Source organism: Notothenia rossii (assembly GCF_949606895.1).
Source record: "Notothenia rossii genome assembly, chromosome: 11".
Taxonomy (NCBI): domain Eukaryota; kingdom Metazoa; phylum Chordata; class Actinopteri; order Perciformes; family Nototheniidae; genus Notothenia; species Notothenia rossii.
The window spans coordinates 41339241-41462851 of record NC_136910.1 but is presented as its reverse complement, the minus strand read 5'-3'; the positions used below and the strand labels follow the sequence as shown (position 1 = coordinate 41462851).

The 123611-nt window shown below is 41.7% G+C and overlaps 6 protein-coding genes and 3 long non-coding RNA genes across 11 annotated transcripts; 5 read left to right on the top strand and 4 right to left on the bottom strand.

The window, feature by feature from the left end:
* Positions 1–6287: 6287 nt before the first annotated feature.
* On the bottom strand, positions 6288–11966 carry LOC307024308. Its single transcript, XR_013803881.1, has 2 exons — positions 6730–11966; positions 6288–6401 (listed from the first exon to the last, which is right to left on the bottom strand). It is a non-coding gene; the product is annotated as an uncharacterized lncRNA (long non-coding RNA).
* An 8165-nt stretch (positions 11967–20131) lies between these two features.
* On the bottom strand, positions 20132–31618 carry sftpba (surfactant protein Ba). The gene is made up of 11 exons (XM_079659838.1): positions 31486–31618; positions 31082–31177; positions 30907–30965; positions 29601–29675; positions 22545–22673; positions 22341–22454; positions 21831–21911; positions 21522–21705; positions 20875–20933; positions 20723–20782; positions 20132–20634 (listed from the first exon to the last, which is right to left on the bottom strand). Exons 2-10 carry the CDS (start codon positions 31131–31133, stop codon positions 20732–20734), a joined length of 804 nt encoding a protein of 267 aa, XP_079515964.1. The 5' UTR covers positions 31134–31177; positions 31486–31618; the 3' UTR covers positions 20132–20634; positions 20723–20731.
* A 14196-nt stretch (positions 31619–45814) lies between these two features.
* Positions 45815–53982, top strand: LOC307025209 (eosinophil peroxidase-like). Of its 2 annotated transcripts, XM_079659836.1 has the most exons (16): positions 45817–45901; positions 46026–46091; positions 46190–46277; positions 46470–46645; positions 46824–46956; positions 47294–47423; positions 47510–47716; positions 47807–48170; positions 50218–50378; positions 50464–50722; positions 50924–51094; positions 51191–51428; positions 51738–51943; positions 52091–52128; positions 52369–53025; positions 53839–53982. In XM_079659836.1, the coding sequence occupies exons 2-16, from the start codon at positions 46028–46030 to the stop codon at positions 53845–53847; spliced, it is 2901 nt and encodes a 966-aa protein (XP_079515962.1). In that variant the 5' UTR covers positions 45817–45901; positions 46026–46027; the 3' UTR covers positions 53848–53982. The 2 variants fall into 2 exon arrangements, with proteins under 2 accessions (XP_079515963.1, XP_079515962.1); XM_079659837.1 differs by having other exon boundaries at positions 45815–46091.
* On the bottom strand, positions 51784–58526 carry LOC307025211. Of its 2 annotated transcripts, XR_013804118.1 has the most exons (4): positions 56617–58526; positions 56190–56477; positions 51999–52103; positions 51785–51923 (listed from the first exon to the last, which is right to left on the bottom strand). It is a non-coding gene; the product is annotated as an uncharacterized lncRNA (long non-coding RNA). The 2 variants fall into 2 exon arrangements; XR_013804117.1 differs by lacking the exon at positions 51999–52103 and having other exon boundaries at positions 51784–51923.
* Positions 58527–65655: 7129 nt separating this feature from the next.
* On the top strand, positions 65656–71149 carry loxa (lysyl oxidase a). Its single transcript, XM_079656957.1, has 7 exons — positions 65656–66576; positions 66794–66902; positions 67306–67443; positions 68322–68478; positions 69974–70069; positions 70226–70341; positions 70652–71149. The coding sequence occupies exons 1-7, from the start codon at positions 65952–65954 to the stop codon at positions 70656–70658; spliced, it is 1248 nt and encodes a 415-aa protein (XP_079513083.1). The 5' UTR covers positions 65656–65951; the 3' UTR covers positions 70659–71149.
* An 896-nt stretch (positions 71150–72045) lies between these two features.
* Positions 72046–79533, top strand: snx24 (sorting nexin 24). The gene is made up of 7 exons (XM_079660725.1): positions 72046–72241; positions 73838–73921; positions 75089–75193; positions 75823–75917; positions 76035–76064; positions 76241–76305; positions 77128–79533. Exons 1-7 carry the CDS (start codon positions 72173–72175, stop codon positions 77196–77198), a joined length of 519 nt encoding a protein of 172 aa, XP_079516851.1. The 5' UTR covers positions 72046–72172; the 3' UTR covers positions 77199–79533.
* ggcx (gamma-glutamyl carboxylase) lies at positions 79069–98585 on the bottom strand. The gene is made up of 15 exons (XM_079660724.1): positions 98394–98585; positions 97442–97642; positions 96780–96938; positions 95765–95930; positions 95580–95658; positions 95375–95481; positions 94618–94781; positions 94217–94518; positions 93670–93801; positions 90987–91138; positions 90692–90861; positions 89853–89983; positions 89620–89767; positions 87960–88161; positions 79069–79909 (listed from the first exon to the last, which is right to left on the bottom strand). The coding sequence occupies exons 1-15, from the start codon at positions 98416–98418 to the stop codon at positions 79750–79752; spliced, it is 2298 nt and encodes a 765-aa protein (XP_079516850.1). The 5' UTR covers positions 98419–98585; the 3' UTR covers positions 79069–79749.
* Positions 98586–99845: 1260 nt separating this feature from the next.
* Positions 99846–104075, top strand: LOC307025208. The gene is made up of 2 exons (XR_013804116.1): positions 99846–100060; positions 103760–104075. It is a non-coding gene; the product is annotated as an uncharacterized lncRNA (long non-coding RNA).
* A 9183-nt stretch (positions 104076–113258) lies between these two features.
* On the top strand, positions 113259–122752 carry LOC307025207 (eosinophil peroxidase-like). The gene is given in 16 exon segments (XM_079659835.1): positions 113259–113576; positions 113707–113766; positions 113866–113936; positions 115559–115734; positions 116338–116470; positions 116726–116734; positions 116736–116838; positions 116925–117135; positions 117183–117563; positions 118082–118127; positions 118129–118237; positions 118325–118583; positions 118785–118955; positions 119052–119289; positions 119587–119802; positions 120294–122752. Coding segments are annotated over 15 exon segments (2217 nt in total). The 5' UTR covers positions 113259–113576; the 3' UTR covers positions 120328–122752.
* The last annotated feature ends 859 nt before the right edge of the window (positions 122753–123611 follow it).

The following is a 123611-nucleotide window of genomic DNA, read 5'->3' as shown; positions in this document are numbered from 1 at the left end:
TGTTAGGCTACTTAGCTTGCATTGTTATGGATCTAAAGGTAGCAAAAGCTAACTTTCATAGCACAGCTTTACTTCTCACTTACCACAATAAAGAAACAGACCGTATAGCACAAATGATCAATACTTACATATATTTTCACTTGTAGTATTATAATAATTGAAATGCTGGTTCTTCTGGGGGTGTTCTATCCACGCAGGCAGCCACCGCACCGCAGCTGCCTGCACTATACAATCGCTGGAGGACTGGGCTGTCACTCAAAAACTGAGTAGCCAATGGGGACGCACCCCTGAAAGTCCCGCCCACCTGGGAGGTTTGTGTCAGAATCTCAAACAAAAAATGAGGGAGCGCGAAAGAGAAAGATGCAGCGAGAGCAAAAGTCTGATCATTGAGAAAGAAGAAACAAGAACTGCAAACAAAAACCTATGTTAAAACAAAGAAAAAAGACTTATAGTTTACATGATTACACAAATGATTTGTTTGCAACTTATAGTTTTATTTTTGAAATGTATTTTATTTTTGCTTGACTGAGTTTTTTTTTCTTTTAAACTCATAGTTTTGCTTTATTCTGAGAAAGTGTTACTTTATCTTTATGATACAAAACTAATCCCATGGTAAATACAGCCTATCTACCAATTGGATCAAATATAAAAGTCAGCCGAACTAGTGTTGATACTACTAGGAGACGTATTGTGTAAAAAGAAATGTAAGATGTTGGTTAATTGCTTATATATTTATGATCCACGTCACGTTTTCAGTTTTGGCGGCAGTTCTCCATTTTGTCTAGAAGTCTTCTCAGCAGGGCTCTATAAATAGAGAATTACGGCAGATATGTAATATTTGATGCAGCCGAACCGTGTATTACAATGCCGTTATGTGATAAGCAAGTACACTCGGAATAAAGTATTATTTTATTTTTAAAAAATGTTTTCGGATTTCACATCGCATAAACACCAAATCCCAGCTTGCCTTGCGGCTAAACCATCCAATCATTAAGCTGAGGATCTTGCCTACGTCTGTTTCCGGTTTCATTTATGACGGATAGAACAGAGCCATGGATGTATAAGCAATTATTATTGAGCAGGAACAAATGTATTTACTTAGTACATATCTGACATTAACGATTAAACACATTTGTGCATTCTTTATAAATGCAAACCGAGACAAGCCGACTCCGGAGGTGGCGGTATGATTGTCCACCAGACTGTGTGTGTGTGTGTGTGTGTGTGTGTGTGTGTGTGTGTGTGTGTGTGTGTGTGTGTGTGTGTGTGTGTGTGTGTGTGTGTGTGTGTGTGTGTGTGTGTGTGTGTGTGTGTGTGTGTGTGTGTGTGTGTGTGTGTGTGTGTGTGTGTGTGTGTGTGTGTGTGTGTGTGTGTGTGGGGGTGTGTGTGTGTGTGTGTGTGTGTGTTGGTTGTTGCTGAGTTTGGAAATGGATGCAAGAGTGGAAAAAGCTGTAAAGAGATCAGCAGAGGATGTAGGTCTTGCTCTAGATGTTTTCTGAGATGTGTTTGGTCCTGTTTCACTGTGATGAGATCGTAATGATGGCATGAAAATGAATAATTAAATACAAATGCAAATAGAGAGAAAACAGAACTGGAGAAGAAAATAATACTGATACTCTTGCAGCTGAATTTTAGGCAACCCTCATTTGACATTTAAGCACTGAAGATGCAGATATATTTTATATCATATGCAGAATGATAACCATAACTATATCTGTGTTAAATATAAGCGTTGGCTGCATGGTTAACAGCTCAAACGTTACATCTCAAGCAACGAGACAAATGTCTGCCAGATGTTGAGTAAATGGTAAATGGACTGTACTTATATAGCGCTTTATCCAGTCTTTAAGACCCCTCAAAGCGCTTTACATACTACGTCATTCACCCATTCACACCCATTCATACAGAGCAGTGTACCTTACTCTAGGACCTAACATTCACACACATTCACACACCGTTGAGTCAGTGATGGCAGGGAATAGTTGGTGTTTGTTTTATGGTAAATGTAGCATCCTCTCTCCCTCTTTACCCAATGACGTGTCTCATGCAGGAGACCTTGTCACTATTTTCCCTCCTAGTTAGCAACCCAGACGTTCAATTCTTTCAGCCTTCTCAGAAATATCAGGAATGGAGGGTGAATTCCAGCAACGTGGGGAAAAGAACTTGGCTAATTTGTTGCAGATTTGTCTCTTGAGCTTTAAAGGGGAACACTGTGCTGCCCTCGCTGGAGAGAATAAGGGCTCTGCACATAGAAAAAAAGACCAATGACTTACGAGCAAAAAATTATCATCAACCCGGCACAGCTGGTTCTGTCTGAGGAGGAAACACGGCACCACATGCACATAGTTTTCACTTTGTGTGGGCAGAATTAAACCAGTGTAAGTTAGTCATCCTCAAAGGAAAACACAATTGCAATTGAAAAACAAACTTAATCTGTAGGTGATTTATAGGCAAACCAATCTTAATTAGTAGAATGAAAATAAAACGACCGGAGGGCCAAAAAGTAACCATTTATAAAAGAGCAGCCCCATTTATTCTCAATATAGCTGTGACTTTATTTGGAAAGATTTTCGTTTGACCATTTTTTAATCCTCTGGAACTGAAAATTGTGAATAAGTGAGCTTCTGGATTCTTGTTACAGTATCACACATTTCCCTCTTATCTTAAACTCTTGAACAACTCATACACATCTGCAGGGAGGATTCTTTATTAGGGGTTCAGATAACTCAGCTTGGCTCTGTTAGGCTCTGATTGGACCTTAGGGCTTACACAACCTGAAATGTAAAACTGTTGCGCAGTTGCGCACCCTCCGTGATCCAAAAACAATACACATGCTTAAACTGCCATTTACAGCCTGATTTAATTTGTGTACCCTGCTATTAAAGCCATTCTCAGACTGTAAAGTATTTTTAGTCCAACTTTGGATCTTAATCTCTTTCACAGCTACTGTTTGGCCAGAATAGAGAATCATAAAAGTTCATGTAATCACATTGTGCTTAGAGCCCCTGAAATCTTGGTTTATTCTGTATTTCTCCTTCTAGAAATGTGCCAGATTTAAAGTTAAAGGTACCTTGTGGAATCTTTGGCCACTAGTAGTGCTTTGGGGCAACGTTTTTATGAATGGGCCCGTTTTGTATGTTCTCGCATGAGCAAGACATGATACAGATTGTTGACAATGGTTTCACACTACCTGATCTACAAGTGGCATTAATCTGCAGGTAATGGTATTCACGAGTCAGCGTGTGCCGACAGTTGCTCAGAGCAGACCAATGCAACTTTGGTTCTATATGGGCCTTTAGCATTTTTTGTTACCTGAAGGCCACCGTGTTCTCCTATACGCTGGTAAAAATCAGCTAAAGCCAGACGAAATGTGTTTCTTTCGAAGTAATTTTATAGTAAGGATAGCCTGGAAGCTAAGCGTAACGTCAACTTCACGCTCGTTGGGAGGGGGGTGCGGAGACGATTTCATTTAGTTGCAATCTGCACTACCATAAAAACTATAGAAGCCAACACACTCTCACTCCCTAAACGTCCAGGAGCGACGCTTGGTCAGGGTCCCGTGGCGTGCAGTTGGGACGCGCCGAGGCTCCATCAGCTTCATAAACGGACGCAAAGAGCTTTCAACTGATTGCAATGTATTCCCATCGGCGGCGGTATTTGACGCTCATGGAAGCACTGCATCCGTTTATGTCGGCGGCTGTTAAAGGCAATGTGAGCGTCCATTACCATTGGATAACGGAGAATTGTACACCCAGAAGTAAGTATTCTCCTTACTGTCAATCATGCTGTCAATAGAGTGGCGAAGTCACGCCCATCTACTTCCGGTCCATGGGACCTTATTTCGGAAAAATTATACATTGAGTCAATGAAGAGAGAAAACTTATCTTTCGATCCTGTTTGAATTGTGCCATGAATTACACATATGATGTTTGTCAATCTTAAAAAATAATTTCCATGTCATAAAAGTCACAGTTTGTCATAAAACAATATAAGACTATGAAAAATACGCAACTAGAAAGACTACAAATCCCAGTCGCGTAAGTGATGTCATAACTGTTTTCCTCCACTAAGAGATAGCTCAGTGCCATATAGATAGAATCTATCTAGGCTATATGGCACTGGCTAAGATAAGATGACTTTAACAAGATGCTTGTGTGCTTTGTACCAGGTTGTTATCATACCAGTAATGGGTCTTGCTCGTTCTTTCACTTCCCGTCTGATGAAAGGACCAGGAGTGGCTGGATCAAGTTAGCTACCTAGCTAGTAGATAGCACGTTAGTTAGCATTACAGCCTTGTCATTTTTATTAGCCTTAACATGAAGTAACATTAAGTAACCCAACATGTTAAAGAGTAAGAGTAGTAGTCATATTTCGTGAACCCTTTGAAGAGTACTGTCACACTGGTGTGATCATTCTATAATACACAATTTAAGCCCGGGGGAGAAATGCTAACGCTACATTAGCATATGCAATCTTTTCTACTTCATGCTATCTGCACAAATGGTTGACATTAAACATTAAAAAGACCAGGCAGTTCAGAGAGAATCAAAGGAAGGCAGGCAGGCAGCTTTGCATTACATTCTTCTGGACGTGTTTCATTGTGGTGATAGTGAGGGTAGTCAATCCTTTTGTTGACAAGACAGTAGTGACGGCCATCTTGGTGACGTGTGTTGTTCTGCTAGACCGGAGATATAGGCCCTTTCTAATTTCATCAAATCCCCCTCCTCGACTCCTCGACTCCTTGGTCCTCCGGTAGTGACCCGGAAATGAATTTCAGCGCGCCATTTTGAAGGACATCTAATTTCTCTAAATGCACTTCGAGGATCGAGCGTCGAGGAGGCTCTCTGGAGGAGCTATAACCGAGGATACACTGATAGGTCCTCCACGACTCCTTCGTGGATGCATTTCCGGGAACAGAGATGTTTCAAAGAGTCGTGACGCACGGCCGGACTTATCTCAGCCAATGACAGCTCTGCTTGCATCCCCTGGATATTATTTTATTAACTGCTCTCATCGCGACGCAATGTTTACAGTGAGAACAGCTGTGAGGTCAGTGCAGAAAGCAGAGCAGTGTGTATAATATATATCACTCAGTATAACAGGCCTACTCTCTTTATTTGCTTTACTTTAGTAGATATCTACAAACAAAGAGTCGATATTTTTCTAAAACCATTTAGTGCTTCACATAATAAAATACACATGTCTCAGTTGGTTTGGTGTCCTCTGCTTACTTTTAATACTTCTAAATAAAACTTTTGGCCCGTATTCCCGTAATTTATTTTCCTCATTGTAGCGACCAGAGAGGGGAGAGGGGGGGGGATATCCATTTTCTGATAGTGTTACGTTATTATCGGTTATTATGCGAGTGCTCTGTTTGATTCTGAAATTGTATATATTTATATAAATATATACATATATGTGTGTGTGTGTGTGTCCGCATCTGTAGCCTGTTATTGTGTCGTTATACCGCACTGTGAATGAATTAAAAGTAAATATATAAGTCATCATGAACACATCTGTCCATCAGACAGAGGGCTGCTGTGCCTCCTGTCATCATTAATGGACGTCTCTTTAAAATGACCACTCAGAGGAGAGGAGTTCTCATTTCTCTAACCGCCTGCTGCTTCCCCTCCTCTCTCCTCTGTTCCCCTCCTCGGCTCCTCCGCTCGCATCTCCTGTGGGCGGGACTAAGTATTGAGGATAGGAGTCGAGGAGGGGAGTTAGAGAAATGAGAAAGGGCCCTTGTTCATTCAGTGTTTCACACAAACAAATGTGTTACTTCACAGTTTTGCGACACATTTTGGTTTTTTTTACTTGCAAAATTATCTTTTAAATTGACAAACATCATATGTGTAATTCGTGGCACAATTCAAACGGGTTCGAAAGATAATCTTTCTCTCTCCATTGAATTCAATACATAATTTTTCCGAAATAAGGTCCCATGGAGGTCCACCGGAAGGGGAGGGACGTCTCGAGAGAGAGGCGAAGTCCCTCTCCTTCCGGGAGCCTCCATACAATGCTCATATTTTTTTACACAATTACAAATAAAGTCAATGTATTGTATGACATGAAGTTGTGCTTCATTCTGAGTCAATAATACATTCATTCTGCCTTCATTCATTCTGCCTTCAACTGCACAATGATTGTGGACTGCACCGACATCCATGTAGCTGCCCCCCAGTAAGATGAACCAAGCAAAGTTGACATACTCAACATACAGCTGTGCTCTTAAGTTTACATGAAGAATTTGTGAAATATTGGTAATTATTTGAAAAAAATTACTGATGATGCAGAAAACTTGTTTTATTTAGGAACAGTGGTCAGGTGAAGCCATTTATCACTATATATGTGTCACACATTAAGAGCTCTGTCTTACTTCCTCGCTCTTGGTCCTCTTCTACCTGGAAATAAATACAAACAAAACACACACAAGCTGAATGTTAAAAGTGCTTCACAAGATAAATAGAAGAGTGTAGACTGTTTAAACTATGGGTAGGGGACTATTTGGCAGGTTTAAATGATTATTAGTAATTAATTATATCATTTTCTCATTGTAGATGAGCAGACAGGGAGCCAGATGAGAAATGCAGAATATGCAGCTGCCATTTTCCACATGGAAAAGACAAAGGGCCAAGTTTATTTGAGTGGACAAAAGAGAAAGGGAGCTTAGCTGTAAATCAGTCCACCGACCACAGCTACAGCAAAGGGCCTGAGTCTACAGGCACTGACCCCGAACTCTCCAGCGTGCAAATATTGCCGTGGCTGCATTACATCCCCCGTGCAAAATCACAGACAGCGCTCTGCATCGCGCCATCGTCTCCCATGCAGATCTGTAAAAATAAATGAAGTACCATTTGTTAACATGCTATAATAGATTGAATGAGCAATAATACAAGGATGGTCAGGATCTGGGGTGGGAGGGTTTATTTTTCCATAGTTTTGTCTGATTGTTGTTGTTTTTTTTCCCTGTTTTTTTGTAATTTGTTTTGTATTGGTTGTTATTGTACATTGTATTTTTCTAAATGCGTATGAATAAAAACATTTGATCAACAAAAAAAAGGATGGTCAGGATGTAGACTCAGTGTGTAGTTTATTAATTAAATCAACGCTCTCTACATTAGGAAAACACATACCAGTGTACCAGAGGGAGTCACACACAGCTGTGCCTAGATAACCAAACAAATTGACAAGATACAGTGCATGACATTAAGGATTTTGGGGGGTGGCCCTGTGGGCCATCTAAGCTAATTTACAGATGGCCCTGAGCCCAATAGAGATTGCCCTGAAAAATGCTTGCGGACGAAATGCCACGAAGGGTTTGGGGGGCCTCCCCCTAGAACATTTAGATTTTTGCAGGTCTTAGATGCTGTCTGGTGCCTTCTCTAGACTGAATTATAAGATGAACCAGCACAATATTATATTGTACAATTTCAATTTTATTCTTCATTTCACTTGTTTGTTTGTTCTTGTTTGTGTTTGCTCGCTTGCATGCCCTGCATAGCTATAAGAAATACTTAAGTTGTTCGTCAAGACACTTTCCATCTGGTGAAGGCAAATGCCTTCATCAGATGTAAAAAAGTAGAAAACATTACATTCAGTTATAACTGCCAAAACAAACATTATTTACACTATTATGGCCCCTGTTAAAAATGTTTGTAATGTTATCTACTGTAAGTTGGTCGAACGAATGCCTCCTCATCCGGAAGCTGACCGAGCAGACCCGAGCAGCAGTCGAGAGGAGCCGAGCGCATCCGCGAAGCATACAAAATGGCGACGTCAGAGTTCCCGTTGGCCGGCAAATCTAAATCTCTTCGGTCACAATAATTTCCCTTTAGCACAATACCGCTTCAGTTGCGCCACTTATGTGACAGACAGGAAGAGTATGTGACAGACAAGAATAGTCAATTCTAATGTCTAACACTTAATGTGGAGAAAGAGATGTCCTGTGTGGGTTGATTGTGCGTTGATCTGTTGGTAATGCCTCGGGGTTCCGGTGGGCATGTAAACAAATGCATAATGCTGCGCTATACACAAGTTATTGAGCCGTTTCCGCTCTACATCCTGAACTCCTCCCTTCGATGGAATGCACTTCCGTTTTGGCGGACTGGGTTTGTTTTGCTAGCTAGCTCCGTTGTGCCGACAAAGCACTGATATCGCAGAGACAAAGAGGATATAACAATTACAACATGAAGAAAAGTGGTTCGGGAACTACGTGTGCGGTAGTTGGTTGCAATCACTCGAGAAAGCACCTGAACGAGTGGTTAGATAGAGAGTGCTACGACCACAAACCAGCACCCAGCACCCAACCATGTTGTTCATTAAATACAGATAAACACAACAAATACTGCATGCATTGTATTTTTTAATATTATATATGAATATTTTCATAGTGATGTAATTGTGTGGGCTGCTTTTATATTTTAATTTGTAATACCTGTTAGGATTAAACATGTGATCTTTCTTGTTGAAGCCATTTCTTTAGTTTCCTCTCAACAATTAATTCATTCAGTGTTATTTATGTACAGTATGAGCTTAATATGAATGATGAACTGTGTTAAAAGAAATTGTAGCACTCTAAGGAACATATGAAATGCAATAATGCAATAACAGTGCAATAATGAAATTAAATTACATCAAACTTTATTTTCACTCAAACAGTACAGGCACATATGATATATTGCACAGCATAAAGAGATCATGTAAATTGTGCATTATGTAAACAACAGACAACTGTTGGCTCCTGTGGGCATGACCTAAATAAGGCAGTTTATTTTGGTTTTAAAATGCTGAGATATTTTCTGCAGAACTGTAACCTTCCCTCAACAAAATCGTCAACAATTTTCGGGAGCATGTGGGCAAAGTAGAATGTGCGCAGCCTTATGATATGCCTTCAGACTGTCCATTGCTTTTCCATCTATTGCCATGGATTGAACGAAGTAGGAGCAAATTTTGCTGTACGTTATGCTGGGCCACGTCGTCATGTTATCCTCCCAGTTTTGCACTGAATTCGGGTGGGGGAGAGTAACGCCATCTCCAGTCAAAGAAGTAGAATCGTGTTCCCAAGCTAGCATCACTGTTAGCATCGAAATCGCTGTGTTTACACCAGTGCCCGTCTGACTGTTTACACCGGTTTACACCGACAGACGCTGTGCAAAAGACTTCCGGCGGAAATGAAGTGCATTTGTGTAGGGTTATGGCGCTACCCGTGTTTTGGCGCGTAAACTTGTCTATACTTTGTGGCCTCACCCAGTTGCATAGCGACACTTATTGTCTAGGTGTCTTTTAATAAGCAGGTAGTTCTATCATTAGCTAGAACTAGCTAGATCTGATCGATATGGACATAAATGCGAGTGAAGTCTAATCTGACGGGAGAGAGAGATCAGCTGCTGCTGACGAGTCGACACGTAGCACTGCGTGATCACATGCAGCGGTGAGCGGACAAAACACACTCTTCAGGTTAGAATATCACACGTAGCTATTTTAATTACCTCTCAAACTACCTAAACTAGTTATAGATATGTTTAGTTTTACTGTCGGGTCACTCATTACTGGATCCGCGAGCTGCTGGCATAATAGATTGCCCGATCGGGCAACCAGCAGGTGAGGCTTCATTGCCCGAGCTAAATACTAGATGGCCCCGGGCCCTCGAGCCCTGAGATAACCAAAATCCTTGAATCTAAACACAGCAAATAAACTCAAATGACACAACGAGATGTAAAAGGAGATCACACATACAGTATAGTCGATATAAAACTGGCCGCTTCAATCTGAAGAGCAACTAATGAACACTAATGTTATCCACAGCACACACAGAGGCCACGAAGTTCTTAACAAGAAAACTAGTTGCTAAAACAAAACACGTTAGTGTACCTTGTTAGCTAATGTTAGCTAGCTGACATTAACGTTACACATTGCACTCATGTCACTCACCGAAACCTTGTAAAGCCGGTCCCGCATGCTGGCTCTTAAGGCCCAGATACACCGGCCCGAAATCGGCAGTAAATGGGAGTCGGGCCGAACATGAGCGTGGGCACGCCCTATTTGGAGTGGTGTGCGCCGCACCGTCGGGTCTTTTCTGCCGACCTGACGCCTTTTCTTGCCGATTCAACATGTTGAATCGGCGTCGGGAACACCACCGGAAGTCGGACAAAGGGATAACACTGATTGGCTGTTCAGCTAGCGAATCAGTGCATGAGAAGCGTTAACGGAAGTGAGGGAGGTAAACAAATGATTTAAAATGGAATATGGAACACACACGGACGGCTATTTCACCTCATCGGTTTATAGAGCTCCTGTTCGTTCATGTTTTCAATGGACGAGAGTGAAAATGGAAAGAAAAACGCTATTTGTTGTTTGTTTATATCACGGAGTCTGTTTTTCTTCTCTGTCTTCCGGTTGTTGCCTCTTTTGAATGATGAATACACTACACACTACTGCCGCCTGCTGGTAAGGAGAGTTATTGCCACTCACGCATGCGCAGTTCATACGTGCTCGGCTCGGATTTGCGGTGTGTTCCAGTGCGCGAAGTCGGCAAATACGCAGGAGAGTCCGGCGACGCAACACTCGGTGTCGGCGTCGGCGACTTCTCAGGTGACTGGCCGGCGTATCTGGGCCTTTACAGAACCGACTAACTCCCCTTTCGTGTATGTACAGCTCTCAACATGCCAAGACTTGTAATGATTTTCGCCTCGTTCTGAAAGAAAGAGGTGAAATGCGCTAACGTGACAGCCATCTTTGTGTTGGTGACGCGTATTTTGCGAAACCAGAGACATGTAGTTCACAGAGCGGCTTCACACAAAAATATGTTACTTCACAGTTTTACGACACATTCTTATTCTTTTGACTTGCAACATTTTCTTTTAAATTGACAAACATCATATGTGTAATTCGTGGCACAATTAAAATGGGATCGAAAGATAATCTTTCTCTCTCCATTGACTTCAATGTATAACTTTTCCGAAATAAGGTCCCATAGAGTTTAACCGGAAGGGGAGGGACTTCGCCTCTCTATTGATTTGATAGTGATATCTCCACTACTCATCAACTCAAAAACACCATATTATCTTTGTTAATCAAACGACATTGATAGGTTTAAATTGTGTACAATGCTTTTGTGTTTTTCCCATGGATGTATAATAAGAACTGGATACAGCGTGGGAGGCGGGGCCTCATTCATTCCTATGAGAGTTGCTCATTGGCGCATGATGATAAAATGGCCCAATTCTTTTGAGAGCAAAACGTCACAGATTACCCGGCATGCCTGAGAAGTACCCGTATGTGCGATCATAGTGCATGCGCAACTTTAACCAAAATGCTCGTTCACACATAGGCCTGTCGCGATAATCGATAAATTGACTTATTGTACGATAAATAAAAATGGACTCGATAACTTTTCTGAGCTCGATAAATTGCCGTTTACATAAAGATGTGACCAGCATTTTAGCCTGGAGCGCTGTGGCTGACAGGCGCGCTGTGAGGGGCGGGGCTGACACACAGCCAGGTCAGGACACTCCGCGTGCACGTGCAGCAGCGTAGCAGCCAAATTAATAATATAGCGACAAGCGGGAGACAACGTGTGACTTACTCGCGGGGAATTTAAAGTGAAATGGAATTGGTTACAAAACCTTACTACACATCTCGATTCTCCGGTGTGGCAGTATTTTGGATTCAAACCAAATCAACGAGGCGAACCTACGGACTTGAATGAGCCGGGCGGTGTGTCGCATTGGTTTAAAAAAGGTAGCGACAAAAGCAGGCAAAACCACGCATTTTAAACCACCTAAAACACAACCACCCCATTCCGTTTTCCCAGCTGGGAGCAAACACGGCAGCTGGAGATGGAGAGCCCCGCCCGACAATGCAAACATGTTGGTGTTCCTTGCTCGAAAATTTAGAAAAACAGATTTGGATATGGTCTGTTGAGGCATCTGGGTCTTTGACAGTGGACTGTACACTTGACTGTTGTTTTAAGGAGTTTTTTTGTGCTTGTGAGATAATGTGTGCTCATATTTATTTATTTATTTATTTATATATATATATATGAGAGAGAGAGCTCTGTTTTCCAGCCTGACTCTATTTAATTTATTGTTTTGGTTGTGTGTGATTTAATATTTTTTTTATAATTTAATTAATTTGTTTTATTTATGAATTTATATATTTTAATATTATTTCACATTTCATTTGCAATGTTGAATGTTCAATAAAAAGTTATGTTTGAAAGGATGTACTAGAATTATTATTATATATTATCATTATGTCTAAAATGGTCTTAAAACGGTGCTGACAATATTATCGTTTATCGCAATAATTTCCAGAAAAATTTATCGTCCAACACAATTAATTATCGTGACAGGCCTATTCACACATCAAGCACGTCAATTTGCGTACACGTAACAGCACTGCGCGTTCATGACAGCATGGTAATGATTTGTTATTTTGATGGATTTGATATTAACGAGGCGGCAGTTAGCAGCTAGCGGCGAGCTAGTAATTATGCTAATGTACACATCAATTGTTATGTACTTATATTACGCTGTAACAGGATCTAGTGATATCCAAGCAACAGAGCTTCATTTAGCGTGAAAGAATGATTGCACTGTATATATATATATATATATATATATATATATACATATATATATATATATATATATTGCCTCTCTGAAGAACCAGCACCTTACCGTGGTAGAGAGGTTTGTGTGCCCTGATGAACCTGGGGGCTGTGTTGTCTGGAACCTTGTGTTCCTGGTAGGGTCTCCCATGGCAAATTGGTCTCAGGCAAGGGGCCAGACTAAGATTGGTTCAAAAGACCTCATGAAAGACGACACACGAAGTGAGGATACCCGGCCCGGAGGAAGCCCGGGGTCCCCTTCTGGAGCCAGGCCCAGAAGGAGGACTCGTCGGCGAGCGTCTGGTGGCCGGGCTTGCCACGGAGCCCGGCCGGGCACAGCCCGAAAAGGCGACGTGGGCAACACCTCCGCTTCTCCGTCCCGCGGGCCCACCACCTACGGGAAACAGCGATGGGGTCGGGTGCGCTGCCAGAAGGGTGGCAGTGAAGGCAGAGGGTCTCGACGGACCAGACCCGGGCGACAGAAGCTGGCTTTGGGGACGTGGAACGTCACCTCTCTGGGGGGGAAGGAGTCGGAGCTTGTGCGGGAGGTGGAGCGTTACCAGTTGGATCTGGTTGGGCTCACCTCTACGCACAGCGTCGGCTCTGGAACCTTACTTCTGGATAGGGGTTGGACTCTATTCTTCTCCGGAGTTGCTCAAGGTGTGAGGCGCCGGGCGGGTGTGGGGATACTCACAAGTCCCCGGTTGGGTGCTTCGTTGTTGGAGTCTACCCCAGTGGACGAGAGGGTTGCCTCCCTACGCCTGCGGGTTATGGGGGGGAAAACTCTGACTGTTGTGTGTGCTTATGCACCCAACAGCAGTTCAGAGTATACGGCCTTCTTGGAGACCCTGGAAAGAGTCCTGTATGGGGCTCCTGAAGGGGACTCTTTAATCTTGCTGGGAGACTTCAACGCACATGTGGGCAATGATGGAGACACTTGGAGGGGAGTGATTGGGAGGAACGGCCCCCCTGATCTGAACCGGAGTGGTGGTTTGTTACTGGACTTCTGTGCTAGTCATGGATTGGCCATAACAAACACCATGTTCGAACATAAGGATGCTCATAAGTGTACGTGGTACCAGAGCACCCTAGGCAGAAGGTCCATGATCGATTTTGTTATCGTATCATCGGACCTGAGGCCGTATGTTTTGGACACTCGGGTAAAGAGAGGGGCGGAGTTGTCAACTGATCACCATCTGGTGGTGAGTTGGGTCGAGTGGCGGGGGAAGCCTCTGGATAGACCTGGTAAGCCCAAACGTGTAGTTCGGGTGAACTGGGAACGTCTGGAGGAGGCCCAAGTTCAGGAGGCCTTCAACTCACACCTCCGGCGGAGCTTTTCGGGCATTCCTGTGGAGGTTGGGGACATTGAACCAGAGTGGTCGGTGTTCAAAGCCTCTATTGCCGAAGCCGCGGCGGGGAGCTGTGGTCTCAAGGTCCTAGGTGCCTCAAGGGGCGGTAACCCTCGAACCTCCTGGTGGACACCGGTGGTCAGGGAAGCCGTCCGACTGAAGAAGGAGGCCTTCAGGGATTTTTTATCCCGGGGGACTCCCGAGGCAGTTGCAAGGTACCGACAGGCCCGAAGGGCAGCAGCCTCAGCCGTGGCCGAGGCAAAGCAGCGGGTGTGGGAGAAGTTCGGAGAGGACATGGAAAAAGACTTTCGGGCGGCACCAAAGTTGTTCTGGAAAACTGTCCGACACCTCAGGAGGGGGAAGCAGGGAACCATCCAAGCTGTGTACAGTAAGGATGGGACGTTGTTGACCTCAACTGATGGAGTGTTAGGGCGTTGGAAGGAGCAATTTGAGGAACTCCTGAACCCGACAACTCCGCCCTCTATGTTAGAGGCAGAGCTGGAGTATGAAGGGGGATCGACACCAATCTCCCGGGGGGAGGTCACTGAGGTCGTCAAACAACTTCACAGTGGCAAAGCCCCGGGGGTGGATGAGATCCGCCCAGAAATGCTGAAGGCTCTGGGTGTTGAGGGACTGTCATGGTTGACACGTCTCATCAACGTTGCGTGGAAGTCGGAAACAGTACCGAAGGAGTGGCAGACCGGAGTGGTGGTTCCCCTTTTCAAAAAGGGGGATCAGAGGGTGTGTGCCAATTACCGAGGCATCACACTACTCAGCCTCCCCGGGAAAGTTTACTCTAAGGTACTCGAAAGGAGGGTCAGGCCGATTGTCGAACCTCAGATTGAGGAGGAACAATGCGGATTCCGTCCTGGTCGTGGAACGACGGATCAGCTTTTTACTCTCGCAAGGATCCTGGAGGGTGCCTGGGAGTACGCTTATCCAGTCTACATGTGTTTTGTAGACTTGGAGAAGGCATATGACCGGGTTCCCAGGGAGTCACTGTGGGAGGTGCTGCGGGAGTATGGGGTGAGGGGGTCTCTACTCAGGGCCATCCAATCTCTGTACTCCCAAAGCGAGAGCTGTGTCCGGGTCCTCGGTAGTAAGTCGGACCCATTTCAGGTGAGGGTTGGCCTCCGCCAGGGCTGCGCTTTGTCACCAATCCTGTTTGTAATATACATGGATCGGATTTCGAGGCGTAGTCGTGGGGGAGGGGGTCTGCAGTTCGGTGGACTAAGGATTGCACCACTGCTTTTTGCAGATGATGTGGTTCTGATGGCTTCATCGGTCTGCGACCTTCAGCACTCACTGGATCGGTTCGCAACCGAGTGTGAAGCGGCTGGGATGAGGATCAGCACCTCCAAATCTGAGGCCATGGTTCTCAGCAGGAAACCGATGGACTGTCCACTCCAAGTAGGGAATGAGTCCTTACCCCAAGTGAAGGAGTTCAAGTATCTCGGGGTCTTGTTCTCGAGTGAGGGAACAATGGAGCGTGAGATGGGTCGGAGAATCGGAGCAGCGGGAGCGGTACTGCAGTCTCTTTACCGCACCGTTGTGACGAAAAGGGAGCTGAGCCAGAAGGCAAAGCTCTCTGTCTACCGGGCCATTTTCGTTCCTACCCTCACCTATGGTCATGAAGGATGGGTCATGACCGAAAGAACGAGATCGCGGGTACAAGCGGCCGAGATGGGTTTTCTCCGCAGGGTGGCTGGTGTCTCCCTTAGGGATAAGGTGAGAAGTTCGGTCATCCGGGAGGGACTCGGAGTTGAACCGCTCCTCCTTCGCGTCGAAAGGAGCCAGTTGAGGTGGTTCGGGCACCTAGTTAGGATGCCACCTGGGCGCCTCCCTAGGGAGGTGTTCCAGGCACGTCCAGCTGGGAAGAGACCAAGGGGTAGACCTAGGACCAGGTGGAGGGATTATATCTCTTCGCTGGCCTGGGAGCGCCTTGGGATCCCCCAGTCAGAGCTGGTTGATGTGGCCAGGGAAAAGAAAGTTTGGGGCTCTCTGCTGGAACTGCTACCTCCGCGACCCGACCACGGATAAGCGGGAGAAGATGGATGGATGGAGATGGATGGATATATATACATATAGTGCAATACACTTCTTAGTGCAATAAAAAGCTACAGGGACGTTAATCTAACGTCGGTAATATTAACTTTATTTAATACAACATTTACGGTACAAGATTTAATCATACAGCACATGTAGTATGATAATAAATTACAGCAAACATGTGCAATATATCCATTATTACAGCTCCGTGGGATGGCAGTAAGACGATATGTTCTTATTGTGCATCCATGGGTAAAGATATACGCAACTCACATAGGTTTCTCAAACAGCATCTCTGTAAACTACGTGTATTCACTGAATTTCACTCTCTGCCTTTAACGGCTCGTTGTAGCTCCAATAGCTCCAGCCCCCACCCTCCCTGTGAGCACAGTGTGCTCTGATTGGTCGGGAAACGTAAAATGAACGTGCCGGGCGGCGCGGTCCCGTTGGTTAGATACGCGTTCATAATGCAGAGGGAAATAACCAGTGCTTGAATTGGGCCGGTACTCACCGGTACGCAGTACCGGCACTTCTGATTTTTACCCATGTGGTACCGGTACTTATACGTATGTATTGTGAACGCAACGCTGCGCAAATGTGGGTCTGACTCTGCCTCACAGAGGGTGACTGGCTGTCTACATGATGTGGCCTGCCGACATGGCCAATTTCATACAGATTATACTAATGCCCTCGATTGGTCTCTGTGTGTCATTCAAGCTCGGGAGGGTGTGTGTTAGTGTATGTGTGGCGCGAGCAAGCGAGAAAGCGCGCGCACCGGTTACGTGTATTGTTGTTAGCATCTGGTGCTACTAGGGCCGTGGGAAGTAGGGGTGCTGAGGGTGCTGCAGCACCCCCTGGTGGAACACAGGGGATCAGCACTGCCACAAGATTACATTTAAAAAAAAAGAATTTTCCGCCTTGATGTAACAACATTCATAATTAAGTAAAGATAACACCCTTTTCACCCCGGTTACATTTTCCATTTGCCCTGTACGATGGGCGCTGTAAGTGATGAAAGTGGGGGATGTTGGCTTATCAGGCGCCCGCAGCTCACAGCCAGCGTGAGAGAGAGAGAGAGATAGATAGAGAGAGGGGGTGCACCGGTACCGGCGGGGAATGTTGTTAGCTTCTGCTGCGCTAACGGATATAAGAAGCTGTTTCTACAACCAGGGTGGAGGAGAGCTCTCCTGTCAGACTGAGAGGCACAGTGAGGTAAAGGACTCTGAGTGTTTAGATAGTTAACTTAGTCTAAGTTGTCTCAGTGGGTCTCAAACGGTTCGGTCACCATTTATGTAAACACATATTTCCTTTTGAGGGGGTGGTGATTAGTAAAAATATGCAGGAATAATAAAAATAAAATGTTAACTAGGTGAAAAAAGGTAAGATAAAGTTGTTGAGCTAAAACTAGTCTTTGCTGCTGCCTCAAAGAGGAGCAGGGGGAGATGAGGGAGACAGGAGAGGCTGATTCAGGAGCACAGACACACTATAAATGAACCAAAAACAAATAATGAAACAAGTTTCAATGTTTTTTCATATTGGATATGGTATGTTATTGGTTAGGGCCATGTACTTATGATTTTATGATTATTTAAATGTATACAGTTCTGTTTCATATGGGTGTAGTCTCTTTATTTCCCCCTCAAAGTGCACCAGATTGATGCATTTAAAGGTGGGGTAGGTAAGTTTCAGAAACCGGCTCGAGTGCACTAAAATTTGAAAGTACGCAGCCAAAAAGAATCCGCCCCTTCCTTCAAACTTCCTTACAGAGCACCTCCTCCGCGAGAGCAGGCTGCAGTAACGTTACATATCAGTCAAAGCTAAACACATCTAGGTTAGCAATACTACACACTACACAGCCAAAGCAACTCTGGTTTGACTTCTCCTAGTTTCCACTTTCTTTTTGTTCTTAATTTGCTCCGTTACATTTTTTCTTTTGCGACCAGTAGACGATGTTGAACCTAACTCTGCCATGGTGAAAGTGGCCGCCTGTTGCTGGCGAGTCATTGAAGTACTGCTGCAATGCACGCCCAATGACGGCACGCCCAATGAGGGCACGAGATACATTTGTGCGTGCACGAGATGGAAGGCTGATAGACAGGGCGGCAATCCAATCAGTTTCCCGGCTAAACGGATTGGTTGTAGTTTTTACAGTATTACGGGTTCCACAGGTGACATTTTTTTATGGATTTTTTGTCAAAGCACTTAAGATATTCATTGCTATCGGGATGTTAAGAGTATTCCATGGAATATAACAAAAAGTGTATCTCGAGCCGGTTTCTGAAACTTACCTACCCCACCTTTAAGTCCAACATTTAAAAAAAATCTTACCGGGGGAGCATGCCCCCGGACCCCCCTAGAGGATTTGAGGTCCACCCCCACTTAAAATATGTTCACATTGACAGGTTCCTAAATAGATTTGCCTTTTTTTTTTTAAATAGTAACCCATCTCCATATGTTTATTTTTGGGTAGTAGATTTAAACTAGAGGGCTATCACTATGGGCAGCAACGCTGTAAATATTGACAAATAAATCCAGCAAAATGGCACAAAAAACAGGTAGTTGCCTGGCTGGGTGTATAATTCCCGGCCTGACTTATTGTCCCAGTCCGGCCCTGATTGACGCATGACAACAAATATGGTCTCTTTATTTCCCCCTCAAAATGCACCAGATTGATGCATCTACTGTAACTTCAATATTTTTAAAAAAATCTTCCCGGGGGAGCATGCCCCCGGACCCCCCTAGAGGGTGACTGGTCCACTCCCCACTTATAAAAATAGCACTTTACCACTGCACCCCCTCTAATCTCAGATGCACCCTGAGTCATTTTGTTTAAGTACAGTGAGCCTTTCTAAAATATAAAGTAAAGAGACAAACACACCAGCATTATAGGATATACTATTTGACTTTGAGCCAAATACTTGTTTTTGGGCAGTTTAAATAAATTGACTTGAAACAGTTGCTGATTTAGAGTACTGGCACCTTTTTTATTCCAATTCAAGCACTGGAAATAACTCTCAGAATAACGTTATTAGCACATTATTACAACTTGAGGAACAAATGTTTTCAATAAGGGCTATACAAGTGTTCATTTATTTACCGGTAGTTTAAAAAAAAACAATCCAATGATTTACAGACCACTCTTTCCCCATGTAAGTCAATGGGAAAAAGTGTTTCCGGGCCTGGCAACCAAACGGAAGTGTAGTACCGCCGTTTGGCCACCACGAATATTTTCATCAGAGTCCGGCGCACTTCCTAGGGGCTTGGTTTTTCCCATGGATGTATAATAAGAACTGGATACAGCGTGGGAGGCGGGGCCTCATTCATTCCTATGAGAGTTGCTCATTAGCGCATGATGATAAATTGGCCCAACTTTTGAGAGAGCAAAACGTCACAGATTACCCGGCATGCCTGAGAAGTACCCGTATGTGCGCTCATAGCATGTTTTAGCAGCAATGCACGTTGGGAAGCCTGTGTTTATGCAATGTGAAATCCGAAAACATTTAAAAAATAATAATAATAATACTTTATTCCGAGCAGGAGGGAGAGGGGGGAGACAGGTGAGGCTGGTTCAGGAGCACAGACGCACTCACAACTATAAAGGAACCATTGATCTAGTCTCTTTATTTCCCCCTTAAAGTGCACCAGATTGATGCATTTAACTCCAAAATGCAAAAAGAAAATCTTGCCGGGGGGGATCCCCCTAGAGGGTTTGAGGTCCACCCCCATTTAAAATATGTCCCCATGGGTAGGTTCCCAAATACATTTGCACATTTTTTACAATAGTAACCCCTGTCCATATGATTATTATTGGGTAAACTATAGGGCTTTCACTATGGGCAGCAACGCTGTAAGTATTCACAAATAAATCCAGCAAAATGGCACCAAAAAAACTGGTAGTGGCCGGTTGGGTGTATAATTCCCGGCCTGACTTATTGTCCTAGTCCGGCCCTGCTTTACACTCAGTAAAATAATTTGTGTTGTATGAAAAAATTCACTTCATTTTGAAAGTGAAGCACTTTGCAGTACTTACATTCGGTTTCATGTATAACCAGTTATTGATTTACAACAAACAGCTGCCCATACAATCACAGTCTGACAAAATAATTTACGGTAGAAACATCAGAATTTTTTTAAGCTGTTTATTGGCAGAAGAGGAGAAGGATGAAGTGATTTCAAACAACATTTATTCAGATAATTCTTCTGCGATCATCTGACTGTATGAAGGATTACGAAAATAAACTAAACAGCAGACAAAGCAATGAAACTGTATACATAACAAAGATTGGTACAAAAATCTTGTCGAGTAAAGAGAATATTTGTGAAGACCTTTCATTTTTATATCCTCATCATTCAACTTTCTCTATAGAGTTGAGCTTTGTATCTGTTTGTAAGTACTTTTAATCCCATTACAATTCAAATCACCTTCTTGTTTATGATATTTGGTCAAGCTAGGTCCGGCAAGCGATGCAAAATCAAAAAATGCACAAGATATCGATCAGTGTGACAGTGTCTGGAAAGGTTATTTATCATAGAAAATGGCACAGGGGCCGAGCAATAAGGGAAATATTTGCAGCTTGCTGGTGAAAGATCTTGGTCGTCCATGGGAACATTGAAATCAGTCCAATCCTGAAAAGAGAAAAAGGAGAAATGTTTCTGCTGCTGTGTTTTCTATTTTTAATAACACAAATGTAAGTTCTAGTAGAAATCCACTTACTTTAACATTTTAAAGTGTGTGGTAACGATTCCAGGCAAATTTCTGACAGTAGAAAACAGTCTGTGTGGTGTAGAGAAAGCAGAGGTAATCACTACTTAGCATTCAGAAGTTAACCGTGTTTAGAGAGGAGAGGTTTTTTTTGTTTTACTTACTCCACATTTGAAGGCAGTCTCCATGTCTCTGCACCTGTATGTTGCCAAAGTGCATGGGTCTGAGAGGGACAACAACAAAAAACAGGTGATGTTTGAATTATTTGTTGATAGAAAAAATCTTTAAATTTTGATCATTGATTAGTCATCCTTTATCAAGTTAATATTTTTGTTTGGGTTTTTTTCCTGCTTTCCCACTGGTAAGATTTAATACTGGGACAACTTAAAGATATAATATGTGCAATCTCTACATAAGTAGACATGTGTTGTATTTGTTCTTGAGTTGTGTGCTTACGTGTACCAAATGTGTCCAAAGATGGTCAAACATGGGAAATCGGAAACTTAAGTCAAGTAATGGTGTGTTTCATTTGGCCACCTGAAACTCCCTTTGCATGTGTTTTGGTTTCCTGCAAGGTGTCATAATTTGACATTTTCAAGTTTTATCCACATTTTTATGATACACTTTTAGGATGTTGGTCGTTTTTTACATTACGTTGAAAACCAGATAAGGCATTCAGGCCCTACTTTTTGATATTAAGTTATCCAAAATCAAGCTTGTACTGTATGTGGTTGATTTAGAGAACCCTTGTTAAAATAAGTAGTTTGAAGATGAAGCCCTGCACACATCCCTGGGGGGGAACCAGACTCACCCACAACAGGAGCTTCCTGCCCGCCACACATATGGAGCAGAGCGCAGATGGTCTGAGGGGTGGCTTGGCTCACAATTGCATCCAGCACAGTCTTGCTAAACTTGCCAACGATGTCCTCGCACTGATGTCTGAACTTGGATGGCAAAATATGACAGATCTCCCCCAGCAGCTTGATCACAGCATCCTGCAAAAGTCATAGACGTCCTAAAGTCGTCAGTGCTGCCTAGAGTTATCTGCATGTCTGTGTGGGTGTGCAGAACAAAGGGATATTGTTTGTGTGTGTTCCTTGACTGCATGAGCGTGACTCACCTCAGTCCTGTCTTTTGGCATAATTTCCTCCAAAGTCTTGATGAGTAGAAGGCAGAAGGGGCATGAGACTGTGGGCTGCAGCTGACACAAACAGCAGAGGGAGTAAAGCCCAAAGAGCCTGTCAACACCTATGGTCCACATATGATATTATCTTTTCTAATGTGTCCATTCTAGCAGAATCAGAATTAGGATATTTGCAAAGTAGGTTTACACATTTAAGGTATTATTTTTGGTTTATAATGGTGCAGACATAATACAGTAAAAGGGATTTAGTTGGAGAATTGTTACAAAAACTGTTTAAAAATCTAAAACGAGATAAAATAAGAAAAAATTGTCAAAAAAATATACAATTTAAATGTAGCAGGGCTGTGCTGTTTTAAAGATTGTGCAGACATGTGCAAGGTTCAGACTATTGTATTTAAGTAATGGCTAACAAGATGTGACAAGATGTGTGTTAATGTAACGTATAGTGTCTATTAATTAGAGGAGTACTTGCTGTACTTTACTGACATTTTCGTTTGTCAGAGCCAACTGAAGGAGTTCCTTGACCAAAAAGCTGCGCATCTTTTCCTGCTCGTCACCGGAGCCACAGAGTCCGATCGCATTGCAGACATCTGCTGGTTTCTACAAAAGATGTGATCAAGATATAAACCTCTCTTTAGCATCAGACACACTAAAGGCAAACTACAGACTATTTGACACACGTTTACTTACCACAAAACCAACAATGAAGTTGAGGGCCACTGGGAGCAGCTTCTCCACCTCGTCTTTGCAGACTTTGGCAGTGGTAGCTGGCCCAGGCAGGAGGTCACACACATGTTCAATGCCATCCATCATCTTTTTCTGAAATACAGTTCTGCATTAGGTGTGTGCATAAGCGGAGTTTGACATTTGCGCTTGGGGGGGCAAATCTTTTTTACTTACGTCAGTACACAGTCTCAACTATTGCATGGGTTGCTACGGATACAGTAGCAATAAAGCAAGCGTTCACCGCACTGAGTATACGACTTTTCCACATACGAACACAACTCGTTCACCGTACTGAGTATACGACTTTTCCACATACGAACACAACTCGTTCACCGCACTGAGTATACGACTTTTCCACATACGAACACAACTCGTTCCGTCATGCATGCCTCATGCCCGCCGTACACACACACACACTCATATGGAAGGGGCGGTCTCTCCCCCCAACAACAGTGCATTACATAATTGTAAAACTTATCATAACTGTGCACATCTTATACTTATTTGATAACTACTATGTCCCTTGGTTACTTGAACACGCTACAATATTATGAACCAGTGTCCTACTTAGTGCAGAAGTAGACGCCTTAAACGTCCCAGAAATTGCACGTTTTAAAAATCGCCGCATATCCATTACTGCTAATTATTGTAATACAATAGCTGAATCACTTGTATGCAAAAAAAAGCGCGGGAACTTGTGTCCTTAACCTCATACGTCACACACACACACACGTCACAACATGCGACTGCTCAAAAATTAAATTATTTCAAACAAAACATGATATTATTCAGATTTGTATTGTAACAATCATTATATTACATCTATTAAAATATTGATATCCGAAATATTTGTATTGGAACAGTTTTGGATGTAGTAATGCTGTAACATATTTCAGCAACTAGGGGGGGCAATGCCCACCCTGCCCCCCCGCAAAATCAGCCTATGGGTGTGTGGTCTTTAAAAGGGTCGGAGAGTAACTAGTATATTTACTCAACTGTCCTTAAGTTAAACCTTGATGTAACTTACTTGAGTATCTCTATTATTTACTATTTCTACTCCACTTCATTTCAGAGGATTTAAAAAAACTTTTTACACCACCAAATTTTTTCAGCTGTCATTTGCATATCATCTTTAAGGTGGTGCAATGCAGGCCCAGTTGCATTATTATGACTTCCAAATACCACCCCTTTGGCAATCTGCCTTTGAGCAACAAGCAATCAATGTAATATAAATTAACCAACCAATAGTTGAATAAATGTGATTAATACCTTGATATGTATTTACTTTGGAAATTCAACGAAGTTTATTTTTTAATTTATGTATTATATGAAATTTGTCATGACCGTGAAGGTATCACCAGTCGGCGCCCCCTCCTCTGTCAGCCAATCAGGTTCCTCCTAGCAGGCTCATTAACGGCTAGATAGATAGCTATAGCTAGATCCAAAGAAATAGTCAATCGAAAACTGTCTTTTCTTGGTTTCACATTGTTGCATCTTTTCACAAAGAACTTCTTTGGACTCATTAAGCTGCAGAGGTAACTGAATTTAAAAGTTAGCCTTTGACGTTATCAACAGCCTTTATAAAATAAAAGTCAAAGCCAGGCAAGCTAGACTGCGGCTAGCTAGTTAGCACATTTAGCCTTGTGTAGTTTTTTGTGTGTGGGCTTTATATCAGCAATAATTTGCTTATTTAATTAGGCTACTTTGGTATTTACGGTGGCCCTGAAGTGCAAGACACCACAGCATTTCACAAAACACAACAGCCTTTCACAAAACACCACAGCATTTCACAAAACACCACAGCATTTCACAAAACACCACAGCATTTCAAATTGGACGGAAATGGTATTCCTTTAGGGCCATAGCCGTGGGAACATGTTTCAAATGGGGGGTGCTGTGGGGATGACACCAGGGCTGGTTCTGACCAATGTGCTGCCCTATAGGCAAGATTTTAGCTGGCAATGAAAAACCTCTACAAAAGACCAATACACTGCAAAAAGATAAATATATTGACATGGTGGACAGCTTATATAACAAGGCTTCACATTTATTATATATTATAACATGTTTTAATTGGGGGGTGGACTTCACATCCTCTAGGGGGGTCCGGCGGTGTCCCCCCGGGAAGATTTTTTTTAACATTTTAAAGTAAAATGCTTCAATCTGGTGCACTTTGAGCGCCCAATTAGAGACTGATCTAGGGGGTACAACTCTAAACACCCATATGAAAAAGATCGGTTTGCATTTTATTTATCAAATAAGTATGTATGTGAACATTTCCAATAACCTACCATAGCCAATAACAAATACATGTAACTTATTTTATTTGTGTTGTTCATTCATATCTTATTTTACCAGTTAACATTTATTTATGTATATTTTAAAATCTCTCCAGTTTTAAACGATATTTTTGGTGTACTGTCCTATAGTATACATTGGGATGATTTCAAACCTGTTTTTATTTATCCTAATAATTATAAAGGTGTGCCTTGGAAATATTTGTTTGCATAAATTGTGATCAAAATGTTTGAGACCCACTGAGATAACTTAAACTACAGTGAACTATCTAAGCCCTCAGAGTAATTTACCTCACTGAGCGTCTCAGTCTGACAGGAGAGGACTCTCCCTCCACATTATTGTAGAAACAGCTTCTTATATCCGTTAGCGCAGCAGAAGCTAACAGCAATCCCCGCCGGTACCGCGGTATCCCCTCTCTATATCTCTCTCACTTTGGCTGTGAGCTGCGGGCGCCTGCTAAGCCAACATCCCCCACTTTCATCACTTACAGCGCCCATCGTACAGGGCAAATGGAAAATGTAACCGGGGTGAAAAGGGTGTTATCTTTACTTAATTATGAATGTTGTTACATCAAGGCTGAAAATTCGGTTTTTTGTATTATATCTTGTGGAAGTGCAGATCCCCTGTCCTCCACCAGGGGGTGCTGCAGCACCCTCAGCACCCCTACTTCCCACGGCCCTGTTTAGGGCAGTGGTCACCAACCTTTTTAAGCCCAAGATCACCGACCTCGGCCTAGGTGAAAGGCGAGATCTACCTATTGCAGAATTGAGTGAAAAAGACGGTCCATACAATGCTTCCAATTTGAGGCCTTTTATATAGGCTAATTGCATCTGAATTACTGTTACAATCAGTGCTTGAATTGGGCCGGTACTGACCGGTACGCAGTACCGGCACTTCTGATTTTTGCCCACGTGGTACCGGCACTTCTTACTGAGTACCGGCAAGGTGCCGGTACTCAGTAAAATGCCGGTACTCAGCCGCCGGCAATATACGTATATATTGTAAACGCAACGCAGCGCAAATGTGGGTCTGACTCTGCCTCACAGAGGGTGACTGGCTGTCTACATGACGTGGCCTGCCGACATTGCCACTTTCATACAGATCATACTAATGCCCTCCATTGGTCTCTGTGTGTCATTCAAGCTCGGGAGGGTGTGTGTTGGTGTATGTGTGGCGCGAGCGAGCGAGAAAGCGTGCGCACCGGTTACGTGTATTGTTGTTAGCATCTGGTGCTAGCTAGCTGCGCTAACGGATATAAGGAGCTGTTTCAACAACAAGGTGGAGGGAAAGTCCTTTGCTGTCAGACTGAGAGGCTGATAACTACAGCTCTGGTGAGGTAAATTACTCTCTGAGTCTTTAGATAGTTAACTTAGTTTAAGTTATCTCAGTGGGTCTCAAACGGTTCGGTCACCATTTATGTAAACACATATTTCCATTTGAAGGGGTAGTGATTCGTAAAATATGCATGAATAATACAAACAAAATGTTAACTAGGTGAAAAAAGGTAAGATAAACTTGTTGAGAGCTAAAACTAGTCTTTGCTGTTGCCTCAAAGAGGAGCAGGGGAGAGAGGAGGGAGACAGGAGAGGCCGATTCAGGAGCCCAGACACACTCACAACTATAAATGAACCAAAAACAAATAAATAAACAAGTTTCAATGTTTTTTCATATTGGATATTGTATGTTATTGGTTATGGCCATGTACTTATGATTTTATGATTATTTAAATGTATACATTTTTGTTTCATATGGGTGTAGTTTCTTTATTTCCCCCTCAAAATGCACCAGATTGATGCATTTAAGTCCAACATTTAAAAAAAAATCTCACCGGGGGAGCATGCCCCCGGACCCCCCTATAGGATTTGAGGCCCGGCCCCATTGTTCCCAAATAGATTTGCAATTTTTTTTAAATAGTAACCCATCTCCATATGTTTCTTTTGGGGTAGTAGATTTAAACTAGAGGGCTATCACTTTGTGCAGCAACGCTATTGACAAATAAATCCAGCAAAATGGCACAAAAAACTGGTAGTGGCCTCAGGGACGAGGAGTCATTTAACCAGCCAATAGGAGTCAAGCTTTACTTTCTTTTATATCCATAAAGAAAAAGTAAATCTGTTTACAGTTGTTTCATTATGGATGTTGAGAGGTATCCATATATCTCTTCATTTTGCTCTCAAAGTGCACCAGATTGATGCATCTAACTTCAATATTTAAAAAAAAAATGTTCCCGGGGGAGCATGCCCCCGGACCCCCCTAGACTAGAGGGTGTCAGGTCCACTCCCCACTTATAAAAATAGCACTTTACCACTGCACCCCCTCTAATCTCAGATGCACCCTGAGTCATTTTGTTTAAGTACAGTGAGCCTTTCTAAAATATACAGTAAAGAGACAAACCCACCAGCATTATAGGATATACTATGACTTTGTGCCAAATACTTGTTGCTGATTTAGAGTACTGGCACCTTTTTTATTCCAATTCAAGCACTGGTTACAATGAAGGCTCCATATTCAGCTCACGGCATATAGGCAGGGGTAAAGGGCTATTGGGGGGCGGACCTCACCTTCTCAAGGGGGGTCCGGGGGGATGCTCCCCCGGGAAGATTTTTTTTTAAATATTGAAGTTGAAAGCATCAATGTCTTTGAGAGCAACATGAAGAGATCTATGGATACCTCTCTCAGCACCCATATGAAACAGAACTGTAAACAGATTTTCTTTTTCTTTATGGATATTTTACAAATCACATTAAACTGTATTCTTGTTTTACTGCCATATAGTAGGCTATTTCATACCTGTTTTTCATTTATTCTCTTATTGTTTGTATAACTATAATGATCATATGAAGGTGTGCCGCGGAAATAATCTTTTGAATAATTTGTGACAAAACTGTTCTAAACACTCAAGAGTCCTTTAGCTCACCTGAGCCCCTCAGTCTGACAGGACAGGACTCTCCTCCAGCTTGTTGTGGAAACAGCTCCTTATGTCCGTTAGTGCAGCTAGCTAACCAGATGCTAACATCACGGTCCCCGCTAGCACCGGTCCCTCTCTCTCCCTCACTCCCTCTCTCCCTCACTCCCTCTCTCCCTCTCTATCACACTAAATGCGCTATCGCCACACACACACGTATTTTTCAAACATTATTATTTTAATTTTCTTTTTCTTTCTTTTGTTACTTTTTTTTTAACGGTCCGCGATCTACCCGCACCACACTCGCGATCGACCGGTCGATCGCGATCGACTGGTTGGCGACCACTGCTTTAGGGAGAACACTTCTTGTTTGTGATTGGACAGAGCCAGCCAGAGAAGCACTGCTGTGATTGGTTGTTTTTGCTGCCAGTCAAGAAATGACGCTTTGTGATTGGTCAGCACCCGACAAAAATGAAAAATCTGCAGATCGAGCCATAAGAAATGAATGCAACTGATTATTTAATGTTCAATGTTTAATGTAGTTTTTATAGGCAATCATTTAAGCTTTGTTAGTTCCAGGTTTAATATGTGCAATAAGTTCATTTCAATAAGTTTTGCAAAAAACATTGAACCAGTCCGGCCCTCGACTAGTACCGATTTTTTTATTTTAGCCCACTGTGTATTTGAGTTTGACACCCCTGGTTTACAGCAAGGTCTTGTTCGGGAATAATTTGCTTAGGTATTCAACCTTCGACACAGTTAATCATTTTCTCTTCTCACTGTCTCCTTTCTCATGGCATAGGTCTACGGCCTTGGGTATTGCTGCTATCTCTTTTAAAGAGTAGCAGCTTGGGCGCATTGTTGTTGCCAGTCTATGACAGAACACAAGCCGCCATGAGGTAGTTTACTGTTCAGGGACGTAGGTTCCCTGGCGCACATTCTTTTCAATGGACGCTCTAGTTAGATTCAGGGTCCATAATTGTTTAGACTCACTGATAAAGAATGTTGTTTATTACACTCCGAGTAGTTAAAACATCGAGCTGCAGAAGAGTTCTTCAGAATTGGTTTGGCAACCGCTGTGTCAACTCGTGACACACCACCTGTCTTGTCAATTCTCCGGCCGTAACTCCAAATAAACCACCAGTGTTTGCCACCAAAGCTCCACCTCTCCTCGTGTCTCTCTGAGTCCTGTTTCCAATTGCTTCAGAAGTTTCCCCCACAGGTCTCACATTGTTTTTTGACTCATAAATGTAATTTTTCAATGTGACACTCAAAGTAACCGGTTCTATTTTGTACACTTCCTGTTGCTCCATCTTTACTTTGCCTTATAAAGCACTATGCATTATTTTCAATATTGCTAAACAAAATGTTTCTGGGTATTTATAATTACTGAACTGAACTCTTTATTCACAATTACAGTTTTATCTCCAAAGACCAGAACGAGCTCAGAGGAAAGAGGATCTTTGGGGTCAGATGAGAAACGAGAGAAACCTGTGAAATTTCCTTTCAACTTTTTGCAGAAATAGAAAAAAGAGAAATGGTTTTGCATAAAAAAAGAAAAGAGAACCTTTACTTTGTGCATGCTTGAATATCACTGTAATGCATGCCTGATCTCAAATGAATTGCATCTCTGAATGTCAAGAATGATTTTCAACTGATGAAAGAACAGGTGGAAGTAAAAGTTTTATTATTGGGTGAAATGTAGCATTTGAGATGCTCTGTGTGTAATCGTGACTTGAATATGGACAAAACTAGCATCAATTATATAATTAAATCCTCTTGAACACTTGTACTGCTTAGTTGACTTGTGTACTCACCTGGAGGTCTGCGTTGGAGATCATGTCAGCAAGGAGTTCAATTATTTTAGTGCAGTCCTGGCAGACATCCCCATTCTGAGTATAAAGTAAAGGCACCTCATGAAAATATATAAACATCTGAAATAGATTTGAACACTTACACACTCCAGGTTCCTTATTCTAAGTTGATGTGAGCATGAGATACATTTGTGAAAGGCACTTCTTGTTATTTTTAAGGTTTTTTGTATGATTTACAAGGAAATAACTAGTGTATGGCTGTATCAGTTCCGCTATGTTCAAAATCGAAACAGTATAAAACCATGTGAAAGTTGTGGAGCTTCAGCCATGAAGAGACTTCCTGATTTTGAAGAAATGCAAATCTCAGTTCTCTTAGTAAGAAGTCAACCACGTCTTTACATGTGTTTAATTGCTTTTAATTCATGTGAACATTTCCATTAATTCTACGTTTTTTGCTAAAAATGGAATGGCCTTGAAGTATCATATTGTCCTCCTGAAGCACTACCATAGCTCCTCCAAAATAGCATTGCTGAAAAGTAACTAATGTTTATGTAAGTACAATTGTTGATGCACTTGCACTTTCCTTTACACTTTTCTTTTTTATTGTACCCTCAATAATTGTATTCCACTACAACTCAGAGAAATAATTAACCTTTTACTCAACAGCATTAATTTGGTGGATATACATATTAGTACTTTACTTTTTAAGATTTTGTTTACATTTTTTAAGGTCAGTGAAGTACAATGTAGAGTTTTTAAATCAAAACGTTTACATGTGACTCGACAGTGTCTAGTTGTGGCCTGTTTTAAAGAATGATAATCACTCTAAAAAATCTGCCATGGTTGAACTACCTAACTGTTTTTAATACTGGTATAATAAGCTCAACATTTGCCACCTTATACGATTATGTATTGATGCGTCAGTATTAACCGACTATTAATGTCCTATTTACTACTATATCTGCCCTAGGGGCAACACATACTTTTGCTTCAATACTTTAAGGACATTTATTCTCTTGAGTGTTTTTCACTCTGGTATTATCACTTTGTTGATTTTTGATTACTTTTACTTATGTCAATAATATGAACACTTCTTCATTCACTGCAAAAGGTTGTTAAATGCATTACACCATACAATTTAACCACACAATACAATTTGTATTTGCATAAACTATATCTGAGGGTTCAGAGTTCTTAATCAGTAGGATATGCAATGCAAACATACTGTAATCCTCAACATCATAATCAAGTGTGTTTTAATTCCAAATTATATTTTTGTTGCAGGAAGTTTTTTAAATGATGTACTTACTGCTCTCTGGTCGTCAGGAACACTTTGCACACCATCAACTTGCAAAGCTGAAGCCAAAGCTGCAGGGGTAAATATTCTTAATTAATCTTCCTCATTGTTACATATCTTATTATCTCTCATTTTTTGACGATTGACTTTGTTAGGATAATCTTAGTAAAATAAAGTATAGTCTCACCACAGCCTTCAAGACAAACGGCGAGAAGCAGAGCGATCTTGAGCAAGGCCATCGTCAGATATTTTCAGGTGTTTATCTGAATGTCCCTCCTGAGGTCTGTACAGTGGAAAGTGCAGCTTATATTTATCCGGGCCAACCGGGCACCTGTACCCCCCCCCCCCCCCCCGAACACTTAAGACTTCATGTAAGTGTGATGAGACAAAGCAGAACCGTTTTTTTTCGGCCGCTCAATAATCTAATATTAGTTTGATTCGCGAAGTTTCATATTCAGTTCCTCAAACAAAGGGGAACAGACTTTAGATAGTTTTGTCCGTAACTCAGATGTGTTACATGTGCTAAAACATTCAAATGTACGAGGCTGCATTGTCAACTATAGTATGGTTTATTCTAGGTGTGTATCCTACCATATATTTTGCAGTTTAATGTCCGTAAAAAATCCACCACGACCAACGTTCACTGAAGTCAAGTGGGTCTCAGGACAATCAGAGTTGGTGTTGTTGTGAAAAGGTGTTGTTTCCTTTGACTTGTAATGGCTGAAAACAGCAGCACATATCGACATTATCTCATACTGCATTTACATTACTTTACATTTACATCATATTCTGATCTAATCTAATTCGTTGTTGTCGGAGAACCTAAAGTGAGACAAATACTCCCCCTGCTGAAAAATGGTCCCCTCGACTTTTTCAAGAAACTGTAGTGTCTGCAAATAATAAAATAAACCATGTAAGGCCGTCCCTTTCACCTCAAATCTGACATCTTTGAAACACTTGTCCTGCATTGTATGCGGAAGATTTAAATGTTATTGTCCCAGAGAGGCAAATTTACATTCCAAAACATCTTAATAATCACATCTACTGCCTAGTCGCCATGAATCCAGGAAAAGAAGACGCAATGACATCATAGGGTATCATTTCATTATAACAGATTTAAGCATCATTGTTGCAGATAATTAGTGTGAATGCTGTTTGCTGTTGGCTCTCAATAACTTCAGCATACCTTCAGCTACAGAAACAATTCAAATATCAACATATTCAGCCTTTTCAGCACATGATGGGAAAATTTCGACCTTTTCAAAATATTTTATACTTTTTGAAATGCTCAGCTTTTTAAACTCTTTTTTTAACATGTAACCCAATGGGAGGAACCTTCAAATCCTCTTGTTCCTCATTGTAAATGCAGCCTGATCTTTCCTCAGAGCACCAGCTGCACACCTTTAGTAAATCTGCCAAAAATGCCACATTATTGACCGGAAAGTACACAAAAAGCAGACTGAGACGCTCGCCAGGGTCCTGACATGCACCACACGTTGACATTTTACCGATAGCTGCTACCGTTTTTAAACTATAGTTAGAAATGTAAGAGGTTTATCTCTCATTCAGATCAATGGAAAGGCTCTCCTTTCACTGCACATCTCCATGGTAACCTTTGATCACTGGGCTCACACACAGGTGTTTGATAACGTCGTCACCTCAAACACAAATATACAGACTGGAGTTTAACAGACTGTCTCAGCCTATTCTTTTCTGTCAGTATGCATGATGTTCAGTAAATGACCAGTCAAAATCGAAGGATCCACTGTGTTTGTAAATGGAGCAGAAATAGAACTAATCTCCCACTTCAAGTATCTTGGAGTCATAATGGACTCAAACTTGACTTTAAAGAAACATATTAAGAAAGTATCCAACACCATTAAATTCAACTTGCAAAATCTTAAACAAATTATACCTTTCTTAACTGTCAATGCTGCAAAGTCATACCTCCACTGTATGATTCTATCCCACATTGAATACTGTTTGACAAACTGGTCGTTTGCTTGTGGCACACACCTTAAACCAATAGAACAGCTGTACAAGAGAGCTATCAAGATGTTTGACCGAAAGCCAAATTCATACCACCACTGTATACCATCCTTGAAAAAGACAATTTCTTGAGTTTTGACCATTTAAAGTCTTTTAAAAGTATGTGTTTTTTTTATAAATGTTTACATGGACTGCCCCCCCCCTGGCTGCTCATTTTGGAATAGCCTCCCAACTGAATTACGGGATTGTCCCACTTTGAACAGTTTTAAAGGTCAACTCAAAGAATGTTTGAGAAACAAACAGACGTGCAATCATCGCTAAATGCACTTTTATACAGGGGTATCTCCTTTTGCACTTTATGTAGCTCTTGTATCTTCTCTTGCACTTTATATGTCGTAGCTGCTACATTGTACTGCCATATGGTTAATGCTTGTATATGCTGCTCATGCTCTTTCTGCATATCATGTATTTATTTTTGCTATGTATATAAATGTCATGTTCTTAAATTTTGTATGTGAGGGACTACGAATGGAAATGAGCTAAAAGCTCAAATCGGGCATATTTACATTTTGAAGCATTAAATGTTAAAAATGCCAAATGTGCATTGTCCCTCTTCAAATAAACAATGAAATGAAATGATGGAGACTTCATACTGACTTCAACACGTTCCACATATTTTATACATTATTGGTGACGTATGGTTTTAGTTCAAAAGTTTGCAGTTAAAATATTCTGCTGCTTTTCAAAGCGTTTTCAAAGCTCTTCTTAATACACATTCATTCACTACTACTTACATCTAACTCCTTCAGTCTACTTTCAGCAGCAGAAACCATTTAACTATTACATTATGCAGCTATCTCAGGGCATTGAGGCTATATATTGTGTTGCTTATACCTTTTTTAACCCTTTTCTTTTAAATATTAAGCTTCTTCACTATTTTTCCTACTCTTCCAGGTTAACATTTCACTTTCAAGTTTTCAACAAAGTCATTGCAATGCATTTGAGCTGGAACAATTTTGATTCAAATCATTTCACTTTTCTGCATTTCTCCACTAAGTTCAGCAACACACTTACTTGGTTTTTCAGTTAACTCTAGACCTTCCTGAACTATCTGTAACCCTATAATATTTTGTGTATACACAACATTAATGCACAACATTATTAATAACCAGTTTTTTTTTCTTTGTACGACTCTATATATATATATATCCCTTAGGTCAGGGGTGGGGAACCTCCGGCCTCCGGGCCGTATACGGCCCGCGAGACCATTTGGTACGGCCCTCGAGGTAATTTATAAACACACGCAAAAAAGAAAAAAATTCAAGAAATCTAGAACGCAAAATAATTAAACAAGCTTGTTTTTCCTGGCCACGTTCAGGGTCCTTGAACACAACACGAGCCTAACGTGTCATCACGTGGTATATGTCTCGTCTGACTGGAGTGTAGTTCTAACGGAGAGCACCAGAACGCGGCTCCGGGCCGGGACTTCACAAATTGCAATACCCATAAGAAGCCGTACACATTCCGCAGTTTTTGCGTGGCTGTGTCTTTAGATGTAAGCCCAGTGGCGATCTGTTCATCTGTCATACTGATCATACAGTCAATAACTTTGTTGTTATTAGCATCTGGTTAGCTAGCTATGCTAACGAATATAAGAAGCTTTTTCTCCAACCAGTGAGGTAAAGGCACATCTTTATATGATCATTATAGTTATAGAAAAATAAGAGAATAAAGTAAACAGGTATACAATACTAATATGACAGTAAAAAAAAGTTGTTATTCATAAACAAGAATACAGTTTAAAAGGGAAGTGATTTGTAAAATATCCATAAAGAAAAAAATCTGCTTACAGTTCTGTTTCATATGGGTGTTGAGAGATGTATCCATAGATCTCTTCATGTTGCTCTCAAAGTGCACTGGATTGATGCTTTTAACTTCAACATTAAAAAAAAGTCTTCCTGGTGCCATGCCCCCATACTACTACCCCCCCCCCCCCCACTTAAATCATGTCCACATGGATATGAAACTAAATACATTTGCACACATCTTGTGTCCATATCTTTCTGTGCATGAATGCGCGGGTCATTGTCCAATATCTGGATTAAGACGTTGCTTTTTCTTTGCACAGCATGAAAGAAAGGCGCAATGAATGGGCTTTGATTTGAGTTTTTTAAGCAGACGTTGAGTTCAATCCTTTGTACGACCCTCGAAGGATGTTGTACAAATTGAAATGGCCCTTGAGAGGAAAAAGGTTCCCCACCCCTGCCTTAGGTCACTGGTTTGTTTTCAAGTCCAACCTAGCCGGTCTCACCACGGCTCTCCCAGACCTGGTTCTAGGGGTAGGTGGTAGATCTTGAACACCGGACTCCGGAGGTTCTGCGACACGCTGCTCTGGCACACCTCCTGAATGCTGCTCCGCTGCATCTCTGCCGCTCTGCTCTGACGAGGAGTACATGGGGATGAGATGATGGCGATTTCGCCGGACTGTCCCATGAGGTCCCTCAAGAATGTAGGAGCGCGGCGTGTTGTGACTGCCAATAACCGTTCCACTCGCTTTCTGATCCGTGACCCAGACCTCTTTTCCCGGTGAAAGTCTCTCAAGACTTCTCACTCGATGACGCAGGTTGTACCGCTGTGCATCCTTTATTCTCCTCTCTCTTTCTCGCAGAACTACAGCCTCGGCGTCGGGAAGAGCAGGATCCAGCAGCGCTGGTAATGTTGGCACCGTCGTGCGAAGCCTCCTCCCCATGAGAAGTTGTGCAGGGCTATACCCGTTCTGTAGTGGGGTGATTCTGTAAGCCAGCAGAGCCAGATATGGGTCTGCTGCTTTCTTAAGGAGACTCTTCACAGTCTTTACAGCCCGTTCTGCCTCACCGTTGCTCTGGGGATATTTAGGGCTGCTGGTGACGTGTTTAAATCCATACGACTCTGCAAACTCTTCAAATGCCCTTCCCGAGAACTGCGGCCCATTGTCTGACACTAGCGTCTCAGGTATACCATGTCGTGCGAAGATGGATTTGAGATGGTGGATTACATCTGTTGATTTTGTGGGTGTCAGCAAAGCCATTTCCACATACCTTGATGCATAATCCACTACCAGCAGATATGACTTGCTTCCCAGCATAAACAAGTCGGGACCCAGTTTCTGCCATGGTCGGCCTGGGTATTGTGTTGGCATCAGCGGCTCTTTGGGGTTTTGTCTCTCCTTGCTGCATGTTCTGCAGTTGAGAACCAACTCATTTAGCTGCTGACTTAGCCCTGGCCACCATACAGACGGTCGGGCACGCTCCCTACACTTCACCACTCCTTGGTGACCTTCATGTAGTCTGGCGAGCACATCGTTTCTCATTGTTGCGGGGATGACGAGTCTGTCCCCCTTTAACAGTAGTCCGTCTTTTACAGTTATGAACGCTTGTTCCGCCCAGTATAACTTTATGGCTGGTTCACTGTTGCTGTGTGCTGGCCATTTCTCTTCACACAGCTGCATCACTCTTCCGCACACACTGTCCTTTGCCAACTGCTCTTTTAGCTCTTCCAGGTAAGCCGTGCTTGCTGGCAAACTGTCGATAATCACGTCCACATAGATATTCGTGCTCTCGAGGAACTCTTTTTCATCTGGTGTGCAGTCTCTTTTCACAGGTGCACGTGACAGTGTATCGGCCGTCCACAGGCTTTTCCCTGGCACATGTGTGATTGAGTAGGAATAACGCATCAGGCGCATCCGGAAACGTTGAATCCTAGGGGGAAGCGCATCCAATGCCTGAGACCCCAGGAGCCTCAGAAGAGGTTTATGATCTGTTTCCAGCTCAAAGTGTCTGCCGATGAGAAAGTTGCGCAACCTTTCACACGCCCAGGTTAAGCCTAAAGCTTCCTTTTCTACCTGTGCGTATCTCTGCTCCGTCTGTGTGAGAGAACGTGACATATAGGCTACGGGTCTCCAATCATCTTCCCATTTCTGCAGAAGCACACTCCCCAAGCCGTATGATGATGCGTCTGCTGAGACTTTGGTTTCTCTGTTTGTGTCATACATGGCTAGCAATGGTGGAGATATCAGAGAGTCCTTCAGATCTTGGAAGGCTCTGGCCTGATCGATGCCCCACAGCCAGCAGTTCTTTTTGGAGAGCAGGTCTCGAAGTGGCTTGTCTCGCTCCGCTAGCTGCGGTATGAACTTCCCCGGCTGGTTGACCATGCCTAGAAAGCTCCTCAGCTCACTCACATTTTTCGGCTCTTCCATTTTCCTTACAGCCTCTGTCTTGCTTGGGTCTGGGCTAATGCCGCTAGCAGTGATCACATGGCCCAAGTATGTCACCTCCTGTTTGGATATGTCGCACTTTTCCACATTCAAGGTGATTCCTGCCTTTTGGATCTTCTCCAGCACAGCATACAGACGACCGTCGTGCTCCTCCTGTGTTTGGCCCCACACCAGTACATCGTCCATGTGACAGACAACCCCCTCTAGTCCCTCAGTTACCTCAGTTGTCATCCTGTTTTGGAAATGCTCAGGGGCTGAGGCTATGCCGAAAGGTAGCCGATTTAAGTGGTATCGGCCAAAGGGTGTGATGAACGTTGTGTACTTGGCTGAGCCTTTTGTTAAAGGCAAAAAAAAACATGTTTGCATCCAACTTGCTGAATATTTTGGCTCCAGCCAGCTTTCCCAGTGTTTCTTCCACTGAAGGTAGAATGTACTTTTCTTGACACAAAGACTCGTTCAGTTTTGTTAGATCCACACATATACGAACAGCCCCTGTCTTTTTAGGCGCCACCACCATGCCAGCGCACCAATCTGTAGGCTCCTCTACTCTGCTGATCACCCCCAGGTCTTCCATGCAGGACAGTTCCTCTTTGACTTTGTGCATCAGTGGCAGTGGAATCCTTCTAGGCGTCTTCAGAGAAAACGGTTGGGCCCCTGGTTTCAGCTTAATGGCATATGGCTGCCGCACCTCTCCAAGACCGCTGCATACTGTTGGGTAATTAGTCTTTAGCGTGTCCATAGTGACGCTGTCTAGTCGTGCCACTAGCTTCAGCGCTACACTGGCAGGCCTCCCGAGCAATGTTGTTTGTAAGCGTCGAATGACATACACGTCCTCCCTAAGTTCTCTCTCTCCTTTCTTCAGCCGCATACTAGCAAAGCCCACTACGTCTAAAGGATTTTTCCCTGAACCCCAAAGTGGCTTCCTAGGCTTTTTAAGTGCTGGTGGATCTGTGTGCTGATAGACCTCTTTAAACACGGAGTGAGGAATGACTGTAACATCAGCCCCAGTGTCAATTTTGAACTGCACACTTTTGTTGTTAATGTCAATGTCTGCCATCCACGGATCATTGTCGGCCTCAATGCTGCCTAAGAACAAGCTTTCCTCTTCTTCATTAATCTCATGCACTCTTTTAGCTGTTTTACACACAGGCATATAATGTCCCATTTTCCCACATGCATGGCATTTTACATCCTTGGCTGGACACTCAATCTTTGTATGTGAAGGAGAACAACCACAGTTATTACACTTTGCATCACTGCCCTGGCTGTATTGTGGCTTGGCTTGGTAGCTATTAGCAGATTGACCTTTGTTTTTCGCATATTTGCTGCTGCTCTTAAACACTCTGTCCACTGATTTAGCGTCACTTGCCTCAGTTCTATTGTCACCTCGCAGAGAAGATTGTTGCCGTTTCACCTCTTCACTCTGCAGAGCCATGGTAATGGCTTTTCCCAAGAGGTAAGGTCTGAGTCCAGTTGCATCCGTTCAGACAGCCGCTTATCCATCAATCCGAAAACAAGCCTGTCTCAAATGAGATCATCATGTAGCACGCCGTAGCTACAATGCTCCGCTAGTGCGTATAGAGCTGTGACGAACGAGTCCACTGGTTCACCTTCTCCCTGGCTGCGCATATTAAACTTTGCTCGCTCATATATGACATTTTTCTTGACAACGAAGAAGCCTTGTAAGCTCTCCCTGACACCTTGGTAAGTGTCTCTCTGAGCCGCTGTGAGAGTCAATCCACGTAAAATATCATCTGCTTCATCTCCCATGCAGTATATTAATGTGTTGACTTGATTCTCTTCTGAGCTACTGTTCAGATTACTTGCCAGGCGAAATCTCTCGAACCGCCGTATCCATTTGGCCCATTCCTGCGGTCTTGAAAAGTCGAAAGGCTCCGGTGGCTTGATGCTAAACGTAGCACTCGGTCCTGCCACGGGTCGCGCTGCATCTCCGTTAGCATTTTCGTCTGCCATGTCTCTTTTCTTCCTTTTCACAAACAATACTTTTTTTTTTTCGGTCTCACTCCACGTAATGTCGACAGGACTTCTGACACCATGTCGTGTTATTCAATAATACAAGTGAGTTTAACTGTCACAATTACGTGTCCTTTTATTGGTAGGTCACATGCTCGTACAACCCTAGCTCACATACTGGTACCATCCTTTGTCCCCTGCCTATGACGTCACTGAACCGTGTCCGTAGGGCTTCACTACTGTTGGCTAACAAACACACACAGCACAATAACACCACAGCTAAAAGCTACTAAATGCCATTCAGCTAGTAACATATTCAGCTTGTTCTGCATTTTCAGCTAAATTCAGCCACAAATGTACACAGTTTACTAGACCCTCCAGAAAAACGCGATTCTGTGATCGCAGAATTTACCGCATAATCAGCAAAATGGCGCAGATTTTTAAAAGGCCGCATATTTATCAACAGGCCGCATAATTCCCGCATTTTTCCACACAAAGTTGAGAAAAACATTTTTTTAACTCGTCTTGACGTGACGTCATCAGCTCGCGCATCACAGAATGTAAACAACACTGTATAGAGTGAACGTGTGGAGCTCACACGATAGAGATAACACCAAGATGAAAAAATCGAATCCATCTCATTTACCGACGAACATTTCTACTAAAGACCGGGCAAAAATTGGGGGGAAACTATTCTGCACCCCGTGCAACTGTGTGTTGGAGCATAAGAGAAAATCGACGGTGGCGACCCACTTTGATTCATTCAAACATTCGAAAATGCTTTCTGCTGCTGTGGGGGGGGGGGGTGTGTGTGTGTGTGAGATTAAAATAGCCCAATTGCTTTTACAATAAATAAACATTGAATGTGTTTAATTGAATAGTAAAGGGGTTTAACGTTAGTGGCAGGTTGTGTGTGAGAGAGAATAAATAGGACAGCCCAATATTTAAAAAAATTGTTATTATTTTCCCCCGCATATTTAGCATATTTTGCAACTTTCCGCATATTTCGCAACTTCCCGCAATTTCACCGCATAAAATCACATAAAAACCCTGCATGTTTAATCGCATAATCAAGGATTTTAGCCCGCATAATCAAGGAATTTAGCCCGCGTTTTTCTGGAGGGTCTAGTTTACAGCATTCGCACACATTTTCTGCAGGAAATGCATTTTCTAGTTATCTAAGGTGTTATATTTTTTTGTTGCCAGTAGTTATTAGAAACCCAAGCTGCCAACATAATGTCAACCGTCTCAAGTTAATCTTGTTCGTGTGCGTGACTCATTTTATTTCCTCGACACCTTTCTGTTTTGTCTCGCCTTTACCTGCTGCCTGCTGACATTGTTCAGATGCAACCGGGAAAATTGGTATTGCACAACAGGGGTTTTTTAGTCTTTGTTGTTTTGTGTGTCTACCAGGGGCCGTATTGGTTGTGAAGTCTGAAGTCTGCAATTCTCAAGAGAGACCGGATGTATCTTGGCGGTCATGGTTAATTGCGAACTCTGATTAAATATGTTTGATGTACATCACTTGTTCAAAAGGGATCATTTTTGCCCCATAGCTTTAAAGATGAACTGTCAATTTGTGGCTTTTTACCGTTTATCTTCATTTAATTGGTTTCCAAACATATCCCAAGGCTTATCTTTACAAACAGCAGTTTATGGTGTAGTGAGTATCAGTGTGTCATTCCAGTAATTCAAAACTCTGCAGCACGCCTCAGATAAGTGTGCCTAACTGGAAATGTATTCTTTACAAGGATAAAGTAAGCTAGTCAGATAGATTGATCTTAGTAGTGCTACTACTTTAGTCAAATATTTTTACTGAATTGCAAGTTTGAGGTACTTGTACTATAAACCTTATACGTCTACTCCACTACTATCCAAATATTTGTTGTAATATTTCAGCTTTAGTTGCTAGTTACTTAAGAAATTAAGATTTTGGCATAGTTTATAAAATATGATATTTTGTTATTCATCTGAGACAAAAGTTTATAAAGCCAAATGGTAAACCGCTTTTTGAATTGGCATCTACGGGTATAAATATCTGAATAATGTTTATAGTAATTTTTTGAATAAGGTGTTTTAAAAATTATATATATTTCTGATATTTCTGTATTGTTTACTTTAGCGTTTAATAACTGCATTTTGCTAATTATATTTTCTTACTTTTACTTAAGTAACATGTTAGTGAGAACTTATACTAGTAATTGAGTATTTTTACAGCATGGTATTAGTAATTTTATTTAAGTAAGGTCAGAATACTTCTTCTACCACTGTTTAGAAATATACAACATAGTACTTCCTGTTGAGCATATAGTGATGTTAGCGGCCTTTAACACAGGGGAAGTAAAACAGGTGCTGAAAGAGACTGAGGGTAGAAAGCTCTGGAATTGTATTTGTGTGCTGTTGACTGATCTTGTATGTTTGTCACCTGGCATCATAATAGTTGTCTGGAAGAGTAATGGGCATTTTGTTCCTATCGTCCTTCTAACTTTCCCACCTGGTACCTTTTCTTTGTGTCTGCTTAGCTTGTGTAATGGCTTTGGCATTTTGCTAATTTTTTCGGTTGCCTGCAGGCTCTGAATTTGAGACAGAAACTACGCGTTTAAGAACAAGGTCCAGGTTAATTATTACTAAAAATAATACACCAACAACAAGGAAATACTCAAGCCTAGTTATCTATTTGCTGAATTACGCACAATATATAAACCAATCTGAAATGCATATATCTACTATAAGACCTCACTACATTGTGTTTATCCACATAATCGACACAGTGGTGAAGTGGGCAAGTTAAAGTCAAGATATGTCATCCTTTTTTAGTAAAATTTTATATTTTAAACATACAGTAAAGCTTATTCCTCACTGAACTTAATTAATCTGTCTGTGAAAAAAGGAAATGAACATAGAGAGAAAACCAACATTTGGCCTTGTGTTCCTCAATCTGGCTTTAAGTTTAGCAAGAAATTACCAAACTAAACTCACGCAGTTGCTAACCTTACACTCGGGTCAAATACAATGAACTGGCTGCTGTTTATTTTGAGTCATAAAAAGAAAGGCTTTAATATGTCTTAATGCTTTCATAAGCTTATGAGATGTCGTGCATATAACAAACAGCTGATCATAATAAGGTGCATTTTGTTTATAGTTAAACTGAAACTTTTCTCGACTGTACACACTGATGCTGATATTTGATAACATGGATTGTTTTTGGACAGGATGTCTTCAAAATGAGAAAGCTGCATTTATCTTATATGTCAAGAACAGCTACTATTTCATATTTCTTTGTTTTGTGCTAATTGCATCTATGTTAATAAGCCCTCAGTCTTGCGCATGGTTGAACACATAAGCTTCTGCAGTTATGTTCTTGCTTTTCATATGCAATAGGTTTTTTCTGCAAGTGGAAATTCCTTTTAACGTAATCGGTCTGGTTAAAAAGACACCTATCATTTACTGCTCCGGTACAAAATACAATGCATCCTTATTATGTTCTTAGTAAAGGTGAGGTTTGTATTATTTAACTTTGTTATTGTTATCATAAATGACTCATGACTCGTTGCCTTTTCCTGAGCGGCTCTGCTTCCTGGATTAGGGGAATTACACTGAATTAACCAAGAAAACTGTGGGGCATTGTTGAAGCTGCAACTCACTAAATTATGAACTACACATAACCTGGCCTTTTGTCAATTTGAGTTACGATATTCTTTCCATGACAGATCAGAATCTTTGCTTGATTATAAAAGCTGGATTTCCCAACAGCACCCTTTGGTCTTGAACACACCCCCAGGTTGACTAATAGCGTTTCAGCCATTGCTGTACATTTCTGCTTTTTTACTTCCTCCAAAGAGGGAACTGTTAATGATTAGAGCAACTCTGTGGCGCATGTTGCAAACACAATGATGTTCTGAGAGAAAAGGGACCCTTTACTTTGGTAAAAAAGCATTAAAATGTAATTCTCATTGAAATGTATGAAATTAAAGGGTTTTAAATATTATTTCTCCTGCATGGTAAGACTATTTTTATTGTTTATTTCACATTGCCTTAACGTTATAAAGTAAGGGGGGGGGGGGGGGGGGAATGACGCTCATTCATGATGTGCAAAGATAAATCTATCAATTGATCAACATTTTATAGAGTAATTAATTAAATGAACATTAATATTTGCCTGGAAAGACTTGCCAATAAATACATTTTGATTCACATTATATTATTGTGACACAGAATGTAAACGGACAAATAAAAAGGAGGCATTAGTAATCGATAAACAGTTTTATTTCAAATCATTTTCTGGCAGGGGGCCGACTTTTGCCAACGCGGAAGCTGGGAGCTCCAGATAAACATAGAGGAACTAAACATTACTAAAACATTTTTTTAATAATCTTTCCGGGTTTGTACGTCCCATTGTTATGAAATGTCCCATTGTTATGAAATGTCCCATTGTTATTAAATTAGGGAATTTTTTATTCAATTTGCCACATACGTTTATTTAAGGATCAAACAATATTTTTGTTATAAGGTATCTGTCCATTTTTATTCTAATTATGACAACTCAAATGTCGGATAAAATAACATGTTGGGTTGAAATTGAAAACTGAAATTTGAGTTTTTTGTATGGACCTACAACTTCAGTCATGCTGTAGCAACTGACGGCCATACAAAGTGAAATATTTCTTTAAATAAAATTAGGTTTTTAGAATAGAAACATTTTAAAGATTTTTAAATGTGTTTTGGACTAAAATAGTTCCCGATATAACACCCTGCAAATCACATTAATCAGTGACAGTGAGTAAGTCATTGTTCAGCAATGTCTCTTCACGGGTCGACGGCTTTCTCCAGCATTTGTTTTTTGTTTTTAAAGTTTTGAGTGACAACTATGAAAGGGCTTTTGTACCTATAGCAATCTTGTGGCTTCTCACACAACCCAACACATACAGTTGAAAGGTGAACATTACCCAACGTCTCACACAAACAAAATATTTACCTCCGATCCTCTGTGTGAATATTTTGAATGGAAAATTACTTACTGCAACTACTAAAAAATTGATTGCAATTAGTTATCTTTCTGTCGATTCATCCCTTCCTCTTTTTAAAGGCTCCGAGACATCAAGTCAGTTTATGTGTGGTAACACTGAGGGCCATCAGCCACAAAATGGCAACATCAGTAAACAAGCAATATAAAGAAAACTGTCAAAGTGCTGCTAATATGTTTACTGTTGGCTATCAAAAATATGTTAAAAAAAAGTGTTTTTTCCAACATTTGGGATACAAAATATTTCTCCTGAAATAAAAAAAAAGACTGGATCCAAATAAAAAAATAAAAAAATGTATCCACAGAATGTCAAAAAGTAGACTTTTTTTTTCAATGGTATAAAAATGCTTTAAAAACAAAAAATGATGAAAATAATGTGTTTAACAGCTTACTTACTTATCTTCCCACTTAAAATACTGTAAATGGTAGTATAATATAATGCAATTACTTATTAAACATTACAGTTTTCACATACAGTAAGTTCCTCGGGCTTCTTCTATTCAACTTGTATACATGCTGCCACTTACTCAAATAATTAAAAATAACAACATTTCATATCATAATTACGCGGATGACACCCAAATCTACATATCAGTTTCTATAGATGAATACTGTCGTACTGATTTATTGATCACATGTCTAAAACAAATACATGACTGGATGTGCCGTAATTTCTTACAGCTCAATACGAAAAAAAACGAAGTAATTGTTTTTGGAACCAAAGAAGAGAGAGTTAAAGTCACTGCAGACCTGGAATCACTATCACTCAAACCCAAAAGTCAATCAAGAAACCTAGGTATCATTTTAGACTGACCTCAATTTTAACAGCCACATCAAAGCAATCAACAAATCAGCCTAGTACCATCTAAAAAATATCTCGCGTATTAAAGACCTTATGTCCATGCAGGACCTTGAAAAAATGGTCCATGCATTTGTTTTTAGCAAGCTTGACTACTGCAACAGCATCTTCACAGGCATCACACAAGAATCACTCCGTCAACTCCAACTAAATAAAAATGCTGCTGCCAGAGTGTTAAACCGGACAAAGAAAAAAAGATCACATTACTCCAGTGCTGAGATAGCTGCATTGGCTTCCAGTGAGTGATAGAATTGATTTTAAGATTTTATTGCACACATATAAAGCACTAAACGGGCTAGAACCCAAATATATCAAGGACCTCTTTCAGCGGTACGAACCCAGCAGACCCCTCAGGTCTTCAGGTGCAGGCCGGCTCACTGTTCCATTTGTGAGATCAAAGCGTGGGGAAGCAGCTTTCTGCATTTAAGCTCCTAATGCATGGAACAAACTCCCAGAACATCTGAGAATGGCTAGCACTTTAGAATAATTGAAATCAGGTCTAAAAACATTTCTTCTTAACATGGCTTTTTAATGTTCTATTTTTTGAACTGTTAAACATGGTTTTCTTTCTTTTAATTGTGTGTTTATGTGTTTATTCTCACTTTGACCGTATACAAATGTATTATGTTTTTATCTGTTTGATCCTTTAAAGCTCTTTGAATTGGGTTATACAAATACATTGCCTTGCCTTGCCTTAAGTTGACCAGAAACAATAACTGATAAGGGTGAAGGGTTTGCTGCAGCACGGAGAGAAGGAAGAAGGAACTGCATTTTACGGACATTATCTTCACTTAATCATCTCAGGGGCGAGGCATCGAGGCCTCACGCTGAGTATAAGAAGGAGAGAGCATCACACACTCCACATTTTCAAGAGCAACTCATATCTTCAAAGGAGTCTTCACAGACACAGGTAAGAACATTTGTGTTTTATTGGGATGTTTTGATATTTTGGGGTAACATTTTGCTAAAACATAGCTTTTCACAACCAACCTTAGATTTAGTTTTTGTATTGACTTTTTCTTATTTTTTATTAGAGATGCTTCTCTCTGCCCTTCTTGTGCTGGGCGTATGCCTGATTCCTGCTCACTCCAAACCAGCAGGTAAGCTACATCAAATTCACTGTTTCATTTCTCCATTTGTGTAACATTACTGGCTAATTCCAAATGATTGCGATATTTGACAAATGTGTTCTTCGCAGGGGAACAACTCGGCAGCCCTCTTCTTCAAACCTGTTTTGAGGAGGCAAAGAAAATTGTTGACGATGCCTACAAGTACTCAAGAGAAGAGTGAGTTCATTTTAAAATAGTCATTTATATTTTAATATAATTCTGCGATCATGTACACTAAAGAGTTTTTAATTTGCATGCAAGCCATTTATTGCATTATTTCAGACAAATGTATGGAAAAAGTTACGGATTCTCCCAAAAAATAACATAATTTAAATTCATTGTTTGATTTTGTGACTTTTTCTCCTCCAGGAGTCTGAGACGGGTCCGTAAAGAGGTGGTGCGTCCTCACGATGCTCTCCGCCTGCTGAAGCAGCCTCGCGGTAGAACGCGCTCAGCTGTGAGATCTGCAGACTACATGGCACAAACCCTCCGTCTGCTACAGGAGAGGGTGCATCATGTGCACAAACGCTCACTCAACGTGACAGGTCAGACATGTGGCACCAAACAAAGAGAGCACCTGCAGACACACACAGAGATCACATTGTTTTCTCACAACTTTTCCTGGTTTCTGAGGTTTACCATTTTGTAATATAGGCACGGAGCATTTCAAGGCTGCAATTATGAACCAGACATGTGACTCTATTAAATATATATTTTGTACAGATTTGCTCTCTGAAGAGGACCTGAATAAGCTGTCAAACATAACTGGATGTGCAAGTCAAGTCACTTTTCCTTCATGCCGCACAACACCAAACCTCAACACGTATCGCACAGCCAACAGCGTCTGCAACAACATGTAAGAGAAACATAAATGTTTTTATAAAAAATGCACTTTTTAATCTAAGAAGCATTTTCATTTATTTTGACTTCTCAAACACCATATTGGACAAAAATACATTGTCAATGTATGTAAAAAGAAATTGTCTTTCATTTGTATATTCATTCCAAAAAACAATCTGTTTTGATTTAGTGGAAACTTGCAAGGTCTACTAGAACAATTGTGGCTTACATTTTAAGAGGAAATTCTTTTGAAATACACCTAAACATCTTGAGCCATACACCACAAGAGATGTGTAAACCTAGGATTTCTCAAGCAGCGTTTCCAAACATGACCGTTTTCTGTTTGCTTTTAGAAAAAACCCGCGCCTTGGATCCTCCAACACCCCTTTCGCCCGCTGGCTTCCTGCTGAGTATGACGACGCCATCTCCCAACCGAAGGGCTGGGACAGAACTCGAAGATTCAACAACTTCTTGCTCCCACTGGTACGAACTCAAATCGCAAACACTCACCTTGATTAATATACGTAAATGCAGATTTAAATTAAAACCAAGTTGTCCTCCACCTTCAGGTGCGACAGGTGTCCAACAACATTCTGAGCACAACAGACGCAGGCGTGGTCAACGACCGAGAATACACTCACATGGTGACCATGTTTGGTCAATGGAACGACCACGATCTCACCTTCACGCCATTCTCCCCCAGCATCCGCTCCTTCAGCAACGGCATCAACTGTGACGAGAGCTGTGAGAAAATCGAGCCATGCATACCCATCCCGGTTGGTTTGAATGCTCAAAAATAAATATATACATGTTGTTTTCACTTAAAATCTTCCCACCATAACTCTTGGACTCTTTCCTACAATCAGATTCCTCCCGGCGACCCCCGCTTGCCCACCGGCCGAAACAGCTGCATCCCTGCGTTCAGATCGGCCCCTGTTTGCGGTTCAGGATACTCCGCCTTCAATTTTGGCGGGGAACCTAACAAGAGAGAGCAGATCAACGCGCTGACGGCCTTCCTGGATCTGGGCCAGGTATACGGCTCTGAGGAGCAGCTAGCCAAGTCTCTCCGAGATCTCGACAGTGACGGCGGTTTGCTACGCGTTAACACCGAGTTCAGAGACAACAGACGTGAGCTGCTGCCCTTCGACCCTCTGCAGGCGAATATGTGCGCAACTCGCAAGAGGGTCACCAACGACACCACCGCCAGAGAGGTGCCCTGTTTCCTCGCAGGTAAGTCTCTTCCTGTCACTAATTGCTCTAAAGGTGAAATTGTAATTGCTTAATAGCTACACTATAATAGCTTGGTTGACACTTTTCCATATACAACCACATTAAGGTGATATATTCCGCTTTCTGGTGCGCACCAGAGGACAGTTTGTTACATTGTTTCATTTTTCAGAAGGTTCGGTTTGCATTCACACGGGCAAAACTCAAACGGACTATAAACTTTAAACACAAGTCATGTGCTCGGAAATGCTGTTCAACCATTGGTCAGACATTAAGGGGGTAAAAACGCAAATCCCGGCAATTTCTACCGGAGCCTCCGCCATGGAGAATCGGCACTTTCGGCAGGTTATTCTCATGCTGCTGTTAATCTGGAGATCAACAGATACTAGCGGCCCGCGCATATGGTTATATAATCAGACAACGTTCGTTAAAAAACATTATTACATGGCTTTGTTGAATACTCGATTCTGATTGGTCAATTCAGAACAGACAGACCGCTGTCAAGGATTTATTGACCGTTGTTAAGGACGCTCACATCTGCACAAAGAAGTCTGTTCGATTTAACTGTATACAGTTTGGCTGAAAAGTAAACTGCGTGCAGTTTGCTTTTCTAACTGACAAGACAAGAGAGACAAGAAAACAGCGGAGAAGTAACGGGCAGAAACCCTCCTTTTTACGCAGCGGTCCAGACATAGACATCAGACGGCGACACATATTCAGTTGCCAGTTACTTTGGCATTAGGGCAGGGATATCTAGATACTTTCCAATGTTTGACATAATGAATTGTGCTACTTTTAAAGCAAGCAACGATGTTTTCAAATCTGTAATCAAAAAGCTCCTCAAAAACGCTATCGAAGCAGTTCCTGCCGTTGCTACGTTAGTTCAAACAGTAAAAACTGACTATTTTTCTTAGCGGATGCATGTCAATTTAAATCAATACATACAACTATTTTTTAAATCAATAAAATCATTTTCTAAATCCACAAAAGCATTTCAATTAATATTGGGAGTCATGTCGTTACTTTGTTGAGAATGTGGCCATGTAATAAGCGGGATAATGTGCAGCGACTTGGTCATTATGAGGAAAAGAACACCGACAGGCTGATCAGGAGCCCAACGCGAGGCGGAGGGATCTAGATTGGCATGAAGGTGTTCTTTTCCCCATAATGACCGCGCTGCTGCACATTATCCATGAGAGACGTTCTGCAGTAAGGAGGGGCGTTTCACCGACGAAAGGTGTTCTTACTTTTATGTAGATGACGGAGAATGTTTACTTTACACGACGACACTGTTCAACACTTAATTCTGCTTTACTCTTTAACTAAACAACCGCGAATGTCTTGAAAGACTCTTTCGGTAAAGATTTTTGAAGATATCCGCGTTCTTGTGACACGTAAATACTGCGCTTCCTATGTTTTGGTGCGGACTGCGTTCACACCAGCAATGAACCGCTCCAGAGTTCGCAAGCAAGCGCTCCGAGACCACCTATTTTAGCGGACCAGAGTCCGGTTGTTTAGTTCACTTAAGAGGTCTCGGACTGTGTTCAAACCGACCCAAATGAACCGCACCAAGCGGCTAAACGCACCAGGGTTCGATTCAACCGGACTATACAAGGCAGGTGTGAACGCAAATATCTTGTGAATCATTTTTTCAATATGTATATTCTAATGCAGAGGTGTGTCTTATCTTGTAATTATATATTTATATGTGTTCATATAAGTAAGTACATATAAATATACTATATAAGTATCTTGAAGACTTAATAAAATAAAATATTCACTACAACATTGCATCATGTGTGCATTTAAATAATTTATATTATGAAAGAAAAATAACATAGATTTTTTTCACTATATTAAAGATATAATAACTGAGCTAAGAAAAATATAAAGTAATTTATAGTGGAGGTAAATAAGCAAATGTTCCCTTTTTTAACCTCTTCATGCCCATGTGTGAAACTATTAGGACATGATGAATCATTTATAAAGCCACTATTTTTAAAGGACATAAACTCCTCAACTATCTAATGGGTACATTTCTGTCTGTAAGGTGACGTCCGCGTGGACGAGAACATTGCTCTCACATCTATTCACACTCTGTTCATGCGTGAGCACAACCGCCTGGCCCGGCAGCTGAAGAGAATAAACCCGCAGTGGGACAGCGAGACGCTCTACCAGGAGGCCCGCAAAATCATGGGGGCTTACACACAGGTAGCAAAACCTGAGGGTCACTCATGATTATATATTCCCATCCTTACAACATGTTTTACTGAAGATCGACCTCTGTCTCTCCCAGTTGTTTGTGTTCAGGGACTATCTGCCTCACATTGTGGGTCCTGATGCAATGCGTAGACAGCTTGGCCGTTACCCCGGCTACAATGCTAACGTGGACCCCAGCATCGCTAACGTCTTCGCTACAGCAGCTTACCGCTTCGCCCACTTGGCCATCCAGCCAGTCATATCCCGTCTGGATGATAACTACAGGGAGAACAACCGGTTACCCAGCGTGCCTTTGTTCGAGGCCTTCTTCACCCCCTGGAGGGTCGTCTTCGAGGGTGAGTTTTACAGAGAGCAGTGAAGTAACATATCAAATAGAAATGCAACTATAAGTCAACCAAAAAAAGTGTCGAAGGACTGGAAAATAACATTCAATTTACTGCTAAAGTACTTTTTCATGCAATAATGGCAGAGAATGCTGTTTTCAGCTTCTCAAATCTGTCAATCTGTCACCCTAACTTCTATTTAAATATCTCCAGGGGGCATTGACCCCCTGCTCCGTGGTCTGGTTGGTAGTCCTGCTAAGCTGAACACTCAGGATCACATGATGGTGGACGCTCTGAGGGAGCGCTTGTTCCAGTTTGTGATGCATCTGGCTTTGGATCTCGGTTCCCTCAACATGGAGAGGGGGCGTGACCACGGCTTGCCTGGTACATCCCTCACTTTGAATATCATCCTTCTCTGATGTTTCTTTCTTTCTTATTGTCCTCATCCACTATTTGCTTACCCAATGTTTTCTCCTCTAGGCTACAACGCCTGGCGCAAGTTCTGTGGCCTGTCTCAGCCAGGGAACCAGGCAGAGCTCGCTCGGGTCTTGAACAACGCCGGCCTGGCCCGTAGGCTGCTTCAGCTCTACGGGACCCCCGCCAACATCGACGTCTGGATGGGAGGCGTGGCGGAGCCGTTTGTACGTGGCGGCCGTGTGGGGCCTCTGTTCGCCTGCCTCATCGCATCACAGTTCCAGAGGATCCGCCAGGGGGACAGGTCAGTGTCCATGTAGATAATAACATGTGAATCACATTTAGTTCTGATTTCTAACAATCTACATTTATATAGTGTCACAGGTTACAGTATTTTTGTTTTGTTGATGAACTGTTAAATTGTACATGTACTTACATTCATGCCTATGTTGAGCATTAGATTTTCAAAATGTATACATATATAAAAAAAAATGGGTCTGACATAATAAATGGTGTTATATATTTATATCAAATGCCAGATGCACAATCATGAATATAAATGCTTCACAAACACATGATCTAATGACTGTAGTCTGTTGTTTGATATGATCAGGCTGTGGTACGAGAACCAGGGCGTGTTCTCCCCGGCTCAGAGAGCGGCTCTGTCCACCTCCACCATATCCAGGATCATCTGCGATAACACCGGCATCTCGTCTGTCCCTACCGACGCCTTCAGCGTCATCTCAAACCGCAACAGACGTGTCCGTTGCTCCAGCATCCGACGCCTGAACCTGTCCGCCTGGAGGGAAAGGTGCACAGGTGAAACAACGACGGGGTCCAAATTACTAATCTGAATTAAGACATTTCTCCTAACTGTATTTTTTCATTCCGCTTTTAACCAGGTGTTTTTATTTCTTCTTCTTGACTGTCTTAACCCTTCTTCATATGTGGTGTTTGGTCCTGCAGGTCCGGGTGATAACTGTAGAGGTGTCGGGGAAGAAGAGGTTGGTTTTAAGCACTAACACGTTGCAGTCATATTTTTAGAGCAGAATGAAGCCAAATGAAAGTTCACATTCAGATCAAGCAACACCTGTAGTTCTTAACTTTTTGACATCTTGGTGAAGGTGTTACTCCAAAAACTAAAAACATTCAGGGTTTACTGATATTTGCAAATAAATAAAAAAAACTCCTTAAATGTTAATGCTGTTATATTTGTTTAACTTCTAAATTGTCTGGATGTTCAGGCTGTAAACGACCTAGAGGAAACCCAGGAACCCCGGGTACCCCAGGAACCTCAAGAGCCAAATTCTCCCCAGGCACATCAGGAACCTCAAGGGTCCCAGGTTTCCCAGGAACCTCAAGTACCCCAGTCTCCCCAGGCACATCAGGAACCTCAAGAGTCCCAGGTTTCCCAGGAACCTCAAGTACCCCAGTCTCCCCAGGCACATCAGGAACCTCAAGACCCCCAGGTTTCCCAGGAACCTCAAGTTCCCCAGTCTCCCCAGACACATCAGGAACCTCAAGAGCCCCAGGTTTCCCAGGAACCTCAAGTTCCCCAGTCTCCCCAGACACATCAGGAACCTCAAGTACCCCAGTCTCCCCAGGCACATCAGGACCCTCAAGAGCCCCAGGTTTCCCAGGAACCTCAAGTTCCCCAGTCTCCCCAGGCACATCAGGAACCTCAAGAGCCCCAGGTTTCCCAGGAACCTCAAGTTCCCCAGTCTCCCCAGACACATCAGGAACCTCAAGAGCCCCAGGTTTCCCAGGAACCTCAAGTTCCCCAGTCTCCCCAGACACATCAGGAACCTCAAGAGCCCCAGGTTTCCCAGGAACCTCAAATACCCAAGTCTGCCCAGGCACATCAGGAACCTCAGGATGTGAGGGGACTCCAGGACAACGAGGTAGTCTATTTTGTTTATTTTTACTTTGTAATACTCATCAAGGCAAAATAAATGAAAACAACACATATTTACCCAACACATTTAAAAAAAAAAAAAAACGTAACCTCAGTATCTTCATTGAAATTTCAACAATTCAATCCGTGACTGATCAATTTAAAACCATTTGGCCAGGTCGAGTTAAACATTCTTGTGCACAGACAAATCCTCAGCCGTTTTCAATTTAGTTCTGATGGCTGAACTGAATTATCAGCCCCAGATCAGCCAATGTTTGGAAGTCGGAACATTTTTATTTACTGATAAAAGAAAACGGCTTGAAAGGAAGGAAATCCCGTGGCATGTGCTGCCTGTGAAACAACGGTGCCACAGCAAAGAAACGAGACTCACTGTGAATTACCTCTTTTTTTGTCATTTTTATTTAAAAAAGACGGCCAATTACCGAAAATACTTGTTTAATGCATCATCTGGTACCAGGTGTAATTGTTCTTTAGCTATTCTAAAAGACAACAAAGAAACCTCAAGTTTTTATGAGAGATTTCTTTAACCGAACTGTGTGTCATGTTTTATAAGATGATCTTCAAAAAAACTACTAATTACTACAACAAATTATAAACAGTTAATTTATTCAAACGTTTTAAAAAGTATTAAGTAGTAGATAAATGCAATACTCAAGTATCTCCAAAGGGTAATTAAGTACAGGTTTTGAATACATGGGCTATGTTTCAATTCACCTCTGGATAATTCATAACATAGCAGCAGGTCATAAATGTATTTCACCAAGTAAGCAGAGTAATCGATACTTTTGTTCCTCTGCAGATCCATTAGCATCAAACATCAAAAAAGACCAGCTGCCAGCTCTTCCCAGCAATGCTTCACTGTCAAACTCTGCCTTCTCCGTCCGCCTGGGCGAGTACAGCCCTTCCTCAGAGAGAATCATCCGTTTCCAAGAGGTCATCTACAACAAACAGGTCCACTACAGCACAGAGACGGGCCAGTTCACCTGCGTCATCCCCGGTGTTTATCAATTCAGCTTTCTCTGCAAATCCTTCCTCAGTTCAGGAAATGTAGACCTGATCCGTGACAACAAGGTGGCGCTGCGCAGCTTCAAGGTTTATCTGGGAGGTCTGCACATGTCAGCAGGGGACATGCTGCTCTGGCTCGGGGCGGGGGACAAAGTGTGGCTGGAGGCGAGTGGCGGGACTGTCGGCCTGAGCACAGAGAGCTACTTCTCCGGTCACTGGCTTTACGCTGCGTGACTCAAACGCTTCTCCTTACAGCCGCCCTATTAAACCCATGGTCTGTCTGTCAAGATCTGCATTCCTCTCTGCACTGAGCTTCACTTTCCATGAATCACATCTTAAAACATATCTATGATTTATTATTTACTTTTTTTGTTATCAGTAATATGAACAAATATTGGATAGTTTCAAGCAGCCTTACCAACATGAAATGTTTTGCCTCAAATCTGTTCAGATCTGTTACAGCATGCAGTCTATTGGACCAAAAATAAATCAGTAGCCAACTTTTATGATGTGATTTAAAAGTGTTTTTATTAATATTTATGACTGATAAAATGTAAGACACTGTTGTGCTTTGTCTTTGAGGCTTACTTACTGTAAATGTTCCTGTTTCGTTTCACTTTCTATAAATAAACTAAAGAGACTAGCAGAAATCGTTGTGTCCATGTGGTCTTATTTGTCTTATTTCTGAGACATCAGTAATTATTTAACCCTCCTATTGTCTTCGTTTTCCCCCCCTTAATTTGACCGGTCCTGTTTTAACTGCTATTACATTAACACAAAAACCATTAATCATCACCAAATTTCATTTAACACCCTTTCAAACTGTAAATATTGTATCAGACTACTGGTATACATGAATAACTGCAGTACATATACAAAGAATAGACACTGAACATGTATTGCGTGTGCCAGGTGTGATCCATGTGGGGGGATGGGCACATAAGGGGTGGGGAACCCATCTAGTGTGTGTGTGTGTGTGTGTGTGTGTGTGTGTGTGTGTGTGTGTGTGTGTGTGTGTGTGTGTGTGTGTGTGTGTGTGTGTGTGTGTGTGTGTGTGTGTGTGTGTGTGTGTGTGTGTGTGTGTGTGTGTGTGTGTCCTCCTCCCCACTTCCTGCCAGCTTATCAGTAGACAGAGGGGGATGGAATTTAAAAACAGTTACCTTACACTTGTATTGTTCTCTCTAAAACACAGTGAGACTGTCTCCCCCCTTCCTGCCATCTCTCTCTGTTTTGTTGTTGTTGTAATGCCAGCAGACAGAGTGGTGGAATTAGTTTAAAACAGTAACCTTACACTTTAGTTGTCCTCTCTAAATTAGATTTAAGGTTTTTAAAAATGATTATTGTTAATTAAGGGCTATTGTTATTTTGGTTTATAAGGGGATAGGAGTTCAACTGTAAAAATGCACAGGATCATTCTGAGAAGAGTGAGAGGGCTAATGAGCCAGCACCATACTTCCTCTATGCATTTTCTTGACCTGGATCTGATCTTGAAAAACTCTGGTAAGTACTTTTTATTTTATAATATCATGTAGTTATTTAATGTTGCTTGGTGTGTGTTAAACAACCTCTGTGCATCTGTTGTATTTATTTTGTAACAGCACTATGGCTCGTAATTATTTAGAAGCTTTGGGAAAGTGTGTGTGTGTGTGTGAGTGTGGGTGTTTGTGTGTGTGTTTTATCTGATCCGGATGGTTACTAATTCCATTTCTTTATGGCAGTCATTTTTGTCCGGGAACACCATGGGTGTTACAAAGTTGACTAAATCATCCAAAATTCAATGAAAGTGGTGATCAGCACTTTTATATGTTCAAATGTTTAATGTGAAGGATATCATAAAGCCTTAATGCAATCGAATGTAAAACAAAAAAGTTATGATTGATGAAAATAGTAAATCGGTCAGATTTGACCCGAAGACAACAGCAGGGTTAATAGACATTATGTGAATCGCAAAAAAAGATAATACTACCTGTGTTGACGACTGCTAATTAATGTCACAGAGGGATTGTTAAACTGGGTAAAACTAGCTCAAACGAAGCTGAAGCTAGGACATTTTGCACCAATAACATTTTATTTATAGCAGTAAGATTAAACTTAACAAAACAGCTCAGGCTAGCTTTACTATTCAATTTATAAATCTAGACTTACTGTAAGAACAAAGGCCAGAGTGCAGTGATTATTTAATGTTCTGTGTGCGTCCTCCAGGGTTATGGCTAGAAAGGATCCGTCTTGTGTAAATATGACGTCACGTTCTCGTTAACTCTCGTTGGAGCGGCTCGGAAACACACCTAAAGCAGTAACATGATGCAATATACACATTAATGCAGCAGCAATATTAATAGAGAAACATCAGACATAATAGTAAAACACTGAAAGGGAACATTGTATTGCACCAGGACCTATCTCGGGACTTTTACTGCGACAACGTTGACTTCCCTGTGAATAAAAAATAAACCATAGTGTTGGTGATCTACAGTGTTGTCATTCTTCTTTGAACAGCAAGACCGCTAACACCCTATTTCAACAATCACACTCCCTGTAATTTACATAATTAATAGATAGTTTAGCTTCTCACCATCATTTGTTGTGGCCCACTGATGTTAACGATCGTAACTGAAAGGCTGCCTGCCAAACGTAAACATTCAGCCACGTGACTTGCAAACTCTGGCGAGAGTTTTACACTAGACGGATCCTTTCTAGCCATAACCGTCCTCCAGAGGGAGCCATCGCAAAATAAATGTCTGATTCATGTGGTGACATAACCACTTCATTCTGACAGCCAGGACTTAAGAGCAGTGCATCTGAAAAATAGTAGCCAATATCCATCAAAGTCACAGTTGTCTCTATTTCTGTCTCATAGTTCATTCTCAAGCACCTTTCCTACATCCAGTCACAAAGTTGTAAGTCAAGAGACAATTTGGCAGAAATAAATAGTTTTCGCTCAGTATCTTTTGTATTGTGAAACCTTCGTACCAATGTCACATTCTTTCCACTTTGTTACCTAACTTTACTCGCTAATTATTGTTTTCACTTTTATACCCATGTTAAAGTAATTAAGGGTCACTTGTGGCCGGATCTCACCCACTTTGAACTGCATATGGAGGAAGAAGGACAAACTAACATTTAAAGCTGAGGTTAGTTTACTCCAGCCCGCCTGAGCGGCACTGGAGCATGGTAAGGAAACTGGAGGTGAACTTGCACAATTACAATACAGCTCGCACTGAGAGGTGACAGTTTTAACCAGTGAGCTTCTGTATTTGAAGCAAATGTTGTACAATGTGGGGAAATAGTATGATTTGCTTTCTGCCAAACAGTTAGATAAGATGATTGATGCTGCTCTATTGTCGATCTTTTAAATATGATGCTACAGCTAGCAGCCAATTAGCTTAGCAAAAACCTGCTACAGCTAGCCAGGGTCTCTCCAAGAGTGCAATAATGACGTGCTTAGAAGCAACGCTATTGCACGATACGTGGAATGTGTACTCTAGATTCATGTCAAATAAGCATTACTTATTGTCAGAGTAAAACATTACAGACATTCTTGTAATGATGTTGCCTTTTTTGCTTTGTAGAGCAGGGAAAAACTAGTTGATTCAGTTGTCTTTCCTTTCACCAACACTATGTGGATTTACAGACTCCCTGTTTTTTGCAATAATGTGCTTGGAAGCAACTCTATTGCTTACTACTGAGCAGACCACAAGTAAGCCTTTTTTATAGGGATGTCTCTATTTCTAAGTTACAATTAAGAAATAGAAATGCTCAATATTTCTTAACTGTTGAAGCTTCTGATGGAGCTAAGCTAGCTCTTTCCGCTGCTTTCAATCTTTTGCTAAGCTAATCTATGCTTTCAGTGTGTTCACAGCCTGCCGCCAAGTGTCCAACATTTCAGTTTAAAGGTTTAAATCTCATTGTTTCACATTGTACCGCTGACATTTTAACGTCTACCAAAGGCATCAACATCCTATTCAGTGAAAAGTGGAGTTTTAAGGCTTCCACAAAAATAACAATGACTTCAAATGTGAATAATGTCTTAAGCCCTTCACTGTTTAGTCTGGTATTATCTCTCCAAATAGAAAGACACAGAACAATTTCTTTTTATCACTGGTTTAACAGCGAGTTTTCCCTTCAGCTCTGTGGTTTTGGGATCGGCAGACATATTGGGGCAAAAACAAGTTGAAATAAATAGTATATGCATGAATTATTGCACAATGTAACGTTTTCTGGGCTGTGACCTGACACAGCGCTCCTCCTCCTGCTTTTAGAGTGTACAGTGTATGTGCAGAATGCCACGTAGTCCATCAGACTCTGTGTGTGTGTGTGTGTGTGTGTGTGTGTGTGTGTGTGTGTGTGTGTGTGTGTGTGTGTGTGTGTGTGTGTGTGTGTGTGTGTGTGTGTGTGTGTGTGTGTGTGTGTGTGTGTGTGTGTGTGTGTGTGTGTGTGTGTGTGTGGTGCACTAACAGTAATGGAAACCTAGTATTTATGAAAGAGGAGAACATATTTGAATTGTCTGTTTCTGTCATAGAGTTTTGAGCTGAGATGAACCTGAGGTTGTTGCTGAGTTTTGCAAATGGATGGAAGAGTGGAAAAAGCCGTAAGGAGATCAGCAGAGGATGTAGGTCTTGCTCTGGATGTTTTCTGAGATGTGTTTGGCCCTGTTTCACTGTGATGAGATCATAATGATGGCATGAAAATGAATAATTAAATGCAAATGCAAATAGAGAGAAAAACAAATCAGAACTGGAGAAGAAGATAATGATATAATAATAATAACTTAGTTTAACTGATACTCTTGCAGCTTAATTTTAGGCAACCCTCATTTGACATTTAAGCACTGAAGTTGCAGATATATTTTATATCATATGCAGAATGTACTATGATAACTATATCTGTGTTAAATCTAAGCGTTGGCTGCATGCTTAACAGCTCAAACGTCACATCTCAAGCAACGAGACAAATGTCTGCCAGATGTTGAGTCAGTGATGGCAGGGAATAGTTGGTGTTTGTTTTATGGTAAATGTAGCATCCTCTCTCCCTCTTTACCCAATGATGTGTCTCATGCAGGAGGCCTTGTCACTATTTTCCCTCCTAGTTTGCAACCCAGACGTTCAATTCTTTCAGTCTGCTCAGAAGTATCAGAAATGGAGGGTGAATTCCAGCAACGTGGACAAAAGAACTTGGCTAATTTGTTGCAGATGTGTCTCTTGAGCTTTAAAGGGGAACACTGTGCTGCCCTCGCTGGAGAGAATAAGGGCTCTGCACATAGAAAAAAAGTCCAATGACTTACGAGCAAAAAAATATCATCAACCCGGTACAGCTGGTTCTGTCTGAGGAGGAAACACAGCACCACATGCACATAGTTTTCACTTTGTGTGGGCAGAATTAAACCAGTGTAAGTTAGTCATCCTCAAAGGAAAACACAATTGCAATAGAAAACAAACTTAATCTGTTGGTGATTTATAATCAAACCAATCTTAATTAGTAGAATGAAAATAAAATGACCGGAGGGCCAAAAAGTAACCATTTATAAAAGAGCAGCCCCATTTATTCTCAATATAGCTGTGACTTTATTTGGAAAGATTTTCTTATGACCTTTTTGTAATACTCGGGAACTGAAAATTGTGAATAAGTGAGCTTCTGGAGTCTTGTTACAGTATCACACATTTCCCTCTTATCTTAAACTCTTTAACAACTCATACACATCTTTAGGGAGGATTCTTTTTCAGGGGTTCAGATAACTCAGCTTGGCTCTGATAGGCTCTGATTGGACCTTAGAGCTTACACAACCTGAAATGTAAAACTGATGTGCACCCTCCGTGATCCAAGAACAATACACATGCTTAAACTGTCATTTACAGCCTGGCCGTTTCTCAATCTTGAGGATGCTGGCTTGGTAGTCACGTACTTCCAAGTCACTTCCATCAGAAACGAAGCAAGTATGCTTCCAAGCCACGGCTTCGGAAAACGAAGAAGAATGGAACAGGCTAACAAGTGTGCCACTCTCTCTAACGGTTTCAACATACACTGTACTGAAAATAAATACCTCACGATTTCTATCTAACTATGAACTTGCTTTACTTTCACGGAACACATTTTTGGTGATAACAAATGCAACAAAGTAACATATTTACCAACACATGTTCTACGCCACTACATACTTACATTTAAATGTGTGCTGCGTCGGTTCAGCCATTCTCCGCAAGGGTTTTTGAAATTGGTCCGTGCGCAAAGCATTGTGGGGATTTTAAGGACGCGAAGTCTACCCATGTGCAGCCTCGAAATTTCCCCCAAACCAAGGTGGAATTCCAAGTATACTGGACATTGGAACAGTACTTCGAAGGTGTCACAGCCTGCTCCATCATTCACCACTAGTTTTCCATTCACCTTTCTCACCTGTTAACCACACCCACGTTTTTGCTCACTCTCTTTCTCTTCTGCACCCATTAGCTTTACTACCAGTATTTAAACCCTCACCAGACACACACCCGTTGCCAGATCGTAATTTGTTTGTTTGTTACCAGATTGCCTACCCGGTTCCGACCCTGCCTGTCCCCGACCTGCCTGCTCTGCCTGATCCCTGATCCTGCCTATCCTTGGACTATCCTGCCTTGCCTGCTGTCTGACCCTGCCTGTACCTACGTTGACCGCCTCGCCTGTTCCCTGACCCTCTGCCCGGCCCTGACTCACCTTCTGCCCGCTGTCCTCTGGTTCGTTTGCCTGTACATCATCCTGCTGATACTGCTGTGCTGGTATACCTCTGCGCTGGTATTATTACCAATAAAGTACATTACCAATACCCCGTGATTTCTCGAGTGCTGCATTTGGGTCCTTCATAAGATTGTGACAGGCGGCACTCGATGACGTATTATCCTTGAAATATTTGCTTGGAAGCCAGTATCCTCGAGATTGAGAAATGGCCCCTGGTTTAATTTGTGTACCCTGCCATTAAAGCCATTCTCAGACTGTAAAGTATTTTTAGTCCAACTTTGGATCTTAATCTCTTTCACAGCTACTGTTTGGGAAGAATAGAGAATCATAAAAGTTAATGTATAAATCACATTGTGCTTAGAGCCCTTGAAAGCTTGTTTTATTCTGTATTTCTCCTTCTAGAAATGTGCCAGATTTAAAGTTAAAGGTACCTTGTGGAATCTTTGGCCACTAGTCGTGCTTTGGGGCAACGTTTTTATGAATGGGCCCCTGTTTAGTTTGTCCTCGCATGAGCAAGACATGATATAGATTGTTGACAATGGTTTCACACTACCTGATCTACAAGTGGCAGTAATCTGCAGGTGATGGTATTCACGAGTCAGCGTGTACCGACAGTTGCTCAGAGCAGACCAATGCAACTTTGGTTCTATATGGACCTTTAGCATTTTTTGTTACCTGAAGGCCACCGTGTTCTCCTATACGCTGGTAAAACTCAGCTAAAGCCAGACGAAATGTGTTTATTTCGAAGTAATTTTATAGTAAGGATAGCCTGAAAGCTAAGCGTAACGTCAACTTTGCGCTCGTTGAGAGGGGGGTGCGGAGATGATTTAATTTAGTTGCAATCTGTAGGCTACTACCATAAAAACTATAGAAGCAGGTTTCATATCCGAGTGTTGCTGCGCAGTGGTAGAAACATTAAAAAAGTAATATTTTGGTGTATATGTGAATAACTGTGTGAAAAGGACATTCCTGAAAAAGAAATCATTGCCCTCAATAACAAATAAAGGTTAATAAACCTCTTGAACCCCACGGACCCGCCGAAGGTGCTTGAACATCTGCAAGCAAAAGTGTCTGAGGGCTTCTTAAGATATAATAAACCATGACTGTTTTATGTCCATGTAACGGGAAGAAACTCAGCTAACTGATTTTTTTTTTTTTTTTTTTTAAACCCACAATGCTAACTGAGTGCCTCTAAATTAGCAACGAGCGAAAAATTCTAACAGATTACTGCACAGAAAATCACTCATAAAACCCTTATTATTTATCTTTTCTGCACATCCAACCCATCGATTTGCATCGTGAGATGAGACAGAATCGTTTGGTACATCATCACTCTATGATAAGAACTCGCGACTTTATAAACAAAAACAGACATCAAAACATGTGGCGCTAGATAGCTAAAAAAGCTAACATGGCCTACCTTGGTCGTTGTCTGGTCAAAAATGGTCTTCAATGGCATTAAAACGATAAAAACGCTGCTGAAGTTAATCCATAGGTTAATCCAATGTGTCTGTGTCCCTTTGAAATGATTTCTGATGATCCATAAGCAATAAACCCTGCTTTTCCGTTTCCAGATGTCAGAGCGAAAGATAGCTTCACTCTCATGCAAAACTACATGCGCAAAGCCCCCACCTTTTTGTGTTAACGTTGGTGTCTATGTGAAAACTCCCTTCGATTCCATTGGCTCTAGCGGTTATAAAGAGATTTAATTCGTCAAAATCGAAAAAGATATTTTTGGACGGACACTAACATTTACAGTTTTTTACTATGTTCGATCTGAATTTTCTTTAGAATAAAAAACATCTATATTGATTCTGACTTTTCTACATCCAACTCACAGGTTTATCATTACTTTGAGAAAAAAGATTATTAATTTTCCCCTTTTAGAAGTGTAGTTATGGTCATTTGTTCTGCATGTTTGAGATTCTAGAATTAGTTGTTTCATATGAAAGATACAAGAAATCGGAAGAAATATGATGAGAAAGTTAAATTTGCTTAAGCCACGATCATAATCCCCCACTTTCATAACATCTCTGATAAGAAAATGGTATGCAGCACTTAATATTATTGTCATCTTATCTTCCCCCTATAGTGTCTACCAGGATACGGGACCCTTTAATTGATCTGTCTGTCATAGATTTCATTACTTGTTGCTCATGGACTTCTATTATTTGTTTTTGGTAAATATACATAGCAGCACAGTTAATCGTTGTAACATTTTAATCCAATTGTTTTGCATTGAAGTCCTAAACTAATGGTCCAGCAGCAACCTGGGTCAATTATGGAAGAACGATTTTCCTAGTTTGCTAGACAGAGGGAAATTAAAACCTTAGGTTAGGTTTCCCAATCCATGCATTACAGCTCTGGTGTTAACATAGGGCGGTGATTTGAATGGGCTGCAGCAAATGAACTGCCCTCATCAGGAGAGGGGTGTGGGGTCACCCAACCCGGTCTCACAGTCTGCGTACAAATGACACGACTTTGCACAGGCGTGCAATAGATACGCAGAAATCCGATTTTGCGTGCATATGATACGCTGATATTGCACCTCAAACATTAAAACAAAGAGCTCTGTGGCTTCAGGCTTGATCGCCGTTCCAATGACAGTTTTCTGTGCAATAAACGACACAGCAGCTTATTACGGAGCCCCCTAGGGGACATGGAGAAGAAGAAAAAATGATTTGAAAAAAAAAAAGAAAAAAGATCGCAATACTTTTGCGAGATCTCACAAAACCCCGTTGCAGTTTGTAGACGGTCCCTAAGCACTCCTCTCCCTCCTCAAGCTGCAGATTGTGACCAATTCTTGATGTTTAGCTCGGATGACGGCGCGTATCGAACTGTTCTGATAATAACGACTCTATAGCTCGTTGTCTATCTTGCTATGATTTTAAAGTCATGCTGTTTGTATTTTTACAACGTTATGTTCATGAGTTATTGATCCGTGAAATTTGAATCTCTCAATAACTCGGCTCAGAGGGACGTGTATGTCCCCTCGCTCTGAGTGTTCTCTTGAGGTGTCTTCACTTATGTGAAACCCTTTATATATACAGTCTATGTGTGAAACCCGTGCCTATTGCCAAGCACTGATGTTATATCTTTATATTTAAGGCCAATCTCAAAGTAAAATCGGTGAACCACTCCATTGTTTTGGTTTCTGTGTTTCCGTAGCAGCCAAACTGATCTGGAAGTACATTGAGCTAAATGCAAAGTTTTGCGATATCTCGCTAAGGGGTTTTGCGAAATCTCGCAAAGGCTTTGCGATATTTCGCAAAACATATATATATATTTTTTAAATATATATTTTTTTCTTCTCCATGTCCCCTAGGGGGCTCCGTAGCTTATTGGGTTATGGTTGGGGTTAAATACATGGCATAGATATGTAGAAAAATAAACGCATTTAAGATGCGTCCATAACAAACGTAACGTGGGAGAAAATTGTAGAAAAAAAACGTATTTGACATACGTTCATAACAAATGTAACGTGGGAGTATCATATGCACGCAAAATCGGACTTCTGCGTATCTATTGCACGCCTTTGCAAAGTCGTGTCATTTGTACGACTGAAGGGGGTTTGCTGGGTCACCAGCCTGCCACCCGACGCACAAGTGCAGATCAGATATCAACACAGCCTCATTTTGTTTATTGCTCAGAACCAGGGACGTGCACAGGTAAGGGCTAATGTTGCCTGTCCTGCCCTCTGGAGAGAGCGAGAGTTTGTTTTTCTTTTTTCTGTTGTGGCCGAATCAACATGATAAGCCCACAATTAGTATTGTAGCGTCTCGCTGTGGGAAACACACTTTGTCAGCACTGTCATCTGCCAGTGCGTTAAGACCACCTCAGTGTCGGATTTTGGAAACTTGATTTTGAGTTGTCTCATGGCAGTTAGGGTATAAGGAACAAACCAGGGGACTTTACTTCCTCTTGATACCGTCAGTTATTTACAAAAAAACACCTAAATATAGCCCTATTTGTTGTTATTGTGCTTCTGTCTTTCTGTGTCTTTTCATCTGTAAACTGCCTCACCCTCTCTCTCTTCTCTTGATCGCCTTCTCACAGGAGAACACTTCACTGTCCCGCTTCATTGTAGGATTTCTGCCATGTCTCTACGACTTTAGTTTGACCATCTCTGTTATTAAGTTATGGAATACTAAATAAATAAGTAATTAGATACCTTACCGTTACTGCGCTCTTAAAGACTGATAAGAATAAGATTAATGCATATTGAACTGGTTTAATTAACTAGTGAATTTATTTAAGGTAATTATAGAAGCCCTATTTTATCAGTATGTCTGCACAGCAGTTACAATGGTCAAACTTTACAATTTTCAAAAGGTCTTATTTTTTTTTTCGGGGGGAGGCCCTTTTTCCAGTTTAGAGCAATAGCCTCTCCAAATGTCTGTGCACGTCCCTGCTCAGAACAAAATGATTATGACCTTATAGAAGATTACTGAGACGCATGTGATGAGTCTTTCACATCGTCAGCAGGGCTGCAGCACAGACAGCTGCGCGGAGGGAGTTTGTGGGAGACGTTTTCCCAGAAGAAAACTGAAAATGATGCAGGACCATTCCTGTTTAGGTTTCTCAGATCCTGCTATGAGAAAGTGCAGTGCACAGACTTCTGGCAGAGGGTGCTGCAATTTGGTTAGGAGTTCATCCAACAGTCAAGGGAAAAGCTATCTATCATGACTTTTTGTTGATCTAGCAGACAAAGAATACATTAGGACAATATACAGACATTTATTCCGAGCATAATTATACAAAACCCACGCATCATAACAAAGTCGGAACATCATCATCTTTGTGTCTGTTTTTCTCTAGCTGTTTTGATTCAAAATATGCATCTGTTCTTTTGTGAGGGAGGACAAGTTTGACTGTCTTTCACTGACACACCTCTCGGAGTAAGAGCCGTTATCAAACACTTTTGGCTGGACATGATCACACACACCGCGTATCCGTTTAGTGGTTATAAGAGCAGCAGCATCATCAGACTTGTGTAACAAATTCAAAAATGCTGAACTCCTCCTTCTCCTCCTCATCATCATCCTCCTGCAGGAGCAGAGCGATATGACTACACGGATACATTTAAAGCGCCTCTCTGCTCATTGAATATCCTTCAAATGGAAAGGAAGGATATTTAAAAGCAAGTTGCAACCCTGGTTTATTATTTGCGTTGCCCCGTTAAATCTCCTTTTAATACAGGTCACAATGGGATTACGCACACTTGGCACGCCACTTTACGCATATGCGTGCGTCTACATTTTGGTTTCCATCCTGCAAACTGCACAGTCTCAGACGAATCCGGGGACTCAACAAGGGAACAACCAGAGAGCGGCTCTCCGGCAGACACTACAGTGGGCCCACAACGGTAAGGTGTTTAGCATTTTAAGCCAGGGGTCGCAATACCAGCCCGGGAGGCGCAGGGGCGCAGCGCAGCAACAAGTGCAGGCGCAACCTCTCACCATCATCCGAGATGCGGACGTGACACATCAGGACCCCCGGAGCCAGCCGGCGGCCCCGCAGTCCCCCGGGCCGGCGTCCAGCCCACAAAGCCCCCGCGGGCTCCCGCTGCCGCTCCAAAGGCTCGCAAGGGGGCACGAGCACCGCCAGAATCATCGTGACGGGGCCGGTGAGCGCACGGGGACGCAGAGGAGCAGCAATGAGACTCAGGAAAAGCCCAGTGTCAGTCCGCCTCTGCCCCGGAGAGAAGACATGATGGTGGGGGATGATCCATACGACCCTTACAAGTCCACCGATCATAATCACTATGACGTGTATGAGAGACCGAGGCAGAGATCGAGACCCGGATATGGCACAAGGAATCACCAGTACGGTAAGAGTTCCCAAAACAAAAAATGATTTGATAGATATAACCTATAAAGAGGAGTTTAGGATCCTTTTTGTCTGTATGTTTGTCTGTGTGTTTGTTTGTCTATCCTGTCTCACTTTAGCTCTATGTGCTCTATCTGTTAACGTGTTTGCTGTATGAAACATTCATTCAGATTTAGATTTATGCTGGATGTACCTCTTTTGTTTTTTACTGTGTTCAGGTCTGCCTGATCTGGTACCTGACCCGTACTACATTGAATCCTCTTCTTATGTCCAGAGAGTCCCAATGTACAACCTGAGATGTGCATCTGAGGAGAACTGTTTGTCAAGGTACACTTCTGTCAGGACTAATCCACAGAGACAGAGAGAAAAGACAGGGTTTACATCCAAGTCTGAGTGATTCAGAGACATATGAGCCATAACGACTGCTTTAAGTGTTTTTGGGTGAGGTCTGCAGTGCCCAATGGAGCCATAAGATGAGGTAAAATTAACCCTGATGGCGCATACTGGTGGGAGGTGGAGGATTTCTGTTTAATCATAGTTTTCCCTGAGGAGAAAGCCCAAATGGTAAACACATTATCGAAGGCTTAACCAAACAACCACGTGCCAACAGACTTTTTTTCCACCCACCATAGACGGCTTTCACCCAGAAGGGATCTAGCAGGAAAAACAGTCTTAATGACGGACTTGTATCAACGTATGATTTGTGTTTTCTTCTTCTGTGTGCCTGCAGCTCGGCCTATACAGGCAGTGTGAGAGATTATGACACCCGCATGCTGCTGAGGTTTCCCCAGAGAGTGAAGAACCAGGGGACAGCAGACTTCCTCCCCAGCAGGCCACGTTACTCCTGGGAGTGGCACAGCTGTCACCAGTGGGTATAACGTCATCTCCACCTCACCATCAATCACAGAGAGACTTTTACATCCTTTGTTCTCACTGGCCAACATGCTGAAATCAAGAGATGTGTCTGACTCAGATATAGACTTATTGCATTGCTCATATGTTTTTCTCACGAGATTGAATTGGACACACATCACTGTTTTAATTTATTTGGTTTTTTTTCCACTGTATTCTTCCAGTCTGTAGTTGAAGTATGGCACCCCCTGTTGAACCACAGTTGTTACTTTTGGCTGTCTTATAGCTTTTTTATAGGCTTATCACTTTTTATATCAGAGCTTTTATTATAGGTGTCATTTTGTATTAATGCAATCTCAGCATAAAGGCAGTAAAACACACCTTTTAAAAGATGCACTTCATATGACCTTCAATTCACTTAATTTACAGCTGCAAAGCCAGATGTTGTAAAATTGTGCGATGAGGATAATGAGCCAGAAAGGGGGACCGCTGCTTTTCTTATTGAGCTTATGGAAAGCTGCCTAGTTTTCCTTGATTCCTCAGAAACTACCTCAGCCCATAGTTATGTTGTGCAACAATCTGTCCACTGCACTGATTCCCGAAAAAGGAGCGCATTTGGCAGAGATCCAACACACTGCTGATGTGGACTGTATATATTACTTGTCAGTGTTTTGAAAGTAAACTTGTGCTAAGATTCAGACTGTTATGTTATCATAAAACAAACTGTCTTTAACATAATGAAGTGGAAGTAAACTCAGATTCACTGTGGTGTAACTGCGCTCATGAACAGTCTCTGGTGGGTCTCGACTAACAGTGTCTGTTTGTTTTTATAAGTCCCAGATTGATGTGGACCTCTTTCGCTTTACATTAAAAATGAACCCTGCTGATCCACAGGCACTTCCACAGCATGGACGAGTTCAGCCACTACGAACTGCTGGACGCCTCCACCCAACAATCGGTGGCTGAGGGCCACAAGGCTAGCTTCTGCCTGGAGGACACTTCCTGTGACTACGGCTACTACAGGAGATATGCCTGCACCTCACATAGCCAGGTCAAAAACATTCCTGCAAAATGTTTTTTTAAATGTTTCAGACTTTTAAACTGAAATGTTTCTAATTAGCAAAGTATTACTTGACTTTTGTATAAAAAGGTCAGTGGGTTCCTTTCCCATGGAACATGATATGGCACGTATGGAGCCAGTTACCTCCTGTAGAGCAAGAACAATGTAATCATGAATTACAGTCATCGTGCACATAGACAATCTAACATGTAACTAACCAAGAGTTATTGCCAAGGTTGAAGTCTTTATAAACACCCCTGGAGAAGCATTTATTTTAATGGCTACACTTGTATACCCTGCACTGTGTTGCTTGGTCATTATTACAACAGGATTGAAAGGACCCCAATGACCAAAATATGGTTGTACATCAGACTAGCAGGGGTGTAAAGATAAGCCTTTTTCACTGCATATATTTTGACTTTTCATTGTACAAAAAGTGATTATATACATTTCTAATAATACAAACAATACATGCTCCTCTGAAAGTCCAGCAAAAGTTGGGAAGACATTCTTCCGACTTCGGTGTGCTCTTTTATGTTGTATTGTAGAATTTTTTTTCGTGAAACTAGCCTTGCATTCCCTTTAACCACAAATATATTGCATTACCTTACTTCTTATCAGCGTTAAGGCTAATAAAAATGTGGAAAGGAACCTACAGTAACAACCATAATATACCATAACAAAATACCATATTAAAAAACATGTGAGCAAAATAGATAATGCAACATCATGGGAATTAACAAAACATTTGTTACTATCAACCCAACATTTGCTTTTGTCTGGTGACGCAAACTTGGCAGGAGTTGTTGTTCTGACTTGATGTCACGTTCACATAAATTGTCCCAGTTGGGAACTGATATTTACGATTTTTCCGACACCACATGAATGCAACATGTCTGAGCTAGCCCTCACAATAACAGGACGGTGGAGCTGAAGCAGCTGCAGGACTTCAGATTACATTTATTTGATTATTTACTACGGTACCTTCTCTGACATATCAAAATGTCTTCTGGAAAAAGGCCTATTTGAATTATGAAACTTGCAAAACAAAATCCACTTCACATCAAGATGTATAGGAAATAACTTTAAATTGTTTTGATGCCATGTTGCACATTCACATTTCCATTTAGTGTCGGTTCAGACCAAATTAGAGGATGATGATTTCTCATTGACAGAACCTGTTGCATGGTTTTGGTTCACAAATCTCTGTAAAGCAGACTTGAACTTAGAAAAACAAATGATCTTTTAGTGAGGCAGCTGTCCTGTAAAGGACCTTTTTAATATTTCCTCTTTGCATGAGCCAGTAATATTTCAATGATTTCCTGTTGTTGCATTGCATTTATTTTTATCATAAAACGTAGATGTTGTACTCTTTTAAAACAATAGAATGTTTGTTTCAGTTACCGTTCTGTATACACAAAGCCCTCACATTGTTTAAAAAGGTTTGTTTATACGATGTTTTACGTGGATGCTGTCCAACATGCAGGGTCTGAGCCCAGGATGTTATGATACCTACAACGCAGACATCGACTGCCAGTGGATCGACATCACAGATGTGAAGGCTGGAGACTATATCCTGAAGGTTTGTCAGAAATACCAGATGACATTTATCTGCCTCGCGAGACATCTGACCCATTTGAACAGTTACACTTGTGTGGAATCAACTTGAATCCTTGAATATTTGATCGGAGTCTTTGTTGTTTATTTATCTTTGTTGCTGTGTTACTTCTTGCCACAGATCAATGTAAATCCCAACTATCATGTCCCAGAGTCAGACTACAGCAACAACGTTGTGCGCTGTGCTGTCCAGTACACCGGCAACTACGCCCACGTCTCAGGTTGTCAACTGTCATCGTGAGTAGCAAACCCTAAGTAACATTTATGGTTTTGATATTTCTTCAGCAGAATGAGAATACCTTTATTTGTCCAACAGAGGGGAAATGTACATTTGCTACCGCAAGTTAAGAGCCAAAGATAGCTTAATATCACCCAAGATGCCTGCATACAAATATGAAAAGATAAAACTAGAAATTACACGATTTACAAAATACCCATCCAGTAACAGTATCAGTTTATCAATATAGCAGCCAGGTGAAAGTATTACAGCATTGTATCCCCTATCAATCCTCATCATGATTTTATTCTTTTTTTCTTTTTTTCTCAGGTATTAAGAGTCCTTCACAGCAACTCAGCGAGATGTACTGTAATTGACAATGCAGAGGACTGCATATAAAACAACACGAAATACATCTTAATAATACATTTTATAATTTTTAAATAGGCTACTTAACATTTTTGAAACAAGGACTATCCTAGTCATAGTGCCAGTAAAATGTTTTTCTCCACACTAATAGGTCTATTCTTATCTCCTATTTCTCTAAACATGTTTAAATGTCTTACTTCTTTTGCATTGTACTGTATTCTCTGCATTTTATACCACTTGTAAGATCGTTAAGGAATTAAATTCATGATATTTAGAAGCTTAGCAAGTTAAAAATGTAAACCAGTTTACCCTTGTTGATAATTCAACATGAATTATATATCACTATTTTGAAATGAACTGTAAAGGAAAATGTATTTGTATATTTATATGCAATGGATGAAACTCTCTTTACTCCAAAGCTTTTGTTGAAACTGAGTTGAATAAAACTTTGTGACACTGTATCGTTGTTGTGGACTCAACAGTCTGACGTTATTTCCCTGTCTTATCTTTGTTTCTTATTTTCTTAATCACACATTTTGACACCCAAAATAGCCTAAAAAAGCTGGAAACTATAAAAGTTTCAGATTACATTTGAATAAATCCAATAAATCATTACAAGTTCACAAAGCAACATTGTCATATGTGATTATGCCGCCCAGCAGTATACAACGCAGTTAAATTTTGCTCCACCTTTAAAAGCGGCAACATTAAAGTGATAAACATATCAGCATTTTAATTAAATAACAAGTATTTATACACACAAGGAGTTATTTTTGTGTATAATGGTGCATACTGCATACATAAAAACAGTTAGAGGAACATAGCTATTGTAAAACATTTTAAAACTATTACCAGTATTAAAAAGAAAACCACTCCAAATGTAATCTGTTATATAATCATTGTATTACGTTTTAATATATATATATATATATATATATATATATATTTATATTCTCTGTAAGTATTTGTCTTTAGTCTTTTTAATGTTATAACGTTTTTTTTATATATATTTTTTTGTTGATAACTGCTCTATTTTTGATCTCTTAAAACGTCCTTATGTTGTGTTTATCATTGCACCAAAATACACCAAAGCAAATTCCTTGTTTTACTTTTGGTTCTGAGTTTTATCATACAGTCTAAGGTTTTATCCAATAATTATTTAAAAAAAAAACTAAAAAAAAACCTTTGGTAAGATAAAAAAAACAAAATGTGGCCCTCATTCGCTCACATAATGTATTGAACAATATTAAATTAAAAACAAGAAATAATAAAAAATAAAATCAGAATCTGTCCCGGCAGTGTCCTCCGGGCCAACAGGGGGCGCCTCTGAGGCTCCATGTCGTTTGAATCCTTGGATTTTCCTCTGGCTACTGAATAAACTGGAGTCCACCACCAGCAGTGTGAGTGTGAGTGTGTGTGTATGTGTGTGTGCCATACGATCAAAAAAAATTACGTGGAAAACTGTTCATTTCTCAAGTTAAAATGCATCCAGTGAGAGTGTCGATCCCTTCGTTTCGTTCCGAAAACAACTCAATCGAGAAAGGATACACGGTAAGCTGCTTAACAAATAACCTCTCTCTCTCTCTCTCTCTCTCTCTCTCTCTCTCTCTCTCTCTCTCTCTCTCTCCGTGTGTGTGTGAGTGTGTTTGCCCTGCTGCTGTCATCACTTTTCATTTTTACTCGCATGTTATTTCTCTTCCCTCGAAATAATTATCAATCGTCTGTTTTATAATCAAGCTAAAAAGTAAATGTCGCTCTAATATAAGCTTTCCTGTCTGTTTTGCGGCAATGCATTGAACTCGCCTTGTTTCTATACACTGTAAACATTTTAGGGTACAAATCAGTTCAAATTGGGATTATTACACCGAGAAAACTTAAGCTGCTGATTTTAAAGACGTTTTGGCAGAAATGTGTGTCTTGGTTTATCCAAACACACCCAGGATCTCCAGCTGTCTGACATAAATACAGACTGATATAAGTAAAGCAGCAGACCTCAATTCATTGCACAGCAAACCCTCAAAATAAAGTGTAAAGGCACTCTTTAAAATAATATTATTGATTCAAATATATATGTTCATTTAATTCATTTTATTGTTTTAACATCTACTTACCTGTATATAATTTTAATTGTATCTTACATTTTATTAATATTTTGTGAATCTGTAATTTCGCCACAGTGATTAATAAAGGTCCATCTTAACTTACATACATTTCTATTTGTGTAGTTTGTCCCAAGGTGTGAGAGACATTGCTTTAGACCAGTGGTTCTCAACTGGTGGGTCTCGACCCAAAAGTGGGTCCCCCAGACCACCCTTCTGGGGTTGGGTTTTAAAGCATACTTTAGTTCTGTGAAGGGATATATGCACTGTACTTCACTTTAATTAATATTGTATGCTGAAAAGCGTATATATTACAGCACGATTTTTTGTTGAATAGATTTGAGTGGTTCAAAATATTTGGTCGCGATTTATTGACAAAGGAAAAAAGTGGGTCCCGAGGCCTGACCAGTTGAGAACCACTGCTTTAGACAGTGCAGTTAAAATACAGTGTCAGCAGTTTAAAGGCTGCTTCCTGTGTTAACGCGACAGTGTGAACAAAATGACTGAATGTCTTTTTCAATGAGAAAACAAGAGTTATAAGAAGCACACACTGAATAATTTGAGTTTTTGGGACTTCTTTGACCTTATTATTGCTGTTTTTCCCAAGTGAAGACATCATGTTATTGAAAAGTCTCTGATTGGTTAATTATTCGGATTCATTGGCTCTCAGTCGTAGGAGATGCAGTTGGTGTCGGTCAAATACAGAATTGAGGTAACACCATTGTCTGCCGTCATTTCAGACTCGATTTCCTCATTTATATAATGCTGACAAGAAGAGCCAGGGAGGAAGTAGAAGACTGTTAGGGATGTTTCAGCTATTCTGTCAGATCACATTTTTAAAAACGGACAGATGTTTCCTCTTGGTAACACGCTGACACCACAGTTAATGACAGCTCTACACTCACACACGTGCACACACACACTGGCAGCGCAGGGTGGGGCCATTTTGGTCTGATGAGCTCTGGTGATTATTCGGGATTCTCTCAACTGACTCACCAACACAACTCAGACTTTTTTCAGAGAGTAGTAACTTTTTTCTTTCTTTCAGGTCTTCAGAATTGACGTGCTGATGAACGGCAGACAACATGCTGTCGAGAAACGCTACAGTGAATTCCACACGTTGCATAAAATGGTGGGTTCAGTGCATCCCCAAAGTTACTGAATATTGATTGGTTTAAAGTGTCAACAAAGTCCTCCTTTCTTATCAAATTCAAATGAAATGTTCAAGTCTTTAACCTTAGTCTTTAATAGGCGAACACATATTTATGATTGACATATTAACCACCACATCTGATGCTTTTTTTTTGCAATAACACATTTAATATATAATTGAATACATATTGTTTTAATAATTGCTATGTTTGTAAAATGTAATTTTCTGAAATGTTTTATGTGAGGGACTGCGGATGGAAATGAGCTCAAAGCTAAATCTGGCACTGTTATGCTTGACACATTTGAATGTTTTAAGTGATGACAATTGTGGCTTTATGATCTTCCATCTTTAATTGCTGGGATAGTTTTTTGAAAAACCAAAAAATGAAATACACACAACTTGATATACATAACCCATTAAAACGAAAAGATGTAATACATTAGTCTGCAGAGAACATGCTTATTTACTGGTGTTAAATTCTGTACACTGTACGCAGGATCAGTAAATCACAGCAGCAAATGAATACATGATGAATGCTTTCTGGTGGTTAACCATTCACCATAGCAGTTTGTTTGAGGTTATAGCTTTACAGACAAGTTCCTCTTCCTGTCTGGCCATTAGTCGACATGTTTTTCGATTTTTTTATTTCAGTGCAGCCCACTGTTAACATGTGTAACGTCCAAAAGCATAGTGGTAAATAGTCAAATTAATTATTTCTGGTTTCCATTTAGCTGCTTCCTGATATTGGGCATGCTGTAAGGAAACCACCATCAACAGACAAAAAAAACCTGAAAAACCCTGAATATTAATACCCTTCCAAACTGCAAACGTTGCTATAATTTGGTTAGAAATATTCTCCTAACAAATTGGATCAACGGACCCATATCTACTGCAAATTTGATGAGCAGCCACTTTATGGAAGTCTGAATTTGATAACTATTGATTTCATTCAATAGTTATGAGAGGGAGTCTAATCTACAATTTTTTATTATAAGTCAGTGTGACAAAAGCTAAAGGACCTTGTTTGGATGTGGAGAGGGACATTAATGAAGGGAAAACATGAACAATGCATTTTTTTTCGCCACACATCTCAGGAAACGCCAAAATATGTCATTTATAATTCTCTTTCTTTTTGTGACCCTCCAGCTAAAGAAGAGCATAAAGCCGCCTGAGATGCCCTCCAAACATGTCAGAAACTGGGTTCCTAAAGTCCTGGAGCAGCGGAGGCTCGGTCTGGAGCTCTACCTGCAGGTAAACACCTCCACCCCTACGGCTCCACTGAAAATAAAGAAACAAGACATTTTAAGAAGAGTTTAAGAAATGAAAGTACCTGCTCTACTGCACAGGACACATGATGATGACACATGTGACATGATTGAGGTCTAATCAGCATGTTTACAGAAATATGACACCACAACTGAGCCTGTTAGGGAATAATAAGAGTGATTTAAAAGGAAACTTCTTCAAATGATTCCCATTAAGGTGTTTTTTTTTCTGAAAATATGTGTGCTGTTAAAGCATGGATGTAATGCAGCAGATTCCAGCTGTAATACATATTTTGTATACAAATAAAGCTGAATTTTGATTATTTTTTAAATCCTTGTTATTTAATTAAGTATACTGTGGTATTATGTTTGTGTACTGTAGGTGTCGGAGAGTCTAGTGTGGAGGATTGATATTTTGTATAAGTAACATTTCACTTGGTGTTTCTGTAAAGTCAATATCCTAATACAGTCGTAGTCTATCTGAAATCAAAAGTAAAAAACATTATAGATGTAGGGAGGTTAAAATAAATTCAAATTGTTTTCTTCAAAAGGTCATTCAGGTTGCTTTGGTTGTTTATGGCTGTTCATGTGCTTTTGTTTTGTCTCTTTTCTCAGTCCATAATTATGGAAAATGGAGTCCTTCCAAAGGTATTCCTGGATTTCCTGAATATCCGACATTTTCCTTCAGTGCCAAAAACAGAAAGCTGTGGGTGAGTTGAAGCTGTGGAATGAAAGACCATTTCTATTCCTTTTTTTAAACTGTGTAAGAGTTTGTTACCATACCACTGGAAGGCTGTTTGGCTTAGCTTTTATTTTTCTTCTCTCAGGTCGTTTGATACAGAATCAGAGGAATCAAGGTGAGCCGTATATAAATATATTGTTTGTAGCCGCAGGTCAGAGTCACTATTTGCTCTGGTGTTGAACTTCACCCAGCATATCACTGAAACCACCTGCCTTTCGTCATCGTGTTTATCTGCTGCTTCTAGCCGCCCACAAACCCTCTGACTTCTCTTTTCTTTGTTTTGTTTTTCAGTAAACTTTCACATCAGCCAGTCCTGCTGTTTCTGAGAGACCCCTACCTGCTGCCGTCTGCCCACGGTGAGTTCAGGCTGCTATCCTTATATACCTCTGCTTTATCATTCTCATAACATCGTTTATCTAGGTTGTCATCAAGTTATAGAACTCAAATAAATAACAATTATAACAAATATTAATCATTTTGAAATAGTTACAAACCAAATGTTTATAGACCTGCAATTTTTAGATAATTGTATTAATACAATGCACTTTAAATGTTTACAATGCAATGAAAGAAAGAAACTCAATAAAATAGAAGCATATAACATGTTCCAAAAAAGCCAAACTAAGATCTGTATACAGATTTGATCATCTTATTAAAATAAAAGTGATTAAATGAATAACGCTTAAATATGCTAATTCCTTTTACTTGATACTGTCTCACTCTGCTTTGAAACACTTTCTTAATGCAGTCTGGAAACATCTTGTTAATTACTTTATACATCAATTATTCATTATAATTGTATTCACCAAATCTATAAGTTTGTGAGTTTATATATAACATGTTGGTTGTTTAAAGATCGCCAGTTCTGTTTACAATTGTTATAATTCTCTTCTCTCGCATAGAAATCAGATGTTCGATACTTTTTATATACTGTATGTTTTTTTAAAACCTCTGCACAGTAAATAATGTTTGGAACTATACAATAATTATATAATTGAATTTAGATATTTTGGGAATGTATTTAGTTTTTTCCGGACATTTTGCAATAGACAGTTTGTGGTGGATTAATTTACTGTCAAACGAATCTTTTTAGTAACAAGTAGACATGAGCTTCTTACTTACTTACATGCTCTTACCTTTTTTACATGCTTTACTTTTCTCCTATTCTTTCCTATCAGATGCATTTTCGAATGTGGTGATTGAAGGTGTGGTGCATGGAGTTTTCTACCCAGATCTTCAACCCAGGTAGAGCCGCAGAGCTGATCTGAGAACAGCAGGAGCTCATCAGGAGGGACGTTACATGTTAACATAAACTGAGTCGCATTTTCAAAACATAAACAAAAAATCCATACATTTCTTTTCTTTTATAGATAAAACACTAACACCAGTCATCATGAAATAAATAAAAGCAATACTGACCAATATTTGAATGGATTTGGAATCCTGAGAAAATAATACAAGCAAACACTTTTAGTCAGATATAATTGTAACTATAAGTGAAACTAATTAAAAGAGGAATTAGGCATCCGATTATAGCATAAAATGTACCTCATATTTTAATTATTTCTTAACAAAGTATTGAGAAAAAATAGGATAAACTGAACATAGAGATAAGAGCCGGATCAAAGAACGTCAAAGAGTGTTTTCAGCACATAAATAGAAATAGAAAACTCTGGGGACGGAGATGCCAGCTGGACTAAAGGTTAGTTTTCCAGACAGAGAGGAGGCTGTGAGGACAAACACAGGCTGGAGTGTGGAGCTGGATCACGGCCTGCCAGCAGAGAGGTGCCACTCCCTTCAGAGAGGTGCCACTCCCTTCAGAGAACCATGGCTGTGGTTTCTGACTTCGTTCTGAGCCGCCAAATGAGTGAGAGCAGGGCAGCAGCCTGAGTGTGTTTGTGTGGGAGCTGACAGCTATGTGCCACATGTTAGGGTGGAAATACTTTGAGTTGTGATGTGGACCTCGTTTATTAAAAATCAGAACTGTAGTGTTGACGGTGGTAATAGTAGAGGAGCAGCTCAGTGAGGTGATGTAACCACAACAGACAGAAATATGTGGCACCGCCTGTTAGCACTTCACTCCTATGCATTGTCAGAATAATGATAAATAATCAAAGCAGCAGAACCAGAGAAATATCTTCTTTATTTCACGATTTCTTCTTCCCTTCCTGGCACCTACATTACCCACAATGCAAAGCAACCATTGGCTCTTTGGTCGTAGATTCAGGTAGCTTCAGCTTATGTTTCCTCTAGATAATCAGAGATCTGTGCGCTCACTTCTCTCTGACCAATCTGATTTTTCAGATTGGCCACAGCTCTCTGGAGCAACTAAACGCCGTATAAAAAAAGTTTTTCACTTCTCCAGTATTACTCCCCTAGACCTGTGAACAGACCTCGGTGTGTTCAATTGGTGGAGCTCCCCCCCTCTAGGAGAAGATAAGGTGGTTCTTCATTTCAAAGGTGTGCACCCTTCTGCGATGTTGTAGAAAATAAACATTTTTGACCTACACTATATCTATATATATATATATATATATGGCCAGTTTAACACTTGTGGTGATTAGTCACCCATCATGCAAAGGGAAGCATTTTTAAAACGAGAGGTGGTGATTTAAAGGACTTAAACCAGTAAAACACTGTGCAATATTAAAATAAATACAGATTGTCTTGATATAGTTTCTTGTGATGTACAAACCATCTGGACACTTGAAACGACTCGTAGCTTTTGTGAAACAATATGTTGCACGTCGCTTTTTGTGCAGTTATCGATGACACTTTGTGATGTGACTGGACCTCCTCTACAGCACAGTAATGACTACATATTTATACTGAATGGAATGAGCATTAATCTCAACTACACAGAACATGATTTTTATGTTTTAACAAATAATTTCCTAGAGATCCATCCTGTGGATTTATATATGTATTTATATTGTGTAACATTGTATTATTTTTGCTCTATGAAAAGTGTCATTCATGTGCCATAATGTCAACCTACAGTGAATGGAATTACTGTAGTACTTTAAGATGCTCGACATGTAAAATACTGACACCAATAAAAATAATTATTTCCACAAAACCTGTGTATCAGACTGACTCATTAAGAAAGAAAAATTCAATTTATTGCCACAAATTCTTTATTAGAAAAATGACTAGAAAAGGCTGCTGATTGATAAGCAACAATTGTATTTTTTCACATTACAGGGTTAGCAAACAAATATATTCCCTCAAAACAGAGTAAACCTCTGCGTATCCTACTGCATACTTTAATTATGAATCTGCCAGAGTTATTTCAATAAGATCTCCGAAATAACGGGAGGAGTTATAGACTAAACCAATCCTGTTATCGTCAGGAAGTTCGTAAATCTGTCCCACGTTCAGTAACATGCTTAATAGCTCATCTTATTTACATTGTGATCCTCCAGCAGCTCATATATTGCACTAAAGCATTTTAAATTAATTGTCAATTGTTATTGTTGGTCATGTCACCCAGCCATAATTGCAATTATAAAAATTCTTAAACAGGAAATGTAATCTAGCACAGAGACGCAGCGTTATCCGTTATTAATCAGCGTTTTGGTTTTGCTGCAGCGAAAAAAGAAACATCCACTGTGTGAACAAATGCTATAATAAAATACTGGCTTTACAATCCGAGATAATCGGAAATGAGAAATATTTCAGAAGCATATAAAATTAGCTTTGATTTCCGGGCAGCGACGTCCCAGTAACAGTCCGGTAGAAACCACAAACTCCTCTGTTGTGTGATCCAGCCATTCAAAACAGTTAGTCCATCCCAGCCTTTAAAGTTCTCCATGACCGACTTCATCTTTCAGCGGATCGTCCTGGTTCCCCTCGGCCTGGGGCGCCTTCATGTTGGCGAAGGCCACTTCTCTGGTCAGCTGTTCCAGAGGAGGGAGGCCCACCGCCAGGTTCCTCAGAGCGATGGCTGTCATCAGGAGGCTAAAGGGGGGGACGGAGATAATGAGACATCATTACAGAGAGTGTACAGTAGTTTGTGATTGTCCAATTTTATGTGAAAAGAAAATAATTTATTTATTTGTTTGTTTTTCATACGCAAAAACATTGTAACAGGCCACAATCACTTGACACAGATTTTGTAGCAGCAACTCTAACAATTAACCAACTCAAAATCGAACTGCTGCCAAATCTTACACAGGATTAAGTCCATTGTCCAGGCAGGAATCTTGTTTTTCCTGTTTGTTTTCTTTAGGTTTCGCCAATCAAATATACAAAAAATAATGGTTCTATTTCATCCTTACTGACCGCCAGAGGCGGTGCTTTAGCACTGAATATCTTCTGTCTCGCGCATGCGTTGGTCGAATATTTATATCAACAAAGTCACGTGTGACCTCGTATGACCCCGGAAGGCAGAAGTTCCGGTGTTGTCAACGAGTTCAGTCCTTTTCATCTTCTCGCTGCGTCGGTAACTACTTTTTGAGTAGAACCCAAAACGAAGCTTTTGGGAAGTTTGACTTAGCTCATCGCTAGCGGTAGCCTTGCGATCGCCTCGATCGGAGCTGCGGGCTGAAGGACGCTCGCCCTCCAAAGGCTGCGACGGGCTGTCGCCTCCCTAAGGAGGGGACCGCGGTGTTCACTGCTCGGACCTCAGGAGCCGGATCGGCTAAAAGCGGCACTCCTGCACGTCATCCGGTGAGATCGCTATCATTCTGTGCTAATTGTGCAAGTTAGCCGAGCGTCCTCGCTCAAGCTAAATTGCGGCTGTACCAGTGAAGAGAGCGTCTCCGCTCCCCTCTCACTTTATATAATTGTGTTCTTACCTGTTTAAACCCCCAGTTAACTGAGTGCTTTCGCTCAAAGGTTAGCTTGCTACAGCGCTAGCGAAGAGAGTGTTTCCGCTCCCCTCTCCTGGCATACAGTTGGTTACTGTTCAATCCCCAGCTAACTGAGTGCTCTCGCTCAAAAGTTAGCTTGCTACAGTGCTAGTGAAGAGAGTGTTTTCGCTCCCCTCTCCTGGCATACAGTTGGTTACTGTTCCATCTTGCAGTTAACTGAGTGCTCTCGCTCAAAGGTTAACTGGCTACAGCGCTAGCGAAGAGAGTGCTTCCGCTCCCCTCTCACTACATACAGTTGGTTTACTGACTTCACTTTGCTCACCCCAGTTAGCAGACTGCTCACGCTCACGCTATGTTTAACAGCTTTGACACCTGTATGGCTCCTCTTCAACCAGAGGATGGCCACGACCTTTACCCCTCTTGTCTTGACCTTGAGCATCTGAGGGAGGGCCTTTCAGAGGACCCGTGCATGAATTGCACCATCTTACCTCGGGCGGTAAGAGCTGTGAGACTAGCTGAGGTTGAACTACTGACTAAAGGTGGCTTTCCCCCTGCACAGTTGGACCTAGCCCAACCTACCCATCCTAGGCGTTGGGCTACAGAGGCCACGGGTGCCCCGCCCAAGAAGAGGACTAAGCCTGATAAGCTTTCCTCCAGGGTGGACCTACTCACTACTGAGCTAGCCCAGATGAAGTTACTCCTCTTGACTCTCCATTCTGGTGCCCATACAGAGCATACGGCTGCACCCGACCCACCCAGGGCTGAGCCGGTCCCAGAGGACGATGTGTTCTCGATGGCAGCTTCAGCCACTCAATTTAAGGACTATGACAGGGATGGCACATCCCAGACTACTGGGCCTGGCTCCGGTAGCTCAGCTCAGGGATTGTTGGTGGGGGCAGATGAGGGTTCCATGGGTACCGTCATTCGTATGGCACTGGCCCGCCAGCAGCTGGACGTACAGCAGCGCCGCCTGCCAATGCGTTCTTCAGGCGCACTCTGACACCCGCCATCTTTACCGTTCCTCCCTCTGGTGAATATCTGAGGGAGTTACATGCATGCTGGAGGGACACTAAGGCTCTTCACCGTCTTACGATTGACGGCCTAGCCCTGGCAGCTATGCAGGGTGCGGCAAGTGCTGGCCTTGACCACATGCCGGCTGTTGAGCCTACCATTGCTTCCCTCATAGTTTCCCCTGACGAAGCTCTGAGGTCGGAGGCCAGGTGCCCGCGACCCCAGTGTCGGGTCACTGATGACCTGCTCACTAAGGCTTACGATGCTGCGGCGCGCATGGGCCGTATAGGCAATTCCCTCTCTCACCTCATGCTCGCCCTCTCAGCTTCCCTGCAGCAGGAGACTCACAGCGCTCCCACTACCAGCCTAAGTGACGCCTCACTACAGGCGTTTGCTCTGATGTCTAGAGAGCTTGGGCGCCTGATGTCCACTCTCGTCCAGACTCGTCGCCAGGTTTGGCTGGCACAGTCACCCCTATCAGAGGCATGTAGGAGGACTCTCCGGGCTGTCCCAGTGGAGCCGGGGGAGTTGTTCGGTTCAGCTGCCGTACAGGTGCTCGAACGGACTGTACAAGCTAGTCAGACCAGGCGACAGTTCTCAGCTCTTTGCAGAGACATGCCCCGGGGGGGGTAGGCCTAGAGGTTCCGCGTCTGCCTCCCGAGACCGCTCCCAGCCACCGGCTCACCCCGGTTCCCGCCAGGGACCCCAGCGTCCCACGAGGGGGCCAGCCCGCTACGGTCTTGTTAACTCGCCCCAAAGGCAGTCTCGGTACCCGGTGCCTAACCGTCGCCCCCCCAGAGCTAGGGGCCGGAGGGCAAGATACTGAGGGTCCGGGGCCAGCTGTCGGTTATTTCTCCCAGCAACAGCTCAACTGCTGGGTAGCTCAAGCTTCAGACCCCTGGGTGGTTTCCACCTTAACCCAAGGGTACAAGCTTCAGTTCCGACGCCGTCCCCCAGCCTTCAGCCGGGTCAAAATGACCACCATGAACGACCCGGCAAAAGAAGTCGCCCTAAACCAGGAGCTGTCAGTCCTCCTTGCCAAGGGTGCGATGGAGCTGTGGACCCCATCTCACAACCCGGGGGCTTCTACTCGATCTACTTCCTGATAAGGAAGAAGGGCGGTGGACTCCGCCCAATCCTCGATCTAAGGAGACTCAACAAATTCCTAAAAGGTCTTGCCGTTCCATATGCTGAGCACAGCGGAGGTTCTTCGTACCGTTGCCAGGGGGGAATGGTTCACGTCCATCGACTTAAAGGACGCCTATTTTCATGTGCCTATTGTACCTCATCACAGGCAGTTTCTTTGCTTTGCCTTCAGAGGCCGCCATTTCCAGTTCAGGGTGCTCCCATTTGGACTCGCCCTCTCCCCGAGGGTGTTCACCAGGTGTGTCGCGGCAGCCCTTTCGCCCCTGCAGTCCCAGGGTATGAAGATTCTACCATACTTACACGATTGGTTAATCTGCGCACCATCGCGGTTGCAGTCGACCCAGGACACGGCTCTCCTTCTCTCTCATGTCGCCAGACTAGGCCTCAGGGTAAACATGGAGAAGAGTTGTCTGAACCCCTCTCAGAGCCTAACCTTCATTGGGTTGGCTCTTGACACAGTCACTATGCGGGCCTGTCCATCTGCTCAGCGCCTGGACGACATCCTCCAGCTTCTTCCCCTATTCAAAGGGGGCAGGTCTCTAGCATATATCCTGTTACTTCGCCTCTTGGGCAAGCTGACAGCAGCCTCAGCTGTCGTTCCTTTGGGCTTATTGTCACTGCGCCCCCTGCAGAGATGGCTGAACGGCCTCCACCTAGACCCCAGGTGGCACAGGCACAGGAGAATCAGGGTGTCACAACAGTGCCTCTCCGCTCTATCCCCATGGAGAGAGAGATCATATATGTCGAGGGGCGTGACCATGGGCTCCGTCCCCTTCCGCAGAGAGATCGTTACGACAGATACCAGCCTGTCGGGATGGGGGGCGGTGTGGCAAAACAGGACAGCCCGTGGTCAGTGGTCTGCATAGAGCACATCAACGTGCTAGAGCTGCGAGCTGTGCACCTAGCACTCAGACACTTCCTGCCATACTTGAGGGGGAGGCATGTGCTTGTCCGATCGGACAACGGTGTGCCACATAAACCACCAGGGGTGCACCAAATCTGCACATTTGCTTGAGATGTCCCAGACTCTCCTGACCTGGGCAGCTCCTTGCCTGGTCAGCCTACGGTCAATGTACCTGCCCGGAGAGCAGAACCAAGTCGCCGACTTCCTCTCCCGTCACAAGCCTCCACAGGGAGAGTGGCGGCTTCATCCAGAGGTGGTGACCAGCATCTGGGGTCTCTTTGGCAGGGCAGAGGTAGATCTCTTTGCTTCAGAGACGTCGACCCACTGCCCCCTATGGTTCTCCTTGACGGAGAAGACCAGCCCTTTGGGTCAGGACGCCCTGGCTCATTCATGGCCAGGGTTTCTTCTCTATTCCTATCCACCCCTTCCTCCGATCCTACCAACACTCCTCAGAGTGCTTCATCAGGGCCACAAGCTTCTTCTGGTGGCCCCCTTCTGGCCAGCCAGGACTTGGTTCTTCCTGCTGCACAGACTCTGTTGCGGGACACCTTGGCGTCTCCCCAACAGGATGGACCTCTTGTCTCAGCTGGAGGGTCCAGACCCCTGCCGCCTCCAGCTGCGGGTATGGCCACTGGAGGGCCCGACCCACTACTGAGCGACTGCATAGAGCCTGTCAGGAGGACTATTCTCAATGCTAGGGCACCATCTATTCGTAAGCAGTATGAAAACAGGTGGAGGCTGTTTTCCGACTGGTGCCGAGGGCGAAATGAGGACCCAGTACATCGCTTGGTGCCTACTATCCTTGAGTTCCTGCAGTCCCTCCTGGACGACGGCCTGCGTCCCGCTACCGTCAGGGTGTACGTGGGTGCCATATCAGCTCAGCACGCAAGGGTGGACAACAGTACAGTGGGGAGCCATAGGCTGGTATCCCTTTTCTTAAGGGGAGCTCTGAGACTTCGCCCTCCGAATATCCCAGGGGCTCCTACATGGGACCTGCTCTTGGTACTGGAGGCCCTATGCTCACCGCCTTTTGAACCCTTGTTACAGGCAGAACTGAAGTGGCTCTCAGCTAAGGCCGCTTTCCTTCTTGCCATCACCTCAGCAAAGCGTGTAAGCGAGCTTCAGGCCTTGTCCGTGAACAGCTCGTGTCTGAGGTGGAACTCAGATGGCTCAGGTGTCACCCTATGGCCAAACACAGCGTTCCTCCCTAAAGTGCTGGCACGCTCTCATTGTAATCGGCCCATCCAGCTGGCACGGTTTGACCCCCCACCAGGGGAGGGGGAAGAGAGGTCAAGACTCCTGTGCGGGCCCTCAGAGCTTATGTCCAGACTACCGTAGGCATACGTCAGTCCGAACAGCTCTTTTTGTGTTACGATGGTCCTAGAAGGGGTTGTGCGCTCTCAAAACAGCGCTTATCCCACTGGATCGTGGATGCCATCGCCCAAGCATAGCAAATGACCGTCCCCTGCCACCCAGAGTAAAGGGCCACTCTACCAGGAGTGTCTCCACGTCTTGGGCGACCTTGAGAGGTGTGCCACTGGAGGACATAAAGTGGGGTAAAAAAGTATTTAGTCAACCACCAATTGTGCAAGTTCTCCCACTTAAAAAGATGAGAGGCCTGTAATTTTCATCCTAGGTATACCTCAACTATGAGAGACAAAATGAGAAAAAAAAAAATCCAGAAAATCACATCACTGATTTTTAGAGAAGAATTTATTTGCAAATTATGGTGGAAAATAAGTATTTGGTCACCTACAAACAAACACGATTTCTGTCTCTCACAGACCTGTAACTTCTTCTTTAAGAGCCTCCTCTGTCCTCCACTCGTTAACTGTATTAATGGCACCTGTTTGAACTCGTTATCAGTATAAAAGACACCTATCCACAACCTCAAACAGTCACACTCCAAACTCCACTATGGCCAAGACCAAAGAGCTGTCAAAGGACACCAAAAACCAAATTGTAGACCTGCACCAGGCTGGGAAGACTGAATCTGCAATAGGTAAGCAGCTTGGTGTGAAGAAATCAACTGTGGGAGCAATTATTAGAAAATGGAAGACATACAAGACCACTGATAATCTCCCTCAATCTGGGGCTCCACGCAAGATCTCACCCCGTGGGGTCAAAATGATCACAAGAACGGTGAGCAAAAATCCCAGAACCACATTGGGGGACCTAGTCAATGACCTGCAGAGAGCTGGGACCAAAGTAACAAAGGCTACCATCAGTAACACACTACGCTAGGGACTCAAATCCTGCAGTGCCAGACGTGTCCCCCTGCTTAAGCCAGTACATGTCCAGGCCCGTCTGAAGTTTGCTAGAGAGCATTTAGATGATCCAGAAGAGGATTGGGAGAATGTCATATGGTCAGAGGAAACCGAAATATAACTTTTTGGTAAAAACTCAACTAGACGTGTTTGGGGGAGAAAGAATGTTGAATTGCATCCAAAGAACACCATACCTACTGTGAAACATGGGGGTGGAAACATCATGCTTTGGGGCGGTTTTTCTGCAAAGGGACCAGGACGACTGATCCGTGTAAAGGAAAGAATGAATGGGGCCATGTATCGTGAGATTTTGAGTGACAACCTCCTTCCATCAGCAAGGGCATTGAAGATGAAACGGGGCTGGGTCTTTCAGCATGACAATGATCCCAAACACATCGCCCGGGCAACGAAGGAGTGGCTTCGTAAGAAGCATTTCAAGGTCCTGGAGTGGCCTAGCCAGTCTCCAGATCTCAACCCCATAGAAAATCTTTGGAGGGAGTTGAAAGTCCGTGTTGCCCAGCGACAGCCCCAAAACATCACTGCTCTAGAGGAGATCTGCATGGAGGAATGGGCCAAAATACCAGCAACAGTGTGTGAAAACCTTGTGAAGACTTACAGAAAACGTTTGACCTCTGTCATTGCCAACAAAGTATTGAGATGAACTTTTGTTGACCAAATACTTATTTTCCACCATAATTTGCAAATAAATTCTTTAAAAATCAGACAATGTGATGTTCTGGATTTTTTTTTCTCATTTTGTCTCTCATAGTTGAGGTATACCTAGGATGAAAATTACAGGCCTCTCTCATCTTTTTAAGTGGGAGAACTTGCACAATTGGTGCACCAATTAGACAAAATGAGAAAAAAAAAAAAAAAAAAGGAAAAACACATTGTCTGATTTTTAAAGAATTTATTTGCAAATTATGGTGGAAAATAAGTATTATAGTATAAATACTTTTTTGCCCCACTGTATGTGCCACGGCCACATGGGCATCCCCGAGCACATTCACCAGATACTACAGGGTGAATGTTGCCGCCCCTCACCCGCTGGGTGTGGTCCTCCTACAGAGTCCGCCATCCTTATAAGGTGAGTGTTCAGAATTCCTCGTGACTCTGTTGGTATAGGTCATCCAGTGCTAAAGCACCTTCTCTGGCGGTCAGTAAGGATGAAATAGAACGATAGTTACGTATGTAACTACGGTTCTATGAATCCTGGATGACCGCCAGAGTTCTGGGTCACTCGGAATCTCGTGTTTCTGCGAGAAGATCCCAGAGTACTGAACTCGTTGACAACACCGGAACTTATGCCTTCCGGGGTCATACGAGGTCACACTTGACTTTGTTGATATAAATATTCGACCAACGCATGCGCGAGACAGAAGATATTCAGTGCTAAAGCACCGCCTCTGGCGGTCATCCAGGATTCATAGAACCGTAGTTACATACGTAACTATCGCTTTACATCCTTGCTTTCCCTGGTAAAATAAATAATCTTTTTTTGGGTGCCTAATCACTCCTCCACCTGTCTCTAAAAAATCCCCAAATCCCCCTGTGCCTGATGCTGCCTTCAAAATAAATGCATGAACACATTCCAAAATTCACTTAATTACACTACACTGATAAAATGTGTATATGCAAAAAAGCATCTAAGTAAATGTTTAACTCAAAATGGAATAGTTCCAACAGATCTAGTTTTTTTTTTGCTAGGGCTTATTTGCGACCGCTGTCCCTGGTTAGACTTTTCTATCATCAGATAAATTAAGCACTTTATTCTGATACATGATCATACAAAAATTTATATCATGCTACATGTGTTGAGTGAGTGATTGTGGCAGAATGTTTTTGTCCAGTCAGAGGAGGACACTCACCCCCTCCGGATGGTGTAGTACTTCTTCACTGCAAAGCGCTGCAGCCGCTCCACTGCTCCGGCCTCCCTGCGCTTCTTCACCTCCTTCATGCGGCGCTGCCTCTTCAGGAACAGCTGCACGATGGGGTCTGTGGCGTTGACCTCTGACCCCTCATCGTCTGCAGTGATGAGAGGCTGCAGCTCAGGAGGGAGGGGCTCGGTTTCTATGGGAAGATATAAAGTCAGCATTGCATGATTGTAATTCGCTCTTCAGGAAATGTTTCTTTACATTTGGATGTAGATGGAGATGTTATCACATGTTCAGATGGTGTACCTTTGAGTCTATTTTGAATATAGTTTAGATTAAAAAAGCTGTAATAATAATGTAAAGGGGGAGGTAAGGGGCCCGTGAAGTACTTCTTTTAAAAATGTCCTTTTATATTCCAAATCTGCCATTTTGTGTGCGTGCACGAGCGAGAGAGAGAGCGCACCGGTACCGGAGATCGTTGTTGTTAGCATCTGCTGCTAGCTAGTTACTCTAAAGGCCGCTACACACCAACCTGAGACCAAAGAACGCGTACCGAAGGCGTCCCGACTTTTACGTCTGCTATGTCGCCCTCATCGGCTACGCCACCCGCCTACGCCGCCCGCATCGGCTACGCCACCCGCCTACGCCGCCCGCATCGGCTACGCCACCCGCCTACGCCGCCCGCCTAGGAACACACCGCAAAGACTTCAGTCGACGAGTGGCAATAACTGTCCTTACCAGCAGGCAGCGGTAGTGTGTATTCGTCATTCAAAAGAGGCAACAGCCAATCAGAGTGATTTCTTTGGCCGACTTTCTGGCTGCGGGAGGTGTGAAAATGTGCCGTAAAGCAACGACGGTGCGGGACACACCGACCTGAGTAGGGCACCGCGAATTCCCGACTGCCTCTGACTCCCAAAATTTGGTAGGTGTGTCAGGGCCTTAATGGATATAAGGAGCTGTTTCCACAACAAGGTGAAGGGAAAGTCCTCTCCTGTCAGACTGAGAGACTCAGTGAGGTAAAGGACTGTTTAGATAGTTAACTTTAGTCTAAGTTATCTCAGTGGGTCTCAAACGGTTTGGTCACGATTAATGTAAAGTATTTCCGAGGCACACGTGTATATGATCATTATAGGTATAGAAAAATAAGAGAATAAATGAAAAACAGGTAGGCTATGAAATACAATATGACAGTAAACCAAGTATACCGTTTAAAAAGGGGAGTAATTTGTAAAATATCCATAAAGAAATAGATATTTACAGTTCTGTTTCATATGGGTGTTGAGACATGAGATCTCTTCATTTTGCTCTCAAAGTGCACCAGATTGATGCATTGAACTTCAATATTTAAAAAACAATCTTCCCGGGGGATTATGCCCCCGGACCCCCCTAGAGGATGTTAGGTACACACACCAACGAAAATAGCACTTTACCCCTGCTTAAACCTATATGCCCTGAACTGATTATCGAGCCTTCATTGTAAGAGTCGCGGGTACACTGTGTATGTGCGTGTGGGGAATGTTGCAGTAGAAAATTCCACTGTAGCGACCTACATAAATTGGAAACCCTAAATGTTTGAGCACCCTCTATGAAACGTCAAGCTACCCCACAGCACCCCCAAAAGAAAATCTCTGGCGCCGCCACTGGCCATTTGTACCTGTCCCGTTGCGGACTCGCTCCTGAAGCTCGAACAGTTTGGTGAAGTTCTCCTGTAGTGCTGTCTCTGTGGTGTTGACGTAGATGTACATGTAGCAGGACGGGCCCTCTGACACTGTGTACACCTTATGGTAAGCCCCAGCAGGTACCTAAACACACACACACACACATTATGTTAAGTGTTGAGTGTATTAACAGTATAATTATGAAGGTGATGATAGTGTGTTGCTTTACCTTTATCTTCTCTCCAGGTGTGAGGGTGTAGTTCTTCTTCTCCTCTACTACCTCCACGTTCACTTTGCCCTGCAGCACATGAATGCTGGTGTTGCCCAGATCCTCACTTACAAAGTTTTCTAAGTTGAGACCTACAGAAGTAAAATACTGTAATTTAGCACCAGGGGTAAAGGAAGTTTTCAGAAACATTACTTAAGTAAAAGTACCAATACATTATTTTCAAAATACTCATTTTCACGTAAAAGTCCTACACTTATAACCTCACCTGAATAAAAGAACAGAAGTATTTTCAGCTAAATGAATGAAAGTATCAAAAGTACAATTATTAATTATTCAGACAAACGGCCTCCATGTGTGGTGTATAATTAAATATTCGTTATTAATTGGTCTATATTGTTGCATCAAGTAGCATTTTTCTCTTCTATACAAACCAAGTTCTAATACACTATTGGATCATTTTAGCTTTTTGTACCTCAAACAATTAATAAACTGGTTTAATCCTTGGAGATGCATTATGTTAAAGGTTTAGTATATGTTTTTGATGCAAAATCTTAATCTAAAAAAGTCATTAAAACTGTAAAAAACATTTAGTGGATTAAATGAAAAATAAATGTCCCCTTTGCATGTATTGGAGTAGAAGAATAAAGTAGCATAAAAGTACTTATTTGAGTAAATGAACTTAAGTACAGTTTTTGAGTAAATGTACTTTTCACCACTGGTTACAACAAAGTCAACCTGTGAAGCACAAACAATTATTAGGTGTAAAAGAAACAACAAACCAAAAGCAAAATTATACATTATCTTTTAAATAAAAGAGAGGAAAAGGAGAGATTTTTCACCTGGGAAATCAGCAATAAAAACGATGTCAGTCTGATTGTCCAAACTTCCCTCGATCTCCTGAAACTTAGTCCTCCAAGGTGAGAGGTCCACCAGGAGAGGCATCAGCCACGCGTTCGGTCGGAAAGGAGACCAATCGGCTTTCACCACGTCCACACGAGGATCAAAAATCCTAAGAGAAATGTCCGGATCAGATTTGAAAACCCACACCTTAACTTTGATTATAACATGATTTATTTTAAACACCTAAAGTTATCACATTTATAGCATCTTCTCTCAAGCAGGAGGCTCTCCTACCTTTGCTGGAAGCGTTCATTGATGGACACCCAGATGTCAAAGTAGATTTCTGGTTCAGAGATGTTATAGCGGGGCAGGAACTCATTGAGGCACGTCCCATACTGCTTCAGCATGTCTCCGTGGTCTTTCCAGCGACGGCTTTGTGTGAAAACCTGCAGAACATAGTTTTTATACGAAGCCGGCTAAACAGAAATAAAGAAAAAAATCACTATATAGAATGTAAAGTTAGATATTTTTAGAAACCAGTTCCCCTAAACGCTACACCACAAGAGAGAGTATGATGGAATACTATACTTTAACATTTAGCTGAAAAATAGTATCAACTTTTTTTTTACCATATCTTGGAGTTATTTTTGTATTGTGTGTTTTTTAGTGTCTGTGAGAGAGGTGTGTTTGCTTGTGTGACACACTCGTTTTAATTCCCCTTCTGTCCAGTGGGTGGTATCAGAAGTTTCAGGTGAATCAGTAATCACCAAACAGGTGTGTTGATACCGGGAATGGCTCACTTTTCTTGACTACACCGTGTGCCACGTGACGCTAGAGCCATGCATGTAACTAAAATAAAGTGCGTATGTATCTCGCCGACTGTGGAGGAACGGGTTGGTGTACGTAAAAACACACTTTCAGAATTACTTTGGGACGTCTTAAAATGCTAATTATTAAACCGAGCTGCCGCAAAAGGCAACACGTCATAAAACTAGTACCGGTACAAATTGAGCCGGTAGGTTTCTGGTTTGTGGGCCAAGTCCAATCAAAACATAAGTCAAAGAACTAGCATGGATGTGTTATTTGCACTGCAGCAGATTTATCGTGGGATTTCTTTGCATTTTTGTGTCACTGGCTGATGCTCATCTGCAGACCGGTCCAACAGACGGCGTGCAGCGGCTTTCTGAGGCATGTGTTGCATTACCTACTTCAATAATAGCAAATTGAAATCGTGTATCGTGCACACCTCTTTGCGAGAATACGTGGGAGAAATACTCAGATCTTGTTGTACTAAAGTAAAAGTACCAGAGTGTAGGAATACTCTGTTGCAAGTAAAAGTCCTGCAATCATAATGTTGCTCAAGTAAAAGTACAAAAGTATTGACATCAAAATATACTTAAAGTACAAAAAGTAAAATAACTTATTATGCATATTGAACCATTTCAAAAAATGCTGAATTATATTTCACATCATCAATCCAAATCTGTAAAGTAACTAAAAGTACTAAATACATTAAGTGGCGAAAAAGTACCCGATTTAACTCTGAATTGTAGAGTAGTAGAAGTACAAAGTAGCATAAAATTAAGTACAGCACTTGAGTAAATCTCCTTAGTGACACCTCATTGTGAGCGACTTCTAATGCATTGGTAAATTGCAGTACATTTTGGTATTAGATATTTATGGACACTAAAGGGCCAAATACAACAATATGCACAGTTGTAAATCGGCAGGCCTGCGGTGACTGCTGTGGCATTGACTATCAATAAGGGGAGTAGATAAACCACATCTGCAAAATTGCATTTGAAAAATAATGAATAGTCTCCAAGGAAATGTATATAACGAGGCTAGAAATCAGGAACTATTATCACATATTATCAAAACTAGCTGCACTGAAAATGCATAGAGCATAGAGCCAAACACCAGAATTAGACATGCCAATTCTCATAAAAAAGGTGCAATTCAAACTCGTAAACAATTGGAGAACAATAGAGCATACCATATACGAGAGATATAACAGTGGAGCTCTGTTTTCTGTATTATTCATCGAACATCAAGTCAAGATCGTTTCTGATTCAGTCTGTGGGGGGAGGCTAATTGTTGCATCTTTTTATGACGCACCAAACTCTTCTTTTTCATCTCCTTTTACAATACTGTTGTGACGGCTGTCGCCTTGCCTTATGCATTAAGTGACCTGGGAGCATTCTGTGATATATATATATATATATATATATATATATAGATATATATATATATAGATATATATATATATATATATATATATATATATATATATATATATATATATATGTGTGTGTGTATATGACTGCCTTTAGGTACTATGGTTACCGCGTTGGCGTGACGTTGTTTGGCTCCTCCCACCGGAAGAGGTCTGGACGACGCTTGATGACGCGGGATGACGCTACTTAAGCTGAAACGCTGCTGTCATTCGAAGCGCTGGATTTGTGCCAGGACGCCTCGCTACTCTACTCTCCCAAATGTTTGTGTATGTTCTGTGACTTGTGACGGCGTTGAATTTGTGCTAGACGCCTCACTATTTTTGCCTTAAGTGTCCACATTGTTCTGTGACTGTGATACTCTGTGGCCTTCGTTTGTGTACTTATATTATAAATAGATATCTTCTTGTTTAAAGAGCCTGTACTTTTGTTTATATCATTTTTATTTGAGTTTATTATTAAAATCAACCTCTTTCCAAGAATATCTGGTTTCGTGTTGCTTCCCTTTTACCCTAAACGAGCTGGGGACGTAACACTGTGATTTACACTGTGTTACATCAATATAAAATAGTGAAACATAGTTGTAGTGATGAGATTTGAGATGACAATCTGTACTATGACTTTTAAACGACAAGCGAAACTAAAGCGTACTATACTACACAATGAGAGATTTTCTTATACCATTAAGACAGCGTGTACTCCCTACATACTGTGTCTGACGGTATTTTTTTCTTGTAACTTACCCCTGGGTTAAGATAACCAATTTCCCCAGTTTTTCCATCTTTGTAGGTGATCTTAACATGCTGATGGCTGCGGGAGTGAACCATCATGTCCCATGAGTAGCCGTACAGGCCATTGGTCCAGTTGTTGTAACCCTAGAGAAAAAAAACACAACAAAATATTAGGATAATTCCACGCTCTAAGGTAACATTGTAAAAGGTTTCTCACCTTTTTCACCAGTTTTTAATAAATCTGTACAACAAAAAAACGAATGTGTTCATATATACTGGATTGTAAATATTGACTTTTAGGGGCTTTGTGCTGACAACACCATCTGTTGTTTGCTGTGGATCAATGATTGGTGACTAGGATTGAGCAACTATCAGTCCGCTGACAGAGAGAGAGTTAAAAAGGCTTTTGTTGTCAGCAAAGTACAATCTTATTTGAAAGAATGTCTCTCTGTAGAAAAAGCCCTGGAGAACATAATCCAACCATTAACTAATTGGTTTGTTGGATTAAGTCAGCTTTAAAACTATATTAGGATATCAAATGTTTTAAAAGATTGGATACCTGCGTGATGAAGTGGGAGTAAGGCAGGAAGAACTGTTCCATAATATAGAGAATAGTGAAAATGGCTCCAAGCTTGTGCTTTAGTCTCATTTTGGAAGCTTTTGGGACAGTCGGGGTCTCCTGGCGCTCGGTGCTAGTGCTTTGGATCTCATTGTAAACACAGGAGGTGCTGGGCTGAGGGTCCATAGAGGTGATTGGCAGGACTGCACTGAGGAATGCTGGGAAACGTGCGAAGAATCTCCTCGGCCAGTCAGGGTAGCAGAAGATGGGACTGGTGGCGAGCATAGTGTAGGAAAACATCCCTGTAGAAGATTAACACACTCCATAAAATGAAGTTAAAGTATACCATACAAATGTAAAGTATGCATTACAACAGAACAGGTGTTTGAATGAAGACTCACCAATGCTGAAAAGCTGCGAATTCATACAGTGGAAGTAGGAGACGAAGAAAATTCCATAAGGTCGTGTGGCATCAAAAAACAGCAGGTAACCAGCGGACAGATCCAGAATAAGACCACCTCCATGCACCACCAGCAGGTTTATTAACTCCACAGGGAGAATTACTCTGAAAAGTAATGTATCGTACAGCAAATTCAGAGTGTTAATACTGAGATACAGCAGCATCTCATTGAAGGCTTAAACTGAACATTTGCCACCTTTTTATGTTGTTTTCCATTCAGTGTTGATGCTTAATGCAATAATTAAAGCAATTGCTCAGTTACTGCTGGATTGTTGATTTCTCCTGCTGCTAAATTTGTTTTACTTTCTGCATTTAGTGCCATTTAGCTGTGTTACCTTTGCTTGTCTTGCAAAGCAGCTACATTTCCCACAGCAAAATTGGTAACCCAAAACATGAAGGCAGAGGATGTTATGGACGAGAATACATTTTGCAGTGTTTTAGCTGATTCCGATATAAGGGCGTATTTGTGAGAGCCAGCGCATAAGGCCAAAGAAAGGCAGAGAGAGCAAGAGTCTGCACATTGCATCCTGGTACATGTTTGAGCTGATAGCATGGCAACACGAGCAGGATGTAGCTTTTTCGAAATAAATATAATGCACACTGAAGACTTAATTGAATCAATTGACTACATTTCCCATCGACACTAATCGGAAATCAACAAAATAGGTTGCATATCTTAGGACTGAGCTGCCACCTACTTGAAAGGATCAAAGAGCCAATGGTGAGCCAGGTATGACATTGAGTATCCCTCCACCCAATCAGCATCCAACTTTTTGATTCCAGCGAGGAAGTATACAATGAATATCTTTGATAATCAAAAAAACATTGACTTCATTAGATCACCTGTACCAAAGGTCATGCTCATGTTGAATAATTCAAAGAGTATGTCACTTGTGCACAAACCTGTGTCCTCAAAATGGTGTAATTCCACAGAGGCACCTGAGCATTTCTTATGGAAGGCCTCCGCAATCCATCGATTGACCTACAGACAGAAACAGACATAAAGGTGTTCTGTTGAGCTCAATCATGCAGACGGAGCAGAATTTCCAGGAGCAAACAAAGAGACAGATACATAAACATAATTTTACCAATATCTGTTGCCCTCCATGAGTGTGAGCTGAAACCCGATGAGGCCGTAGAGGTACGAGTGATTGTTCCAGGCCGTTTTATCCAAAAAGAAGATGTACCAGTAAGACGAGATGAACATGAGGCCGGAGAGACGGTAGAAACAGCCGAGCATGATGCCCAAAGCGCCTTCAGTGAGACACAGAAACAGACATGTTCAAACAGAAGCATGCATTTAGAGTTAGAGAGACGTGGGTACTCTTCAGACAATTGGGGTCTAACCAAAAGATGCTGTAGTGTTGCATTGTGGGAAATATAGGCGTTTGTCGTTAACTAGGGACTCTTCAGGTTATCTGTCTGACAGCGCAGACCAATGCCGAGGCCAAATTCCTTGCAAATCTTGCAATGTTTACAAAAATAAATAAGCATATGTGTATTGATGCTCTAAAGACCAAGTGAGGACAGTAGCTTTTTGTTGTAAGCCTACGGACAAAATAAAAAAAAAAAAACTAGCAGAGTAAACAACCTTTATATAAAAGCTTGATTAAATGTTGGAAATGTCAGTAATTAAGTTGGTTTTATAGTGTGAACTTAGTGCGTATTATTATTTTGTACGCCTTTACCGGGTACAACATGCTGGTGTGTCCAGTTGGTATTGTACTAGGTTTGTAGCTCTAATGATTTTCTTTATCAATATTTAATTACTTCGTCTGTTTGCGTTCTTGATACAGAAAATGCTAAATATGCATTAGTTGTAAATATCTTTGTTTGACTCAAAAAATGCATGAGTTAGTTGGCTTGGTGGCGAAATAAAGTGGAAAATTGTAGGTCTTGTATGTGTACTTTCATCTTCCCCACAGACAGACACCCCACAGAGCCCGCCTCCTGTAAAACGATTGCATCCGCTTACACTTGGAAAGAGGAGGGGGAAGGGGGGTTTTCCTCACTAAGCCCCAGTAAACACTGTTGTATGAGCTTTTTAACCTGTAACTTTTTGGACATAAGCTTATAAATATAATAAAAAGGATTGTTACACACCAAAGAACATCACCACATACACCAGATACATCCAATCCAGCGGCAGCGGCTTTAAGAAATTAAAGAGGGGGAAGCGGCACACGGGGGCTCCATCCATGAATTTATAGTCCAGGTGACTGAGGCCACGTTCCTGAGTGATGTCGATAACCATCAGCAAACCTGCAAGACACAAACATAAAGTGGAAGGGAACAAGCTTTATTCAGGAACCATCTCAACCCTGTTGCAAAAGGGTCATTCAATACCAACCAGAAATGGTGCTGAATGTTTTAAGCAATCAAATTAGTTAAAAAAAATGTGTATCTCTAGCAAACTAGTTTTAATTTCCTTGCAACCGCATTTTGATTCTGTGTAGTATTTGTTTAGTTAAAAGTTTGTCCTGCATTAAACAAGTGTGCAACATATTACTAAGTTTAGATTTTTTAAAAGATATTTTGACTGAAGAATTCTTATTTTAATTTCCTCTAAACTTTTTCCTGGAAAGTGAAAATATTTATTAGAGATGTATAGATTTCTCTTGTTTGACAAAATCACATTTTGACCAGCTATAATGTAAAATCCATTGGTTTTATTTCATGGGTAGATATTTGGACTATGTTGACTTTAAGTTTTGAATATCTGTGTAAATGACGTAGCAGTCAGTCTTGTCTGAGCATTAACTTACCAAACAAGCAGCGGAAGATGCCCAGGGATGCGGGGTCAGAGGGGCGGTTCAGGAGGGTCACCAGGCTGTCCCAGGACGTCAGGTCCTCTCTTCTGAACCCAAAGATCTTCTCGAACTTGCCTTTGGTCTGCGGTGTATCTTTTGTAGGAGCTGCATCCTCCTTTGCAGTTTGTTCCTCTCCATCACTGCTTACAAGTGAACCTAGAGGTTTAATGGAGCACAAACATGGTACGATGAGGTCTTTGTATGACTAAGAGCAAGATATTGAGTGTTGAACACAATGTCAACTGAGTCATTGTGCTTTTTGCTTTAAACACTATGTTATTCATTTACAAGGAATTTGCCTTGGTGTTTGGTACAACAAATATATAGAAATACATGCTGCAAAAGTCAAGAATATATAGATAAGGAAATGATATATTACAGTACAAATATTGTTTAAAGATCCTATGAATAATATGTAGAATACAACTGTGACATGTAGGCTACAATATAATAGTCATGTACACTACATTACATTAGATGTTACTTGGTAGACGCTTTTATCCAAAGCAACTTACATACTCAATACTGTGGGCAATCCCCACAGAAGCAATTTGGGGTGAAGTGTCTTGCCCAGGGACACAACGACATGCTGACTGCAGTAGGGTTTGAACCTGAGTCCACAGCCTCCCATGTATACAATATAACTAATATGTAGGCCGTAATATATCTTTAGTAGGAGCAAAATAATCTAATATATAGTCTACAATGTAACTGTAGTGTGAAATTTAACTTTGTAGCTTTTACAGGATGTGCAAAAATGTTGACCAGATTTCAACGTGCATTCACAAAACGTATATCTCTTATCTGCAGACCAACTAGACTGTGAGCTTCTCCTCGGTTAAATGCCGATCTAACTGGTTATTATTGGTTGCACACCGCCACACTGACTGTCTGCTAACAACCTCACCTGCAGTCGCGTCTCTCGCCTCCATGCTGCAAAAATGTTCAGAATAAAACGGATTTTGGATGTGGACAGGGGATCAGAAAAGTCTCCCTGCCCCAGGTGGAGGTTTGCTGCCTGGTCACGTCTCTGAAAGGGACAAAGTTACGTGTCATATCCCCACACACACAGGCAAGTCAGGGCAGAGAGAGGAGGCGGATCAGTCCGGAGGAATGTTATGAAAGCAATGCTCGTCGTCTATTGGCTGGTTCTTCCAGCTACGCCCACTATGGAGTACCACCAACGTCATATCCTGTCGGTACATTTCTCACTTTATTTTGTATTTTCTTTTATTAAATGCTAATTAAAGAACGTACACGATATAATACTGTATATGCAATCTACAAAGATGATTACAAAGAAAGTCAATTATTAAAATTTTACCAGGAGCAATTCTCAATGAGATTAATAATATCTAGAAAAGGCAGCATCATACTTAACAATGTTGCAGACACAAAAACAAACCGCATAACAATGAAAACAAAATGGGTAAAACGTATAATTAAAAGTCAAAAGAATCATTACATTTCAAACATTCATCAAAGATTGTTCACACATAAATAAACATACAGTACATCATGTGAATATTCTTGAGACAGTTTTAAGCTACTTTCTGATATTGCCACTGTCTAATACTTTTCAACATCACAATGAATTGCGTTGTTATAGGCACAGGCACACAACTATTAGTAGGCTAAATATTACAGATTTTTTATTTGGCACTTGGAAAAAGGTCTGAGTTTATTCCGAATTTAAATTATTCCGAAAATAAACAGGCATTTTGTTGCTTTAACTTTTTCCTTTGCTTCCATTTTATAGCCAACATATATTAATATGCTATTAGATTTGTTTTACTCTTTTTTCGGTTCACATTTGCATTGGAGATCCTGATTTTAAACAACCAGATTAAGTCCAGTTTATAGAATTTGAACTCCTTTAATATCCAACTATAAAACAGGGATGGCTTATTGAACAGGAGTGAACATACTAGATTATGGTGAAGGTCGACAGCTTTATAATAAAAACTGGACTCGACACTGTAAGAATTCATTTTCTCCAGAAGATGGCAGTAGTGCAGTGGTTCTCAAACTTTTTCTTCCATTCCCCACTTTGAACAGGTGGGCCTTTTCAATGGTTATGGCTAGAAAGGATCCGTCTAGTGTAAATATGACGTCACGTTCTCGTTGTAACTCTCGTTGTAATCAGAGCGGCTCGGAAACACATCTACAGCAGTAACAAGATGCAACATACACATTAATGCAGCAGCAATATTAATGGAGAAACATCAGACATAATAGTAAAACACTGCAAAGGAACATTTTATTGCACCAGGAGCTATCTTGGGATTTTTACTGCGACAACGTTGACTTGCCTGTGAATAAAACATAAACCATAGTATTGGTGATCTACAGTGTTGTCATTCTTATTTGAACACCAGCAAGACCGCTAACACCCTATTTCAACAATCACACTTCCTGTCATTGACTCTCTCGCGAGAGTTTTACACAAGATGGATCCTTTCTAGCCATAACCCTGCTGCCACCAAGCTGAAAGTTCCAGAGCTAGCTGAAGCTACCAAGCTAAGCGAACATGCTCCCCATCTGCACACTGCCGTGGCATTTTACGTTTCTAAGGTAAGCGGACATGAAACTATTCAGCAAAACTTTAAATAATAATCTAAGTTATTGAGTTTTTAGCATAATACTTCAGAATCTTAAAATCCCTTAACGTTTGTATGCAATTGTGCTAAATTCAACACTGGAATCAAGCAAATATTAATATATTTTTTGATATCACTTAACTATACGTTTAATACATTTAAATCAAGCTAAGGTACATGTGATGGTAGCTAGTTAGTGCTCTTACCTGTGAGGCCTCCTCCAAACAGCATAATAACCTGACTTTAGACCAGGGGTTCTCAACCTTTTTTGGGCCAGCGCCCCCCTGTCCATTATCCAGGTCTCTTACCGCCCCCCATCAAAAAAAGTTGACTTATTTTGTTCCCTGAATATTAATGTTGACTAATATTCTGTGTTATATCATTTAAAAAGCATGTCACTGAATGCCAAATAATAGATTTGATTTAATTGGGCAGTTGGAATATCATGATCATTAGTTTACCAGAGAGCAGAAAAGCCATGTGAATATGAATAAAAATGATATTTATGAGTGTTAAACAAACTCAGACAAGAGCAGAGAATACAAACAGACTGCTACGGAACAGCAGCAATTTCACACATGTCCAGTGCAGAACAAACAGTAGGCTACAAAACTGTACATTAGGCCTACAGAACTAACAGGTCGGAAAGGTGTTGCATTTCGCCAAAATGCGGGGGGGGGGAAGGTTAGTGTGAGCCCTGCGCTTGGTGGTTCTCCGCCAGTTTCTTCACTGCGGGTTGCAGAGAACTTAGTTTCAGTCGCAGTGCACCTGAGGCCTTCAAGTTCAAGCGATTGCGGTACTTGGACTGCATGTGGAGGACCTGGCTGAATCCCTGCTCTACGAGGTATGTGGTTGGGAAAGCCAGAAGAAGCAGCCTCGCTTTCTCCCAGAGAGCCGGGTAACGCTGAGAGTATTTGACCCACATGTTGCCCCAGCCAGAGGTGCGGAAAATAGCCTGGGCCTCATCGTCACTCTGGATGTCGATGAGATGCTCCTGTATTGCTGGCTCGCATTCCGCCACGTCCGCCTGAAAGGGCTGCACCACCCAGGTGGGAACATCGAGGTCCAAAAGATCTCTGAAGCGGATCTTCAAGTCGGCATTCACCATCCTCAGGTGGTCTGTGTAAATGAGGAGGCGCTCATCGGTAAGAGCCTCAGACACCTGCAATGAGTATAACCAGGAAATTGTTATCGGTGCAGAATGTTACCATCCGATTTTAAACTGGTTATTTTATTGCTAATTAGTTTACTAATTGATGTTTCTTTATTCTGATAATACATTCAGAACATAAGTTATTTATACTAACCAGGAACACAAATATAGTGTTGCATAGAGTAGCCTACATTTATTACATGTATTATTTATTATTATCATTATTTAGTAGCCTAGGCTAGATCACCTTGGTCAACAGCGGGAAATTAGCAAACTGCCTCCTGCCTATGCTCTGCCGGTATAGATCCAGCCTGGAGGTGAGACTGTGGATGACCGCCTTGCTCTGGATCAGAGTAACTCCTTTTCCTTGGAGCTTCAGCGTGACTTCATTCATTTTGCCAAAGAAGTCTGCGAGGTACATGATGTCGCAGCGGCTGGATGACACCTGTTCCCCGAGAGCTGCATCCACCCCCTCCAGGAACTCCACGATGCTGTCAAACAGCTCACAAAAACGAGCAAGGCAGTTTCCTTTTGAGAACCAGCGGACATCAGTGTGGAGAAGAAGACGCTCAAAGGTCTCATCATTTTCCTAACACAGCTGTCGGAACAATCTGTTATTCAGGGCGTGGGCTTTTATTTTGTTTATTGCCTTTACTGCAACATTGAGAGACTCGTGGAGAGGTGGACTTTTAGATTTGGCCACAAGGTTGTGGCGGTGCAAGACACAGTGGACTGTGAGGACATGCGGGACCTGCTCCTTCAGCAGAGTGGTGAAGCCACGGTACCTGCCAACCATGGAAGGGGCACCGTCAGTAGCACATGCGAGGATGTTGTTGATCGGGATTGACTTCTCCTGTAGATAAGCATCCAGTGCATTAAAAATGGTCTGGCCCTTGGTGTCTGTGACCAGATATTTGGAAAATAAAAATTCCTCAGCCATCTCCTGACTGTTGGAGGTGCTATAGCGGACATAGGCCATCAACAGAACATTGTTGTCAGAAGTGGTTGTCTCATCCAGCTGAAGGCGGAATGGAGTTTCCCGCAGGATGGCACACAGCTGCTCCTCTGTATCAGCGCCCATTTCATCAATCCTGCGTGCTACGGTGTCCTTACTGAGTGGGATGGATTTCAGCACCTGTGTGGGATCACGCCCCATCACAGTAGATATGACCTCTTTGATGGCAGGGAGTACCAACTTCTCTCCGATTGTGAATGGCTGCCCACATTTGGCTATCAGCAAGGAGATGTTATATGACGCTATTAGCCCGCTGTCAGTCTGGGTGGTCTTCCTAGCGAAGAGACTGCTGATGGTGCTCCTACCATGTTTCTCTTTGAGGGCCTGGAAGAACGGACGCTCCTTATCTGCCTTATCCGGGTGGATCTTGGTAAGGTGCTCCTTTAAACGTGAGGGTTTCATTCCCTCATTGGAAAATACATGTTCGCAAAGTAAACACATTGGGAGTTGTACATTGGTAGGAGACGGTATGAAGCCATAGCTAAGATATTCAATAGAGTACTGTCTGCATTTTATCTTTTTCGCGGCCATTTTGCTGATGTGATATGATTTTTGTTGTTTTATGATGCTAATATTTAGGGGGGGGGGAGGTAGTGTCACGATATGGCGGCAAACGCTAGAGGGCTAGCTGGTGACATGACAAGACATCGTGCCGGGAGCGGACCGGAAGTCGTTGTAATTTTGAACAAACAGAGCTCTGTGTGGAGCAGCCTGGCTAGCCAGCTCTTCCATGTCGTAGCAGACATAGAAATGGGTATTATTTTCATAAACTGACCACTTAGTTCGAATCTGTTTGTGGAATTTGTCATATCAAAACATATCAAAATTTAACAAAGTGACACAGATTATTAACAGTCGCGATCCCAAAATTACAACGACTTCCGGTCCGCTCCCGGCTGCTTTTTGTAGGGTACGTTTGTAAATGCGCTCAGAGCGCTCCGAGCGTCCCCGTTCCACAGTCCAGAGCGCTGCGCTCTGAGCACTCACAGCTGGGTGTTCTGGCGGAACAGACGGGTTGTCAGAGCGGACTGACCGTTCGTGCATTTACGAACGTACCACTAATAACACTGCTGACAGCTGACCAATCGCAAGCAGAGTTGTGGTTTCCTATAGCAACAAAAGATGCTGACAGCTGCTTTTTGTACAGGAAAAGACGCTGTGGCCAGCGTTTTTCATGACAAAAAGATATTATGCATGAACGCCCCCCAAGAACACCTCAACGCCCCCCTTTCAAAAATATTGCTTCCAGCGCCCCCCGATGTTCTCTGAACGCCCCCTGGGGGGCGGTACCGCCCCCGTTGAGAACCAGTGCTTTAGACAAACAATTCAAAAGACAACATGTATTTAAAGACCAATCTTTATTTGAATGTGCCTCTTAACCTGATATATTAGTTATACAGTAATAGTATTGACAATCTAAAAAAATTGAGCAACTCAACAGTCAACTTTATGTTTCTTATTGTCTAAAGCATTTTTTATTTTCATTTTCCCCCTCTCATATTCAGTGTGGACGGATTGAGACAGCATGGTGTCCAGAAAGCGGCAGAGACTTCAGGGAGAAACCTCCGTGTGATGGACGTCCTGTCTGTTGGTTTGGAGAGGACTGAGGGTCTTTCCTCTGTGAGGAGGTCCAGGCCTGATGGAGGAGCCAATGCTGGGCAAAGCTGATACCAACTGCACAGGCCTAGTCTGTCACTTTATTTGACTAAATGTGTATACTTATACATTTAATAGTTTTACACAATCTGTTCATATGTGCGTTTAATTTAAAACATTTGATTAACTTTTGGTTCACTATTCAATAAATTGTATTTGCACTCCTTTTGTCCATTATTCTTACTGAAAGCGTTAGATTACACATTCACATCTGACTGAAGATTGGCCCTATTTTATTTGTGACGTTGCAAACTCTGCGTTACAAGGCACAAGTGATGTGAAGCTCATAAAGCGAGGCAAATAGAAATAATTAGCTGTTGGATTGTAGATGTGGAAATAGGTGCATTCGATCAGCTGACTGTTTTTACAATAAAAGTAGTTGCTTCATGTAGGCTACTGGTCTTAAAATCTCATAGCATCAGCTTTTAATTTTCCTCTTGGATGTTCTTCTTGACCCTCAGAGAAGAAGAACATGTTGTGTCTTTCAGGCATGTCCTTTCCTAACAAAAAATACAGGAAACATAAAACATATTATTGCAGAACAAGTGTGTTATTTATGAAAGCGGTGTGTTTGTGTGTTTAGGGGCTGTAGATATAATTATTTTGTAATTGTAATGTTTGTTTTTTTTTCAACAGTGAGCTACAAAGACAATCAGATTATGAATGAAAAGTATGAAGTTCATCAACATTGAAATATATGTTATTATCAAAATAGTAGGAGAGTGGGGACCTCTGTGTCGCCTGTCAGCGCAACTTACATGATGCCGTTTAGACAATATAATAATAAAGGGCGGTGCCGGCTGTCAGCGAACCGATCCGGCCTTTCTGCGCGACTATCACTCAAATGCGGGACATAGTCTCAATGTGTGGGACGCGGGGCAAATAATAAAAATGCTGTGTGTGCAGTCCCGCACAGTGCGGGACACCTGGTCACCCTACAAACACAGTTCTGCCCCTCACACACACACGCTTCAAATCAAGTTGCATAAATGCTTGAGCTACGTTTTTATTATAATTACTGTGAAATCTGCCTATTATGTTTTCGTCATTATTACAACAAACACACACTTGCAACTGATAACACTGGCAATGATTTTAGATGTATTAGACTATTTAAAAAAGAAATCATGCTTCAAATAAGTGGGGGTACGGCGTACCCCCGCGTCCAACGCCCACTACATTGCAACTACAAAAAGCTAAGGTTTGTTTTCTCATCAGGAAATGCAGACCGGCTCAAACAAAAGATTTTTACATCATCATCCTCACGATCATTTAATGTATCATATGTTCGCCGAATTGACATGAAAGCACTAATAAATGTAGTTTCATCCACTTGAGTTTACAAAAATAATTGATTTGTTTTTATATCACATCCGACGGGAGGAAATTCAGCAGCTCTCACTACCGATTTTTAATCCTAATTTAATCATCATCTTCACCACGATCATTTATGTTTATGTTCGCCGAATTGACATGAAAGCACTGACAAATATGAATATACTGTATTCAACTTAATTAAAACGTTATTAACGTGCCTAAACTCAGTAATTCACCATTTCTACGCATGACAACACACTTTGTCCGTGTTTGGCTCTCTCGCCGCACAGTGAAGCGTTCCCGCATTGACGTCACTTCCGGCTTCCCGTTCGAAATTATTGATATTTATCGGAACGGTATCGCTTTTTCTTTTTTAAACTGACGGTTCGAGATTACTAGTAGCCCACTATTTCATTGCACAACAGTTGTTGGGTTCGTGTCACAGGCTCTTTAAACAAATATCTTTCTTGATTCTTTGTACAGTATGAACAAAAGAGTTTTTGTACCTGAGCTGAAGTTCACTGCTGTGAGGAGTCCAGTTCTGTCTCTCACTCTCTGGTCCAGCCTGTCTGCATCACCTGGACACCTTAAACAAACAGATATATATGTAAAGTACCATGTGTACAAACAATATAACTGATTCTCTCCTGTTGAACATTTTGGATTGTGTATTGTCCGAGTCAGGGTCCTTTTTATTTTACTGTAACTTTGGAAGTTGTGTTACCAATGCTTACTGTTTATTTGATACCCATTTGGTAATGCAATTAATAAAAACAACAAGGTTTGGGTTTGTTCTTCAGATATGACTGTGATGTTAACGTATAAGCTCAATAATTAACTACAGCTCAACCAACCATATTGTAATATCTAAGTAATCATCTTGAAATATGACATTAATAATTGTAATATACACACATCTTATTGTGAGGTTGATTTCACATACACTACTACTTCGACATTAGCTTGTCTACATACTTGAGCATAGCCAATTTAAATTAACCTTAGCGATGCATACAGTTCCTACCTACATAATAAAATATCTCTCTAAGTTACAAGGATGACCTTATTTTATCAAACTCAAACAGAAGCTGTTTGTTCAACAGTATTATCCCACTTTACACTTAACACTTCTCTATTTCGTTTTAACCTTTATATATACAGTCTATGATTTTAACTTAGAGGCTACGATTAGCATTGTTAGCACCGATGTAGCTACCACTCGCAACCGAAGCCCATTTATTACGTAGATTAAAATCATTAACACATAAATAAAGAACTCAAATTTCACTTACCGCAAAACCGCATTCATGCACCGTCTGTTTTAACCGCAGAGCGAGTCACAATAGCCCGATATATAAGCATGAAGAACAAACAACCAAGGCCGGCTTCAAGTTGTGTTTCCTGGATGAACTGACCAGGCAGAGTCCCTGTAGCTAGCTTCACGGAGCAGGTAGCAGAGAGACAAGAAGCTAGCAGTAGCAGTCACTTCACAGAGCCGTCACTCAATGTGACCACGCCCTAATTTATGCAAAAACTTTAAGACCTAATATAAATAAAAAGGTCGTGTTAGAAAACAATTCACTCACAGATCCATAATAATGAAGGTGGAATCTAACTATATCGATAATAAAATGTATGGAGCCAGGGGTAGAAACTTGTCTTTTTCTGCTGTAAAATTGGGCATTTTAACATGGGGGTCTATGGAAATTGCTCCTTTCTGCAGCCATCGCCTATCGGCCAATATATGAACTGCAGTGTGTAGCACTTCCGTATTGGCGTCCCGGCTCTTCCCCAGTTTCCCGTTTGGTGCTCGCGCGAGAGCCGCAGTGACGCGTCCTTAAACCCGGAAGTAAACTTCTTCCGGTTCCTTCGTCTAAAACGCAATGCAATTTCTCCATAGGATTTTGGAAAATAGCTCGAAATAAGGTCTGTGGTTGACACATATTTAAGAGATGGATCACGTTTTGTTCAGCCGGATAATAACCACATGTCAACCCTACTTTTATAATTTTTGAATAATAAATCTAGTCGGCAGAAGCAAAATGCTAACGTTATGCTATAAACGAACTACAAGCCAGTACAGCAGCAGGGTCGCACGACTTCAACGTCACGCCAACTTAAGATCGTTTGAACTGACTTGCACTGAAACTGCACTTTGAAAACTTTAAATATATTAATATTTTAAACTGTATACCCCGGTTATCTAGGCCCGTTTTGTTTAATGTATACCACGTTTATCTAGGCCCTTTTTGTTTTATGTATACATGTCACACTGTGGGAAACGATATTTCGGTATTTCTGGATGTATAACACATGTAGAATTTTTGACAATAAAGCTGAATTTGACTTTCGCGTGCTTGCATATTTTAACAAAGCTTTTCATTTTAGCCACACTGAATTTAACTAGAAGTCATGGCTGTGTCAATTACCAGTCTGATATCGTTTTACAAAGATGACAAGAAGAGTGTAGATAGAGGAGAGAACCACTACAAGTCAGGACACGTTACAGTGCAGCCTAGATGAAGGTGTGCTTACCGGTGTTGTCAGGGCTAGCATGAGGGACAAGGTTTATAGTGTCGGTGAGTAGTGATAGCAAGAGTACCGTTAACCTTTTAAGACCGAGTTAATTTATTCACATGAATTCCCATCAACAAATCAATTTTATGTGTCACATGAAATCTTTATTAGGCAAGGCAAGTTTATTTATATAGCACTTTTCAACACAAGGCAATTCAAAGTGCTTTACAAAAAATGAAAGACATTAAGAAAATGGCATTTAAAATCAGTCATTAAAAAGAAAAGCTAATAAAAGAAACATTAAAAGAAAAAATACATGGATAAAAGTTACAGTGCAGTCTAAGATATTAATAGTTCAATTAAGAGCAGCGACAAAAAGAAAAGTCTTCAGCCTGGATTTAAAAGTAGTAAGTTGCAGCGGACCTGCAGGTTTCTGGGAGTTTGTTCCAGATATTTGGAGCATAATAACTGTACGCTGCTTTACCATGTTTAGTTCTGACTCTGGGGACAGAAAGCTGACAAGTCCCTGAAGACCTGAGAGATCTGGATGGTTCATCATTTAGCAGGAGGTCAGAAATGCATTTTGGTCCTAAACCATTCAGTGCTTTATAAACAGCAGCAGTATTTTGAAATATATTCTTTGACACACAGGAAGCCAGTGTAAAGACTTCAGAACAGGAGTGATGTGATCCACTTTCTTAGTGTTAGTGAGGACTCGAGCAGCAGTGTTCTGAATCAGCTGCAGCTTTCTAATAGATTTTTTAGTGAGACCTGTGAAGACACCATTGCAGTAGTCCAGTCTACTGAAGATAAAAGCATGGACACGTTTTTCCAAATCCTGCTGTGACATTAGTCTTTTAATCCTAGATATGTTCTTTAGGTGATAGTAAGCTGATTTAGTAACTGTTTTAATGTGACTGTTGAAACCAATAACTAATTTAACCCGCTGACAAGAGAGCCTACCTCCGAAGATCGTGACTGGCTGAGGGACAGACTCGGGGGCAGGTTCTCAGGAATTTCTTGGCTTCTCTCCCCCGAGCCAGAAGAGGAACACTACAGCTTGGAAACACTTACTGTTCCTGAAATTATCAAATCTGTTGGGCATCAGGGACCTGAGGCATTTGTGGCAAGCATGGCATTGTCTGAAGAGCAACAGAGGGCAATTCAGGTGGCTACCACTGGTCAGCGAACCAGCCCAAACTGGCATTTGTTCAGGAAAGGAAGGTTGACTGCCAGCAACTTTGGAGCTGTCCTGAGGTCAAAGCGTGTGACTGCTTCCTTTATTGCCAGGGTGCTAAGGCAACACAGGCCCTTGATGGTGTTTTGTCTGTACAGTGGGGGACTATGAATGAATGTGAGGGCGTCAGGGCATTCACCACTGCAACTGAGATGCAGGTCCATGAGTCAGATTTGTGGCCCTCCCAATCAGGAATGTTGGGGGCATCTCCAGATGGTCTGGTAGGGTCTTCCGCTGTGCTTGAGGTAAAGTGTCTCTACGGAGCAAGGGAAATGACAATTAGTGAAGCATTGCAAATCAAGGGCTTCTTTGTCAGTAAGGAAGGAGAAACATTCAGCCTGCGTGAGGAACATCCTTACTGGCACCAAGTGCAAGGTCAGCTTCACCTCACTGCAAGAAAGAAGAAGAAATAATAAAATTGTGAATTGTTTTTAATTTACATTTACTCGCCTTTGCAATGTTGTGGTTGTTAGAGTGTTAGGTTTTCTGTCAGCTCGTGTGTTGGGAAGATATAAAATATAGTTTCATGGAAGTCACACCGTCACATATACTGTAAGAGCATTAAGACATACAGTACATAGGCTAAAACAAAACATCTAAAGATATAACCTTGCACTTTGATAAGTCTCGTGAACATTTTCACTATTTTGACATTTTTATAGATGAAAATTGAACTAAAGAAATAAATGGTAGATTAATCCATATTGAAAATAGGTGTCAGCTGCTACACTAATTATAATAGTTATATTTCTTAATTAATTAAGATAAGATATTACTGTATTGATCCCAATTTGGGAAATGTTTGTGTGTCAGCAGCATAACAAGAAAAACAAAATATAAGTTATTATATATACAAAAGTATGTGAGGGATGGGATATTAAATTGAATATAAATGTAAAATGTACATGTGATTTTACGTCCAAGAGAAGCTATGGAGCAGAGAGTTCTCTGCCAGCCAGAGGTGATTTGTTATTAGTTCAATATGTCAAACTGATTTCCCTGACTACAATCTTTAGTTACATGGTGAAACGTTATGCTGCTTGTACTAATAAGACTTATCATATAAGCCACACAGGTTTTAATAGGATGTATTCATTATCTTTACTTGTGTTGCGGTCTTTTCAGCAGCGCCATCTCTATAACGGCGATACAGTCACTACCCATTATTTACATTTCACCGTGACATGGACAAAAATGTAACGTCAGCTTACCTCATGGCACGAATCCAGACTCTCCTTTGGAAAACATTGGCCGGGAAACGATAGAACAAGCACGTTTCATGCGAAGACCTGTGGCTGCAACCCGGAGCAAAGCAACAAACCATTGCGTAGCTAACTAGTAGCGCTAGCTTTAGCTAACGTTAGCCAACGAAATGAACTGCCGAGTAAAATTGGAAAACACTGGTAATTAATTATTCTATAATTTGTAAAACTACGGTGTTAAAAACGACAATTTCAAAAATACAGATTCTAATGGTCAGATATAGATATACAGATACTAAAGATAGGCAGGTACTTGCTTTTAAGCAGAGCACAGGGGAAAACAAACTTAGCGGGAGTGTTTACGTGTTCGGCGTAATGACGTACAACGGCCTCCACAATTTCTGTAGTCCTATTCAGCCATTCGGTAACAACCATCGTTTTTCAGACACGTAAACTCTTCAAAAATCCCCAGTGGGGTCACTGCTGATGTATTTAATGTCGTAGAACAAAACGTCAATTACCTCTTAAATTTGAGTCAACCACAGACCTTATTTCGAGCTATTTTCCAAAACCCTATGGAAAAAATGCATTGCTTTTTGAGGAAGGAACCGGAAGTGCTAAAAATGCTAACTTACTTCCGGGTTTTACGACGCGTCACTGCGGCTCTCTATAGTGCCCGTAATAGTGTTCACTGGAGTCCAGCACCTCCACTCAAAATACCTTCCCGCGCCTCTGCTATTGTCTGACGCTCCCGTTGATTGAAAACGCTCCTGTGGGTTGTATTATGGGTCGGAACAATCGACCTATTTGGTCGTATGAGTTGGAGGACTTGTTGCAACATCGGTACCGCGGATTGTTGTTGGATTGAGGCTGATAACTAAAGCTCAGTGAGGTAAAGGACTCTGAGGGTTTAGATAGTTCACTTTAGTTTAAGTTATCTCAGTGGGTCTCAAACGGTTTGGTCACAATTTATGAAACAAATATTTCCAAGGCACACCTTTATAATTATTAGGATAAATAAAAACATATATCTTCAAAATATCGTTTAAAACTGGAGATATTATGGGGGGGGGGCACCAAATCATAATCTCGCCTAGGGCACCAAAATGTCTAAAACTGGCCCTGCCCATAACAATAACTATCTCTGACCGAGAGTTGCCCGGTCATAATGGTAACAAAAACAAAATGCTAGGGCAGCCCCTCCTTAAGGGAGATAGCATGCTGCCCAAGGCTGGGCATCTGCGTCATAGGACGAAAGATAGCAGGTCTCCCTTGAAAAAGAGATCAATGGTCTCAAGCAGGGGCTGACTGGGGGAAAAAAGTGGCCCGGGGATTAATTGACAGACAGGCCCACTGGTCGCTGGCCGGCGACGAAAGTATGTAACTTAACAAAAAAAACTATTCATTTTATGTTATTTTGGACAATTATTCATATAGTAATCACATTACCTGAGCCCTTGAGTTGCCTAGAACAAAATAGTTACAGCATATATTTAGTGATTTTAATGTTAACAGATCATTGATGCAATAACATTTTGACCCAATTTGCCTGACTTGACACATGGAATAAAACATGGGCGTAGGAAGCATCCTCAATGTGGGTGAGACAATTTAACAGGGGGTGTGGGCAGGTGGTGGACCTCACCTCCTCTAGGGGGGTCCGGGGGCAAGCTCCCCCGGGAAGATTTTTTTTTAAATGTTGAAGTTAAATGCATCAATCTGGTGCACTTTGAGAGCAAAATTAGGGACTAAATCTATGGCAGTCAGTAGGGAATTGGACTGTGAGCCGTAACGTCGCCGGTTCAAGTCCCCGACCAGACCTACATTTGGAGTGTGGACTTCTACTTGGAGAGGTCCCAGTTCACCTCCTGCCCTGCCGTGGTGCCCTTGAGAAAGGCACCGGACATCCTCCTTCCCCCCTCACTCCCATTGCTCCCCGGGCACTGTACAATAGCTGCCCACTGCTCCTAGTACTAGACTCCTGGTACTACGATGGGTTAAATGCAGAGAACACATGTCTCTGTGTGTGCTGTGCTCTGCATGTGTGACCATTAAAGAGGGTTTCATCCCTCCCAATTCTTCTTCAACACCCATATAAAACAGAACTGTAAACAGATTTACTTTTTCTTTCAACATTTATTTGAACAGCAAGTGGCGGCAAAAGTGACTGCACCCAAAACAATAAACCTGCTAGCTAACTAGCCTAAACTCAGTAACAGAATGTGGGCAACACGTTCTTCTCCACAGCCGCGCGACCTCTGAGTCAGACGTCACTTCCTCCTTTTCTATCCTACGGGTACAGCCGTACAGCCACTCCCCCTGAACCCTGTTTCCCTGCCAATCCCCCCCTCCCCTCCCCTGTGCAAGCCCCTCCCTCTGAACCCAGGGCTCGCTACAATACTGTAGCTTATACTGTAAACACAAACTATACAAAAAACGCCTTTACGCTTTGGAGCTTGTTTATCCATCTGTAAGCAACTGCCAGCAAGGTCTCTCAGTCCCTCACTCCTGATCGTTCACTGCGCAGTGACAGCTGCTACAGGCCTGGTGTGTGAAATTGAAACTGATAGATAGAACAAAGGTAGCCCATCAAAACGGCCCAGCCCAGCCCAGTGGGCCACACCCCACTGGGCTGGGCTGGCCTGGCCTGGGCTGGGCTGGCCTGGGCTGAGCTGGGCTGGAACACTTACAAATGTGGGCTGGTAGGATTTAGGTAAGCAAAAAAAAGGGAGTGGCCGGAATATATATATATATATTTTTTTGGCCCTCCGGCCCACCGGGGAAACTCCCGGTATTCCCAATGGCCAGTCCGCCCCTGGTCTCAAGGGATACACCTGGATAAATAAAGGTTTGAAATGAAAGATGACCATCAGCCACAAAATGGCAACAGTGAACAAGCGATATAAAGAAAACTTTCAAAGTGCTGCTAATATATATATTTTTAAATGTGGGATACAAAATATTTCTCCAGTTAAAAAAAAAGACTGGATCTGATGAAAAACAATTAAAAAAATGTGCCCACAGAATGTCCAAAAGTAGAAAAGTTTTTTTTATTTTTAAATGGTATAAAAATGCTTTAAAAACAAAAAACAATGAAAATAAGAAAATAATGTATTCAACAGCTTACTTACTTACCTTACCACTTAAAATACTGTAAATGGTAGTATAATATAAAACATCACAGTTTTGACATAAGTTGACCAAAAACAATAACTGATAAGGGTAAAGGGTTTGCTGCAGCACGGAGAGAAGGAAGAAGGAACTGCATTTTACGGACATTATCTTCACTTAATCAGCTCAGGGCGAGGCATCGAGGCCAAGAAGGAGACAGCATCACACACTCCACATTTTCAAGAGCAACTTAAATCTTCACAGGAGTCTTCACAGACACAGGTAAGAAGTAGAACATTTGTGTTTTATTGGGATGTTTTGATATTTTGGTGTAACATTAAGCTAAAACATAACTTTTCACAAACAACTTTAGATTCAGCTTTTGTATTGACTTTTTCTTATTTTTTATTAGATGCTTTTCTCTGCCGTTGTGCTGGGCGTATGCCTGATTCCTGCTCACTCCAAACCAGCAGTTAAGCTACATCGTATTCACTGTTTAATTTCTCCATTTTTGTAACATTACTGGTTAATTCCAAATTATTGCGATATTTGACAAATGTGTTCTTCGCAGGGGAACAATTCGGCAGTCCTCTTCTTCAAACCTGTTTTGAGGAGGCAAAGAAAATTGTACTCAAGAGAAGAGTGAGTTCATTTTAAAATAGTAATTTATATTTTAATATAATTCTGCGATCATGTACACCAGGGGTGCCCAACCAGTCGATCGCGATTGACCGGTCGATCGCGGGGAGATTCCCAGTCGATCGCGAGATGTGTCTAAAAATAGAACAACAATACTCAGTTGTATCGTTAATGTCCTATAACATAATCTTCCTGTGCCAGAATAATGCACTTGAACGCATCAAAGCTTTGTGATTGGCCGGCGTGACACAATCGTGTCTGGTGGGCAGTGGGCACTATTTCGCTGACGTTTTCCGTGTCAACGGGAGTCACAGTCCGCACACACCCAAGACCGCAATTATTGCAGGAGCAAAAAAGCCCAAAATATATAATTTTCACTCCGAGTGGGAGGATGATTATTTTTGTATCTATTCCAATTCAAAGTCCATCTGTCCCTCATCTGCAATGCAAGCGTGGCTTTATCGAAGAAGGGTAATTTAGGAGCGGCATTTCAAAACAGTGCACAAACGCTACGAGACGGAATTCCCTCCTAATTCTGCCCTACGCTGCCAAAAGGTGAGGGACCTGAAAGGACAGCTAAATGCACAACAGCCCATTTTCACCAGGCCCAACAACAAGAGCAAGGCTGCTACCATAGCATCTTATCGTGTCAGTCACGTTCTTGCGAAACACATGAAGTCTTTCAAAGACGGCAAAGTTGTGAAAGAAGCTTTCCTGGAGGCTGCCGACGCGCTTTTGGGGGACAGTAAAAATAACAGTAGCATTTCAACAGGTTATTGATATAATAAAACGAGTTAAATACCGTTATTAATCAGCAGTGAGTTTTAGTTTGTTTGAACTTATTCATTATAATTATTGTACACAATGGTATAGGAATGCAAACTTAAATTGATTATAGTCTATTATCAATTCAGGTTAAGAAACTAGTGTTGCTTGCATCCTATTTTAAAGGCATTTCTTTTTAAATACTCTACTAAAATGCTACAAAAAAGGGTTTGATTCTATTAATTTTGTCTTTTTTATTGCACTTTGGCAGCAGATTCCTGTGTAGCTTCAGATCTGAGTTGTTTTATTGGTAAGCCTAATTTATACTTTTATAGCAACACTATTTTTATATAATGGCAAAGAAAGGGTTCAGTGTCTTTTCTTTTTTTCCTGTGTCATATGTGGCAGCACTGTTCAATGTTTCTTGAAAACATTACCCACTGTAGTATGTGACGTATGAATAAACTCCAACTCTGTATCAACAACACTGTTGTGTGACTTCAGTTAAATACTTGTATGTGTGTAGATTAGAAAGAGGTAAGATAAAGTATTTGCAGTATTTTATGAAGTATTAATCGTACAAAGATCAGTTTTATACAAGTAGAAGTGTGTATTTACCTGGTAGTAGGCTGTCAGTAATGACTACGCCTCTCTATTTGGACTGGTAGATCTCGGCAGACTGGTAACTTTAAAAGTACCTCTCGGTTCAAAAAAGGTTGGGCACCCCTGAAGAGTTTTTAATTTGCATGCAAGCCATTATTGCATTATTTCAGAAAAATGTATGGAAAAAGTTACGGATTATCCCAAAAAATAACACAATTTAAATTCATTGTTTGATTTTGTGACTTTTTCTCCTCCAGGAGTCTGAGACGGGTCCGTAAAGAGGTGGTGCGTCCTCACGATGCTTTCCGCCTGCTGAAGCAGCCTCGCGGTGGAACACGCTCAGCTGTGAAATCTGCAGACTACATGACACAAACCCTCCGTCTGCTACAGGAGAGGGTGCGTCATGTGCACAAACGCTCACTCAACGTGACAGGTCAGATATAATTTGCTTAGGGATTCAACCTTTGACCCAGTTCATCGTTTTCTCTCTTTACTGTCTCTTTTCCCATGGCATAGTTCTACGGCCTTGGGTATTGCTGCTATCTCTTAAGGAGGGGCAGCTTGGGCGCATTGTTGTTGCCAGTCTATGACAGAGCACAAGCCGCCATGAGGTAATTCAATGTTCAGGGACGTAGGTTCCCTGGTGCACATTATTTTCAATGGACGAGAGCTCTATAGATTCAGGGTCCATAATTGTTTCGTATCACTGATAAAGAATGTTGATTATTACACTCCGAAGTTAAAACCTCGAGCTACTAAAAGAGTTCTTCAGAATTGGTTTGGCAACCACCTGTCTTGTAAATTCTCCGGCCGTAACTCCAAATAAACCATCAGTGTTTGCCATCAAAGCTCCAGCTCTCCTCGTGTCTCTCTGAGTCCTGTTTCCAATTGCTTCAGAAGATACAGAGATCAGATTGTTTTCTCACAACTTTTCCTGGTTTCTGAGGTTTACCATTTTGTAATATAGGCACGGAGCATTTCAAGGCTGCAATTAGGAACCAGACATGTAACTCTATTAAATATATATTTTGTACAGATTTGCTCTCTGAAGAGGACCTGAATAAGCTGACAGAAATAACTGGATGTGCAAGTCAAGTCACTTTTCCTTCATACCGCACAACACCAAACCTCAACCCGTATCGCACAGCCACCAGCGTCTGCAACAACATGTAAGAGAAACATAAATGTTTTTATAAAAAATGCACTTTTTAAATCTAAGAAGCATTTTCATTTATTTGGACTTCTGAAACACCATATTGGACAAAGATACATTGTCGATGTATGTAAAAATAAATTGTATTTTTCATTCCAAAAAGCAATCCTAATACACCTAAACATCTTGAGCCATACACCACAGGAGATGTGTAAACCTAGGATTTCTCAAGCAGCGTTTCCAAACATGACCGTTTTCTGTTTGCTTTTAGAAAAAACCCACACCCCTTTCGCCCGCTGGCTTCCTGCTGAGTATGACGACGCCATCTCCCAACCGAAGGGCTGGGACAGAACTCGAAGAATCAACAACTTCTTGCTCCCACTGGTACGACCTCAAATCGCAAATACTCACCTTGATTAATATACGTAAATGCAGATTTAAATTAAAACCAAGTTGTCCTCCACCTTCAGGTGCGACAGGTGTCCAACAACATTCTGAGCACAACAGACGCAGGCGTGGTCAACGACCGGGAATACACTCACATGGTGACCACGTTTGGTCAATGGAACGACCACGATCTCACCTTCACGCCATTCTCCCCCAGCATCCGCTCCTTCAGCAACGGCATCAACTGTGACGAGAGCTGTGAGAAAACCGAGCCATGCATACCCATCCCGGTTGGTTTGAATGCTCAAAAATAAATAATAAATGTTGTTTTCACTTAAAAGCTTCCAAACATAACTCTTGGACTCTTTCCTACAACAGCTGCATCCCTGCGTTCAGATTGGCCCCTGTTTGCGGTTCAGGATACTCCGCCTACAATTTTGGCGGGGAACCTACAAAGAGAGAGCAGATCAACGCGCTGACGGCCTTCCTGGATCTGGGCCAGGTATACGGCTCTGAGGAGCAGCTCGCCAAGATTCTCCGAGATCCCGACAAGTTTCTCCGAGATCCCGACAGTGACGGTGGTTTGCTGCGCGTTAACACCGAGTTCAGAGACAACAGACGTGAGCTGCTGCCCTTCCAGCCTATGCATGTGAATATGTGCGCAAATCGCAAGAGGGTCACCAACGACATCAACGCCATAGAGGTGCCCTGTTTCCTCGCAGGTAAGTCTCTTCCTGTCACTAATGGCTTTAAAGGCGACATTTTATTGGCTTAATAGCTATTATAAACTATATGTCACTAACATGTCTTATACATCCTTTTTTCAATAGGCTACTTATATTGTAATGCAGAGGTGTGTCTTATCTTGTAATTAAGTGTCCATATAAGTAAGTATATATAAATATACTGTATAAGTATCTTGAAAATTAAAAAAATTAAATATTCACTACAACAATGCATCATGTGTGCATCTAAATAATTTTTAGTATCAAAGAAAAAGAACATAGATTGTTTTCACTATATTAAAGATATAATAACTGAGCTAAGAAAAATAGAAAGTAATTTATAGTAAATAAGAGGTAAATAAGCAAAATGTTCCCTTTTTTTCACCTCTTCATGCCCATGTTTGAAACTATTAGGACATGATTAATCATTTATAAAGCCAGTATTTTTAAAGGACATAAACTCCTCTAATCAACTGTATCAGTTGATCAGAGGAGTGAACGTGGACGTCTGTAAGGTGACGTCCGCGTGGACGAGAACATCGCTCTCACATCTATTCACACTGTTGCGTGAGCACAACCGCCTGGCCAGACAGCTGAAGGGAATAAACCCGCAGTGGGACAGCGAGAAGCTCTACCAGGAGGCCCGCAAAATCATGGGGGCTTACACACAGGTAGCAAAACCTGAGGGTCACTCATGATTATATATTCTATCCTTACAACAACATCTTTTACTGAAAATCGACCTCTGTCTCTCCCAGTTGTTTGTGTTCAGGCACTATCTGCCTCACATTGTGGGTCCTGATACAATGCGTAGACAGCTTGGCCGTTACCCCGGCTACAATGCTAACGTGGACCCAAGCATCGCCAACGTCTTCGCTACAGCAGCTTTCCGCTTCGCCCACTTGGCCATCCAGCCAGTCATATCCCGTCTGGATGATAACTACAGGGAGAACTCCGGCTTATCCAGCGTACCTTTGTTCGAGGCTTTCTTCACCCCCTGGAAGGTCGTCTTCGAGGGTGAGTTTTACAGAGAGCAGTGGAGTAACTTATCAAATAGAAATGCAACTATAAGTCAAACAAAAAAAGTGTCTAAGGACAGAAAAATAACATTCAATTTACTGCTAAAGTAGTTTTTCATGCAATTATGGACGAGAATGCTGTTTTCAGCTTCTCAAATCTGTCAATCTGTCACCCTAACTTCTATTTAAATATCTCCAGGGGGCATTGACCCCCTGTTCCGTGGTCTGGTTGGTAGTCCTGCTAAGCTGAACACTCAGGATCACATGATGGTGGACGCTCTGAGGGAGCGCTTGTTCCAGTTTGTGATGCATCTGGCTTTGGATCTCGGTTCCCTCAACATGGAGAGGGGGCGTGACCACGACTTGCCTGGTACATCCCTCACTTTGAATATCATCCTTCTCTGATGTTTCTTTCTTTCTTATTGTCCTCATCCACTATTTGCTTACCCGATGTTTTCTCCTCTAGGCTACAACGCCTGTCGCAAGTTCTGTGGCCTGTCTCAGCCAGGGAACCAGGCAGAGCTCGCTCGGGTTTTGAACAACGCCGGCCTGGCCCGTAAGCTGCTTCAGCTCTACGGGACCCCCGCCAACATCGACGTCTGGATGGGAGGCGTGGCGGAGCCGTTTGTCCGTGGAGGCCGTGTGGGGCCTCTGTTCGCCTGCCTCATCGCATCACAGTTCCAGAGGATCCGCCAGGGGGACAGGTCAGTGTCCATGTAGATAATAACATGTGAATCACATTTAGTTCTGATTTCTAACAATCTACATTTATATAGTGTCACAGGTTACAGTATTTTTGTTTTGTTGATGAACTGTTAAATTGTACATGTACTTACATTCATGCCTATGTGGAGCATTAGATTTTCAAAATGCATACGTATAAAAAAAATGTGTCTGACATAATAAATGGTGTTATATATTTATATCAAATGCCAGATGCACAATCATGAAAATAAATGCTTTACAAACACATGATCTGCTGACCGTAGTCTGTTCATCAGGCTGTGGTACGAGAACCAGGGCGTGTTCTCCCCGGCTCACAGAGCGGCTCTGTCCACCTCCACCATATCCAGGATCCTCTGCGACAACACCGGCATCTCGTATGTCCCTACCGACGCCTTCAGCGTCATCTCAAATTGCAACAGACTCGTCTACTGCTCCAGCATCCGACGCAGGCTGAACCTGTCCGCCTGGAGCAGGGATGGGCAAATTGGATGGTGATGGGGGCCACATAATTTATGTACTGGCCACCAGGGGGCCGCAAATTCACTTGGAACACACACATACACAAATTAGTATTAGTGGCGGCTCAAGTTGTTACTTTCATTACAGCAACGGTCTGCAAACATACTAAACATTGTGGTTTACCCCTGAATTAAGTGAAAATATATTCTTTCTCCCACTTATCTTGATTTTCCTCTGATACCTTTCTCTTGCTCATGCTGACATCCAAAGAGGGCTGTGCTCATATTTTACCCGCTCTATCGAAATCAGTCGGAAGTCGCAACGGCACATTTAAAAATAAAAGTGGATTTGTGTAAAAATATAGTTTTTCTGGGTTCGGGTGTTTTGTTTGATTTTAAATAAACAAAGTATTGGCTTTCAGAATATGAAGCTTTTATTAAAAACATTACACGATAAATACATTTTTGAAGCTTGTAAAGGGAAGATGACAGGCACCTCTCACTCGCATTCTGCTCTTCCGCAGCGCCGCCACCCCCTCCCTCCGGCTGAAATTATGAATGCAAGGCGTAGAGCAGGCCTATTCAACTGGCGGCCCACGGGCCAGATGCGGCCCAGAACCAACTCCCGAGTGGCCCAGCCTCCCGTAGCCAAATTCCTACACTAGTACAGACCATGAACGCAACACTCCGTGTTGCATAGAAACCACCAAACCACAACGCAGCATGTTTTTTGAAAGTGCATCTAGTGGTGCTAGTAACGGTGGTCCTATGATAGCAACTCTAAAACATGTCTCTCTCAACTCTGAAGCGTAAACAGAGACAAAACGGTCATTTATCTTGTGGAGCAGATGATCCAAGTCAAGCTGGACCTTTTCGCGACCGACTTGAGCACGGGTCGGATGCTGCATTTTCCGACGCTCCCCAAACACATCACATTTCCGGCACAAATCACGGATGTGATGACAGATTTCATTGCAAGGTTGAAAGAGAACTTTGCCGGTCGATTATGGACTTGCTCTGCCCACAGAGGTGATGGGCTTTGCTAGAGACCCCTTCACTGTTGCAATAGAGAGGGACGTATCAACCAGAGCAAAGGAAGTGGTCCCCTGCATCGACAAGGGGAAATATACACTGGAACTTATTGACACGCAGCGCACTAACGGGCCAGCGAAGTTTTGGAGTGATGTCAAAAAACAGCAGTTCCCTAACGTTCAGAAAGTAGCGATCTCTGTGCTCAGTATGTTTGGATCAACATACACATGTGAATCAAGCTTTTCACACATGAACTCAATCAAAAGTAGCACTCGCTGCTCCCTGACTGACAGCACTCTTCACCAATGTTTTAGGATTGCATTGACATCCTATGAGCCAAAAATCACTGCTCTTGTTCAAAACAAAAAATGTCCCTTCTCCCATTGAGAAAGTCAGCGATGACAAATCACAAATGAGGTGATAGTAAGCACCTAGTTTACTATAGTAGACGTGTAGTGTAGTATTCATTCATATAGTTACCCGTGTCCCTTGTTATGGGTTTGTGCAGCGCCATATAGAGTCTATACGGCGCTGGGTTTGTGCACTGAAGGGTTTGACAGTTCTTTCTGTATTCATTTAAATGCACTTTGTAATGTGTCCGGGTCAAATGTGACCAAAACGTATGATTTTTTGGTTATTACTTGAAAAGTGAAAAAATAGTATTGCTACAGTACTACCTCTTTGTGTTGCATTGGAGCTCTTTAGCTGTTTTTTTTTGTATGTGAGGACATTTATTAAGACTGCTATTATTGTATTCAGTAAATGCACTTTGTGATGTGCCTGGTTCAAAAAAACTAACCTGAATATTTGACTTCTAAAGCAACAAATGTAATGCTACAACTGTGCACTTTTTTTCAGATTCTGTTAAATTAATGCTAATTTGTTGTGTTTTTGTGCACTTTTTTAGATGAACAATGAATACAAATTGCATGTTTTTCATCACAGTAATATGTGTTGGTTTAAAATGTGTCACTACCCGCTTTTTACAGGCCGCTGAATGTCTGGCCCAGCTGCATTTTGTAGTTATAAAATCTGGCCCAACTGAATGTGTAGTTGAATAGCCCTGGCGTAGAGTAATCATAGATAACACGGAAGGGTCCGTCACAGTTTGTTTTCATCTGATTTAAAATAAACAAAGTCTTGGCTTTTAGAATATTAAACTTGTTTCGCCAAATTCAGATGATAAATACAACTTTGAAGCTTGTAACAGCATAATTACAAACGGAGAACGGAGTAATTTATCACAGCAGGCATAACAACAGACGGTGTTTCTTGTGAGTATTTTTTCCCCGGGAAACAAACACAATACACACAAACGCGTCACAGATTATTTTTGCGGTATTTGGCTGCCGAACGAAATCACGTAGTATCAGTACAACAAGTAAAAAAATATGTATATTTTTTAAATAAACTACGTTGTTTCCTAAATTGATCTGAGGATCGCAAAAAGAGGAGGTGGGGGCCTCATGCGGCCCCCGGTCCGCCATTTGCCCATCCCTGGCCTGGAGGGACAGGTGCAGAGATCAAACAACCACAGGGTCCAAATTGCTAATCTGAATTAAGACATTTTTCCTAACTGTACTTTTTCATTCCGCTTTTAACCTGTTTTTTTTTATTTCTTCTTCTTGACTCTGTCTTAACCCTTTTTCATATGTGGTGTTTGGTCCTGTAGGTCCGGGTGATAACTGTAGAGGTGTCGGGGAAGAAGAGGTTGGTTTTAAGCACTAAAATGTTGCAGTCATATTTTAAGAGCAAAATGAAGCCAAATGAAAGTTCACATTCAGATCAAGCAACACCTGTAGTTCTTAACCCTCCCAATTAGTATTGCTATTATTATTATTATTATTATTATTATTATTATTATTATTATTATTATTATTATTGTCGTTGTTGCTATAATGCAGGGGTCAGAGGTCCAGTAAGAGAACATGTCATTAAATGCTCTGTTTTCTCTTTTTTGAGCACGCCATTTGAAATTACTCCGAGTGTTTCTCTCTTCTTGTCTCGTCTCTGTGTGTGTTTGAATCTATCGTGCTGACTCACTGACTGCACCCATTTGATTGGCTGGGTAGCGTCACCTCCTTAAAACATTAAACAATCACTTTTTAAAACCTTTTTATATTTATGTTTTAAACATTTTTTTAGAACATCAGAATCAGAATATGCAACTTTTATTTCCAAACTCACACGATAAATACATTCATTAAAGAGCAACTTCCAGGTTAAAGACACCTGTGAATAAATGTGTAGGAAAATGATGAATACACTAGATTTTCAAAAAATATACAGAAATATACACTACAGTGACATCTGGCGTCGTTTTTGTAAGAAATGTTCACTTCCGCATAAAAAAGCCTCGGCACGTGACCTCCCGCGTGTGACGTAACACGGGGGACACAAGGGGGAGAGCGGCCGGTGTAACGTATTAATAAACATGGATCCCAATGCTGGTTTCGACACAGAAGACACAGAAGAAGTTGAACATGAATATTCGAATGCATATGACGGACCACAAACTTATAATTATGAGCCTGCTAGGCGTCCAAGAGACCAGGAGCAGCCAAGGATTAGAAGAAATAACGACCATCAGAGAGAAATTTAGCTATGGTGTGAGGAGAAGCAGTGGAGAACTGGGCAGCTATCTTGGTGAGTGACCGGCGCTTGCTACAGAATGTTAGCTAACGTCACATCACAACATTGTAAAGTTAGCTATCATATATCAGGCTATAACTAAAGTAGCATTGATAATATAGTAACGTTACTGGCAGGACTGTTGATACTGATCCATAACAGAAACTAATGCACAAGTA

Bases quoted from the DNA above. Each gene is read 5' to 3' on its own strand.
- sftpba (XM_079659838.1), bottom strand. From the start codon at position 31,133: ATGGCCTTGCTCAAGATCGCTCTGCTTCTCGCCGTTTGTCTTGAAGGC. The intron at 22,674-29,600 runs GTGAGTACACAA...ACTGTATTTCAG, and splicing joins TCTCCAACGCAGACCTCCAG to AAAAAGATGATGGATGGCAT. The intron at 21,912-22,340 runs GTCAGTAAAGTA...TGTTTGTGTCAG, and splicing joins TGGCTCTGACAAACGAAAAT to CTGCAGCCCACAGTCTCATG.
- LOC307025209 (XM_079659837.1), top strand. From the start codon at position 46,028: ATGCTTCTCTCTGCCCTTCTTGTGCTGGGCGTATGCCTGATTCCTGCT. The intron at 51,095-51,190 runs GTACATCCCTCA...TTTCTCCTCTAG, and splicing joins GCGTGACCACGGCTTGCCTG to GCTACAACGCCTGGCGCAAG. The intron at 51,944-52,090 runs GTGAAACAACGA...TTGGTCCTGCAG, and splicing joins CTGGAGGGAAAGGTGCACAG to GTCCGGGTGATAACTGTAGA.
- loxa (XM_079656957.1), top strand. From the start codon at position 65,952: ATGGGATTACGCACACTTGGCACGCCACTTTACGCATATGCGTGCGTC. The intron at 67,444-68,321 runs GTGGGTATAACG...GCTGATCCACAG, and splicing joins GAGTGGCACAGCTGTCACCA to GCACTTCCACAGCATGGACG. The intron at 70,070-70,225 runs GTTTGTCAGAAA...TTCTTGCCACAG, and splicing joins CTGGAGACTATATCCTGAAG to ATCAATGTAAATCCCAACTA.
- snx24 (XM_079660725.1), top strand. From the start codon at position 72,173: ATGCATCCAGTGAGAGTGTCGATCCCTTCGTTTCGTTCCGAAAACAAC. The intron at 73,922-75,088 runs GTGGGTTCAGTG...GTGACCCTCCAG, and splicing joins TCCACACGTTGCATAAAATG to CTAAAGAAGAGCATAAAGCC. The intron at 76,065-76,240 runs GTGAGCCGTATA...TTTGTTTTTCAG, and splicing joins ACAGAATCAGAGGAATCAAG to TAAACTTTCACATCAGCCAG.
- ggcx (XM_079660724.1), bottom strand. From the start codon at position 98,418: ATGGAGGCGAGAGACGCGACTGCAG. The intron at 94,519-94,617 runs GTGAGTCTTCAT...AATCTTCTACAG, and splicing joins TTCGCAGCTTTTCAGCATTG to GGATGTTTTCCTACACTATG. The intron at 91,139-93,669 runs GTAAGTTACAAG...TATGTTCTGCAG, and splicing joins TTGGTTATCTTAACCCAGGG to GTTTTCACACAAAGCCGTCG.